We start from the raw sequence: 122743 nt of genomic DNA on the forward strand, positions 1-122743 counted from the left end.
TTCTTACATCCTGGTCACATGATTATCAGTTTACACCCTCATGCACGTACTACTACTAGTCCTTCTAGTCCTGCTACTAGTATTAGTACATCTATAAACATAAATACAGTATAAAAGAATCTATTAAATAAACAAAAACACAAATAGAAAAACATTCAAAGTTGCCATTTTTTGAGACTCTCTGGCTCTGGAGGTTTCCTGCAGGTAATCAAGGAACTAGCAATAAGGATGTAATCATGCACCAGCCACATGCTCACTCTGCTGAACTACTTCACGTCCTCTGAACAAACACTTGGTCAGGCTGTTACTAGTTTGCCTTAACGTCTCACTTTGACCCCGTGAGCCAACACACGCAGGGAGGATGCAGTGGTGCGTGTCCAGCTGCCAGGACTGATGACTGACAGCGACTTCGGACTGCAGCGATGGATCTCAAAGCCAGGTAGGACACCTGCCCTGCACTGTGATGTTACGACTGATGTTTGATGATGAGTCAACAGCCTCGTTTTCTTATTGCCTGTCAGTTTGTTTGCACTTGTAGTGTACTTTCCTTTCTTCACACAAAAACAACAAAAGCTTTAGAGTCTTTGAAAGACAAAGTTACACGAACTCTCGGTCTCGGTGATCCGCTGTCTTATGTGTCCACGCAGATCTGTGTTATTCAGGTCAGCATTAGTACAGTGTCAAACATGCCGTCAGCTTCGTTTCAATAAGAACACAACCCTGGCGCAGCAGGCTTGGCTGTTATGCCGCACTGGTTAGCCAGATGTTAGGATGTTAAAGGGGAGGAAAACAGTTTAGCTTGTGATCAGTACAGATGATAAGTTGCGTAATCACCCATGAATAGCAGAGCAGCTTCTAAACTTCTGATAAGCCTTCATACTGACATATTAATGAAATGGGGCTGCTGGATTGTTTATTTAAAGCTGTTTTCATGTCAGTACACAGTGACAGGCAAATCTGGATATCCACATATCTGTGTTTAGAGAAACAGTTCAACGTTTCGGGGAAAATCTTTGCTGCCTTAGATAAAATCTACATCAGTTTTATTTGACACTGGTTAAACAAACAAGCTCCTTAGGACTCGTGAGGTGAGTCTAGTTTTCTCATCAGCAAATTCAAAATTCAAAATTGATTGATCAAAAGCCTGAATATTGTTTGTATAGCATATAACTTGACATGTCAGTGCAACAGACCTGACAAAACATTAAATGCACAGTGAGTCACACTATGAACACATGCTGCTGTTTGTTTGCTGTCACTCAACATACTGCAACAGATGTTAACTAATGCATCAAACTCACATTAATCTGGGACTTTAACTAAATGCACTTCTCCATACTGTGAGTTCTGTTTGCTGAGAACTACAGAGACCAGCTGTTTCAGGAAATCACTCAGAATATGAACATTTAAACTGTATCTGTAACCCATTTTTAAAAAGTGTTAGTGTTGCTAATTTGTATTTTTTTATTTTTTGATAATGAATGAAATACAAATTATTGTCAGACGTATCCTTTAAATTGTGTTCACTGTGTATTAGTAATGATCCATGCTGTAATCTGGTGACATACACAAAAATAGAAAATAAACATCAGTCCAGTCTTTTATTCCGTCAAACATATTTAACTTCAGTCATATTTCTCTTCCCATTATACATGATAGTGTTTTATCCTACATTGTCTTATAGAAGGAGGATGTGTTTTGTCTTTTTGGTGGTTAAAATGTAAAAACTGAACTAAAGGAGCAGACACTTGTCATGAGAACATTCTGATGGTTAAAGCAGTGTCAAGAGAGAAACAATTATTACTGGAGCGAGGAGGGCAGGTCCCTATATCCAAACCACAAACTAACACTCTAAAGAAACTGAATCACTGGAAGTACAGCTAGTTAAACAGAGAGAGAGACGGGATGAAAATATTTTCTTTAGAATGAGGCTGAAACTGGGTCACATATAAGTTTATTTATTAGGATTTGTGAGGCAGGTGTGGGGAGCATTTTCGTGAGGACGAGCTGACGGATGTTTTGTTAAGACTTTATTTACAGTACAGTCATGTTAGGTATTGAAGGCTGTAATGAGTGAGGAAATTAAAGCTAGAAACACCATGTGTATTCTTCAGCTTTGGACAAGAGACGAACCATAGTGTTAGCAGGAAGAGATGAGAAGGTAACAGGCCCTTAAACAGCCAGAAATCAGAGAAGTGAGCAGGGGAGTCGAAGTTTTCTGTTTTAAAGTGAAGGACACAAGCCTTCCGGTTGCTTGTGAGTAGAAAAAGAAAACCTCTTTGGACATCAGCAGCATGAATCCCTCTGAGAGCCAAGGAACCCATCAGGGGTGAGCAGTTTCAGCTTGATGCATTTTCTTATTCATGTGTTGGTGTATGTAAGATTTATTAGTAGTTAATTAAAATGTCCTTAGATTTTATACTCGCGTTTCAATATTTATTACAAAAAATAATAATTTCAATTTAAATTAATAAAATTTTTTTCAAAAATTAGGTCAAATTTAAATTCTTTAGTTGGTCCTTGGGGGCAAACTGTTTCCACACACACAAGTCATAACATGGTTTGTGACAATTTTGTATTTTTTTTTTTTTTAAGTCTCAAGAAAGTTTTGAATAAGTGAACTGCATTTAAAGATTTCCCAGACTGGTCTGGTTAATCTCAGCAAAAATATAAATACAAAGGGATTACCTAATATAAAAGTAAAAGTTAGCAGAATGGTTTTCTTTACAGCTACTTAACACACACAGAAATCATCGTCACTTAATATTTGATGTAAGCCACTTTTTTGTTTTTTTTTTTAAAGAAGATCCTCTTTGTTTTTTGCCGTGTGTCACATCACCATATCCAACCACCGTTTTCTGTCTCATCACATGCTTCTGCTTTTCCCTCTAATTCAGGAAATGCTCCTGCTTTGTCGTCTTATTTTATAGCTGCAGGTGAAATTCTCCCTTGCTGTTTGAGGATAGTGACCAAGGTTATGACTTTGTAGACCTGTGTTTATCATTGTTAGCGATGGTTCAGACTTTTTAGGATCCTGTGTTTAGCATCAGATACAGGATCCTAAAAAGTCTCCACTAGTTGTTCCACATGTTCATCTCTAGTCCTGTCTCATCCTTAATGATTACCTCATATCCAACCTGCTCCTGTGTGCACGAGAAAGGGCTTAGCAGCTTCAACCCTAAATTCAAACTTCTACCTTAGAAATAAATGATTCATTGTCTGTTCTTCTTCTTCCATTAGATCTCTAATCGAACTCACGCTGGATGGACCACAGTTACATGGGAATATCATTTGTGGCCGATAAGGTCAAAAACATGATTTGACTAAATGTTTCTCTCTTCTGCGTGCAGAAAGCCTAAGATATTTGGTCTCAAAGGGAAGAAGAAGAAAAAAGAAAATGCAGATGTGGTCCTGGCAAACAAGGGAGCTCTGGGTGAGGCCTGGAAAACACACACACACACACACACACACACACACACACACTCTCAAGCTTCACTGTGGTTAAGACTAAGCCTTATCAAACAGTCATGTTGAATACTGGACTGTGAGTGTATACAGTCATTATGGGTAATTTAGAGTTTCACAGTGTCACTCATTGCATAATGTAATTGACATATGACGGTAATTGTCTTCTGTGGCTGACACCCAATGGGATGTACTGTACGAATATTAGCAAACTTAATAATAATGGTAGTTTCAAAGCCACTTGTACCACTAATAATTTTTCAGAAACTGCACTCCACTGAAGTTACTGTCTTATATGTCAGCCCTAAAGGTTGGCTCAAAAGCCCAGATCAGATATTTCTCTTTCACAATAAAGTCAGTCTGTGTATTTTTGTATTTCCGTGTGCAGAAAGTGAGGCGGGGCCTTCTCAGGCACCTCCCCTGCTGGAGGGAGAAAATGCTGAGAATCAACCGGGAAGTTCTGCAGCCAGAATCAGAATAATACCAAACAATAAGAGGTACAACATTGACTTGCACAGTATACAACTGTTGTCATTAAAACTACAAAATGTCTCCTAAATCAATGGGGGAGTGATGTAAATGATTTTTCCATTGTGTTAGTTATGAAGCTGTAATTGAGTTTTCTGTTTTCCACTGTTATGATGATTAGTGTGTGTGATTTGTTTCAGATCATTGATCATAAGTTTGTTTATTATCACTTTTGTTTTTTTGTGTTACTGTGTTTTGACACTAACCTTAGAGTAAAACCTCCACAGATCCAAACTGCAAACCCGCATCCAGGACATTGAAGGAAAACCACAGACCTTTCAGGTAACAACATACAGCACAAAACCCAAAACTATGGAAAATATTTGGGTGATATATTCAAAAGTAAGATTAGGTGTATTTACAATAAGAAATGCTCGACAGCATTTTAAACCTACTAGACTCTGACAACACCCTTCTCATCCTGTGTGCAGTGGTTTGTAAGTCTTTCATTTGTTTCATAGATTGCCATTAACATCACAGAGGCCAGACAGCTGGTGGGAGAAAACATCGACCCCAGTGTGGTGATCGAGATTGGTGATGAGAAGAAACAGACATCAGTCAAAGAAGGAACCAACGCTCCTTTTTATAATGAGGTAAGAATAAATAGGATGACTTTCAATTTTTCTCAGAGATCAAACCAAATGTGTCTCACTGTGTTTATTCATTTTTCAAACTCGTCTGCTTCATTTTCCATTATTCTGTCCCTCTCTTCTTCCTGTCAGTATTTTGTCTTTGACATCTTTGCCCACAAAGAGATGTTCTTTGACAAGGTCATCAAGATATCGGTGAGTAAAAAATACTTTGGTATTTGGTTAGGTACTGCAGATTTAAAGTTTAAATGCTTATACTGAAAAATCATGAAATTATCTTTTATTTAATATGTCTGAAAGTTTAACCTACAGTAATTTTCTGTAAAAACAAAAAACAACAACAAAAAACAAAGTAAAATATGAGGTTGTCTTTAAATTTACAAAATTAGAACTGTAACTTTTTTGTTTCCTTCTATCATACTGCAGCTTTGGGTGTCTGGGTTCTTAAGGAACAGTTTCAGGTTGGTGTGAGGTCTTTTGGTGTATCTTTGTCTCTCTAGGTCGTACACTCGAAGATGCTGAAGACTTTCTGTATTGGGTCCTTTAAGGTGGATGCATGGACAGTCTACAGACAGCCAGGTACTGTAGCTCACTTTGTTTCAACATGCCTCTTGATTTCTAGAATCTTAAATTACCTGGAAAAGATATTTGCTTGAGTGTCTATCAGATGTCACCTCTTTCTACTGATTTATCCATTTTCCTGTTATAAGCTACTAGTGTAGTGAAAAGACACAGGGGCAGCCCCCTGCTGGTTTCCACTGATCAGTTTTATATAGTGCACATCCGTGAAACACCTTAACGAAGCCATCAGCTCTACTCATCTCCTTCACTGTCATTTTCCTGTTCCTGCAGGTCATCAGTTCTCGAATAAGTGGGCTGCCCTGACCGATCCTGGTGACATACTCACTGGTGTCAAAGGTTATGTTAAGTGCGACATCAGTGTCTCGGCGAAGGGAGAAGTCATCAAACCAGGCCTGAAAACAAGTGATGCTGAAGAGCAGATAAACAAGTATAATACCCATCTATTTTCTAAATGCTTTTTAGCCTTTCTGCTATACTTGATCAAGTAGGTGTTTGGAGAAAAGCTCAAGAAACAGCAATGATATAGGAAATGTGTGATGGTAGTTGTGAGATAGTGGATAGAAAATCTAATCTTAAGAAATATTTTCCACTGAGAGGGTTGTGCACTTTTACTCATCACTTCTCAGGACATGAACTCTCTCTATTTTGTCTCTTTATGCTTTGTTTCATTGACATTTTCTAATAATCCATTCTTCCTTTATAGCCGTCTCTATGCAGATGATGTACTGCTATGTGTAGCTAACATTTGACCAGCCAGTCCTCTGCCTCTTGGAAGCAATTAAAAATACACCTCTACAGAGGATAATTTTTCTTAACTTCTTACTGATAAGTTGTTGACAAGGCTTTACATATTAGTTTGCACTGAGATATATCTGGGTGTTGCTCTGATGTCCTTTTCCTCAGGAACCTGTTGATACCAGAAGGTTTTCCGGCTGAACGACCCTGGGCTCGTTTCTGTGTTAAGGTGTATCGAGCCGAAGGCCTTCCCCGCAACAACTCCAGCATCATGGCCAATGTCACCAAGGCCTTCATAGGAGACAACACAGCTCTCATAGACCCCTATGTAGTGGTCAGCTTCTTCAAACAAGTGGTGAGTTGAATGCTAATCACAGTCATATTGGAGTTCAATGCTAAATGAGTGTAGTACTCACTGAAGTAGTTTTAAAGTAAATAAGACAGCTAGTGTGTTTTTTTTTTTTCTATGAGATGGGAAAAAATCCTCAAAGCTGCAGGAGTTTATTTGTAAATACAAGAGTTCAAACTAAAGAAAATTAGTTTTATTCATTTCTAAAACATTTGTAGGAATCATAATCTAAACTAAACATAGTTTATGACTGTGTGCATGTCAGGTATTAAAGTTTTAGGTTTGCTCAGTTTTGGTGACACTTTGCCCTTTTTTGCAATATTAGCTACAAAACCATGTAACTGCTAGATGCGCTTGTGCTGTCTCTTGAGTAGTTTGTTTAATCTAAATCTCACCTCGTCTCAGGGTCGTACATCCACTCAGAAGTCCACAGCAGACCCAGTGTGGAACGAGCAGATTGTCTTCACAGAGATGTTTCCACCACTGTGCCAGAGATTAAAGCTCCAGGTCCGAATCCTGTTATGTAGGAGGGGGTGGATTTAGACTTTCCATTATATTTAAATGTACAATTATAGTACACAAATGTGAATGTTGAAGAATTCTGCCGTCTCTCTCCTCATAGGTCTGGGATGAGGGAAGCATGAACGATGTTGCCATAGGAACCCATTACTTTGACCTGAAGCGCATTTCCAACGAGCAGGATGGTGACAGGGGTAAGAAGAAATGAAAGAGTAGAGAAAAAGCTATGAGGAAAGGGAAGGGGACAAGAGGAAGCACTTAGTGGAAATACATAGAGGGGACTGAGGAAAGAAGGGAAACACTGTAAGACAGGAATGAGCAGAGGTAGAAAGAATCATTTAGGGAAGTGTTGTTAAGTCCTAGTGATTTCTTTTTGTTTTTGACTTCTCTTTTCTAACCTTCTTCCTTTCCCCCCCCATTCTCCTTTTTTTCTCCAGGGTTTTTACCAACCTTTGGTCCTGCTTGGGTCAACCTGTATGGCTCTGCCCGAAACTTTTCATTAGGTGACGACACTGTGGAGCTTAATGAGGGGATTGGAGAGGGCGTGTCCTACAGGTTAACCTAAAAAATTGCTGTTTTAATCATGATAATAATTGGTTGATAGATTAGCCAATAAAATACCAATTACATTGTCAGGGGGCGGGTTTACATGGAGCTTGCAGTGGAGATCCTATCTGGAGGTTCGGGTGCGGAGTCCAAACTCAGCCGAATGATCAAGCCTGCAAAGGATGCTAAAGCAGGAAAAGCCGGAGGAAAGGATGGTAAGGGAGCTGCAGGAGGAGCAGCAGGAGGCGCAGCAGCAGGGGGAGCTCCTGATGATGACAAAGGGAAACCTGTGGCAGCAGAGGTCCTACCTGTGGAGTCCCCTCCTACGGTAAGAGTTTTTAGTTAAATAATATAGAAACTCAATGTAGTAATAGTACAATGTGTCATACCACCGTGATGGACTGGTGACCTGTCCAGGGTGTACCCCTGCCTTTCACCCAGAGAGATCTGGGATAGGCTCCAGCAGATCCCTGTGACAAAGGTTAGGAATAAGTGGGTATAGATGATGGATGGTTATGTCATACCAATAAGTTATAAATATTTCAAATAGACACCTTTATAGTATGGCTGAACACAACTGAGACACAGATTGATGAATAAATGTTGGTATATTTCTAATGTGCAGATGAACATAGACAAGGAGAACTTCCTGCTGTTTGGTGCCTTGTTTGAAGCCACCATGATTGACAGGAAGATCGGAGACAAGCCAGTCACCTTTGAGTTTTCCTTGGGTGAGCTGCCACATGCATACTTAGATATTCTTCTCCTCCTCTGTAGAATGTATTTCTCACTAACACTATAAGTAAAATCACATTAGAGAATGTTTAATCATGAATATTATTATGACTTTCCTGTTGTGTTTTATTGTATTTACGTTGCTTGTGAGATATAAAGTTATGCTTCTTTTCTCAGGTAACTATGGAAACATTTTTGAGTCTACAGGCCAGCCCAACATCAGCGGCAGTGTCAGTCCCTCTCGGAGGAGAAAAGGGCCGGACGTCCCAGAGGGCGGTGACGCGACCGCCTCTGCTATGGGCTCCCCCCCACTGTCCCCATCTTCCCCTCTCCTAGCCAGAGAATCTCCAGAGTTCACTATGACCTCTAAGTCCACCACTCCTCCAGACAAGCCACTCATTGTTGAAGGAAACAGGTTGAGTCTCATTTTATTCTCAATGTTGTGTTGAACTTTGAAGCAGTTTGAAGTTTTTCCTTTTTATTATGAATATACCTTTTTTTATATAATTCCAGTGACTGGATTTTTAATTAGTCTGCTCAGATCACAAATTGTAGAGCTCTCTTATGATGATCAGTAGCTGGGTGCTGTATTTAAGGAGCCACCTCTCTGAAGGTGGGTCCCTGTGGAGCAAACAAAAGTATTACCACATGATGAAGGTTTCACTGGAACTGTGTTTGCACTACAGCTCACTGTGCACTGGAATAAAAATAAAGCTTAAAATGGAACTGCTGTATGTAACCTATGCAGCAGAGTGGACACTACAGTGTAATGACACAATGAATCTCACTTGAGTTTGTGTTGGAAACAATATTTTGACAAAAGTTAACCCCAAATCTACTTACTAGCTTTTTTGGCACTTTCTCATCTTATGACCATGCAAGTTTTAGCAAGAGACCAGTTTATTTTTCAGCATTTAATCACTCTAAAAAGAGATATTTCTGTTTTTTAGGTAACAAACAGTCTCCTGGTTCTATGTGTGTAAAACTGTGTGTACTTTCAGGTACTTCATGTATCTGCCCCTGGAGCAGCAGAAGCCATGTATTAATGTGTTGAGTCACTGGGAGGATAGGACCTACCGCTTATATAACTCCAATATGCTGGAGAACATAGCTGTCCTGTTTGTACGTGCAATCGCACACACACACACACACACACACACACACACACACACGCACACACGCACACACACACACACACCCTCTCTCACACTGACATATTATTCTCACTGTTTGAAAATGTCTACTCATGCATAGGCTCCATTGTGGAAATTAAAACATCGGCGTGATCGTTTATTCCCAACGTTACAGTCATTTACCTGATGTAGTTACTATTGAGGAAATCACCAATAGCCACCCTGAATAATGCTGCAGTGTCTGCAGACCAGCGGTGTCAAGCTTGTGAAGAATATCACTAACCAATCATCACGTTACCTGATAACTCTATGGACAGTTTTCACAGCCTTCTGTTCTGAGCACATGAATATTCTTGTCTTTTAGGAGGAGGGTGTTGCCGCTGTGACAGAGCTACACAAGACATCAGATCCAGGCGCAGAGCCTTTACTCAGAACCATCCTCAAAGAATTCTGTATGGACACCAGGTATTCAGTGCATGATACAACTATTTGGCTTTCACTGCAACACTGGTGGAAAGTCTTGAAAGCATTGTTTCCATATGCAGTTTCTCTAGAAAGATCTAGTCCAAGACAGAAAGTTTGCTGCCTAGAAGCAGTTGTGGTTAATGCTGTACCACATGGAAATCACCAGCCTGTGATTGGTCAGCTTGACCTTCTAAAAGGCTCAACAACAACCAAATGTGTGTTATACTTCACAGGAGCTTCATAACAGCAGCAGAGGCCAAGCTGAAGGCAGAACTCAAGTCCACTTACCTGACACAGCTGGACAAGAAACGCCTCACCATGTGTACACAGGAACTGGTGGGAAAATCTGAGATACATACGAACGGACACACTAAAAACACTTCTTTAAATATAAATAAGTCAGTAATGTTATTATGGGGTCTTGGGTGATTCTCTATTTCCCCCAAGGACACCCAGTGTCAGGTCATTGTTTGTCCTTTCAGAATAGCAGGGTGTGGTATTAGTAAAAAAAATACATGAGATTAGTCTTGTTCTCTTATTTTTAGTCTACTAATTTTTTCAGTTTACAGTGTAGTGGAATTACGGGTTTGTTATTCACTGCCAACCTCACACTGGTCTTTACAATGTTCCAGTTGTAAAACTGCTAGTGACCACCAGTGGGCAGACTTCAGTGGTTTTCCCCGGTCAAAAAGCTTAACGTGCATAGTGTTTGCACCAAAAGCGTGCAGGAGTCATGCATTACAACGTGTGTTTGTGTGTGTGTGCCTTGCAGGAGAGTTTGATAAAAGAGGCCCAGTCCTTGGAAGAGAAGAAAAGGAAAACCATTACCGTTAAGGAAATGCTGCAGCATGCAAAAAAACTCATACAAAAACTACGCTTCCTTGTCGAGGAGGTATGAGCCCCACCCTCAGTGTGATTGCCTATGTACATCCTGACATTGTTGTTTTCATTACTGACTTTGTACAACCTAATGTTTCTTGTACACATGCCTACCTCACACACTGCAGCCCCAGCACACAATTCCAGATGTTTTTGTGTGGTTGCTGAGCAATAACAAGCGTGTTGCGTATGCTCGAATCAGAGCTAGAGACCTGTTGTTCTCCAGCACCCAGGAGGCCCGAGGGGTCCTCTGTGGCAAGTTAATCACACTGTTTCTGAAGGTAAATGTACAACAGAACTTAAAAGTATTTTTTGATATAAGAAAGCTGTTGAAGTGGAACTGATATGTATAAATATGTATATATGTGTGTCTGTGTGTGTGTGTGTGTGTGTTTCAGCCTCCAGGCAAGCGTGTGCCGGGCTTGCCAGTCCAAGCAAAGCTGGATGTGTATTTGTGGTTTGGAACCTGTTCAGACTCCAACCACATGCTGGACAACCTACCTGAAGGATTCCGTCCAGGGTCAGGGGGCGCTGATGCTAACTCCCCGCCAACACACCTGCTCTGCACAGGTGAGAAAGACTCAAAGTATTACAATTCCCTTCTCTCTGAGGTTAGTTTTGTCACTTTGTCTTTGAAATATACAAGTTTTTTACTTAGTTTTATTGATCATGAAATTGAAGCAGACATTGAAGAAAATATCACTGAAGAAAATATATTTTCTAACTTCTAGGATTATCATATCATTTATGTTTAGTATGTGCTGCTCATATTTAAACATACAAATAATTCAATTCACAATAAAGGTAAGGGTCAATGATGCATGCTACATAGAGCTAAGTTATACAAGGTTAACCCTTAAAACTCACCAAGACTCATGTTTTTTGTGTTTCTAGAGCAGCATCACTTCCAGCTGAGGTGTCACATGTATCAGGCTCGTGGTCTGATCGCTGCCGACGCCTCTGGTCTGTCTGACCCTTTTGCTCGAGTCACCTGTCTATCCAACAGCCATACCACCAATGTATGTGTGTGTGTGTGTGCAAGACATATTTGACATGTATGGACAAATGTTTTATCCCTGGACTCGTTAGGATCTGACTAGCTGTTTGTTAGGGTTAACAATACAACCCATTAACAAACAATAGTAACAGCTTCTTACTGTGAATAGGTTTGACTTGGTTATTGGAGAGTTCATGCTGTGTATGTGTGTGTTGTCAGATTATTAACCAGACTCTCAGTCCTACATGGAATCAGTGTTTGCCAATGAGCCGCCTGCTGCTGCATGGAGATCTGCAGCACATCAAGCAGGAGCCGCCACGTGTTGTCATCGAGGTGTACGATGACGACGCAGTGGTACGTACGACTGTGTAGACAGATCAATAGATTAATCCTGTGGTGGTTTCATTTTCAACATTTTCCTTTGAGTTACTGACTTTTTGCAGCGAATGTTTGAACTTGTATGTCTGATCTCGCCTTATTCTTTGCCTTGTACAGGGCAAAGCAGAGTATCTTGGAGCCACAGTAGCTGTACCTGAGGTTCGGTTGTCCTCTGACACCTACACACCACCAACCCTGCAATACAGCCCCCTGCACTGCGGCAGCCTGTCAGGAGGAGACCTACTGGCTGCATTTGAACTTCTGCAGGTCGTATACTTAGTCTTTCTACTGTGTAATGATTCATATGAAACAACAAAGAAGTAAGAATGTAGAGTAAAATGTGATTGGCTGTGTAGATCCCAAAGTCTGGACATCACAATCTGCCGTCATTAGAAGAACATGAGGGAGGCATCTACAGGGTCCCTGCCAACATCAGACCTGTTCTCAGAACCTACAGGCTGGAGGTTTGACTGCCTGCAAGTGTTGCATGTTTATGTTTATGACCTTGCATAGAAAATAACACTGGCAATTTTCTGTATTTTTCTTATTTATACTCATGCACTTGGTTATAACTTATATTTGTGTGCATGGGTTTTCTCCACCAGGTATTATTCTGGGGCCTGAGGGAGCTGAAGAAGGTTCAGTTCCTGTCAGTTGACCGCCCACAGGTGAACACACAAACAAGTGACATGAACAGGTCTATAAAATGAGAATGAATAGATCACTGCAGCTACTAAATCAGCGTTTTTGAGGTGAAGCATATGAGGTCCTTGTGTTTCACCACTTTATTCTAACTTTTGAGCAGCACGTGTTGAAAGAAATCTACTTTTATTGTTGAACCATCTCACGTCAGAATTTTTTGCATGAATTCATTTTTCCTGGCACTTTCTATGTGCTTCTTTCCCTGTGTCTGTAATTAGTTAGATGTGCATGGGTTTAGTGCAGCATTAGTGACCGTGCATTTCTTTGTTGCATGCCACTTCAACAGAACAGAACAGAAGCACATTTGAGAAACAGGAATCCAGTTATTTAAGATCTGAAGAATTTTAGTCAAAAAGTTGGAAAAACAGAAAACACCTTTCTGAAGTAAAATAATGAACCAGTTCTCTTTTTCTCCAGGTGTACATAGAGTGTGCAGGGAAAACTTTGCGTTCCTCCGTCATTCGGAAGTACAAGTCCAACCCAAACTTCCCTGTGCTGGTCGATGCCATAGAGCTGGTAAGACTGTTACAGCATTTAGAGTAAATTTCTTAACAGCATGGCAGCTCTTACTGCTGGGTCTGCATACACTGCAAGGCCAAATGTAGTTGGACATCCCATCAACAAATAATGACATATAGACAATATCTCTATTTATTAACATGCTCAATTTTTTTGCCTGTAGGAGTTACCAGAGAACGAGCACCTCCACCCTCCTCTCACTATCACTACAGTTGATTGGCGGGCCTTTGGTCGCAGCACACTGGTTGGAAGCCACGTCATCAACAACCTCAAGGGTTTCAAATACACTCCCCCTCCTGCACTGCCTGCTCCCACAGAGACTGAAAAACAGCCCAAAGTCACATACACACCTGAGCCACAGAGCACTGAGGGTAATCATTTTCCACAAGACACACTGACATTGCATTTAACCACAAAAATGGATGTCTCAATGTGATTTCAGCTTGGCATTTATTAGACCTAAGAAGCTTCTATCACTCTGGTTTGGAATCATTTTAAAAAATATGGATAGAGAATGTAATTGTGTTTTGATTCTTAAATCTAGCTGCCATGATTGAGCTTGTCCCATGGGAGGGTTTATCTTTGTCTTTTGTCCAGTAGGACTTTATGATGGTGCGACCAGTTCCACTGTAACAAGTCAGGATGTTCTGATCCCTGTGGAGGATGTTCCCCCACGTCCAACCCCACCAACACCCTGAGCAAGAGTCCAGGCAGAAGAAGGTACAGCACATATGTCCCAACACTAGTAACTAGTGTGTTCTGATGGTTCACACACTGTGTCATTGTTCGTAACACGTTTGTTTTAAATCCAGGACATCAGGAAGAGCTCTCGTCGTTCCACCAAGAGGAGGAAGAGGACCATCGCAGATGAATCAGCCGAGTGTGTCATCGACTGGTGGTCCAAATACTACGCGTCTGTAGAGAAACAGGTAGAGAAACTGGTTTTGCCTTCAGTTTTGTGTTAAATATGTTTTTAAACACAGACATCATGGTCATGGACAATGTTTGTGTTGTAGGCCAAGCAGAAGGATGGCTCACTATTTCCCCAGGTCTTTGAAAAAGGTGAGAACTCCTCTCAAGTGACTACATGTCCCCAACAAGACCGAATCTAGATACCAAGAGTCCAGATTAGTGGGCCAGTTGTCTTACATACTGAATTGTGTGGGTTTCAAGACTCTTTTCTTGAGGCTGCTACATTAACAATGTAGCAATTAGCAACATCATAAAATGTTGGCTGTGGTGTGCACTTCTGTTTACAGGCCAAACATGTGGGAAAGGAGATTTTCTTTCTTGTACATATTAGACCCTGAAATGATAATAGAGACATGAGTTAACACTGATACTATTTAATAAAGTGTGAGTTACCCAACACGTTGCCCCTTACACACACACTCGTTGTGTATTGCAGCTTCACCATATCACAGCTTACTCAACGATGGAATTGACTCTCTGGGTAAGGACAAAGACTGAAGCAGCGTTGTCATTAAGGGCATGGAGCATGTTTTTATGCCTGTTTTACGTTTGAAGGAAATACCTGCTTTATGACCAGTTGGCTGACAACTGGAGGCTCTGGGAACTGGTCGCCTGCATTGGTTTCTGTGGTAGACAGATGTGTGACAGCTCTGTTCTTAGCTACTTTAGGCTGTTAATCTGTTGATGTGTAGACCTGTCACTGCATGATCTGCCCTGCAGCTCCCACTGTTGCCCTCCAGCTTCTGCTTTTGTTTTCTTAAATCCTTTCAGCAGTGTATAAAGAGGTGGCCAGATTACTGGGTGCACAACTGCCTGATTCTTTTCTGCAGGGATCAGGGCAGTGTTCTTCAGTGTTTGAGGGTTTCTGGTACAATATCTGGAAAGGACATGGCCTTAAATTCTAATGAATGATGGCACTTGCATCTTTTTATGAATGGAAGGTGGTTTAAATCACAGATATGTCTTGTAGCTTTCTGCGGGACACTTTGGAGCTTGGAGCATCACAGTGCAAATAAACGTATTTGATTTTACTTCACATGCATGTCACTGTGCCGTATGTCTCTGTTTACAATGAAAATACTTCTTCTTTGTTCCATCAGTCAGCAGCCAATCAGATGGAGACAAGAAGAAGAAACAGAAAGGAAAAGGAACACAGGAACCAACCACTGCTCTACCTGCTAAATTATCCACCCTCCAGGTATTTTATTCACCACAGCAGGTTGTAGGGTTACATAACCTGGCACCCTGAACTAGATGTTTGAACAAACCTAATATTTTTGGCTAACGTCCACTGTGGCGGTGAGTTTAGAACTGCACAGCCACAGGTTTACTGAAGAAAATCTGAGTGAAGTGTCTGATTCTCCATCTTGCACATATCTTAAATAATAATTAAATACGGTACAAGTGTATGCACGTTAAACTGGTTGTTTGGTGGGTGATACCGATAACCTGCTGTTTGCAGCTGTACAACAAGGAGCTGGAGTCAGAGTTCGGCCCATTTGACGACTGGGTAAAAACATATGAGCTGTTCAGAGGGAAAGCCAATGAGGAGGACGGGGCGACTGACGAGAGGTTTGTTGGCAAATTCAAGGTGAGACAATTTGGTTGAATGTCCTCTGGCTGCTACTGTATCTTGTCAGCACTGAAATATTATTGTCTCTCTACTAGTGATCTAATCCACTAAGTGTGTGCTCCTCTGTAGGGCCAGTTCCGCCTGTATACAGTGACTGAGGCAGAGATGGGGTCTGAAATCGTGGGCACTGGGCAGTTCAGTGGAATCCCTTCCAATGGCCCAGTCGAAGTACGCGTACGGGTTTACATCGTCTCTGTGAGTCCTTCTCTTCACCTTTTTAAATAACGTTCAGTCTAAGATTAACTTGTTTTTGATGTGTGCTCTTAACTATTGTCTCCTCCCCGCAGGCATCCAACCTGCACCCTGCTGACCCAGATGGGAAGTCAGACCCTTACATTGTTGTTCGACTTGGCAAAAATGAAATCAAAGACAGAGACAACTACATTCCCAAACAGCTAAACCCTGTGTTTGGAAGGTAAATAACCAGTTCACTACATCTCCAACAGCTCAGACTCATGTTCCTGAAACATTTCTGTTTGTCATTCTTCCTTTCTTTCAGATCTTTTGAGGTACAAGCAACATTTCCTCAGGAATCTCTACTGACAGTGCTGATCTATGACTATGACTTGGTGGGAGGGGATGACCTGATTGGAGAGACTCGCATCGACCTGGAGAACCGATTCTTCAGCCAACACAGACCCACCTGTGGACTCCCGACGGAGTACAGTATGTAAGTGTGGGCTTCTGCTGTTTCTGAGAGGAGGGGAGGAATATGTTTAAAATGATTTTTTCATGTGTCCTGCAATTTGGAGCCACGCTTACTTCATCTCTGTGCCCTTATGTAGTGAGCAGTTGCCAGAACCTGATAATTTATCCAATATTTAAACATGTGTCTTGTTTCCTGTGGGTCAGTGATGGTTATAATGCCTGGAGAGACTCTCTGAAACCATCAGAGCTTTTGGCTAAGCTGTGCAAAGACAACGGTCTGGACGGTCCTCACTTCAGACCGGGACGCATCACTGTGGCAGACAAAGTCTTCACTGGGAAGACACTTTTCATGGAAGAAGGTACTGTGGACAGACTTAATGACCTTAGTATTGTATGTGAGTTATGTTATTTATAAACTAATGAATTTACAGAATAATACTGAACAGTATTTGTGGCATTGAGTCAAAGTTTAGCTACAGAATTGCTGCTGCAGTTTCTCTGCACTGTTGACAGGTCGATTACATGCGTGGTCACAGGTGACAACCAGCACTTAGGTAGATGTTCATTGGCTTTGGTCCATGACTTTCTGCCAACTACTGAATATGACTTGAATATGATTTTTGAAAAATGGCTTTTTGAGCCGTTTGTTTTTGGGCTGTTATTTTCCTTCGGTTCAATTTTCCTTTGCTCTCTAATGTTATATGTAACAGTGGGTAAGGATCTCTGTTTACAGTGATGTCTATAATATTCTAAGGACTTATTGCTTTATGCCCAGAATATATAGATGTACTGAAAAAGATCCTGTCATATATATTTAAAGTTCTGTAAGACAGTATTGGACCCTGAGACTAAATGACAACAGCAATCATTAGATTAATCAACCTTGTGGTGACATTAATGGTTACGATGTGTGCACAGATGAGCCGGTGGAGTCTTATGAGCACTTGTCTCTGAAGATCCTGCACCGCTGGTCAGAGATACCTGGAGTGGGATGCAGACTGGTACCAGAACACATAGAGACCAGAACTCTGTACAACAAGGATCGGCCCGGCATGGACCAGGTATTTTTAATGTTCTCTGAAAAAACACACATTCCTCTGATTGGATCGTAGGAAGAAGCCAACAAACCAACCAAACACACCAACAAAACATTTAGTACCAAACACAAAATGTAGTTAGCAAAACATTTAAGACTGCACCATGTATGACTGATTAGATGTTTTTATATATTACAATATTGTAAATAACAAAGCCAACATTTCTGAATAACAATCAAACTGTTGCTGTGTACATCTCACTGTATCACAGTATACTTATTTTTAGCAGGTTTTGTGACAAGAGACAGTTACTGATTATTCTGTGTTTGTGTGTGTATGTGTGTGTGTGTATCTGTGTGTTTGTTTGTTTGTAGGGTCAGGTCCAGATGTGGGTCGACATGTTTCCTATGGATCTGCCTCATCCAGGGCCTCCAGTGGACATTTCTCCACGAAAACCAAAAGGGTGAGAACTGTCTGTACCTCAGTACTTGAAATCAGCACCTGCTGACCAGTCTTTGGAGTCTTAATAATCTCTTAACAATATTTCTTTCTGAAATATGTGTGTTCAGGTATGAACTGCGCATCATCATCTGGAACACGGAGGATGTGATTCTGGAGGACACTAATTTCCTGACCGGTCAACAGTCCAGTGACATCTACGTCAAGGGGTAAAAACAAGCTCCCAGTTTGTTCTAAGTACAAATGTTTTCTGAAAGTCTTTGCTAATTAGAATGAGGTTACATTGGAAACAATTGCTTTTATACACAGTATTGTCTTCTCTACACTGTATATCTATGTAGCTATATATCATGTGTATATTGACCAATGTGAAAAGAGAAATTCTGTCACAAAGTTGCTAAAATATATTACGTATTTAGAAACAGTATAGTCATTTTATTAGTTTCTTTACCAGCGAAGGCTGCCATTTATTTTTCAGTGGTGAAATGCAGTTTATTATGTATATTTCTTAAAAAAGACTGAATTTAACTACATTTATGAAAGATATACTTATTACAGATAGGTTTGTGTGTTCAGGTGTCAAATATCTCTATTTATTAACACAGCTTCTCTCTCTCCCTGCAGCTGGATGAAAGGTTTGGAGGACGACCGACAGGAGACTGATGTCCACTACAACTCTCTAACTGGAGAAGGAAACTTCAACTGGCGCTTCGTCTTCCCCTTCAGCTACCTGCCTGCTGAGAAGGTACTGACAGACACAGGTTCAAACTCTGCAGCACTGATGTAGGCACAGGGCCCAATCCCCTAGTTTCTCTGGAAAAAAAAATTCACTGATGGATAATAAGAGGGAAATAAAAGTCACCTGTTCATAATCTTCTCTTTCACAGACAGTAGTAGTGCAGAAGAGAGATAGTATTTTCTCTCTGGACAAAACAGAACAGAAGCTTCCTGCCATCCTCATTCTGCAGGTCTGGGACTTCGAGACACTCTCCTCTGATGATTTCCTAGGTTTGTGTGTGTGTTACTGTCTCTCCATCTGTGTATTTGTGTTTCTCTGTTTGTATATTTGACTGTGTGTGTGTGTGTGTGTGTGTGTGTGTGCGTGCGCACATGCAGGTGTGGTGGAGCTAGACCTCCATGGTTTCCCTCGGGGGGCAAAGTCGGCCAAATCGTGCAAGGTGGACATGCTGACAGACGGGACGGAGAAAATCTCCATCTTCCAGCAGAAGAGAGCACGAGGCTGGTGGCCCTTCACCAAAGGCGGAGAGCTGACGGTGCATACACAGGCCAACACATTAACACAAACCAAGCCACACACACAGACAAAACTGACAGACAGGTGGAGAAGATTTGATTGACATGTATTTCTGAATCCATCAGGGGAAAGCGGAGGCAGAGTTCCACCTTTTGACCGCTGAGGAGGCAGAGAAAAACCCTGTTGGCCGAGCCCGCAAGGAGCCAGAGCCTCTGCCAAAGCCAAAGTAAGAGCAGCCAAAGTGTGTCCCCTTAATTGTGTACTGTGGCTTAGGAAACATAGTGTCCAAAAATATGACTTAAAAGCTCTTCTGGACAAGCCAAAAACCAAAACATCAGAGCATGAGTTTGTGGTTTATAGTGGTGTTAGGTGCTGCACTTTACTGCTACCAGCTAGTGTCTATCACAGAACACTGACAGAACAAAAATTAGTAACATTTTCTGTTCAGTTTTTATATTAGTAAACAAGAATCACATATTTTTGTAAATCAGAATTGCCCACAACAATCTAATCCTTTAATTAAGCTTTTAAAACATCCTTCCTTCTCTCACTCTCCCTTCACAGTCGACCAGACACGTCCTTCTCATGGTTTGTCAACCCATTCAAATGTTTCTTCCACCTGGTGTGGCGCAATTACAAGAAGTACATCATCATCGCCCTGGTCGTGCTCATCACAATGCTGTTCCTCGCACTGCTCTTCTACACCCTACCAGGAGCCATCTCTCAAAAGATAGTCAACGGATAAGTAATCCTTTGCAGCGTCGTCCTCTTCTTTAAATAGTAATTACTGAAAACTACAGTGCCAGCTTTAAAAAAAACAATAACAGAAAGTTAAATCTCAATAGCACATTAGGTTTTGGTCTTGTCATTTACCAGTTGCCATATGAATGTTAGCGATCACTGAAATTTATCTTCTTAATGTACTGCAGTGTGGTCAGTAGATTATCTTTCGTATACACCTTATCTGTTAAGGAAGAGTTCGACACAGTGCTTATTTTAGCTGCATTTATTATAACTACACAAGGTATCAGGCCTGTCAGTCTCTGCCAAAGAAAAATCTTTTTTTTTTACCAGCCTTGAAAAATGGAGGTGTGCATTTTGTTCACATTACAATTTCACAACAAACTGCACTAATTAGATTCACCCAAATTTCTGTCCAACAGTTAAAGAGTCTGATACATTTGAAATGATATAATGATAAATTGTTCCTGTAATAATACATTTCAATTAGGTCCAACATAAATTTCACTTTGAACACACACTAGAGAAATACAATGAAGTTACTTTTGAATGTTTTGGGACAGATACAGTCAAAATACTTTGTGTTTCCTGTCCGCAGGAGAATTAGTTCATATAAATTTAAATGTTATTGTTTGAACAACTGGATTGATTACAATTTTTGTTTTGATAGTTGATGTATAACTGTTGTAAAATGAGGGTAAAATATGTTTATCAGTGAGTTGTTTTCTTCTATAACCTTGTCCATTTAGGTCTTCACTGTGCAAATCCCGTTCCAGGAATACAGACGTCTTTTCACAAACCGTGAGGCAAAAAACTAATGTTGACAATTTCTGTGAGCAAAGCAAAACTAAGGAATCACAGGTGAGACTTTGGCTCAGGAGGTAGAGCAGGTTGTCTCCTAACTGAAAAGTCAGTGGTTCAATCCCCTGCCTCTCCAGTCCCTGTGATGTGGGTGGACATGAAACATGAACATAAAAAACAATGGAAATTCTGTAAAGAGTGTGTAGGAAAGTGAAGTAAAATAGTTAAGAATGACCAGGTCTTGGTAAGAAAAAGGTCATTAAAACGCTTTGCTCCAAATGTGACCCTGTAGTAAACACATCTGCACTTTTACAGAGCTGTAGCTGGTCTTGTACATCATTTGTCCACACATACTTTGCATTAGCTTAACTTTTAACCCACTAACAACTTCCACTGGGACACCTCAACCTCGAAGGCAACCAGGAATCGAACCGCCAACCCCAGAGTCAGAAGACAACCTACTCTACTTCCTGAGCTAAAGCCTGCCCCATGATTCTCTACTGGTGCTTTACTCAGAGACACCGACTTTGTAGTCAACATGTTAAAAACATCAGTTAGCCACAGAAAGACACTTTGTTTTTGCCTCATAGCCTGTGAAAAAAAAAAAAAAAGTCTGTAGTCTTCAAAGTGAATTTGAAAACCTGTACAGGTTCCAGCCACAAACCTAAATACACAAGCTTACACAATTGGAGTTTCCAATTGTTTCCGAGCACAGTTTTTGAGTCATTTAATATTTCACAGAAATCAAGATCACAACTTGTGACACTAAAACCAGTTAAAGATAAATTCTCATTGTGTAAATTATAGTACTAAAATAATGTTTGAAAACACGATTTGACTGAAACGTTTTTATTTTTAGTGAATTTCAGTGTCATTAAAGGTCTGACACTTGCTTTCAGTCACTCCTTCAAAACATTCAACTTGGCCTGAGTCTTTGGGATATTTCAAAACTCTTTAAGCTAAATCTTTAACACTGAAAACAGGATTTAAATACCAAAAACATTAGCTTTATTTTCTTCAAATGTTTTAAGCACATTTTTAGTTTGAAAAGCTGTAATTTACACATTCAGCATTTATCTTCAACCTTTCAAATCTACATTTCAGTGTCACAAATTGTGATCCTGCTTTCAGGTAAAGCAAAAACTGGTAAAGCAAATTGTGAAATAATGCATCTTTCCATCCACTGCTGTTACGGGAATATTACGACTAAAACCTGCCGTTTTTGTCTGCTGTTGCTTTTGTGCAGTAGGGCAGAAGCTTCACATGTTTCATTTATTCCTTCTGCATTATCATATTTTGCATTTATCAGTACACTAACATTTCCATTTTGGCCAAGAATAATTATGGAGATTTTTTTTTTTTTTTTTTCCCCAAATATGGCCTTTCCTCTCTGGTTGTACAAACTGAATATGCATGGATGGAAACATACATTATTAAAGAAAATCAGCACCTTGTCTTTGCTATATGTACAGTAGGGATAAGGTGCTTATGATGAAGATGGATTGAATTCTTGTCATCTACTCATTAATAAAGTGAACTAAATTTTAGACATGGTCTCTACTTTAATTGTGTGAAAAACTAACAGTCTGAGGTTTTAGTCTTACTTTTGTCACAATTTTTTACATTTTTCTTCTAAGCATTCTAAGCCTACAGCTGTTACCTTATTTTATTTATCTGCCATGATTAGCAGCAAGGTTAGTGGAAAAGGCTCTGTGTACCTTAATGTTATTCTGCTCTGCAATAATACAGACAGTCTCCTCAGAAGGTTAGTGTTGCTACATGCTTGGTCCACTAAAATGTTCTTCATTGTCTGGGTTTAGTGTGAAAGGAGCAACTAAAATGTTGGATAACAGTGATATCTCTCTCATGGACATTTTATAGATAGTTGGCTACTGATACTAAATAAATAAGCTTCTGAACAACAACTATTTTTGGACAGGAGCTAAAGTATATGATTCTGCAGGTTGTTAAAGGTTAGTTTCATTTAGTTTCTATTTGTTGTTGAAAAATGTAATACCGTATTTTCCAGCGTATAAGTCACTTTTAGCAAAAAGAGTCTTGTTGCACAGGAAAAAAAACATATATAAGTCACTTCAGCGTATAAATTGCAATTCTAATTATATTAACTAAGAGTCAAATTGGGATTATGAAGAACTAAGGCCAAGCATAACAACAAGCACAAGTGCATTATGAAATTTATTACCTGCACTTTGATATCTGCAGTACAGCTCCTGCTTGGCATTTTCCCTTGTGTTATACAGGACTTGGGGTTTAGCGTGAACATAAGCCTTTTTACTTTTTTGGCAGTATAATCTTCATTTAAGTCAAGAGTGCCATCTAACACTAGTGACCATTTGACAAATTACTGTAAATATACACATATAAGTCGCTTCACTGTGTAAGTGGTAGGACAAGCCAGAGGAGCAAAAAAAAAAAAAAAAGTATGACTTATAGTCCAGAAAATACGGTACTTTTTGTTTTTGTTTGGTTTGTTTCACTCTTTCAAACATTTTAATGTAAGACATCTGTGTCTGGCAAAGAAATACTGTGCTGTGATAGGCTGACCTGGGGATAGGATGATGGTGGTGTTGATGATGTCACAGTGTGTGGATGTGCAGCCATGCTGGAGCCTCTTAAGAGCACAGAAGAAGAGGAGGTGGAGGTTATGAAGGGGAGAGTGGCTGAGATGTTTGCTACTGACTTCTTGTTGTGGATGAAGCCACTGGACTGAGGTCTCTGCTGAATACTGGAGGTGGAAGCTGAAGCACAGGATGACAAGTTACTGGTTAAAAAACTTGGAAGATGCTAAGTGGCACTGTCTGTTAGCATCACATTCCCGAGAAAAACTGTCTGGATTCAATTTGTTTTTTGCTAAAAGTTTTTCATGTGAACATAACTTCTTTACAAAAACAACTTACAAATTAGTGTCAGACAAAATATAATTAATATTGTCAAACAGGTCTTTCATTCTGTCCTGGAAATTAATTCACAGAAGTAGGGAATAAAGTCTTCTACTTTTTTAAGCTGTGTGATTTAGTTCAATTAGTTCTGCTATTCAATTAATGTAATGTTTTATAAAATCTGACTTTAATCTAAGGAGAGGCTGTTTATATTTTAGTTAAGAGAGAAAAAAAGACGTAGGGAAAACCTACTTGACTCAAACATTTAAGATGTAATCTGTCCTTTAAATTTGATGCTATTTTATCAAGGAAAAAATAAGGTTTGGTCTTCTCTTATGGAGTAAAACACACAGCTAAGAATTTTATTTGTCAACATTAGCAGGAAATTTACATTTTCTCACTGTTTGTGAGAATGCATGCCTCATGCATCTTCCTGTTGGGTTAAAGTTGGAAGGTTCTGTACAACTGGAGTCCTCTGCTTTACAACCAGACTACAAAACGTGTGACAACTAGAACAGACAAAACGGTTGACAACATCTTAAAAAGCAGAAGCAAGTCTCATCTTACCAGAAGTCACTCGGACGTCCTGATGCTGCCTGCTGATGGGAAAGCCAGTTTGAGAAGCATCTGCAGCGCCACCTGCAGCCTAAGAAAGAGCATGATAATAATTTATTTATTTTAGTGGGAAGGAAGGTGACGTGAGTCCATATTAACATCTCTCACTCACAATGAACTAAACTGAATCACTAAACGCTTCATTCAAAATCAGCCACAACACAAAACCTGAAAAACAAACTTTTTAAAGATATCCAACCTGAATGCTTCAGTTTAAAAAAAAAAAAAAACTGTTTCCTACAGTAAAGGCTTCATGAACAGGAAACGTTCTTGTGTCAGAGACACAGCAGTTATCTTACTCTGCATCATGTAGGCCTGCTCCTGTCTGTGATAAAAAGAAAGGCAAAGACATTACTGACCTGAGCTTGGCTTAGACAGGCCTGCAGTTTCCTTTTTGCCCTCCATCTGGCAACCCTCAGCCTGGTCTTCTCTCGACGCTCTCGCACCTTCAACACATCATCATCATATTTTATATTAAATATTGGCCAAAGCAAATGTGTTCAATTCTCATGAAAAATATAGATTATTCTTAGATTGTGTAGAATAACTGACTAACCAGATCTGCCAGCAGCGGCTGAGGCAAAGTTTTCTCCAGCTCTCTGCGTCTGCTGAGGCTTCGGCGGCGAAGCTCATTCCTGCGCAGTTTGTATTCTTCATAAAGGCTAAGGTCTTTGGTCCAGGGCCGGACCACTTGACGAGATGGGATGTCGGGTGCCAAGGCTGCAATCAGTGGCCTGGAGGCTGCTGTTTGAGACATTGGATCTGAGAGCACACACATGGAAAAGTAGGCACTGTTACAGCTTTTGTAAAAACATAAGTGCAGATTTAAAAAAAAAAAAAAAAGAAGTTGTCAGTCAGTCAGCTCCTGCTCTTCCTGAGTGAAATTTCTGCCCACACTCTCAGATCTACTCACTGGTGCTTGATCCAGCAGAGCTGTTGGCTGCAGTATGATTTATCTGGCTTACTGGAGGTCCGGACCACTCTGTCACTGATCTTTGAGGCTGGAGGAACAGATGGAGGAATTAATCTTTTTCCATAGATTGTTCTGAACAGTGTGAAATTGAGTCAATTGAGTCATCTTGAGTTGTACAGATGTTTTCATTAAGTTAGTTTAGTTTTCCAGAATACATTTCTCTCCTAAGTCTGAAATCATTCTGTCCTGTGGCTGCAAAGCATTGTGTCCCTGTTTAACTACTGAGTGCTGTGCAAAATACCTGCTGAATAAAGAAACAAACACTGCTGCTGAGCTTTACAAAAAACCCAAACAAGAATCAGCACACTGCCTTTCTGAAAGTGTGCAGAGACTGTCAAGACCTTCTTTTAAATTGTGACGTTTTCTACACAACTTGCACATAAATGTCTGCACAAGCACTTAAGAGGTGGCTTAGCATTCTTAGATTTGACATTAAAACTTACCTCTGACTCTGGAAGATGGTGCTGCTGCAGCTGCCTGTTCTGCTCTTCTTCTGGCTCCTCCTTGATACAGATCACTTCTTCTCCTTCCTCTTCCTCCTCCTGTGCCTCCTGCTTCACCTGCATTACAACAAGAGACAACCAGGACTTTAGGACTGTGATGTGAAATCAAAGTGAAATACCTGCACTATTTTATTCCTAAAAATGTGACGATCAGATGTCAGTCCTCTAGTAGCCTGCTCGGTATCTTCATTCATTTAATTTGTATGGTGCCAAATCACAATACAATCGTCTCAAGGCACTTTACAAAAAAAAGAACAAATCCCTTACGTTTTCCACCTAACTGTCTTAACTTCTCAAAGCAGCCCGTGATGTTCTACCACCCTCCGCCTATTTCATATTGTCTCATATTGTTTCATATTTGTTGTTCTGTCATCTGGGTTTCTGTATTTCAATTTGCTTTTGCTGTACATCGCCCACTTCCTGGATGCTCCGCACTTTTGCCTTTACATTCTGGCCCTCTGTTTATGCATTGTTGATTTTATTGTTGTTTTAATGCACTCTATGTATTTTATGCTGTATGCTTCCTTTTTCTCTCTGTAAGGTGACCTTGAGAGTTTGAAAGGCGCCATGAAATAAAATGTATTATTATTATTATTATTATGAACAAAGACTTCGTGACACTGAAGAGGAAAAACGTCCTTTAATGGAAGAAACCTCCATCAGAACCAGGCTCAGGTTGGGCGGTCACCTGCCTCCGGTTGGGGGGAGTGGATAGAGGAGAGAGAAAAGAAAAACAAAAATAAACACTGCAAGGTTGGTGGGGCCAGTAACTGCACATCAGCAATATACAGCTCCAGGACCAGGAATACTTGTAGAAGGTACAGAGAGAGAGAGAGGAAAGAGAAAGAGCACAAACTAAAGTAGAACGTTACTAGTCATCCAAAGCTACCAGAACCCTACACTTCTTACAGGTCTCATCGTGACTAAAGGGGGCAGAGGAAAAACTAAACATGAGGAGCATCGAGCAGGAGACACAGAGAAAGGCTATGTTATGCTAGCAGCTAGCTGAGCTAACTGGTAGGCTAAAGAGCGCTAAGTCTGGAAATAGCCAAGAAGTACTGGAAAAAAAGACAGCACTTCACTAGTACAGGAATATATAACAGGTTATAAGTTGTACAGAGACTCTAGAGAGTCTAGACTGGATCTAATCTGTAAACGAGCTGTACAGAAACACACAACACAACACGCTAACAACAGGAAGTGAAATCGCTTACCCAGGAAATACATCATCAGGAAACAGCTTCAACCACCAGCTCTATACTTTACTGTCCGTGTCAACATTTAGAATCTCTGCTTCTGGACAGTATATGTTTGGCATTTTTCTGACTATAAATGGATTGTGAATACAATGCCTGTTCATTTTTCTGTCTTTTCCTTAACTGTGGTTTCAACTCAAATTGTGAACACAGATGCATCATTAAAAGCACTTTTTCTTTTTCTCTTATATGATGTCATAACCTCTAGCGTTTAAGATTTGTATATTTAAATTTAACTTATTCTGTTGTATTTTTCAGAACCAAATAGTCTAACTAGGAAACAATGTTCATTACCTTCAATAATGTCGAGTAAAATAAAATAATGTTTAACAAAATTCCTCATTTAGGTCAAACAGGTTGTTAAAAAGCACACTGCAGTTTACGGTTTCCAACCTAGTTTATTTTTATTTATTTTATAACACGTCTCTGAATTTATTTTATTGATTTCTTCAGCTACAAATAATATAATATAAAGAGACGTTACTTTTATTTTTAAAAAGATTCAATTAAAAGCACTTACAGCATGTACAGTATATGTGTGTGCTGTCACTTGTGGAGCAGACGAGGGCAGCATGGAGCTATCAACCTGGGTGGAACCATCTAGGGACAGTGAGGCAGGTGCTGGCTGCTGTCCTGGAACCAGGTTCAGAGCCTGGACCGGAAGAGGGGCCATAATAGTGTCCATATTGTCTGTGTGTGGCTGCAGCGTGATGGTCCACTCACAGTCATCCTCCTGATCACCGTCCTCCTTGCTTTCAGCTGTTTCATGCTCTGTGGGACAGAACACACACACACACACACACACACGCACAGTTTTTTTTATTTTTTTTAGGCCAACTCAGTATTTGTGAATTTCAAAAAAATAATAATTGTATTTTTTAAGAAATGTATCATAAATAGATAAAGCTGCCTAAATAATAATTGCAATAAGTTTTATATTTATATACAAACCAGTTAGCATTAAATGAAGCCTGATAAGGCAGTAAATTTTAGGTGTTAAAGCTAATAAAAGGGGAAACAACTTTTCCTTTGCAATAGCAACATACATGTTTTGGATGGATTTTTACCTTGGTGCTACCTTAAGCTTCTACTAGACCTTTCAAAGCTGATGGGTTGAGGGCAGCAGAAAGGTAGAAAACAAAAGCAGACAGACATGTTGAATCATCCTGCTCCTGAAACAGCCCCTCAGCTCTGTACCTGTGCTGCTATCCAGAGATTCTGCAGTTTTGTTCATAGAGAGTGAGACAGACGGCAGCAGGCCAGACGAGTCGGTGCTGGCAACTCCCACATCTGAATGACAGCGTACTCTAATTGTACGCCTGTTTGTGCTCTGAGGAGAGATGCATTCTGGGAGTAAAAAAAACAAGAAAGAGTAAGACCCACTTAAGTGAGGTCAATGAGAAGTCACTCATTTTGAAGGTTATTACCTTGACTGGGCCTTGTCAGCGTTCCCTCAGTGGTTCTGGTCTGAGTCAAACATGATGGTGAGGTGTCAGGTGAGGAAACACCTGCCCCACCTCTGTGTGTTTGGAGAAAGGTGGATGGGTGGATGCGGACTAGAGTGCCAGCAGAAGCTCTCTGCTGCAGCTCTTCCTCCACTCCCTGCCTGTAGTACTTCAGCTTCAGTTCAGTGTAGCGCAGCTTGGCTCGAATGTTGTCATTCTCCTTCTCTTTTAGAGCTTTCTCTTTCTGCAGTGTTGCAATGTCCCTCTTCATCAGCACCACCTGGGCTTTCAGCTCCTCAAACTTGACTCCAACCACTTTGAGCATCTCAGCCAGAACCGTCTCCACGGCTCCATTCACTGCCCGCTCCACCACAGCGCCCATCTGTCCTCGAATCAGTGACACGGCTATGCTGACATCCATTGGCAATGCAAGCACAACAAAACACCTGGAGAAGGGCCCGTCAAAACGTACCTGCACACACAATTACAACACATTATTGTTATTTGGAGCCACTAAATCACGTGACCTGGATGCTATTGAGCAGAAACTTTTAATATTTATTTTTTTATAAAATCATATAAAAACACAGAAGGGTCATAATTATATTGTAAGAAGTGTGTCTCGTGAGCCTGCTATAGTGCTAAAAGTCGTAACAAATTTGGAGTCAAACTTTTACACGACCTGGAAGCCGTCCAGTATCCACCGTCAAACTGTCTTCACCTCGGTGGCTCCTTGCAGTTTACGCTAACATTAGAAACACGCCGTTTAGGAGCTAACTAGCAACTTTCTGCACGTCCGTAGTTTCTTCAAAGGTCATGTCAGGGTGTGATTAATGATTAATGATTGATTATTGCCCATTAAAGACAAACTGACTTTAAAAAAGAGAAAAAACTCTTCACTTACCGTTTAACGTTAGCCAGTTAGCTAGCAGCTGCGCGACTCTTCTGATTTAGGACCAAAAGTCGTAGTTATGCACATTTGAACGACTGTCGACTGTTACTGTCATATTAAACAGTCTCTCCTTCTTGTTTAACCGAATGACAGAGCTCGCAAAATCTATTTATTTTAATATAAATGAGACAACGGCGTTCATGTTGTTATAGCACAACAACACGTAGTGTTTCCGAGGTCACGTTAAACCAAAGATCGTCTATCAAGAACAAAACAATCACTCCAATACAAAAACTCGTCTTCTTCCTCGGCAACCAGCATTTACGAGCATTACCGCCTCCTTATGCTTCGGAGTGTTGTTCAGTCTTCCCATTGATCCTCTCCTTAAAACCCTAAATAATATATTATTTCCAGTATTTCCAATATTGACTTTAAATTACATTATTGAATCTTTGCCCATGTGTTCATTAAACATTATCTATTGTACAAAGCAACTGGACAAGTGCACAGGAAAAGCACAGAAGGCGTTAGTGTCATTAATGATCACGGCTCTGCATCTGGGTGATGTAGTTGCAGATTTCTGTGAAATGAAAATGAAATGGAGTCATTGTAATTTACACCTGTGCTTTTACTGCATGTACAAGTCAAAATATCTGGAGTGAATAGGTTCTATTATCGTATCTACTGCGTTTATTTACAGTTTAAACATTGCACAAAGTCATTTCAGTTGAACTAAAACATCCACTGCTGATGTGGATCAGTAGCAGGTTAACTGACAAACCTGAGAGCAAGCAGGTATTTGCATCACTTACTCTCCACATCCATTCACTGGGTCATTAACTGCTGAGTCTTCATTCCTTATGAATATTTTCTAACTGTTTGTAATTTCTATTCAGTTTAAGACTCATTGTTTGCACATTTTTGGAAATCCCAGGCAAACACCAGGGGATCGATGGCACAGTTTTTACAGAACAGTCCAGGATTTAATGAAATGTTTGAAAATGAGAGGCCTTCTCCTGTGATCCAGGCTTTTCCAAACTGTCTGACCTGTAGTTCACTTTGTTTGGTGCTTGTCTCCAGTGTGGGGCACATTGAGAATGAAGACAATCACATCTTGACCACTTCAACTGTAACAGCTCCATAAGTAAGAATTAACCTCTCAAAAACAACAGCAATGCTGAGAAATACTGATTATATATAATAAAATGAAAGTCCATAAAGATGAGAGGTAAAGTCCTGTAAAATAACATGTATAATACATAATAATTTGTTATTTTGACTCTTTCTGCTGAGCTTATTGAAGTGTGAGGTATTTGCTTTCAGGAGCATCTCATGAGGCCAACACACAGTAGCCATACAGTAATGAGCTGTAGCCAGCCCTGTTCCCAGAAGCCTTTTCACCGCTAAAGGTGACACACCAGGGAGGTCACAGAGACACCTAATGATGCTCATTACAGTCAGGTTACCTCACCGCTGGGCTTCTGTGTGTTTGTGTGTATTGAATTTACTGTAACCAAGTAAGGTGTGTTTGTGTTTCATCATAGTGTCTGGAAAATTCCTTTTAAATCAGCCTTCTGCCACACATGCGTACACAAATCGAAAGAATTCCTCACATTGTTTAAAGGAAGAGCTTGCTGGCACTTTATGAGCAAGGTTTTGTAGATTACTGACCGTACAAGGCAACACATACTGGCAGCATAATGACTTCTCACAGTACAATACTGTCAACATTCCCAGCACTGATGAGCATAAGGTTTGCAGAAAAGCTGCACTTCATGATCAGCTGTGCACCAATGGATGCATACAAGACGCCCTCGGGTCACATACTGACCACTAGAACTCCTGTTAGCATTATAAATAGGTTTTATGTCTATAGGAAAACACAGATAACACAGTGTTTGAATTTTCAATAGGATCGGAACAAATGATAAATTATAGACATTGACAAAAACTGTTGGATTTGAATAAAGCTAAGATCCAGCTGACACTGCAAAGGAGGGAATACAAGAACATTAAACTTGCACCATCTTTATTAGAGATAGAAAATCAGATGGTGTGAAACATGGTAAAAACAACCTGAACCTGCATGATTTAATGACCAACTGTGGTATCAGGTTTAGATGGATTGAGACCCAGTAGCTGTAACAAAGTAAAATATGAGTAGATCCATGGTCTGGAGATACCCTGAGTTTTCTCCAGACCTTCAGCCTCCAACATCAGACCCCTTTTAAAGGCCAAATTTTGCTGCAACTGCACCATTTGTCTGCAGGGAGGCCAAAATGAGAAAGAGACAGATCAGCAGTATAAGATCTAGTGGACAAATAAATTTTTCTCATTTATTTTAAACTTTTGTCCTTCAGCAAAGTAAATCAGAGGGAATACAAAAACTATGATGTGGTAATGTAAAAGTATTTGCGAGACAATAACTGAGCATATGTATTCAGCCCAGTTCAAGGGGACACACACACACACCTGGTGAGCAGCTCTGCCTGCAGCCTGGCCTCCTCTGCAGCCTCCTCCTCTTTCCTCTTACGCTCCTCTTCCTGTTTCCTCTTGTCCTCTTCCTCTTGCTGCTTCCTGCGAAGGTACTCTGTCCGCTCACTCTCATCCATCTCCTGTAGCTTCTGATTCTCCTCCTCCTGCCTCTTCTCCTCCTGCAGCTGTAAACGCTCCAGTTCAGCTGAAGGGGACACAACATATTTTCGTGGAAATTTGAATATCATCAGCTGTGGTTCTGATATGACTGACCAGGGGCTCATTAGATCACAGTCCTCCATGTTGCCTTCTCTGTCCTCTCACCTCTTCTCCTCTCTGCCTCCTCCTCTCTCATCTTCTGGAATTGCTCCATCTGCCTTCTTCTCTCCTCCTGCCTCCTCCTCTCCCTCTCTCTTTGTGCCTGTTCCCGTCTCGCTCGCTCCTGCTCCTCCTCCTCGCGTCTCCTCATCTCCTCCTCCTGTGCCAGCTTTTTCAGCCTAGAAGTGGAAAATTAATATTTATCTGGTAGCAGTTAAGACATTATACAAAGGCCACACAGCAGGAGTTAGTATATCATCACCAGAAGTAGCACCGATCAGGCAAACAAGCTCAAAAACACTAAACATTTTTTTAAAACCTTAAGCCAATTTTAAATATGAAAATACTGTGACAATCCTGTAATGAACTACAGACTTTACTGTTTTAAAGAGACAGATATTTCCTGCAGCAGGTGGTGGAGACCAAAACAGAGCTAAACTATGACTATAGGATTGATGAAAGATTTCTATTCACTAACTAATTAAACAATACTGTCAGTCAGACCTGTAGATACTGTGTGAGTAGAACATTAGAGAACATTAGATGTAGAACATGTAGAACATGTAGAACATTAGATGGATCAGATTCAGTACTGATTGAAAAACCTTGAATCCCATCTTTAGTGTTTGTCCCACTGAAAGCTGAGAGACACTTACAGGTGGACTATTGGGAAAGACTGAGTGTAATAACAGTCTTTAATAATTATTATTGCATAAACTCTGATCTGCTCCTGTTTCCTGTATTTTCAAGTTAACATTTACTTGACTAATGTTTTAAAAAAAAACAATCAGGACCTGAGCTCCTCAGCTCTCTTCCTCCTCTCCTCATCCAGCTCGTTCTTCATCCTCTCCTCTGTCTGCTCCCTCTCCTGCTGCTTCCGCTCTTCTTCCTCCCGCTCCCTCCTCTTCCTCTCCACCTCCTGCCTGCGTCTCTCTGCTCGCTGAGCCAGACGCACCGCTGCAGCCTCCTCGCTACTCATGAGCCTGGAGGACTAAAAGAGGCACCAAAAAATTATTGAACCCTAATGTTGGTTATTCTTTTTTCTATTTCAACATACTGCTCAACCCACAGAATGGGTGAATTTAAGAAACCATGAAATCCTCTGGTATTATAGCATTAACAGTAATTTCAGAATCCTGTAATTGGGCCGAACATTTGTGCTGCCTCAGAAAGGTTACAAATGCTTAAATCCAACATCAAGGTAAGGTAAACTCTGTGTTTGCTTCTTACCAACCTCAGGCTTTACTGGGTTCAACATTAGCTGTTCCTCCATAATCATGACAGTCGAACATGATGACAGGCGTCCATGTGAGGAAGGGAGACCCGCCCTCCCCTTGGAGGAAGATGCGGCCGACCACCTGGAGCTCCTCGGAAAGAGCTGTGATGAAGTGGCAGTGGACCTGAATGAACTCACTGAGTGGATGCTGCTGTGTGTGTCAATGGTAGAAAGAACCTCTGTGTCTGTGTCCTCCTCTCTTGTTGCTTTGTTGTTGTGGTTTTGTGTTCCAGAGGGAGATTTTAGGTAAGACTCTTCTTTTAGGTCCTGGTTGCTCCCCATCTCTCCTGTCTCTGGGGGGTCCTCAGGAGTTCCTAGGAGTAGAGGAAAGGTTTGAATAAATGTAATAATAAATAAATGTATATAAATAAACAAACAAATAAATAAACAAATGTGAGAATTGTAAATGCAGCAAAAGTCTCTGCATAACACGCCTAGTGTCAGGTAGGTGCCTGGTTTTTTGTGATGCCTTACCAACAACCAAGTCTTTGTGTTTCAACCCTCCTCTCCTTTTCTTTCTCCTCCCAGCATCTCTCTTATCATGCCTTATCATGTCTCCTCCTTGATCTCCTCTCTCCTCGTCAATCTTCACGTCTCTTCTCTCTGCTTTGCTGTACTTTTGCTTCTTCTTCTGCAAGAAAGTGATAACAGCAGTTGAAGAGGAATTGAATTGAATGGCTTTTTGTATGAACTGCACAGTACAAATGTCAACAGTAAATCAACCCTCACCTCATAGGGAATAGCAGAACGGTCCAGAGTCTCTGCTGTTTCAGTGTCGCCCCTTTCCTCTTCTTTGTGCCGGATGATCGACTGAACATCACTTTCTGTGTTTTGTCTCTCCCTTCCTCTTTCACTCCTCATCCCTGTTGCCTTCTGTCCATCTGAATCTGGACTTTTCACTTTTGTCATATCCATTTTACTAAATGAATGGGCACTTGTTAGTCAGTTTGTAATCACAGTCATCCTATAATGTTCATGAGTATATCTAGTTCACCTTGCAGTTATTGCAGCTTCTTTTCTCTTCGTATTCTTCCTCCTGGTGTCCTCAATGTCCTTTGTTGTTGCATCAGTTGGGCTGATGTTCTCCTGGCTGCTAAAGAAATCATCTTTAGCCTGCATCTTCTCCCTGGACGAAAAGACAAACTTCAAATATTTCACATTTCAAACAAACCCATTGGCTGATATGTTATTTTCTTCACTTATTTATTGTTTGAAGTTTATAATTAATATAGAGATATCAAAATAATTAAGCAATCACCCCATTGCTAGCCTATATGATCCATACAAGTAGTCGTTTTGTCCTGTACTGGCCAGCTCTTCCTCCTCCTCTTCCTCGGTGCTGGCTCCACTCAGCTCTTCCTTTCCCTCCTGCTCCTCAAGGAGAGGCATCCTAACATTGTTTTTAGCATCTTTTTTTGTTTCCTTCCATGACTCTTTCACTGCCTTTGCCGTACTCTTTGCTTTTTTCTTGCTCATCATCTCTGGAATCACAAACACTATGTTTCAATGAATCACTTATTTCATTTAATCATTAAAAACATAAGCAGCAGATTTTACCGGTGTGTGTGTGGCTGCTGGGTGAAGTCGTATTAGTCTCTGTGAGTCTGTGAAGTTCTAAGACCTGATTGGAAATTAAAATGGAAAATTCAATTAGATAATCATTAGTAATAATGATCAATCTGCATGATTCAAAAGCTTGACCCAGGTTAAAACAAACAGTGCTATTAGAAAAGCCATCGAGCTGTAACTGACTTGTTCGGTGCTACAGTTCAGCTCCTCAGTTGCAAAATCCGCAACAGGCATGTGAGTTTCTGTTTCCTACAACACATGACAGACAAAATCACCAAACTGACAGAACCATGAGATAAAACATGAATATTTATGAACAGTCTAAAAAACACCAACTGACCACTTGTATGGACTGATGCTGTTCGATATCACCCACATGAACATCTGGGTTCAGCTCCACCCGTCCTTCTACAGACATATACGATGAACGGACAACGGTTCAGGAACAAACAACACTGGGGGTTGTGAATTATCACTTTTCACAGCAGATAATAAGCGAAGAGAAAAACATAAGACTTGTGAAGACTTGATACTTTTTAAAACACCAGAAAGTCTATAATAGTAAAGAGAATCAACCAGGAACCTTCTTGCTCTGAGGCAACAGCACTATCCACCAAGCCACCCTGCTGCCCATTATTGCATACCAATCCACTAATCCACTAATCCACTCTTCAATCTAAACAAGGAGGCTGTGTGTGTCTGTGCAGACCTGTAGTTGTATGATCAGACTGAAGCACAATGACCCAGGGTAACTCCTCTCCTTCTGTGGACACAACCTGCAGAGCTGAGAGACAGGAGTGACTGACTGAAACTATCTAACATCACTGTCTACACAAATGTGCTCTAATCCAGATTTCAAGGCTCAGTGATCGCACCTTGCTGCTGTGTGCCGCCATCACCCTGCAGTGGGTCCTGACTGTTACTGTACAGTGACAGCTGAATGATCTCCCCATCAGGACCCAGGATCAGGCTGCCAACAGATTTGCCATTCTGAAAATCTGACAGTACACAACACAAAAACAAAAGCCACAGATGGTTTTAGTGGGATTTTTGGATAATTCAGGAATTCATGTTGTTTTTCAGCTCAGTTTCGATTAAGATTAAAAGAAGCCGAAATGAAACTTTGAGTCTCATGTCATGTCATCGCTGGTTTAGTGCCCTGTACCTCTCAGCTCCAGTGGTAGAAGACCCCTAACCACGCCCCTGCTTGCAGATTCATAGGGATCCTGGAGGTCATGTAGTCGCTTCTGTAAAAAGGCCAAAGAGCTCTGCTTTCCAGGGCCTTTCCATCCAACAGCACAACCCAACACTCCAACAGGAGGAGGAGGCTCTGAGGGAGAGTGCGGTGAACAAAAAAAAAAAAAAAGTAACTGCAGTATATCCCTGTGGATGATGTTAGATTCTCTGTATCTCCAAAAAATTGCAAAGAAATCTTAAATATTAGAAAGTTAGAAAGTGTCGAGATTTATCATATATGGCACGTGTGTGAAGTCAGGACATGTAGTTCAGTCGTACTATGTCAGACCCAAACATATCACTGCTTTAAACTGATTAATCTCAGTGGGGAATTGCAGCATCAGAGCAGCCAATCACAAACCAAAACGCTGGAAACAGATTTCCATCATGCTTTATAGATTCATCTATTTCACTGTAAGGTGTGCATGTGTGTGTGTGTGTGTGTGTGTACTGTACCTTGTCCAGGCTCCAACAAAATCACAGAGCCTTTCTCGGAGAGTAGCCTTCCTCCTCCTGCTCCTCCAGGCCCTGCTGTATCTTTTTTAAAGTACTGTCTCTCTGTTTTTCCTCTTCCTTCTCTCTGTTTCCCACTCGTCTCTTCCAAAAGGCAAAGGGAGAAGAGTCAGAATGTCTGCAGTATATAAAGTGCTTCAAGTTTAATTATCTGAATACAGCTAATCCAGGAAACTGCAGTATTTCACAGCCTCTGTTACATGTTAACTTGCTTATATACAGAATGACCTGTTTCTGTTATAGTGATGCAAACTATGATTTTTGAACTGAGTTTCACAAGCAACAAATAATATACTGCAAACTAAAAATGTTATGCTGATAACCTTAATAAGGACTTAAGGATCACATTACATCTGCCACAGTAGCAAAATCAGATTTTTCCCTTAAAGCAAACATGTTTAACCATATACACTGTAAACAAAACAAAGACCAACCAATCTACCTATTTTTTTATGTTTTGATGGTACAACCTGGTTTTGTAAGCCACCAGCAGTCAGTTTAGTCATTTAGTAGGTCAATCAACCCAACGTTCACTCAGTTTCTGTGAAATTCACGTCTATTTTTGAGGATTATTGGAGGGCATACTGTAGTGGATAAATTTACCTTGTCCTTACATTGTCATTACATGTTCTTACACGAGTCCATGTGTGCATCTTTGTTACCTTCGTTCACAGAAAACAGCACAGGAGGAAACACAGACTGTTGATGGAGTCTGTTCAGCTTTTCATGGGATTGAAACCCAACCCTTTCTGCCTGGGGTTGGGTGTTCTGGTGGGTCTGAGCCTGGATGACCTCCCCTGGGGCAGCAGTACTTCTGTCTGCTATGGGAGGCAGTTGCTGTGCATGGTGTTCATGACCGCTGAGGCCGTCGCATCTTAGCTAAAACATTCAACACAGGTACGTCTGTTATTGAAAGTTTGGTTCTTACCTCATACAACAATATCCTGGAAATGAGAACATGCAAAAGTTAAAAAGAAATTCCAAAAATAAAATTCAGGATTTCGATCCACATTTGTCATCAAAACCCTCAATCCAACCAATGAAATGTATAGAGATCGGTGGAAAACACATTGTTTTCTCAGCTCCACAATTTACTGATAAAACATGTAAAAGTCCTGAGCTAAGTTACTCCTCTTGTTCTTGTCTTACCCTGTCTGTCTTCTCCCAGCAGAGTCCATGACAGACTGACTGTCCCCCTTTGAGAGGAGGGAGAACCAGGCCTGTTTGTGGGGGAGGCAATCAGAGCATCAGATATATCAACACATATTGTAGAAGAGTTATAAAAGGTAAATGTTATAATTCTACTAGTAGTAATTACTTCTACTATGAACACTACCTGAGGTAGAGTTTGTTTCAGGCTCTGCTCCAGGTAGTCTCACTAGAAAGCAGTAAGGAAACAATAAATAAAGTAAAGTAAAGTAAACAATTAAATAAAGCAAATCTCATTGACTTACACACATTTACAGTTTACAACTTTACCTATGCTCTGACGCCTGTTCCTAATTGTCTTTCTTTCAGAGTTGTCTTTATCTGAAGGTATTCTCCTGTCTCGAGTGGAACAGGCTTGATCATTTGCCGTATCACTGACACCGGTCATGTTTGGATGATGGAGACCCCCTCCTGGTCTGTGGTGGGTTATTTCAGTTTGCTGCAGGCTAAAGTCTGAGTAAGGCTGCAGTTTGTTGTGAAGTCCAATAAATAAAACAATAAAGATTAACACATACATACGAAGTTAATGTCGTTAGATGTAACTTCAGTCATTAGCAGGTCACCTGAGGTTGTGCTGGTTCTTCAGGGGTCATTGCTACATAGTGTCCCCACTGCTGATTCTGTGGAGATGGAGTCCTGGAGACACGTGGTATCTGGAGGAACAGATCCACTCTGACTCTTGTCCTGCTGTCCTCCTTTCCTTTATCTGCAGACAAACCTAAGATTATGCTTTAGATCCAAAGCTTACCCAAATGGGTTTCCTGAACATAAGTTTAGGTTCTACATCAGGTTTGTTCTATTTTCCTTGCTCATAACAACATATGATAAAAAAGTGTTGGGGTCAGGTTTTCCATATCAGTCTGTGTCATCCCATCTGTCTGTCTATCCATTTTTTACCTTGGGGTTGGATCTTCACTTGCTCAGTGTTTCTCCCTGTGGGATGTGGGTTCAGCTGTACAAGTGACTCTGAATTGAGCTGAGCTTGGTTGGTGCAAATGGTTGGAGACGCAGGACACTGGAGGTTTGGAGCTGGAGGGAGGTGATCAGGAAGAATGTAGGTTGGAGCGAAGAGGGAAGAGGAGTACTGGGGGGAAAAAAGACACATTTGGTCAATATATGGCAAAATAACTCAAATATTGTGTCATAGATCCACAACCATGAGCAGAAATAAGCTAAAAGCTGTACTGCCACGTACAGGGCTTTTTCTGTCACAAACATATTGGTACATTGTGAATGTGCACAGATACATAAATAAACTCAGGGTAGCTAGAGAAGTGTTTCCTGCTTCATTCCACCTACCTGACTGTGTCTGTAGTTCAAAATGGCTGCGGTCAGCTCCTTCATGGTGCTCAACTGCTGTTCCACCTGCTGAGTGTCGCGCTCAACAACCCGCTTCTTCCTGGCCCCGGCCACTGACCCACATCCGGTTTCCGTGGTAACCATGTCCTCCAGACAGAAGAAAGGGGCAAATCAGCAGTCATGCTCAATTCTTAGCTCTGGTTTGTCATATGAGTAAAATAATTTGGTGGAAAATCTATCTATTTGGATTACACTATATGTGTGTATATGTGGCTTATTGACATGTAGGGTAACTGTACACACACACACACACCTGGGAGTACAGCAGAAGTGGCCCCCTACGAGTGCTGTACGTCTTTGGAAGGGTTGACGCTGCCTCTGCAAACAGACGGCCACTGTTGGACAGACGCAGCAGAGACTGCTGGGACTTCCAGATGTAGTAGTCCTATTGATAGATAGATATGTGCATTATTTCAATTATAGGACACATGGACTGTCTGGTTGATCAATGATGGACTAATTGGTTAGGTAAAAGTTGGTGCAACTTAGATTAATTTTCAGACAGTTTTAGACAGAAAACCAGGGACAAGCACACTAACCATAGACAAAATACATTAAAATGTAATCCAACAGAAGAAATCATGTCCATCCATCCATCCATTTTCTATACCAGCTAATTCCTTAACCAGGGTCACGGTGAAGAAATCATGTGATGTATTGTATTTTGGGGGCATTTGTGAGACAGTGTGTGTGAGTACCTGAGGTGTGAAACAGACATCCACCCGTCCATCCTGTCTCCCAGTGCTTTTGTTGGACGAGACCAATCGACCACACCCTCGACTCAGCAAGGACAGAGACAAATCTTTCATGGTGTCACTTCATCAAGCAGGACGGCTGAGTCAAAGAGAGGTTATTATAATTATAAGATAATGATGCTATATACTGATGACACTGACCTGAGCAGGCCAGTGACTGCTTTGTGTAAATGTTAATTATCTTATATTTCTATTTGAGAAAATTGCTATTTGTTTTATCATGTCAGCTGTTTACTGGCTCTCATGTTACTGCTTATGTTTGTATTTGTATACAGTGATTTCATTAATTGCAGAATCAATTTCAGTAACTCAGTTTGTCGTTAATCTTTACAGAGCTCAAAATGAAATGTATTCTTTGTTATGAATTTATTTTCTTCTTTTTCACAAAAAGGCAGTAAATAGTGACAAGCAATTTTACAGTATTTTCCCACTTCAGTCACCAAATCATCCATCTATCATCTATCGCTGACCCTGGAACATCCAGTGTGATGGTGGAGCTGGAGTCAATCCCAGATACCATTGGACAGATCATCAGTCTATCACTACGCTGATGTATAGAGACAGTCAAACACTCACACTACAAACAGTTTAAAGTTACTATTTAAGCAAACCTAAGACTGTATGTTTCTGGACTGGGGGGAGGAAGCCAGAGTACCCAGAGAAAACCCAAAGAGACACAGACAGACTTCGTGTTCAAATGAGATTTAAACATTTCTAACCACCACACTCACCTGCTGCCAGTCATTAAACCACATTTCCAAATCTTACACAGAGAGTGCAAAAAGTTAAATGTTGGTATATTGAGTTTAGAGCTCCTGCATGTGTCGCATGTATTATACAGAAATTAACATTAAAAGATAAAATGTTAGACGTACCTGGTGGCCTTAGAAAGTCCTTTCTGTTTGTGTGTGTGTGCATGTGTGTATGTGTCCCTGTTGCTAGGTTTCCCAGAGCTGGTACTCTGTGTTTCTATTACCGTGGCTACAGTCACAGAAATAAGAATAAGATTCTCCACACTGTCTGCTGTGGCAACACTGTTCACCAAAACAAGGGCCTGCAACTGTTTCTTTGATGACATAAGTCACAGTGAAATAAATAAAAATGTTTTTCCAACCTTTGTGTTGGAGGAACCTGAGGCTCAGCCCACTTATTGCTATGGAGAGGGAATACAGGCCTTCTGCAGCTTTCTGCTTATTCTACTCACTTGACTGCCAAGGCATCAGTATAAAGGTTCAGCACCTGGTTCTGTTCGTCTCAGTGGGGTGGGGAGGTGACAGCAGTTTCTATCTGCCTCACTGTTTGGTGTTTGTGTGATATGACTGGGATCTGACTAATATGACAGCACTGTTTATCCACAATCACACTGTTTAGATAATCATATGGTTTTTTTGAAGCTGGCTCTAACAAACATTTTACTTTTATTCTTTTTTCAACTTACAGGTTCTTTCTACATGTTTGTGCCCAGGATAATGTCTGCTAAATATATCATATTTATTAGAAAATTTAACAATAACAGAAAATCATACTTTTCCATAAATAGATTCTATAACCATTAATTCACACAGTGGGTTTCAAATTATTTTCAGAGTGGCAGAAATTTTGTAATTAACTAAATGTTCAGTAATTTCTTCCATTGACTGAGGAATAGTTAATATAATTCATATATTTTGATTTATTTCTCAACATTTGCAATCACATATCTAAATTATCAAATGTATTCCTGTATGTTATTACTGGCCTAATGGATAATTCTACAGAAATTGTTTCATTTGTGCTGACTATGTACAGTAAGGTGGGACAGTTTAAATATCTCTGTTTCACTCTAGCATTGATATTTTATATGTTGATTATTGTTGCCAACACTTTTCTTATTTTCACTATTTATGTGGACAGAAATCTGCATGAGCCCATGTATTTATTCCTGTGTTGTTTGTTTGTTAATGGAATATCTGGCAGCACATCTTTAATGCCCTGCCTTATGGCACAGATCTTGTCAGAGACTCATGAAATTTCTGCCTTTTACTGTTTTATTCAAATATTTAACATCCACACATATGCAGGTATTGAATATGGAATATTAACAACAATGGCCTATGATAGATATGTTTGTATTTGTAAACCTTTACATTATAATACCATAATAACTAAAAGAAAAGCACAAATTGTCATAATTGTTATCTGGATAGTTACATTTTTAGAGGGTGGAGTTTTATTATCTTTTACTATTCGTTTAAAACGTTGTAAAAATATTATCAATAGCTTTTTTTGTGAAAACCACATTGTAGTTGAACTTTCCTGTTCACCAGACAGAACAGTGTCACTTGTTCATGATCTGATTTTTGGCCTTATTTTCACTGCTACTATCCCTCTCATTTATATATCATATAGTTATATAAGGATTTTGGCTGTTTGTTTAAAAGGCTCCAAAGAGACTAAATTGAAGGCTTTAGAGACTTGCACTCCACATTTAATTTCACTCATTACCTTTGTCCTTGCCTGTTTTTATATTTTGATCACTCAGAGATTTGACATGTCCTCTACTCCATTTGAACTTTTTATTACCTTAGGTGTATATTCAGTGGTTGTACAGCCTCTTCAAAATCCACTCATATATGGCCTTAAGCTGTCACAAATCCGACAGGCTTGTATTAAGTTGCTGAAATGTCACATTTAATTTCTAGAGTTCATTAATTCCAATGATAGTAGACAAAATAGACTTTTTGTACAAACATGTTACAGCACAGTTTAGATTGTGAAAATCTGTTACTGACAATAAAAATGTTTGTCAAAATATAACACTTGAATCTTCTTGGTCTGCAGCAGGCCTCTATGGCAGGTTATTTATTTGGGTAAAAGAAAAAAACATCTTTGCTATGTTGTGAGGTTGATTTTCGAACATTGCTTTTTAAATCTGTCTCTAAAAAGCTTCTCAAATGTATGAAAGTGTAAAACTGAGTTTCCTAAACTCAAACCCTGATCTACACAGATGGCTTAGTGTGAGCAGCAAATGATGGCAAATAACATACAGATACAATAAATATCTATAATATAATAAATAACATTATTACAATCGATACACAATACCAAAATTCTTAAACTTAAATGTGCAATAATTTGTCTCCTTTATTTACACAAAAGAGATTCTAGTTAATTTTTCATTTTATATAAGAAAAATGCAAAATGTGTAAGAAAAAAAACATTGTCAACATCCTAAAACTCACTAAAAAATTTATCTTTATTTGGAGACTCTTTTTAAAGAAACAAGGCAATTAAAGTAAGTGTTCAGTGATATTACTGGATTAATTGTCATCATGACTGGAATCATGATATGTGAACTCTAAATTAATGGTATTATTAAATGACAACAAGGGCTTTTCATTAGTTTGGAGAGGATCCTTGGTTCGATGAAAGAAAATATTGAGCTACACAGAGTCCGAGAGCACCTCATCCAAAACTTGTAGGGTTGATTCTGATCCACACATTTATAACACTGATGTGGCTGAAGATGAAAGTGAAGAAAATCCAGACAGCTAGGCTTCAAACTTGAGTGGAGAAACTGGCAAAATATCATACCCATGCCCATACTCTCATCTATGGTCTTGAGCTTTGGGTCATGACTGTAAGGATAAGATCTCAGATACAAGTGGCTGAAATGAGCTTCCTCTGCAGGTTGGCTAGGCGCTCCCTTAGAGATCAGGTGAGGAGCTTGGTCACCCAGGAGGAGCTCGGACTAAAGCAACTGCTCTTTCACATCAAGACGAACCAGTTGAAGTGGCTCAGGCATCTGTTCTGCATGCTTCCTGGATGCCTCCTTGAAGAGGTGTCCCAGGCATGTCCCACCTAGAGGAGACCCCGGGGAAGACCCAGACATACTGGAGGGGCTATGTTTCTCGGCTGTCCTGGGAATACCTTGGTATACCACAAGAAGAGCTGGAGGAAATGTCTAAGGAGAAGGAAGACAGGTCATCTCTGCTTAGGCCATTACCTCCGCGGCTCATCCCTGGATATAGCAGAAGAAAATGAATGAATAAATGGTTAGATGGATGGATGGATCATCTTATAAATAAAAATAGATTTCTAATAACTTACATGGATTTATTGACAAATAACCTCAGACCCATACAAGGATTTCAAGGATAATTCATTATCTCGACAACTGCCGTTTGTCAACATTCTCTTGTAAGGAGTGTATGTAGGTTTTGTCTTACTGGGTAGCAACCCTCTAAGCTATTGCTTTTGGGTTTTATTACATCTTTGTGTGTAGTATGCAAGGCACCTTTTTCCGTTTGAGAACCATGGCCTCAGACTAGGAGGTGCTGATACTCATCCCAGCCACATCACACTCGATTGCAAACCGCCCCAACGCACGCTGGGGCTCGATGGAGCCAACAGGACAACATCATCTGCAAAAAGCAGAAATGAGAACCTGTGGTCCATGAACTGGACTCCCTCTGGCCCCTGGCTGTGCCTTCTGTCCATAAAAATAATGAACAGAACTGGTGACAAATGGCAGCCCTGCTGGCAATGCGAACCAAGCTCCTGCTCCGTTTGTACAGAGACCGGATAGCCCTTAGCAAAGGGTCCCAGACCCCATACACCTGGAGCACCTCCCACAGGATACTGCAAGGGACCCGGTCAAATGCCTTCTCTAGGTCCACAAAGCACATGTGAACTGGTTGGGCAAACTCCCATGAACCCTTGAGCACCCTTGAGAGGGTATAGAGCTGGTCCAGTGTTTTACGACCGGGACGAAACCCGCATTGTTCCACCTGGATCCGGGGTTCGACCACCGGCCGGATCCTCCTCTCCAGCACCCTGGCATAGACCTTCCCAGGAAGGCTCAGGAGTGTGATCCCTCTGTAACACACCCTCCGGTCTCCCTTCTTAAAAAGAGGGACCACCACCCCGGTCTGCCAATCCAGGGGTACTGTCCCTGATTGCCATGTGATGTTGTACAGGTGTGTCAGCCATGACAGTCTATCAACATCCAGAGACTTGAGGTACTCGGGGCGGATCTCATCCACCCCTGGTGCTTTGCCACCGAGGAGCTGCCGAAATACCTCAGTGACCTCGGCTTGGGTGATGGATGGATCAGCCTCTGAATCCCCAGCCCCTGCTTCCTTTATGGAAGACGTGTCGGCGGGGTTAAGGAGATCCTCAAAGAATTCCTTCCACCGTCCGACAATATCCCGAGTCGAGGTCAGCAGCTCCCCACCTCCACTGTAAACAGTGTTAGCAGAGCACTGCTCACCCCCTCCTGAGGCACCGAACGGTTTGCCAGAATCTCTTCTGGCACAGCTCCTAGCCGCTGTGTCGACAATGAAGGTGGAAAACATAGTCCATTCGGACTCAATATCCCCAGCCTCCCTTGGGATCTGGCTGAAGCTCTCTCGGAGGTGGGACTTAAAGACCTCCCTGACAGAGGATTTAGCCAAACATTCCCAACAGACCCTCACTGTACGTTTAGGCCTGCCAAGTCAGTCCCGCTTCCTTCTCCGCCAGCGGATAGAACTCACCACCAGGTGGTGATCAGTTGACAGCTCTGCCTCTCTCCTTACCAGAGTGTTCAAGACATACGGCCGAAGGTCAGATGACACAATTACAAAGTCAATCATCGACCTGTCCCCTCGCCGTAGGCACAGGGAAACAACCCTTTCATTCCAGGGAAATGTCTCTCGGCTGTCCTGGGAATGTCTTGGTATACCCCAAGAAGAGCTGGAGGAAAGGTCTAAGGAGAAAGAAGACAGGGCATCTCAGGGCAAATGGTTAGATGGATGGATGGATCATCTTATAAAATAAAAATAGATTTCTAATAAATTACATGGATTAAGCTATTAGCCTCTGTGATTTTGGCACTCTAGACTCCATGTCCCTGGATATAGTGGAAGAAAATTAATGAATGTATGGATCATCTTATAAAATAAAATTGATATTTAATAAATTACTTGGTTTTATTGACAAATTACCTCAGACCCATACAAGGATTTCAAGGACAGATAATCCTGAGACCATTATCTCGAGAACTGCCTCTGGTCAACATTCTTACATTGTAAGGAGTGTATGTAGGTTTTGTCTTACTGGGTAGCAGCCCTCTAAGCTGTTGCTTTTTGGCCTTATTACATCCTTGTGCTAACACACTAAAGCGCCCACCTGGTAAGGTCCCTGCGCAACAAATTTCCTAACCTCAAACTCATCTGCATACAAGTCATAAAAGTTATGACTTTCTGATAACGAGCTTGATCTTTGCCAAGAGTCTGACATGGTCTACATTTCTGAAAAAAACATAGGCCTCACCCTCACTTTGACTTGTGTGTTTGTTCTGCAGGTGGTTTTTCTAAATTAGTGAGCACTTCTAGGACTGGCATTGGATGTGGATTTGAACAATTCCATGTCCATTACTGGGGCCTATCCAAGTGGCATTTGCAGTACCCCTTTCTGAACTTGAACCCAGAGCAGCATCTTCATGACACTTTCCCTGAGTGGACATGTTTTACAAGGTTCAGCCACAACAATTGGCTTGGGGCCAGCTGCTTCAGGAGCTTCCCATCATCATTCATACAATGGCTGATTGGTGTGGGCTCCTGATGCTTCCAAGCTCACTGAGGCTCCACAGGATGTGTAGATTAACAGTACAGATCAAAGCAGGTATTGCGTCATGTCCTGGTTTGGCCTAGTACCCCATTACTGTGATCTGTCAGCTGGGCCATGGAACTGGCAAAATTGAAACGACTGGCTTTCACCTTCACTCTCATCTCGCAGGTGGTTGATATGACAGCAACTGGGTTTCCCACCATCCCCCTACTGTAACCGAGGCTGGCTTCACTTTTTGGCCCAGAGGCCCCCAACTTCATCATCCACCAAGAAACTTTCATACTGCCTGACAATCGTACCTCCAAGCATCGATCATACTGAATTTGTAGTAGCACCTTAAGAGTAACTGCCAGGAATAAAGAGTAACTCCAAGGACGCAGACTTGGGGGGGATCCAGTCCTGATGATCCGGTAGTCAGAGACATGCTTTCGCAACTCACAAACTGCCATTTGTCTGTCAGAAAGTCTGTGAGCAAAATGCACATGGAAAGCTTTTGTGATAGCACCTTAAGAGTAACCGCCAAGAATAAAGAGTAACTCCATATAAATATGTTGAGGAGGCTTTAAGTTCTTGTACGTGCAGTCATCTCCTGAATGTTGCCTCCTTGTGAACAAATGTTTCTGCAAAACATAATTTTAAGGTGCACAGACCATAAAACAGCTTTTAGTGAAAGTTGGGAATAAACAAACTTTCAGTTCATCTGGTTCACCTGCAGACTGACAGACTAAAAATAACAAACCAAGCTTAAATTCCTTATCAATAAGGTAAGTAGCCAACAGTGACTTGGGATTAGAGGGAATAAGTTGAAGGGAGTTATTACATTTAGTGTTTCTGTACATTTACTTTACAGTTTCTAACAGTCTTTGATTTCAGTCATGTTTTACAGCAGAAATCAACATCAGAAGACAAATATAGGACGTACCTGCTGGCTTTGCAAGCACCCTTTTTGCTTGAATGCATATGCGTGTGTGTGTCCCTGTTGCTAGGTTGCCCAGAGTTGGTACTTTGTTTTTCTATTACCTATTGTTACTATTGTTTTTCCAACCTTTGTGTTGGAAGAAACTGAGGCTCAGCCCACTTATTGCTATGGAGAGGGAATACAGGCCTTCTGCAGCTTTCTGCTTATTCTACTCACTTGACTGCCAAGGCATCAGTATAAAGGTTCAGCACCTGGTTCTGTTCGTCTCAGTGGGGTGGGGAGGTGACAGCAGTTTCTATCTGCCTCACTGTTTGGTGTTTGTGTGATATGACTGGGATCTGACTAATATGACAGCACTGTTTATCCACAATCACACTGTTTAGATAATCATATGGTTTTTTTGAAGCTGGCTCTAACAAACATTAATTGATTTTTATTCTTTTTTTAACTTACAGGTTCTTTCTACATGTTTGTGCCCAGGATAATGTCTGCTAAATATATCATATTTATTAGAAAATTTAACAATAACAGAAAATCATACTTTTCCATAAATAGATTCTATAACCATTAATTCACACAGTGGGTTTCAAATTATTTTCAGAGTGGCAGAAATTTTGTAATTAACTAAATGGTCAGTAATTTCTTCCATTGACTGAGGAATAGTTAATATAATTCATATATTTTGATTTATTTCTCAACATTTGCAATCACATATCTAAATTATCAAATGTATTCCTGTATGTTATTACTGGCCTAATGGATAATTCTACAGAAATTGTTTCATTTGTGCTGACTATGTACAGTAAGGTGGGACAGTTTAAATATCTGTATTTCACTCTAGCATTCATATTTTATATGTTAGTTATTGTTGCCAACACTTTTCTTATTTTCACTATTTATGTGGACAGAAATCTGCATGAGCCCATGTATTTATTCCTGTGTTGTTTGTTTGTTAATGAAATATATGGCAGCACATCTTTAATGCCCTGCCTTATGGCACAGATCTTGTCAGAGACTCATGAAATTTCTGCCTTTTACTGTTTTATTCAAATATTTAACATCCACGCATATGCAGGTATTGAATTTGGAACATTAACAGTAATGGCCTATGATAGATATGTTTGTATTTGTAAACCTTTACATTATAATACCATAATAACTAAAAGAAAAGCACAAATAGTCATAATTGTTATCTGGATAGTTACATTTGTAGAGGTTGCAGTTTTATTATCTTTTACTATTCGTTTAAAACGTTGTAAAAATATTATCAATAGCTTTTTTTGTGAAAACCACATTGTAGTTGAACTTTCCTGTTCACCAGACAGAACAGTGTCACTTGTTCATGATCTGATTTTTGGCCTTATTTTCACTGTTGCTGTTCCTCTCATTTATATATCATATAGTTATGGAAAGATTTTGGCTGTTTGTTTAAAAGGCTCCAAAGAGACTAAATTGAAGGCTTTAGAGACTTGTACTCCACATTTAATTTCACTCATTAGCTTTGTCTTTGCCTGTTTTTATATTTTGATCACTCAGAGATTTGACATGTCCTCTACTCCATTTGAACTTTTTATTACCTTAGGTGTGTATTCAGTGGTTGTACAGCCTCTTCAAAATCCACTCATATATGGCCTTAAGCTGTCACAAATCCGACAGGCTTGTATTAAGTTGTTGAAATTAAAAATGTCACATTTAATTTCTAGAGTTCATTAATTCCAATGATAGTAGACAAAATAGACTTTTTGTACAAACATGTTACAGCACAGTTTAGATTGTGAAAATCTGTTACTGACAATAAAAATGTTTGTCAAAATATAACACTTGAATCTTCTTGGTCTACAGCAGGCCTCTATGGCAGGTTATTTATTTGGGTAAAAGAAAAAAAACATCTTTGCTATGTTGTGAGGTTGATTTTCGAAATCTGTCTCTAAAAAGCTTCTCAAATGTATGAAAGTGTAAAACTGAGTTTCCTAAACTCAAACCCTGATCTACACAGATGGCTTAGTGTGAGCAGCAAATGATGGGAAATAACATACAGATACAATAAATATCTATAATATAATAAATAACATTATTACAATCGATACACAATACCAAAATTCTTAAACTTAAATGTGCAATAATTTGTCTCCTTTATTTACACAAAAGAGATTCTAGTTAATTTTTCATTTTATATAAGAAAAATGCAAAATGTGTAAGAAAAAAAACATTGTCAACATCCTAAAACTCCTAAAAAATTTATCTTTATTTGGAGACTCTTTTTAATGAAACAAGGCAATTAAAGTAAGTGTTCAGTGATATTACTGGATTAATTATCATCATGACTGGAATCACAATATGTTAACTCTAAATTAATGGTATTATTAAATGTGATTTAACGGTAAGACAACACTGAAATCTCTGAATGATCACAATGTTAGTACTGATAATATATTGCTAAAATACTAGAGACAACATCAGTATATCACTTGATCTATCGATCTATTTTAGTTTTGTGTCTGTGTGTCTAAAAATAGTGTATAATGAAGTTGTCCTATGACAACAAGGGCTTTTCATTATTTTGGAGAGGATCCTTGGTTCGATGAAAGAAAATATTGAGCTACACGGAGTCCGAGAGCACCTCATCCAAAACTTGTAGGGTTGATTCTGATCCACACATTTATAACACTGATGTGGCTGAAGATGAAAGTGAAGAAAATCCAGACAGCTAGGCTTCAAACCTGAGTGGAGAAACTGGCAAAATATCATACCCAGTAAGACTTGCATCCAACTAAATGCCAGAAAAGTGAGAATAAAGGACATTAAACAGTACATGATGACCAAAAACTGGTCATTAATATGTTAAAGGCAGGGTTAAAACTGTAAACGTATTTAGTTTTTTTAGTGTGCTCGATCTTATGAAGCCATTTTCAGCTAGCAGGGATCGGCTTGTCGAGGCCCTCACTTTCGACCACCGCCGGATTCGCAACACACCGGCCCCTTACAGCTCTTTCTGTGGGTCTTGGGTCCACAGAAGGACAGCGCCATGTCATTGTTTTGGGCTTTACCCGGCCGGGTACCATGGGTAGGGAACCGGGCACCAGGTGCTCGCCTTCAAGCCCCAACCCCAAGCCTGGGTCCAGGGTGGGGCCCTTGAACGAGGCAACGTCACAGTCCTCAATGATCCGTCGGAGGCTTTTTGAAGGCCATGGTTCTGAACCAGAAAAAGGTGGATTGTCCTCTTCAGGTGAGGGGGAGAAATCCTGCCTCAAGTGGAAGAGTTTAAGTATCTTGGGATCTTGTTCACAAGTGAGGGAAGGATGGAACGTGAGATTGATAGACGGATTGGTGCGTCGGCAACAGCAATGTGGTCAATGTACCGGTCTGTTGTGGTGTGGGTGTTTTACACAGCATGGGACAGGTGGTCAAAGGGTCACTTAAAGGTGTTGGGCTAAAGAATGCATGTTTTTAGTGTTTTAGGGTTTTAGAGGCCTGTAAATAACTGCCAAAAATTTGTTTTAGTGCTGGTAAAGGCCTGAAAATAGAGGATGTGGGAGATTTACACACCATGGAACAGGTGGTCACAAAGTGTCACTTAAATATTGAGCTAAAACATGCACAGTATTTGGTTTGGAGGGGTTTAGTGTTTTATTGGTGTAGTGTTTTAGGATTTTAGAGGCTTGTAAATTAACTGCCAACAATTTGTTGTAGTGCTGTTAAAGGCTGAAGGTAGACATCTGAACAAACATGTGGGGTCTGTTCAAGATTAGTCCACCCCTTTTTGACAAAGATATATAAACCAGATTTCTGTAGCACAAAGGGAGAGAACGCTGTCTAAGAGTCTTCTCTTCATGCTGCATGAAAGTAAACCTGAGATGATTCATCACACTTGTGTTTGTTTTTGAGAATTAGCAACTCTCAAACTGAAAGAAATTTCCACGACAAGGACACCTGAACAAACATGTGGGGTCTTTTCCAATATGAGTCCAGCCCCTTTTTTTCAAGCTATATAACCCTGAATTCTGGAAGAGAAAGACAGAGAAATCTTTAAGACTTCTCTCCGTGTGCACGTGATTAAACCTGAGATGATTCATCACACTTGAGTTTGTTTCTGAGAATTAGCAACTCTCAAACTTTAAGAAATTTCCATGACAGTGATAAAGAAGGAGGTCAGCTGAAAGGTAAAGCTCTCGATGTACTGGTCATTCTTCATTCAGTCTTGAGCTTTGGGTCATGACTGAAAGGACAAGCTCTCGGATACAAACGGCTGAATTGAGCTTCCCCTGCAGGGTGGCCGGGCAGTCCCTTAAAGATTGGGTGAGGAGCTTGGTCACCCGAGAGGAGGTCTGAGTAATGTCACTGCTCCTCCACATCTAGAGGAATCAGCTGAGGTGGCTTGTGCATCTGTTCTGCATGGTTCCTGGATGCCTCCCTGAAGAGGTGTCCCAGGCATGTCCCACCTAGCGAAGGCCCTGGGGAAGACCCAGGACACGCTGGAGGGGCTATGTTTCTTGGCTGTCCTGGGAACGCCTCAGTATCCCCCTGAGGTAGGCCACTGCCCCCGCCTCCTGTCCCTGGATAAAGCAGTAGAAAATGGATGGATGGATGGATGGATCTTATAATATAATAATAGATTTCTAATAAATTACTTGATTTTATTGACAAGTGACCTCAGACCCATACAAGGATTTCAAGGATAATTCTTGGACCATTATCTCGAGACCTGCTCCTGGTCAACATTGTTTCGTAAGGAGTGTATGTAGGTTTTGTCTTACTGGGTAGCAGCCCTCTAAGCTGTTGCTTTTGGGTCTTGTTACATCCTTGTGCTAACACACTAAAGTGATAATTGTCAGCACCCACTTGGTAAGGGCCCTACCAAATGTCCGAACCTCAAACTCATCTGTATACCTCCCATATCTGCAGTGGCTCGGACAGAATCTTCATTTTCACGTTGCAGCAAAAGTTATGACTTTCTGACAATCAGCTTGATCTTTGCCAAGAGTCTGACACGGTCTACATTCTTGAAAAGGACGCAACAGCCTCACCCTCACTTTGACTTGTGTGTTTGTTCTGCAGGTGGTTTTCCTGGGAATTCTTAATTAATGAGCCCATTCTAGGACTGGCATTGGATGTGGACTTGAACAATTCCATGTCAGTTACTGGGACCTATCCAGGAGGCATTTGCAGCACCACCCACTTTCCAGTTTGAAATCAGAACAGCATCTTATGCCCTATGAGTGAAAATGTTTTGCAAGTTTCAGCCACAACAACTGGCTTGGGGCCCGCTGTTTCAGGACCTTCTCATCATTCATACTGTGGATGATTGGTGTAGTGTCCTGATGCTTCCAAGCTGACTAAGGCTCCACAGGACATGTAGACTGGCAAGTACAAACCACAGCAGATATTGTGCCATGTCCTGGTTTGGCCCTGTTATCCATTACTGTGATCTGTCGCCTGGGCCATGGAACTGGCAAAATTGAAACGACTGGTTTTCACCTTCACTCTCATCTTGCAGATGGTTGATATGACAGAGACTGGGTTTCCTATCATCCCCCGTACTGTAACCGAGGTTGGCTTCACTTTTTTCGGAGTTCCCCAGCCCGGGAGGCCCCCAATTTAATTATCCACCAACAAAGTAATTACACCCTGTTAAGTCCCACCAGTGTTCTTCTCAATCAGCAACACCATCTTGGCCTGTGCCCTTTCCAACTAGGCCGCCAAGCTTGACACACTATATGTAGCTCATGCTGACGAAGTTGGTAGCCTCAGTTCAGGCACTCTTTGCCCACATTGCAGTCATATTGGCTTGGATTACTGCGTGACAGATGTAAACATATCATAGTAGTATGCAGAATCAGTTTTATTGCCAGGTACAGCAAAGAACACTTTACAGTACTAGGAATTTGCCTTGGTGTCTGGTGCAAACATATATACAGATATGTAGTATGTATACAATTTTAGAATAAATTAGAATAAAATAAATACTATATACAGAAAAGTGAGTTTGTGTGAAAAGTAATGCAATTTAGAAGGTGAAAGTGACTGTCTGTAAGTTTAGGGGGGAGAGTAAGAGGGGTCATTTGGGGGTAAATGGGGCACTGTTCAGCAGGCTGCCTGCAGTGGGGAAGAAACTGTTCTTGTGGTGTGAGGTCCTGGTCCTGATCGGCTGGAGCCTCTTGCCAGAGGGGAGGAACTGAAAGTGTTCTTGTCTGGGATGCAGCTTGGCCTTGTCCTTGGCAATGGCTGCAGCAAGCCAGACCATGATGGAGGTTGTGAGGATAGATTTGATGATGGCAGTGTGGAAGTTCACCAACATCTTTGGACGGAGGGGAAACTTCTTGAGCTGCTGTAGGAAGTACATCCTCTGCTGAGCCTTCTTGGTGAGAGAGCTGATGTTCTGCTCCCACTTGAGCTCCTGGGTGATGGTGGTGCCCAGGAAGTGGAAGGACTCGACAGAGGTCACCACAGTGTCACAGAGGATTACAGGGTGGAAGGGGCCTGGGTTCCTGAAATCCACTATCATTTCCACTGTCTTGAGAGAGTTGAGCTCTAGGTTAGGCCGATGAGGGTGATGTCATCTGCAAATCTCAGGAGTTTGACAGACTGGTGACCAGATGTGCAGCCGATGGTGTACAGGTAGAACAGCAGAGGAGAAAGGACACAGCCTTGGGGGGATCCAGTCCTGATGATCCGGTAGTCAGAGACATGCTTTCACAACTCATGAACTGCCATCTGGCTGTCAGGAAGTCTGTGATCCAAATGCACATAGAAAGCTTGTGTGATAGGACCTTAAGAGTAACCACGAAGAATAAAGAGTAACTCCATATAAATTTGTTGAGGAGGCTTTAAGTTCTTGTACGTGCAGTCATCTCCTGAATGTTGCCTCCTTATGAACAAATGTTTCTGAAAAACATAATTTTAAGGTGCACAGACCATAAAACAGCTTTTAGTGAAAATTGGGAATAAACAAACTTTCAGTTCAGCTGGTTCACCTGCAGACTGACAGACTAAAAATAACAAACCAAGACATCAGTATAAAGGTTCAGCAACTGGTTCTGTTCGTCTCAGTGGGGTGGGGAGGTGACAGCAGTTTCTATCTGCCTCACAGTTTGGTGTTTGTGTGATATGACTGGGATCTGACTAATATGACAGCACTGTTTATCCACAATCAAACTGTTTAGATAATCATATGGTTTTTTGAAGCTGGCTCTAACAAACATTTTACTTTTATTCTTTTTTCAACTTACAGGTTCTTTCTACATGTTTTTGCCCAGGATAATGTCTGCTAAATATATCATATTTATTAGAAAATTTAACAATAACAGAAAATCATACTTTTCTATAAATAGATTCTATAACCATTAATTCACACAGTGGGTTTCAAATTATTTTCAGAGTGGCAGAAATTTTGTAATTAACTAAATGGTCAGTAATTTCTTCCATTGACTGAGGAATAGTTAATATAATTCATATATTTTGATTTATTTCTCCACATTTGCAGTCACATATCTAAATTATCAAATGTATTCCTGTATGTTATTACTGGCCTAATGGATAATTCTACAGAAATTGTTTCATTTGTGCTGACTATGTACAGTAAGGTGGGACAGTTTAAATATCTGTATTTCACTCTAGCATTCATATTTTATATGTTAGTTATTGTTGCCAACACTTTTCTTATTTTCACTATTTATGTGGACAGAAATCTGCATGAGCCCATGTATTTATTCCTGTGTTGTTTGTTTGTTAATGAAATATATGGCAGCACATCTTTAATGCCCTGCCTTATGGCACAGATCTTGTCAGAGACTCATGAAATTTCTGCCTTTTACTGTTTTATTCAAATATTTAACATCCACACATATGCAGGTATTGAATTTGGAACATTAACAGTAATGGCCTATGATAGATATGTTTGTATTTGTAAACCTTTACATTATAATACCATAATAACTAAAAGTAAAGTACAAATTGTCATAATTGTTATCTGGATAGTTACATTTTTAGAGGTTGCAATTTTATTATCTTTTACTATTCATTCAAAACGTTGTAAAACTAATATCAACAGTGTTTTTTGTTCACACCACCTTGTAATTGAACTTTCCTGTTCGCCAGACACAACAGTGTCACTTGTTCATGATCTGATTTTTGGCCTTATTTTCACTGTTGCTGTTCCAATCATTTATATATCATATAGTTATATAAGGATTTTGGCTGTTTGTTTAAAAGGCTCCAAAGAGACTAAATTGAAGGCTTTAGACACCTGCACTCCACATTTAATTTCACTCATTACCTTTGTCTTTGCCTGTTTTTATAGTTTGATCACACAGAGATTTGACATGTCTACTGCTCCATATCAACTCTTTATTGTCTTGTCTATGTATGTTGTGGTCATTCAGCCTATTCAAAATCCAGTCATATATGGCCTTAAGCTGTCAGCAATTAGACAGGCTTGTAAAAAGCTGTTGACATTAAAAATCTCACACCTAATTTCCATATTACATTGTTAGTGTAAATGACATAAAAATATAGATTTGTGTACTTAGCCTACAGTACAGCTTAGATTGTGAATGTCTTATTTATAGACAATAAAAATGTCATTTTACAACATTTGAAACATCTTGAGCCGTGGGCCTGTATGACATTTCAGAAAGAATAAAAATGTCTTGTGTTTCAAATACAGTCATTACCATTTAAAAAGAATTATATTTATTACTAATGGAGTACTATTTAACCACACAAAGAAAAGTGGATAAAAATGCCTCTGTAATTAGCCAAGCAGCCTAAAAATGTATAGTTGACACCAATAAATAGTGACCTTTAGGCAAAATGTGGTGTCTTCACCAGAAGGATTTGACATGGCCCATGGAATCTGAACATTTCTCTTACTGGACCACATTAAATCCTAAAGTAATATAAATAAACTGCACATTCAAATTTAGAATTTTAATTAATTACCATTAATGATCAGTCAACAACACCAGCAGGACAATAATGTGTCAGCATAGGTTTTGGTAGCTCATTGAACTGAAAGGGATGACAGAATCATACACTAGAGAAATGTTATGGTGTAGTTGCTATTGAGATTTTTCTGTGTATGACTTTTACACCTTCAGAGTTAAATTTGGCAGTGTGCAGTCTTTAGTCATATGTCAACATCACAACCAATTTGTCTGTAGGGCTTTACAATATTTTGGAGAGGATCCTTGGTTCCATGTAAGGAAACTATTTATGCTACATCAATTTCATTAGCGCTCTCAAAATTGTAGCAGAACCTTCCCTAGTTTAATGTGATGAGAGTCCTTGTGCTGTGTCCCTATCTCAAATACTATATAGTCATTTGGAGTGAACAGGAGGGGCTGATTGTGATCCAGACTTTCATCACACTCATATGGCTGAAGACAAAAGAGAAAATCCAGCTAGCCAGGTTCAAAAATCTGGTGGAGAGACCAGTAAACACCAGTGGTTGTTAAACAAATTACACACAGGAAATTTAACTTCAACATAGCTTCAAAAAAACAAAAAACAAAAATAAAAGCACCACGTTTCTATAACTTATTTAAATGAATGTGTAACTGAGCTCTCTCTAAATAAATGGCAAACATGGTGGAGTTTGCATTCACCACTGCTTTGTGTGGGTTTTCTCCTCCCACAGCGCAAACACATGCATGTTAAGTTGACTCTAAATTGCTCGTAGGTGTGAAAGTGAGTGCGTATGTCTGTCTCTGTGATAGACTGCTGATCTGTCCAGGGTGAGCCCAGTATTTTCTGGAATAGGTTCCAGCCCACTGTGACACTGAATGTGATGGATAATGGATGGATGGATTTTTGCTTATGATTACTGTTCACTTGAACATCTACAGTCCATTTATAAACTGTATCGTGTGACATACAAATATTAGTCAATTGTAGTGTCAGTAGAACTAATAATCTGCAGCAGAACGATGGTCTGTTAATGTTTATTTTTCTGTTTGTGACACACAATCCTTGCAAATAATTTAAACAGACCTGTATTACCTATATTGTACATCACTGCAACATGCCCAAGTATATTTTTCTGTTCATATCAAATCATATCAGTTTTAGTCACCACACACTCTCTTTCTCTCTCTCTTTCTACAGTATGCTGGTCTCAGAGGAGTCAGGCTGCAGGATCTGGAGTGTAACAATGACCTGAAGACATTTTCTAAACCAGGGGTAGAAAAAGGCATAGATCAGAGGGTTGAGACAGGAGTTAAAATAAAACAGACATATCACAAAAGCAGCAGATGAGGCATGAAGCAAGTTGTCCTGGCCTGTTAGAGTAACAAAGTAATATGGACAGAGACAAATTAGAAACACAACCACAACAACACCAAGAGTCCTGGCTGCTTTGAGTTCAGATTTCTTAACAGTTACAGTGACTGAACCCTGGACTGTGACAGTTGTAATGTGAGACCTCATGGCACGAGCCTGAGACACAGCCACCACAAATACTCTCATATATAGAGTAATAATGACAGTGACAGGACCAACAAATGACAAAACTACATCAACAAGTCCAGCAATGTAGTTTCCAACAACCACACATTCACCAGAGCAGGAAATATACCTGCCTGGTTCTTCCAGATTTTCTTTCAGCACCAAACTCTGAAAGATCACAGAGCAGATCCAACACAGACAAACACAGACCTGAACTCTTTCCTGTGTGACTTTAGTGGAGTAATGCATAGGGTCACAAACAGCCACATAACGGTCAATGGATATGAGCACCATGGTTCCTACTGAGGCAGAGGTGATGATATAAGCTAGGTACTGATACAGAGCACACATGATGTTACCCAGGAGCCAACAGCCGTCTATGAGCATAATCTGAAAGAACATGAGGAGCCCCACAAAGAAATCTGACACAGCCAGAGAGAGGAGGAGAGAGTTGGTGGGGGAGTGAAGCTGCCTGGAGAGGAAGAAAAGAAACACACATCTCATATAGGACACAAGCAGGAACTTAAATACTGTAGCAATAAGATCCACAAACTCTGAAATCTATAAAAGCTTGTTTCCACTTCAGTGCACTACGTTTCCATACTTGAAGTGTGAGATGGAGATGATGACCAGCAGGTTGAGAGATGCAGTGAGCAGAGAGATGGAGGACAATATAATGTAAGTCAGTATGGCCTCAGGGAGAGGACGCTTTGGTTTCATGCAGGAGGAGTTGAGGAGCTGTGGAAAGCAGAGTTCAGTTTCCTCCAAAGCCTCCATCATCACAGACAGAGAGAAGGTGAAGGAAAGAAGCTGGTGAGCTTCTGTAATACAACTCATTTATACCTGCCCCCTCCCTCCAGCTGCTGTAACATCCCTCAGTCTGTCTCTACGTTTTGCTGTTATTTCCTCCATCAACATGGGATTCCTGTATGTGATATTCATCTTAGCCTCATTAAACCAATTTAACCAATAAATTGTACAAAACCTCCATGAACTCAGCAGCATATATACCCAAGTACAGCTTTGAAAATGCCACTAAGTGTTGAATGGTGCTCAGCCAAGGTGTTTTGGACAGTGTCTCTCTGCTTTTGGATTATTTTTGGATTTTTTTCATGACTCACCCTCAGCCCTGAATCACCTCCCCTGCATCTAAATTCATAACATTAAACAGTTTGTTTATTCTGGGGCAGCTGAAAATAACATTCACTTATTTAAAGTATTTTTAAAAAAGCAGGGTGAAATGAAAATTTGTTTGAAACTGGAAGGAGCATTTTGTGATGTTTGGATTAATATTGAACAGCTGCTAATTCAACTTATTCTGTTGGCACTTTGCTGACTTCTTTTTTAAATATGCGGATTTTTCCTACTAATATTACTGTTCAATTACACCCATTTCAATTATTTCACCAAAGTTAAATACAATAAACTCTGTCAGTATATATTAAAGGTTTAGCTTCCTATATAATGTTTAAAATAAAGATTTGTCCTGGCAGCCTATTGACTAGTTACACCTGTAAAATCTAAATCAATCCAGTACCGCAGCCATAAATTCAACCTTTACGAACATAATAATATTCAGTTTTCTTTGCCACTGTCACAGCAGTTTTAATATATTTATACGATCATCATTAGTGTTGTAGATCCAGTGGTGCTGAGCTGGGCTGCCTTATAGTGAGAGGTGTTTCTGATGTTTCATCCGCTCAGTCTAACAATAATGATAATAATGCATTTTATTTATATAAGCACCTTTCTAGTCCCCCCAGGTCGTCTTCCAATTCAAAGTCTACAAACATATTTTTAATATAATGAAGCCCAGCTCACAATTACCACTAACTACAACTTTAGTGATAAACACAAAGTGGAATTAAAAATTCTCTAACAGTGTCAGCAAGACCTGAACATTAGATACTTCGTATGAGTAAACAAACTCTATATGTGTAGTAAACAGTGGTCAGGGAGTGTTTGTGTAACAGTAAAGAACTTTTTTTTATTATAATGCACTGTATTATATGGACACATGACATCAGCCTCATACAAAGATTTCAGCACTAAATCTTGGATAATCATCCTTAGACCTGTCCGTGGTCAACATTACTGGTGTATGTCAGTTACTGCATCATTTTCTCTCTTATGTTATTTAAGGGTTTGTCTTGTTTGAATTGTTAGACAAAATGAGAACATACTGAATTTTATTAATCTTTCACTAAAACCTGCATTCTTTGTTTGCAAAGAAGCAAAACATTAGATAGTTTAATTTAAACATCCTGTCATTTAAATCCCATTTTATGTTTTACATCAAAAGAGTTGTAAATACTTGTTTTACCGCTATTGTTAATTAACAGAAATAAAATAAACAGCAGAAATTTATGTACTAAAATGGTTTAGACTTACTCAAGACGACACAGGGCGGTTTTTAAAGTTCTGTGTCAAATGTCTGAATTCTCTTTTTTTGTTTTTTTGATATTTACTACATTTAGAAAAATACAGGAATGTGGGCAAATAGTGAAGGGGTCTGAGTACTTTCTGAAGACACTGTGTGTTTTAGAGGAAAACTGACAATGATCATTATGTTCACAGGTTTCTGTGATATACTGTACAGTCCATGCAATAATTGAGATTTTTATCCAGACTTATGTTATTTATACATTGCAATGTGGCTAAGTAGCATATTCATTTCATAGTAAAATGATGGTTATTTTCTCTCTTTCTCTCTCTCTTTCTACAGTATGTTTGCCTCAGAGGAGTCAGGCTGCAGGATCTGAAGTGTAACAATGACCTGAAGACATTTTCTAAACCAGGGGTAGAAAAAGGCATAGATCAGAGGGTTGAGACAGGAGTTAAAATAAAACAGACATATCACAAAGGCAGCAGATCTAGCACTGATCGAGGTATCCTGGGTTGTAAGGATGACAATGAAGAAGTAATATGGACAGAGACAAATTAGAAACACAACCACAACAACACCAAGAGTCCTGGCTGCTTTGAGTTCAGATTTCTTAACAGTTACAGTGACTGAACCCTGGACTGTGACAGTTGTAATGTGAGACCTCATGGCACGAGCCTGAGACACAGCCACCACAAATACTCTCATATACAGAGTTATGATGACAGTGACGGGACTGAAAAAAGACAGAACCAGGTCAACAAATCCACCAATGTAGGTACTGACAACTGCACATTCACCAAAGCAGGAAATATACCTGCCTGGTTCTTCCAGATTTTCCCTCAGCAGTAGAGTTTGAAAGATCACAGAACAGATCCAACACAGACAAACACAGACCTGAACTCTTTCCTGTGTGACTTTAGTGGAGTAATGCATAGGGTCACAAACAGCCACATAACGGTCAATGGATATGAGCACCATGGTTCCTACTGAGGCAGAGGTGATGATATAAGCTAGGTACTGATACAGAGCACACATGATGTTACCCAGGAGCCAACAGCCGTCTATGAGCATAATCTGAAAGAACATGAGGAGCCCCACAAAGAAATCTGACACAGCCAGAGAGAGGAGGAGAGAGTTGGTGGGGGAGTGAAGCTGCCTGGAGAAGAAGAAGAGAAACACACATCTCATATAGGACACAAGCAGGAACTTAAATACTGTAGCAATAAGATCCACAAACTCTGAAATCTATAAAAGCTTGTTTCCACTTCAGTGCACTACGTTTCCATACTTGAAGTGTGAGATGGAGATGATGACCAGCAGGTTGAGAGATGCAGTGAGCAGAGAGATGGAGGACAGGATAATGTAAGTCAGTATGGCCTCAGGGAGAGGACGCTTTGGTTTCATGCAGGAGGAGTTGAGGAGCTGTGGAAAGCAGAGTTCAGTTTCCTCCAAAGCCTCCATCATCACAGACAGAGAGAAGGTGAAGGAAAGAAGCTGGTGAGCTTCTGTAATACAACTCATTTATACCTGCCCCCTCCCTCCAGCTGCTGTAACATCCCTCAGTCTGTCTCTACGTTTTGCTGTTATCCTCTGCATTTCAAGCATTATCACTCTATTGGATTCCTAGAGGTCAACGTATCTGCAGACACTTACACAGTGAAAAGATTGTGGATAAAATGACATAATCAGTGTTTTCCATACTCAACCAATTTATACAGATATATATATATATTATACAGATAGTCAGATATAGTATACAACACCTTATATATCCTGACCTGGTATGTTTAAATAACTCAAATGATGAGCAGAGAATCTCCATGAACTCAATAGCACAAGTTCAGAGACCGAACCACAGGTTTGCACTGAATGGATGATGGATAGATGGTGGTTTTAAATGTTATAAAATGTTTTTAATCTTGATTTAAGAATAAATCAAGATGGATAAACTTGGTAAAACAGGTTTCTCCAGCTCTCTTTTGGTTGCACATTTCACTTTAGGTGTCATCATACTGACATAAGTGTGACTAGCCCAATAGGTTATAGAAGGTTACAGACTATGCATTGAAGTAATGGCATCACATTTATGCTCTTTTCAAAACAAGCCAATAAACAGATAAGAAATCTAATTATAAAGCTGAGGAAAACATGAAGAAATGATGATCTGCTTTACCATGATGCAAGCAAAGTTTTACCGCCATTAGCAGACTTTTGTATTTTCTGTGGTATCAAACAAAACGTAAATCTGGTGAAACGACAACATGGACTGGAGTATCCAATGCAGAAACTCTCAAATAAATTTGTAAAATTAATCCATAGTCTTCCATTTAGGATTGATATTTGCAGACATTTTTCTACTCTACTTACAATTTCTGCCATAATCGTGTGAAATTCTGGAGCGAGCCACAAGAAATCATGTTTTGTGTAATGAACGAAAAATACCCAGCTAAGTTGGTCAAACTACCATAAATGAGGGAAGATAGTATGAGGATGGATGTGAACGGACTGCAAGTAATTAAGACATATAAGATGCAGGTACTTTCAGTGCATAAATCAAAGTTGTAATTTAACAAATACATCTCTGAACAGCTTGTTTACATATTCAAGATAATATAAGGTGATGTGGAAACTTCTAGAGATGTGAATCTGAGACAAGATTTTGTTCCTGCAGTCAACTATTCTTACATAGAAATCAGTGAGTGAAATCACTTCAGAGCATTAAAAATGTGACTCAGTTTAAAGCATCTCAGGTAAGACACTATTCTTCAACACAGTATCATTGTTTTAAATAAAGACACATTGTTAACATTACTGACAGTTTATTTAAGTTTTATTGTTTCTAATGTGGCTTTTTGTGAAAAACTAGTTTTCTGCCGACTTTGCATTATAAAAGGATTGTGAGTAAAAAAAAAAAAAAAAAGCTGCAAACCACTGGGACAGACTGTCCTACAATACAAAAAATAGAAAATACTAGTAGTGCAGTAAATGTATGATATCACCAGTTAGCCCCTGAACATCTGTATTGATGCCAACCGTACTGGCAACAAATTTCCTTTTAATTTCTAAAAGCACATAGATCCTCACAGAACAGGGCACTTAGTTTGTTGCTTCAGGCTTAAAAGGTGTGTCACATTTGAATATTTGATGTGGACATTAAAACTTTGCACATATCGAAAAAACATTTTATCCTGTTTTGGTGGGAAAAATTTAAGGACAAGTAACAAGTTTAAATGTACAGAAACTATTTAATATCCAAAAAGCAAACACATATAGTATATAGAATAAATGAAAACAATAACATTGATGCACATTGGAAGGCTTTATAATTATCTCTGATTGTCTTTGCAGCACATACACATTTTTGTATGTCAACACATTTTGCTGCACAGACCAAGGCATCATATTCACAGTATTCCAGTCAGACCTATGTCTTTTCAGCAGGCCTACACACCACTACAGCTTGTTTCCATCATTAGTCTTAGTATGCAGTTTAAAGGTTATGTTTAAGCACTTTGACTCCCAGAACATGCAGTTCACACAATTAACTTTTTATTAGCTCTAACTGAAAATTTCCAAGTTACTGTTTTGAAGCACATCATCTTGAAAATGCGTTTTCTGATTTCTGGTAACTTCAGCCCATACAACAGAGGGTTCAGAGCTGGAGGAATAACAACTGATTCCAGTGACACTATAATAGCCACAAATGGACTCAGCTGATGAGGGCTATACCTATCCAGTACAGTATCCGAAAAAAATGTGAAAGAATAAATCACAACTGAAATAATGTGGGGCAAACAGCTTTGTAACACTTTTCTCCTGAACTCTAAGGAGCTTTTCCAACAAAGAACCACAATTCTCAAGTAAGTGTACAAGATGCATCCAAAGGAGACCAGAGTAACAATTACAGCTCCTGCTGTGGAAACAATTTGAGTGACCACAGAGGTAACGCATGACAGTTTTACAATGTTCCAGTTTGTACAGTACACTTTGTGAATCTTATTGCCACACAGAGGAAGGCTTATAGTCACATAAATGCAAAGTGAAAGGTAAAAGGCTGGACAAAGCCACGCAAAAACTGCTAGTCTCAGCACCATTTTAGAGGTCATTTTGCTGCGATAATGTAAAGGCTGACATACAGCAACATATCTATCATATGACATAACGTCTAAAATTGTAACTTCACCGAATGCATAGGTGTAAATAACATAGATCTGAGTGAAACAAGCCGAATGTGAGATCAAATGAGTGTCAGACAGAATATCCATCAGGAATCTGGGGAAAAAGCCTGCAGAGCCATACAGAGCATTGACAGACAGAAAGGCTATGAAAATATACATGGACTCATGCAGAGCTTTCTCATGGGATATAACCAGTACTATGACAAGGTTAGCAGAGACAATAAAGCCATATAATAGGAAACAGAAGACAAAGACTGGGTAACGGTAAGATGAGATATTTACAAAAATGGTGAGGTTGAAGAACAAGGAGTCAGTAATGTTTTCCATTCTACCTACAGACTGAACCTGAGAGACTCTGACAATGAAACGTTCAGACTGATGCTGTTCGACAAGCTCTACTCTCTGTATCACAAAATATCAAGTGTCATTAGACAGAGCAGGAAATAATTGCAATATTTAAGCAACTGAGCAAGATGAACATGCAGGCAGACGATGGAAAAGAATGCCATGCCATAATGTTGACCTGTAGTCTGAGTAAGACATTTTATTTATTCAAGACAGTTTAATGATACCTAATAACCCAACTCTCCAGTCAGATGTGTTTGTGATATCCACAGACAGACCACAACTGTGACCTATGGGAGTGGCTGAGATTATTTTTATAAGGCCCTGTAGATGTCAACACAGTAATTATACTCATGAGACTTTTTAAACTTACAAAGTTTCTTAGGACTAAATGACAAGTAAACAAGTACATACAAACTTTATACTAACAATCTACAATCTCAACTGTCCACAATCCCCCACTTTGTTTACCTTCACAAAAATGTTATGAGCCATCCAATCAGAGTGGGGCATGACCAACATGTTAACTCTTTGTTATTCCTGCTGGGGAATAGTATGTATTGTTGTATAATGTCAGGTTGGTAAAGGCTAGACCACAAACATAAGAAGGCCTCTGTAATAAGCTGAGATTTAGGTTTTGAGTGCAATTATTCAAGTTAATGTACTTTCACCCATAAATGATACAAATTCCTTTTCTGCTGAGACATATTTAAGCCCATGGTGGCTCAGTGTTGTTTCCTACGCCACCATTAGGCAATCACCCTAAAGATGATCAGGCTTTTACAGGAATATTATGATGTCCATCGCCTGTTAGGGTGTTATTATATCCCTTCAAAAAGTACAAATAACATGCTTTGGCGATACCATGCAATATGTATGCCAAAGGCCACATTTTTTCCAATTACGCTGCTTTGTCCTCTTGTAGATGTGTCTGTTCAATTCGCCACAGGTCAGAATTAACTAGTCACCTGGAGTAAGGAGTCATGTAAACTAATCACAAAGTTATTGCATTTTAGCTGGCAGAAACTCTTTAACTTGACATCAGAAATGTAGACACACTGAACAAAAAGTAAAAGTTTTAGGGAAGAATGTCCTGAAATCTTCTGAGAGCACCAGATGATGGGCCCTTTCCATGCCAACTCTGAGTTTTCTCCTTCTCTCATAACACTGAAGTGATTTTTGGGAGGGAATATATATGAAATAATATTTGTGATTGTGATCTCCTAAGTTTGTTCCTCCTGCACATACAAAATATGGGACTTCTATCCATATGATATTTAATACCAACACTTAATGACTCAATGTTTTATTATTGCCCTCATTTCTGTGAAGACTTGACATGGTTGTTTTCTAATCTAAACCATGATATTTTTCTAAGATGTTTTTGTACCTAAACACTAACCAAACTTTAACCATTGTGGTGAAAAATCACAAAACTTCCTTCCATCATTTTCTAATGGTCTTATGCATCTTTAAGGTAAACAAAAAATCGATATTGGTAATAACTGTGGAAGCCTTATTGGAAACTGAGTGCAACAACTTCAAATAAATAATCTGAGTGACCTGCAACAAGTTCTGAGTTAACTTGGTCTTTCTAAAAATATGACCCTGTTGTTTTACTTGTTAGTGAAAAGTTGCTGTTTTGTTTGTTTGGGCTGAGGCCCAAGTTTGACTGTCCCCAGTGGTACAGTCTGTTTAATTGGTCTCTAGGGATATTGAACATAGTGACATGTTGACCATTGAGGCTGTAATGACCACATTGTGAATGTGACTTTTAGCCGTACATGCTATCAATACTTATTCATCACTGCTGACATTAAAACTCTGACACCAACATTGACACACTGAATATTTTGGATAATTTTACTGAGGTATGAGTTATTTACTTAGAGGATGATCCCATGTGGCCAGCAGACAGTAGCCGCTGGGTTATGCAGTAATTAGCTGTATGATGCCTGGCTGTAACTGCCCTGTTCCCTGAGGTCTATTCACCACCGTAGAGCTGACACACCAGGGAGGTCAAAGTCAGGGACCTAATGACTCTCATTACTTTAAGTTTACATCACCTCTGGGCTTGACTTTGTCCCTAAAAAGTATCTAAATACTAAAGTGGACAATTACATGACCTATATTTTATCATTGTCAATCGAAATTACCTTTTCATTAATCTTTGTGAAACACTAATCAAAACTTGTCACTTTACTGCTATACTACTTTTTCAAAAGGTAAATATTTAATGCTTTGTTCAGTCAAATTGTATGTATTTGAGGTGGTTAAGTAAAGAATGATTGCATTAAAAACAAAAACTGTCCACCTGGTAAATCAATAAAGTAAATCAATAAGTGCCAAATAGTTGGTTCTGGAAAAACATGAAAATTACTGGATGGATCCCTGTGAAACTGAGATTTCAGATACTTTAGAAGCTTAAATGCTAATGTTAAAATTGTAATCATATCTGAGCTTTTTGATGCTTCTCATTCACATTCGTGAACAATTATAATAATAAAATTCATCTATAGAGCACTTGTCTAAACATATGTTACAAAGTGCTTTACAATACAAGACAAAAGAACAACAAAATCCTCAATACTAAGGAGGATAAGAGGTCGCCCCCATTTAAAGGAAATGAGGAAAGGCTTGCCAGTAAAGGTGAGATTTAAGGAGAGCTTTAAAAGAAGTTACTGTGTCAGCTGATCTTATTTCCTCAGGTAAGTCATTCCAGAGTTTGGGAGCTCTAACTGCAAAGGCTTTATCACCTCTGGCTTTCATTCTAGCATCGGGGATACATAGAAGATCTCTATCAGAGGATCTCAGGTTACGAGCAGGCTTAAACAGCTTTAACAGCTGGGATATATAACTTGGATAAAGGCCATGCAGTGCTTTAAAAGATATTAATAAAATCTTGAAATTGATCCTAAAATGTACCGGGAGCCAGTGCAAGGAAGCTAAAACAGGATTGATATGGTCAATTCTACTTTTTCCAGTCAAGAGTCTTGCAGCTGAGTTCTGGACAACCTGGAGCCAGTTAATCGATTTATGGCACAGGCAGATGAATAGACTGTTGCAATAGTCAAGGTATGAGGAAATAAAAGCATGTAAAATCAACTCCGTACCCTTAAATGATAAAATTGAGCGTATTTTGGAGATATTTCTGAGGTGGTAAAAACATGTCTGAACAAGCTTTGTGACATGGTGCTCAAAGTTTAGTTTAGTATCAAACCAAACACTAAGACTTTTTGCTGCAGACACAGAGTTATGTAAAAGAGGATCTGTATAGTGCAGAATATGTTTTGTTATATGTTGTTAGCCAATACCAACTATTTCTGTTTTATTAGAATTCAGCTACAAGTAGTTTTGAGCCATCCAGCTTTTTATCTCAGTGGGACATTCATGTAGAGGTTTCAACCTTCCGTGGTCTAAGACCTTAAAGGGACAATACAGTTGGTCATCAGCATAACAATGGAAGGAAACACCATATTTACGAATAATATGTCCGAGGGGGAGCAAATACAAGGAGAATAGGATTGGTCCCAGTAGTGAACCTTGTGGGACTCCGTACTTTACTGGAGAGAAAGAAGACTTGTAATTATTAACGGAGACACAGAACGATCTATTAGACAGGTAAGAACCAGTCCAGTGCAGAACCTGTTATTCCCGTCCAGTGCTTCAGTCACTCCAATAGCGAATGATAACTGCCACTCGTTCACGGACTGAAAGGAAGAGTGACCCACATGCACATTAGAAGAACAACAGCATCATTTGTGACATGGACTCTGAATAACATCAACAGTCCAAATGTGCAGTAGGGGTCTGGCCACCAACCTGTATCTCCAGTCTCCTGCCTCAGTTGCCGCCTTTTCCTCTCTCTGCTATCTACTGCTATCTACTGCTATCTGCTGATAACAAGGGCAACACCAGCTTCTGTCAAAACAATTAGTTTAATATGGTTCATATGGGCTGGTGTGAAAGCTGCTAGTTGCTCCAGTTGTTTCAGAATGATTTCAAAACTCAGAATACAAATAGAAGCAGATAAAGTCTTGTGCTGTTAAAAACACACACAATCACAAACACACAGACACACACACAACCAAAAAAGGCCCTTTTTTTAAGAAATAATATAAAAAATCTGATCAAAAACACAAATGAACAGACATGGTAAACTGAAATTAAATGCACAGGCAGCTATAAATATCATAGATAGTTTACTCAAAATATAATCAAAAGCAATTGTTCTAAATAGCCAGTATGAACAGAAAAAAGCAGAACAATTCCCCTGGTTATATTAGTCAATGTATATAGGACACAAAACCAGTTACCTAGAAAAATAACCAAAGTGAATTAGAAATACTAATAATCCTACTGAGGACATTATACATTAACAGAGAAATAACTTGGATATATCTGTGGTGATGATGACATTAACTGTATAACAGCATGTGACTGCTTGCATCACCTGTTTATTGCACCTTAAAGCAGATGCTGCTATCTGCTGGTGATAGCCAGCATAGCACGAGATGGCATGAGAAATATTAGGATTAATGGCCCTTTAATTTGAATTAAACTTGCAATATAAAAATCAGCATTTTCTGGACATGGAGTTCACTGTACACACCACACACAGCACAAAGAAACAAAAAGCAACTCAAGCTAAAAAAAACAAAAAAAAACAAAGCATGGAGAATCATAAGATACCATTCTATTTCTTCAGACTTTGATGTTATCATTCAAGAGGACAATGACACTGAAGGAAACCTCCCTAAATGTGCAGCTGATCATTTTAGTTTTCTTTAAAATCAAAAATATAACATGAATTTAGACATTTTAAGATTGTTATTTAGTCACTCTTGCTGAGCAGAGCAGATCCAGCCAACAGGCCCCATTTCTAAACAAAAACTGTTCCTAATAATCTGGCTGCATGTAGTTCAAGTGTCCTGGTATTCCATGTTCATGTAAATTAATAGATTTTTAAACTGTGGCTCCCTGTATTAGAAGAAACTATGGCTGATATAAATAAGGAGTTCACAGCACAAACATTGATCCAGCAGTGCTGGTGACATCTGCTGGCCAGTCCCTGGTACTGCAATTGTATGGAAGGATTCAGGGCAAGATAAGGCAACATAAGAATAAAATCAGCAGCACTCTCATCTTTTATACCTTGTTAAATAACGGTTATATCTGATCATTTATAGTCAGCATGGCTTATTGGCCCTTACAGTCACAGCTGCTGCATATCCTGGCCTACAATTGGCCTGAGTGACCTCTGGTAGTTTTAGTAGGCACTTTCATCAATAACTGCAAAATGTACAAATTAATATGGAACATATTTTCTAAAACAGCCTTAATATTTTATAGTTTATTTAATCACACAGTTTCATAACTGACGATGACGAGTAGGTCTGACTGGGCCTGTTGGATGTTTTTTTTAATACATTTTGATGTTCATGGTTTCACTGAAATTAAGAGATTTGCATAAATGCGAATGTGTCCCAGCCTACAGTATGGGTAGATTTGAGATTAAACTGTTTGAGCCATGGGTTGTGTAAATAAAATTGGACTTAACCTGAATTCATGTTTCCCTGCGGGTCAGAGTCAGTTACCAGAAGCAAAGTCTCAATACTCTTGAATGAAACCTGAGCACTAGAATGGCAGCTATGAAGTCTCCTGTTATTCTTCCAGCACATGAATAGGCCACAATGCAATAAGGGTCAGAGTGAGGTAATGTACTCAAAGACAATAATGAAATATGATGCTAAGCTGAAGCAGTGAATAATGAAACTATGTGGGTTTGAATTATGTCACTATGGCTTTTTGAGGGCATGGGTCCTTGTGCTTGTTCTGGCTTTACCTGATAACTGGTGACAGTAAGTGGCAGTAAATGAAAAACTGGAAGAACTGAAAAGACAACAAAAGCTGTCACTGTTAATGCCTTGTGTATATCACCTTTTGTATATCACTGGGTTTCCATACATTTGAATTTCCACAAGAAAAAGTAGTGAGATGGAAAAGTGGTTGTTTGATAAATCAAAACACAATAACAGTAAATGGAAATGTATATTATGATGTACATTCCTGATATATACATCAATCACAGTATAATCAGAATACTTCAGAATATGGAAACAGTCAGAACTGTGCATGAAGTCTGCTGTGTCCGGTGTGTACAGGAATGGAGCCAACCCAATCCCCTGTGGAGCCCCTGTGCTGCTTAGAACTCTACCAGAGATCCAGTTCCCCAAGCTGATGAACCTTGGTCTTTCAGAGCAGGTCTCTAGCTGCCTCAGTCACCCACCACACCAAAGAATCACAGGGCTTCTGTGCTAACAGCATGCCATGCTCACTCAAATGCTACCAGGGGAACCATATACACCAACCAGCATTCACAACATCTTGGAAAACCATGAACTAGGCCAAAGAGCTTGCATGCTAGCAGGCGTCCATGTTATCCAGCATGAGGCCTGAGCCACCAAACAATCTCTATTTTGGTAACAAAGCAGGCAAGCCTTCTGTGAGTCTCCTGGCTCACAGTCATTGTAGCTGCAATGGCAGCCATGTTTTCCACAGCGTACGTTAGGTTCCGCCCTCCTAAAACAACCATCCATCCATCCATTTTCTATACCCGCTTGGCTTGGCTTGGCTGGGGTGATGGCATGGTGCCCTTGCTCTTGCTGTGTATAATACTGCAAAGGGATCTGGCAAAGAGCTAAGTAGAAATCTATCTATCTATCTATCTATCTATCTATCTATCTATCTATCTATCTATCTATCTATCTATCTATCTATCTATCTACCTACCTACCTACCTACCTACCTACCTACCTACCTATCTATCTATCTATCTATCTATCTATCTATCTATCTATCTATCTATCTATCTATCTATCTTTCAGCTGATCAGGGAATGAGAACCAGGTGTAGAGAGAGGCAAGAGAAAGAGGGGGCTTTTGTTGCTGTGAGTTTCTAATACTTAGATTATTTACTTTGTGAATACAGCCAGCAGTCCTTATACAAACAGTCTATAAACTACTTAGAGGAGTCTCTAAGTTCATTGCACATGATTCAGCTTTTCCATCATTACATCACTGATCACATTGTGGGAAAGGAGGGAGGAGCGAGATATACTAAATCAGCTTCATGATGAGAAGTTTGGTCAGAAAGTTGCCAGAGCTCCACAGCCTCTCCCCTTTTCTCTCTCAGATTATGGAGACTCTGGAAGGAGCTGAACTCTGCTTTCCACACCTGCTCAACACCTCCTGCAGGAAGCTGTTCCAACATCCTGCTGAGACCATAATCCTATACATCCTGCTGTCCTGCATTTCTTTTCTCACTGTGGTTCTCAACCTGCTGGTCATCATCTCTATCTCCCACTTCAGGTATAAAGATAAACTTTTCAATATAACCTAAAATAATGTTTAAATTTCTTCATATCAAATGTTTCATTTTACAGGCATTGGCTTTTGAACAATAGTGTCAGTGTTATATACTATTTATAAAAATGAAACATTTTAATAACATTACACCACTGCAATTAATCAATGTATTAATCACCTTAATGTCTACATTTAAACTGCTGAATACACTCTTACCTTCAGTTGTACTAAAGAGATACAGTAGAAATTTATTATTGCACGTATTGTTATGTCCAGGCCATTGAACATGACATACCTATTTAAAAATATTAGTGTTTTCTATAATGTATTGTATCTTCATATACCTATATATTTTTGTTTTGTCATACCCTTGTATGTGGCAGAAAAATAACTTTAATCCTTCCACAACTAGTACAACAACATGCTCACTGATGATATTCTTCTTCTCCAGACAGCTCCACACCACCACCAACCTCCTCCTTCTCTCTCTGGCTGTCTCAGATTTTCTTGTTGGCGTCCTGCTGATGCCGGTTCGAATTCTCCTTATAAAGGGCTGCTGGTTTTTGGGGAGCTTGATATGTGGACTATTTTACTATGCCTCCTTTATCCTGACAACAGCCTCAGTAGGAAACATGGTGCTGATATCAGTTGACCGATATGTGGCCATCTGTGACCCTTTGTCTTATCCAACTAAAGTCACACAAAAAAGAGTTAAGGTCTGTGTTTGTCTGAGTTGGGCATGTTCTGTTTTATATAATGGTGTGATACTGAACGACTTCCTGAAAAATCCTGACAAATATAATTCCTGCTATGGAGAGTGTGTAAGTATAGTTAGCTCCACAACAGGAGCTGTAGATGTCATGGTGACCTTTGTTGGCCCCATCACTGTGATCATAGTCCTGTACATGAGAGTGTTTCTGGTGGCTGTGTCTCAGGCTCGAGCCATGAGGTCTCACATTGCGGCTGTCACAGCCCCAGGATCAGTTAGTGTCACCACTAAGAAATCTGAGAGAAAAGCAGCCAAAACACTTGGAGTTGTTGTGATGGTGTTTTTAATGTGTTTCTGCCCTTATTTTTCTCCCTCCCTCACAGGCCAGGATACATCAAGCAGTGCGACATTTTCAGTGTTTGGGGTCTGGTTACTTTATTGTAACTCCTGTGTAAACCCAATGATTTATGCCTTTTTCTACCCCTGGTTTAGAAAATCCATTAAACTCATTATTTCACTTCAGATACTGCAGCCTGACTCCTGTGATACCAACATACCATAGCAATGTCTGTATAGTGCAACTGCTGTTGCTTCAGCCAACTTCTGTCAAGATATATACAGCAAAACATGAAAAAATCTGAACAAAACACATTGTCAACACTAACTTACTGAAGCTTCTGCTCTTTATCAAGCTGTGGTTTAGTACAGAACATCTGTCAGGGTTCTTTAGCTGGTAAACAAAGAGCAGATTCTTTTCAGTAGTCACTAAGTTGTTTTAAATGAGAGAAAAGTCTTTGAGGTCATAAACTCACATTTGGTAATTGAAAACTATTAAATTTTTCTAAAATACAATTTCATTGAGTGTTTTGCTATAAATGAAATGCCTTTAATTATATTTCACACCATTTTTGTCACTTAAATTATTTTTTTGAAATTTTACCAAACACCCTTAAAATGATGCACGCTAATAGAAGAAATTCATAGAATAAAGGTCATACACTGCTCTCACAATGAAGAGTTAAGCATTAAAACAGTGATTTGATTTTTTTGGTTATATAGTAATATATCCTAATAATTAATGGCAGACTGTAAACTGTACAGCGACACTGTTCAAAGTTATTATATTTGATTTGAATAATAGTTTTATTAATATATTGCAAAAAATAATGTATTAGTCCTTTCCATTAACCCATTTCTAGCCCATTTAAGTATATTCTATGGAGCATGTATCAAAAAATGAATTACAATGAATTAGACATAATAATGAAAAACATTGTTTTGGGTGGGCAGAATTTTTCATGATTCCAACTATTTCTGCTGCTTGAAAATGTTTTATCCTTTTGACAACCTGATACAAAATTCTGATCTAAAAATCAATGCAGTAAATCAATCATACAGCCATTCCTGCTTATGAGTTTTGTACTTTGTTGATTCTTCTTGTTGTCCATTTCAATAGTGTGCAGAAACAAAAACATAATGTAAACCTACATGTTTTTACTTTTTAAAAAAACCAAAGTCTTCTCAGTTAGCTAAGCAGAGCTCTCTTTAACTGCATTTGAATTTAAATAGGAAGGGCGGCACGACTCTAAAACAGAGGACAGCAGTTTCATGGCATAAGACTATATTACATTATGTCCTAATATTAAATTACACAAATTTATGAAGAACAGAAATATTGGTGCAAACAGTTTTGTCTGAAATATTAAAGATAAAAAATTAGCTGCACAAGTTGTAAAAAGCAGTATTATAACCTTTAGCCAACAAGGGGCGTTATGCCTCTGGTTACCCCAATGTCAACTGTAAAAACCTCACAGATTTACTTCCTAAGTAGTAATTTATTATGGAAAACCATGGTGCACCATCTATACCATGGTATACTGTAGATGGTGCACCAAACTCCTTTCTCATTATTTTAACAATCCTACAGCTGTGGTGACGCTCTGCATGACATGGACGTTTTTGTGGTTGCAGGCCACTTTTATTATGTTTAAGTGCTTGTCTCATAATTAAGAAATATGTCAATATATCATATATTTACTGTCATGAGTCCCTCTGGGGACTTCCTGCCTGAGGACCTTTAGTTTGTTGTGACTTCCTTTTCTCCTCGCACTGGTCACCGGCAGCTTTATGTTGTAATTTGTGTTCATGAGTTTCACCTGTCCTCGTTATGTCACCTGTGTTTAATCACCATTTGAGTTCTTCCTATTTATACCCTTCGTTTCCTTTGTTCTCTGTCGGAGCATTGGCTGACAGAGAAGCGAGTTGGATCGTGTTGCGTTTCTGCCTGTTTGTTTTGCCGAGTGGCGTTCTAGTTGTTTTGTTTGCCTGCCTGCCCACCGAGTGGCGGAGATTATGTTTCTTGCCTGAACCTGGTAATAAAGATCCAGCTTGTCCTGCACTTGGGTCCTACCTCTCCTCCTTCACACCACACTACCTGCACCTTGTGACAGAATGCTCCGACCACACACGGACCCAGCGGACAATGGAACGGCGCGGGAGGAGGTGTTCATTGCGGTGCTCCTCCGCGCCTTGAGAGATGTGTTAATTACCGCCAACGATTACCCGGCGGTCCTCGCCATGTGTTCCCGGCTGGAGGAGAGCATCCGACCCCCCCCCAGGCTATGTATCAAAAGGTCGGTCTGATATCTTAATCACTCTTTTTTCCACCCTCCGTACCTTGTTTGAGACGTGCCTGGGTGGCCGGTTTACTTTCTCCGAGGCTAGGCAAGCCTCCCAAGCCCTGCTTCAGCCCGTTGTGCAGGCTCTCCTGACCCCAGCATCACCACGTCCCGAAGCCCTGGCCGGAGTGTTAGAGCGGCTGGTGTCCTGGTCGTCTGCATCCTCTCCTCCCCGGCTCCCGCTCTCGGCGTCCCAGCAGCCCGAGCCCCTCCTTGTCCCTGCCCAGCCCGAGTCCACCGTTCTAAGAAGTCGCCGACAGCGGCGGCGTCAGAGAAGGGGGGCAGTTTCTCCAGTTCGGCAACCCGAGCCCCGTCTCCTCTTGCCGCTGGAGTCCCCAGCCGCCACCTCATCGTGGCAGCAGCAACCAGAACCCCTGTGTGCCGACGACAGCGTCCCCGCGGGGGTTTAGCCCAGGATCCTATTCCCACAGTGCGCCGACGATAGCGTCCCCGCTGTGGGTCCCTTTAGGGTCCTGCCCCCTCAGTGCGCTGACGATAGCGTCCCCGCTGAGGTTCCGCCGCAGTATCCTGAGTTTTCCGAGCATCCCGAGTTTTCCGAGCATCCCGAGTTCACCGAGTATCCAGAGCTGCCCGATCGACAGCAGCTACGAGGGCCCTATATTCCCAGTGTGCCGACGACAGCGTCCATGCTGCGGGTTCCTCTAGGGTCCTGCAACCTCAGTGCGCCGACCATAGCGTCCCCGCTGAGGTTTCCCTCTCCCCTCTCCCGGGTCTCCCGGGCCCTCAGCGTGCCGACGTCAGCGTCCCTACTGAGGGCCCAGCCAAGTCTCCCAAGTCTCCCAGGTCTCCCAGGTTCCTTCCTCCGAGCCCTCAGTGTGCCGACGAAGGCATCCTCACTGAGGGCCCTTCCCAAGTTGCAGACCTTCAGTATGCCGACAAAGACGTCCCCGCTGAGGTCTCCGTCCAGGATTCCGAGTCTCAGCGTGCCAACGAGGCCGTCCTCGCTGAGGTTCCACCCCATTTTCCCGAGCCGCAGCAGCAGCCAGAGCTTCCGGAGCTGCAGCAGCCGCAGCAGCCGCAGCAGCCGCAGCAGCCAGAGCTTCCCGAGCCGCAGCAGCCGCAGCAGCCAGGGCTTCCCGAGCCGCAGCAGCCGCAGCAGCCAGAGCTTCCCGAGCCACCGCAGCAGCCCACTCCCGGCGTCCCCACGGAAACCCCAGTGCTGCCCCTGGAACCTGAGTGTGAGCCTGTTCCCGCCCAGCCTGTTCCCGTCCAGCCTGTACCTGTCCAGCCTGTTCCCGTCCCTCGGCGTTGCGGTGAAGTTGCCCGCGCCGAGGCTCAGTCACCGGCTGCAGCCCCTAAGTCCATTCCGGCGGGACCAGAACCCGAACCAGGGCTTCCAGGTCCGCCACCGCTGCCACAGGTCCAGCAGCAGCAGCACCCGGCCGGACCCCCGGAGCTTCCTGAGCTATCCCTCTCGCGAGGCAATGTCCAGCCCAGCCGTCTCCAGCCCAGCCGTCTCCAGCCCAGCCGTCTCCAGCCCAGTCGTCTCCAGCCCAGCCGTCTCGCCTGCCAGATCCTCCCCAGCAGCAGCTGCGGCCACAGTTGCTGGTCTACCCACATCTCCAGTCTCCCGCGCCACAGCCTCCAGCTCTACCACGGTCAACGCCTCCAGGGATGTCACCAGTTCCAGAGCTATCCGAGCCACTGGAATGGCCGGAAACTCCGAAGCTGCTGCCGCAGCGGCAGCCACCACGGCAGCAGCCACCACAGTCTCCAGAGCCGCCACCGCTACCAGAGCATCCTGAGCCAGAGCTGCAGGAGCATCCAGAGCATCCACTGCCGACGCGGCAGCCACCTGAGTTCCCCGACCAGCCGCCGCCGACGGGGCAGCCACCCGAGTTCCCCGAGCCCGAGCCGCAGCCGCTCGAGGCGCCAGCGTCCCCTCCTCCTTCACACCACACCACCTGCACCTTCTGACATTTACACTAATAGGCTGATAATTTTGATCTTATTTCTGACTTGGTACTGTATTTTAAGATGTTCGACCCCATAAAAATATAGTACTTATAAAGACATATACCACAAGAGGAAACACCAGATCAAGGACAAAGGACCAACTATTCATGTCTGGTCTGTGAATTGGATTAGCAGAGCTTCTCAGAGTTCCTCTAGGTGTACATATTGTCTAGTGATGACATGTTGTGGGTGTGCATAGACTGGAGGACAGGGATTTCTCTTAATTTAAAATGTGAGGCAACAAGACACCCCCCCCCCCCCCCCCCACACCCAAACACAGGCGCAAATGCAGAGCACTTGAAAAGGCAGAAAACAGCAACTTTTTATAATTAGAGCTCATATGAACAGGCTTATGGTTGTGGACAAGAATGCAGCTTGCAGGCTGGACACATGCATGAGGTCAAAGCACAGCTTGAACAAACAGGAACTTGTTTAACAAAAGAACCACTGAAATGCTGTGACTGGTATGGACTGCAAAGGGATCTGGCAACGAGCAAAGTAAAAAGAACTGGTATACATTGTAAATAATGTTCTAATATGATATTTTTAAAAATACCTCACCAGCTCATCTATTCATCTATCTATCTGTCTGTCTACCTAATTTGTATATGTCCATCCAATGGCTGATCAGGGAATGAGGAGCTGGTGTGAAGAATAACAAAAAGGGCAGAAAGGCAAGAGAGGGAAGGGGGGGGGGGGCAGTTGCCACTGTGAGTTTCTAATAGTTAGATTATTTGCTCTTGAATACAACCAGCAGTCATTATACAAAGAGTCTATAAAATATTTAGGCCAGACTAAAAAAACACTTAGATGAGTGGTGAGATGTGTTGACTCAATAACAAGTCCAGTTGCATGACTCACCTTCTAGAAAACGTTACCTGGATGACTGAGAATCTTCACAAACACAACCTATTCATACTTTGTTCCTAGCACCTTGTAATATGTGACTGATGAAATCTTACAACCATTATGTCTTCTTGTTATTTTGACGCTACATGAATACTTTTTAATATGTGCCATGTTAAGGGAATCCATGTTGTTTTATGGCAAACATCCTTAAGAACCGCCCAGGTTTCCCACAGTTGATGCACAGGTTTTTCCACACTTTGAGAAGCCTGTGTAGCAGGGCTGGTTGGTAACACTGAAGAATAGTGGTGAGAGCCCATACCTCTGGATCTCTTCCACGGCATTGTTCTGTTAGGCTTTAGTCTACACAGGTACTTCAGCTAACTCTTCCAGGAGCTCATGAGCCACAAGCTGGTCCTTCAGGTAATCAGAAGGTTCATAGAAAGGGACAACATACAGATAACATAATAAGTGATGGCAGCAAGAAAGCTGCAGGTGAATTACTAGGTGAAGAATGGTCAGATGAGTAACCAGCAGGAACCAGACCAGTCCTCTGGAGAAGTGAAGCAAGAGAGCAGAGGTGAGCACAACAAGGCAATAGAGAACCAGGAATCCAAAGATAGGGTGCAGAGTTCTGACATCAGAGTAGAAGGGCAGCTCTTTCACACTGAAGGAGCGCTGAGGCATCGGAAGCTGGGATGGAACCTCAGCGGGGACAGGGACGTCAGCGCACTGAGGTTCAGGCTGCTGCGGTGGAACCTCAGAGGGGACGTAGACGTCGGCGCACTGAGGTTCAGGCTGCTGCGGTGGAACCTGGACAGGGGCCTCAGCGGGGACGTCTTCGTCGGCGCACTGAGGCTGGGGTGGAACCTGGACCGGAGCCTCAGCGGGGACGTCTTAGTCGGCGCAATGAGGCTCTGGCTTCTGCCTTTTAGGGCAGCTGTGACGCCGGCGTAGAGGCATCTGGGCTGGAGGTTCAGGTGGCTGGGCAGCAGCGAGGAGGGACTCAGACTGGACAGCAGCTATGGGAGCCAAATCACAGGGAGCCAGGGGCTTTGCCTTCAACTCCCGCCAGATGGCACGCGCCTCCACCGGCGTCAGTGACTGCGGAACCGGTGGTGAATAGCTGGACGGTCGGCGGTGCGGTGTGGAGAGTCACGGAGGAAAGCCAGAGGAGTGCCTCTCAGGAACGTGATGGTTTGGCCCCTGAGGTTCCGGCTCCTTCCTCTCAGGACGGCGATGCTGAGGCAGCTGGACTGGAGACTCTGGCGGTTGAGACGCCGGGAACCAGGAATTGGGTGGCTGGGATGCCGGGGACCGGGAGTCGGGCAGCTGGATCCAGTCCAGACACAGCTGCCTTGCCAAGGAGAAGGGGGTCGGCAGGTCTATAAACACCTCCAGTGAGGTGTGTAGGGAAAGAAAAACAGTCAGCACTGCCTTAACCTTCTCCCTCGGTGCATTGCCGGAAGAGCGTTGAAGCTCCTGCTCCTGCTGAGCGCACAAAGCCAGCGCTTCCGGATAATCCCCGGAGGTCTGGAGGGCGAACCGAAAAGCAGGGAGCGAACGTTTCCCCGTCGGTGTCCGCTGGGTCCGCATGTGGCCGGAGCATTCTGTTATGATATTGTGGTGGTGTCGGTGATGAAGGAAGAGGTGAGGACCCACATGCAGCACACAAACTGGTTTATTACCTGGATCTCCAGGCTCAGGCACAGAACATGAATTATCTCCGCCACTCGACGAACAGGCAGGGAAACAACAACTAACACACTCCTTGAACAAAGGTAATCCACAGAATCGTTAGCATTATCTTTAGCAATGCTCCGGCGGGGAACAAAGGAAAGCCGGGGACATATATAGACAGAACTCAGGACACAGGTGAACGTAATCTAATTAATGAACACGAAGCACAAAGCTACCTGGGATTAACACAAACAGAACTGGAACGCAGGAAACTGACCAAAATAAAAGACAAACACGAAACAGAAACCTCGGGGCCTAAGACTATTGGCTGATCAGGGAATGATAACCAGGTGTAGAGAGAAGCAAGAGAAAAAGGGGGCTTTTGTTGCTGTGAGTTTCTAATACTTAGATTATTTACTTTGTGAATACAGCCAGCAGTCCTTATACAAGCAGTCTATAAACTACTTAGAGGAGTCTCTTAAGTTCATTCCACGAGTCAAGTCATACATAATTATAAATGTTCTTCTTTATTACATCACTGATCACACTGTGGGAAAGGAGGGAGGAGCGAGATATACTAAATCAGCTTCATGATGAGAAGTTTGGTCAGAAAGTTGCCAGAGCTCCACAGCCTCTCTCCTTTTCTCTCTCAGATTATGGAGACTCTGGAAGGAGCTGAACTCTGCTTTGCACACCTGCTCAACACCTCCTGCAGGAAGCCGTTCCAACATCATGCTGAGACCATGTTCCTCTACATCCTGCTGTCCTGCATCTCTTTTCTCACTGTGGTTCTCAACCTGCTGGTCATCATCTCTATCTCCCACTTCAGGTATAAAGATAAACTTCTCAACATAACCTAAAATAATGTTTACATTTCTTCATATCAAATGTTTCATTTTACAATAAGTGGTGATTTTTATGAAAATGTAACATTTACAGAAGCTAATATTGAAAACAACCTGTACGTAGAATATAAATAGGACTGTGCATTTATTTATCACTCATACTTCCAAAAATAATAATAACTCACTGTATCTATTAATGATATGAATGTTGAAATTCAAGGTGCCGCATACCTTCTAACCTTCTCCTGTATTACAGATATAGTAGTGCATAATAGAAAACTGGTACATGTACTGCATGGGTTGTCAGTCATTTGATGAGCACATCTATCCATGTGTATTTAAATATGTAACAGCAAACCATTTGATATACTGTTGTATGTGACAGAAAAATAACTTTAATCCTTCCACAACTAGTACAACAACATGCTCACTGATGATATTCTTCTTCTCCAGACAGCTCCACACCACCACCAACCTCCTCCTTCTCTCTCTGGCTGTCTCAGATTTTCTTGTTGGCTTCCTGCTGATGCCGGTTCGAATTCTCTTCATAGAGGGCTGCTGGTTTTTGGGGAGCTTGATATGTGGACTATTTTACTATGCCTCCTTTATCCTGACAACAGCCTCAGTAGGAAACATGGTGCTGATATCAGTTGACCGATATGTGGCCATCTGTGACCCTTTGTCTTATCCAACTAAAGTCACACAAAAAAGAGTTAAGGTCTGTGTTTGTCTGAGTTGGGCCTGTTCTGTTTTATATAATGGTGTGATACTGAACGACTTCCTGAAAAATCCTAATAGATATAATTCCTGCTATGGAGAGTGTGTAAATATAGTTAGCTCCACAACAGGAGCTGTAGATGTCATGGTGACCTTTGTTGGCCCCATCACTGTGATCATAGTCCTGTACATGAGAGTGTTTCTGGTGGCTGTGTCTCAGGCTCGAGCCATGAGGTCCCACCTTGCAGCTGTCACAGTCCCAGGATCAGTTAGTGTCACCACTAAGAAATCTGAGAGAAAAGCAGCCAAAACACTTGGAGTTGTTGTGATGGTGTTTTTAATGTGTTTCTGCCCTTATTTTTCTCCCTCCCTCACAGGCCAGGATACATCAACCAGTGGGACATTTTCAGTGTTTGGGGTCTGGTTACTTTATTGTAACTCCTGTGTAAACCCAATGATTTATGCCTTTTTCTACCCCTGGTTTAGAAAATCCATTAAACTCATTATTTCACTTCAGATACTGCAGCCTGACTCCTGTGATACCAACATACCATAGAAATGTCTGTATAGTGCAACTGCTGTTGCTTCAGCCAACTTCTGTCAAGATAAAAACAGCAAAACATGAAAAAATCTGAACAAAACACATTGTCAACACTAACTTACTGAAGCTTCTGCTCTTTATCAAGCTGTGGTTTAGTACAGAACATCTGTCAGGGTTCTTTAGCTGGTAAACAAAGAGCAGATTCTTTTCAGTAGTCACTAAGTTGTTTTAAATGAGAGAAAAGTCTTTGAGGTCATAAACTCACATTTGGTAATTGAAAACTATTAAATTTTTCTAAAATACTATTTCATTGAGTGTTTTGCTATAAATGAAATGCCTTTAATTATATTTCACACCATTTTTGTCACTTAAATTATTTTTTTGAAATTTTATCAAACACCCTTAAAATGATGCACGCTAATAGAAGAAATTCATAGAATAAAGGTCATACACTGCTCTCACAATGAAGAGTTAAGCATTAAAACAGTGATTTGATTTTTTTGGTTATATAGTAATATATCCTAATAATTAATGGCAGACTGTAAACTGTACAGCGACACTGTTCAAAGTTATTATATTTGATTTGAATAATAGTTTTATTAATATATTGCAAAAAATAATGTATTAGTCCTTTCCATTAACCCATTTCTAGCCCATTTAAGTATATTCTATGGAGCATGTATCAAAAAATGAATTACAATGAATTAGACATAATAATGAAAAACATTGTTTTGGGTGGGCAGAATTTTTCATGATTCCAACTATTTCTGCTGCTTGAAAATGTTTTATCCTTTTGACAACCTGATACAAAATTCTGATCTAAAAATCAATGCAGTAAATCAATCATACAGCCATTCCTGCTTATGAGTTTTGTACTTTGTTGATTCTTCTTGTTGTCCATTTCAATAGTGTGCAGAAACAAAAACATAATGTAAACCTACATGTTTTTACTTTTTAAAAAAACCAAAGTCTTCTCAGTTAGCTAAGCAGAGCTCTCTTTAACTGCATTTGAATTTAAATAGGAAGGGCGGCACGACTCTAAAACAGAGGACAGCAGTTTCATGGCATAAGACTATATTACATTATGTCCTAATATTAAATTACACAAATTTATGAAGAACAGAAATATTGGTGCAAACAGTTTTGTCTGAAATATTAAAGATAAAAAATTAGCTGCACAAGTTGTAAAAAGCAGTATTATAACCTCTAGCCAACAAGGGGCGTTATGCCTCTGGTTACCCCAATGTCAACTGTAAAAACCTCACAGATTTACTTCCTAAGTAGTAATTTATTATGGAAAACCATGGTGCACCAAACTCCTTTCTCATTATTTTAACAATCCTACAGCTGTGGTGACACTCTGCATGACATGGACGTTTTTGTGGTTGCAGGCCACTTTTATTATGTTCAAGTGCTTGTCTCATAAACAAGAAATATGTCAATATATCATATATTTACACTAATAGGCTGATAATTTTGATCTTATTTCTGACTTGGTACTGTATTTTAAGATGTTCTACCCCATAAAAATATAGTACTTATAAAGACATACCAAAAGAGGAAACACCAGATCAAGGAGAAGGGACCAACTATTCAACTCTGGTCTGTGAATTGGATTAGCAGAGCTTCTCAGAGTTCCTCTAGGTGTACATATTTTCTAGTGATGACATGTTGCAGGTGTGCATAGACTGGAGGACAGGGATTTCTCTTAATTTAAAATGTGAGGCAACAAGACACCCCCCCCACACACCCAAACACAGGCACAAATGCAGAGCACTTGAATAAAAGGCAGAAAACAGCAACTTTTTATAATTAGAGCTCATATGAACAGGCTTATGGTCGTTGACAAGAATGCAGCTTGCAGGCTGGACACATGCATGAGGTCAAAGCACAGCTTGAACAAACAGGAACTTGTTTAACAAAAGAACCACTGAAATGCTGTGACTGGTATGGACTGCAAAGGGATCTGGCAAAGAGCAAAGTAAAAAGAACTGGTATACATTGTAAATAATGTTCTAATATGATATTTTTAAAAATACCTCACCAGCTCATCTATTCATCTATCTATCTATCTATCTATCTATCTATCTATCTATCTATCTATCTATCTATCTATCTATCTATCTATCTATCTATCTATCTATCTATCTATTCATCTATCTATCTATCTAATTTGTATATGTCCATCCAATGGCTGATCAGGGAATGAGGAGCCGGTGTGAAGAATAACAAAAAGGGCAGAAAGGCAAGAGGGGGGGGGGGCAGTTGCCACTGTGAGTTTCTAATAGTTAGATTATTTGCTCTTGAATACAACCAGCAGTCATTATACAAAAAGTCTATAAAGTATTTAGGCCAGACTGAAAAAAAACACTTAGATGAGTGGTGAGATGTGTTGACTCAATAACAAGTCCATTTGCATGACTCACCTTCTAGAAAACGTTACCTGGATGACTGAGAATCTTCACAAACACAACGCATTCATACCTTGTTCCTAGCACCTTGTAATATGTGACTGATGAAATCTTACAACCATTATGTCTTCTTGTTATTTTGATGCTACATGAATACTTCTGAATATGTTCCATGTTAAGGGAATCCATGTTGTTTTATGGCAAACATCCTCAAAGCTCAACCCTGTCTCTTACTGTGCTTTTTGTTAAGAACCGCCCAGGTTTCCCACAGTTGATGCACAGGTTTTTCCACACTTTGAGAAGCCTGTGTAGCAGGGCTGGTTGGTAACACTGAAGAATAGGGGTGAGAGCCCATACCTCTGGATCTCTTCCACGGCATTGTTCTGTTAGGCTTTAGTCTACACAGGTACTTCAGCTAACTCTTCCAGGAGCTCATGAGCCACAAGCTGGTCCTTCAGGTAATCAGAAGGCTCATAGAAAGGGACAACATACAGATAACATAATAAGTGATGGCAGCAAGAAAGCTGCAGGTGAATTACTAGGTGAAGAATGGTCAGATGAGTAACCAGCAGGAACCAGACCAGTCCTCTGGAGAAGTGAAGCAAGAGAGCAGAGGTGAGCACAACAAGGCAATAGAGAACCAGGAATCCAAAGATAGGGTGCAGAGTTCTGACATTGGAGTAGAAGTGCAGCTCCTTCACACTGAAAAGGAGCCAGCTCAGATGGTTTGGGCATCTGACTGGAATCCATCCTGGTTGACTTGGTTGAGGGTTTTGTTGGATTTTTTTGTTTTTGTCAAGTGCCTTGAGATGATTTGTATTGTGATTTGGTGCTATACAAATAAATAAAAAGGACTTCCTCTGGAGTTTTGGAGTTCTGGCATGTCCAACTGGTAGAAAACCTTGGGGCAGACGCCAAGGCTGGGAACAACTTGGATCCTTCTGGAAGAGCATGAAATAGTCGCTGGGTAGAAGGACATCTGGACTCCGTTAGTGAATGCAACCCAATCCCAATTAAGAGGGGGAAAATGGTTGGATCTTACCCAAAGTAGATTATGACAGATAAAACAGAACCTGAACTTTACAGGTGCTTAGATGTTAATATAACAATGAGCAAGCAGCTGTAAGGCAATAATTCAAATTTAAGGTAAAATAAACTATGTAGCATGGAGTACAAAATACCGTTCATTCTGTTTATGAGTAATAGTTTCATTAAAGCCAAGAAGGAACTATGCAACATGGAGTAAGAAATCTTTCTGCATTGATTTTGTTAGAAGTATTTTTAAAAAACAACAATGCTAAGGAGTCTCTAAGTTCATTGCACATGATTCAGCTTTTCCATCATTACATCACTGATCACATTGTGAGAAAGGAGGGAGGAGCGAGATATACTAAATCAGCTTCATGATGAGAAGTTTGGTCAGAAAGTTGCCAGAGCTCCACAGCCTCTCTCCTTTTCTCTCTCAGATTATGGAGACTCTGGAAGGAGCTGAACTCTGCTTTGCACACCTGCTCAACACCTCCTGCAGGAAGCCGTTCCAACATCATGCTGAGACCATGTTCCTCTACATCCTGCTGTCCTGCATCTCTTTTCTCACTGTGGTTCTCAACCTGCTGGTCATCATCTCTATCTCCCACTTCAGGTATAAAGATAAACTTCTCAACATAACCTAAAATAATGTTTACATTTCTTCATATCAAATGTTTCATTTTACAATAAGTGGTAATTTTTATGAAAATGTAACATTTACAGAAGCTAATATTGAAAACAACCTGTACGTAGAATATAAATAAGACTGTGCATTTATTTATCACTCATACTTCCAAAAATAATAATAACTCACTGTATCTATTAATGATATGAATGTTGAAATTCAAGGTGCCGCATACCTTCTAACCTTCTCCTGTATTACAGATATAGTAGTGCATAATAGAAAACAGGTACATGTACTGCATGGGTTGTCAGTCATTTGATGAGCACATCTATCCATGTGTATTTAAATATGTAACAGCAAACCATTTGATATACTGTTGTATGTGACAGAAAAATAACTTTAATCCTTCCACAACTAGTACAACAACATGCTCACTGATGATATTCTTCTTCTCCAGACAGCTCCACACCACCACCAACCTCCTCCTTCTCTCTCTGGCTGTCTCAGATTTTCTTGTTGGCTTCCTGCTGATGCCGGTTCGAATTCTCTTCATAGAGGGCTGCTGGTTTTTGGGGAGCTTGATATGTGGACTATTTTACTATGCCTCCTTTATCCTGACAACAGCCTCAGTAGGAAACATGGTGCTGATATCAGTTGACCGATATGTGGCCATCTGTGACCCTTTGTCTTATCCAACTAAAGTCACACAAAAAAGAGTTAAGGTCTGTGTTTGTCTGAGTTGGGCCTGTTCTGTTTTATATAATGGTGTGATACTGAACGACTTCCTGAAAAATCCTAATAGATATAATTCCTGCTATGGAGAGTGTATAGTTGTAATTCACTTCATAACAGGAGCTGTAGATGTCATGGTGACCTTTGTTGGCCCCATCACTGTGATCATAGTCCTGTATATGAGAGTGTTTCTGGTGGCTGTGTCTCAGGCTCGAGCCATGAGGTCCCACATTGCAGCTGTCACAGTCCCAGGATCAGTTAGTGTCACCACTAAGAAATCTGAGAGAAAAGCAGCCAAAACTCTTGGAGTTGTTGTGATTGTGTTTTTAATGTCTTTCTGTCCTTATTTTTATCCCTCCCTCACAGGCCAGGATACATCAACCAGTGCGACATTTTCAGTGTTTGGGGTCTGGTTACTTTATTCTAACTCTTGTGTAAACCCAATGATTTATGCCTTTTTCTACCCCTGGTTTAGAAAATCAATTAAACTCATTGTTTCACTTCAGATACTGCAGCCTGACTCCTGTGATACAAAAATACTATGAGAGATGTCTGTAGAGTTCTTAAACAAAAGGAAAGGACTGCTGCTGCCAAGTAGTTTGTCAAGATAATATATAAAGAGCAATATGTGAAAAAATCTGAACAAAACATCTTGTCAACACTAACTTACTGAAGCTTCTGCTCTTTATCAAGCTGTGGTTTAGTACAGAACATCTGTCAGGGTTTTTTAGCTGGTAAATAAAAAGCAGAGTTTTTTAGTAGACACTGAAAGTTGTTTTGAGAGAATGTTCTGGACATATTGCTAATGCAGGTATTTGAGATGACTGAATTCAACAAACTTACATTTGGTGATTAACACCTCTTTGTTGTTGTTGCTGAAATACAGTCCCAGGGATCTGCCGGAGCCTATCCCAGCTCTCTTTGGGTGAAAGTCAGGGGTACACCCTGGACAGGTCACCAGTCCATCACATTAGAGACAAACAACCTCACACATTCACACTCACTCCTATGGGCAATTTAGAGTCACCAATCAACCTGACATACATGTTTTTGGACTGTGGGAGGAAACCGGAGTACCTGGAGAAAAGGTCCCTGCTGGGTTTCTAACCAGGAACCTTTGTTGATGTGAGGCAACAGTACTAACCACTAATCCACCATGCTGCCCTGCACTGTATATTAACAGGTATTTTAACAAAGTAAGTTCAGATAAACTTTATTAAACCTTATTGGTTAAGGTGTTGTAGAGCCTGTTGACAGTGCGGATTAAGGGGGTCAGCCTGAGACTGTGTGCAGACGCACCTCTAATCTGGGTTTGACCATGTCATGGGGTCCTGCCTGGTGTGGTAGACCCCAGCCTCTATCGATCTTGTGCTCGGGGCCTGTTCTTGTGCTGCTACGATTAGTGCCTCTGTTCTGTCTTTCAGTCCAGCTTTTTCCAGCCACTGGTAGGACTTTTCGATATTTTCTTGTATCTGTCGGTGGTACATACCGTGCAGGGGTTTGTCCTGATGGTTCTTGCTCCTCTTCCTCTGCATCAGGCTTCTGTTGCCTGAGATATTCACTAAGTATTCCATCGCTTGGGGCCATCTTCCTGATGTACTCATGGATCTTTGCTGTTTCATCTTGGATGGTGGCTCTGACGCTCACCAGTCCCCGGGCTCCTTCCTTCCTCTTAGTGTACAGTCTCAGGATGTTGGATTTGGGGTGAAGTCTTCCATGCATTGTGAGGAGCTTCCTTGTCTTGACATCAGTGGCTTCTATGTCCTCTTTTGGCCAGCTTATTATGCCAGTGGGGTATCTGATGACCGGCAGGGCGTAGGTGTTGATGGCTTGGACCTTGTTCTTCCCGTTTAGCTGACTTCTTAGGACTTGCCTTACTCTCTGTAGGTATTTGGCTATGGCAGCTTCCTGTGGGATTCCAAGGTACTTGTAGCTTCCCTCAACATCCACTATGCTGCCTTCTGGAAGTTTAACTCCTTCAGTCCTGACAACCTTCTCTCTCTTTGTTATCATTCGACCACACTTGTCCAGTCCGAATGACATTCCAATGTCGTTGCTGGTGCTGTGGATCAGTGAGTCAATGTCTCGCTCATTCCTGGCATACAGCTTGATGTCATCCATGTACAGGAGATGGCTGATGGTTGCTCCATGTCGTAGTCGGTATCCAAAGCCAGTCTTAGTCATGATCTGGCTGAGGGGGTTCAGGCCTATGCAGAACAGCAGCGGGGACAGAGCATCTCCTTGGTAGATGCCGCACTTGATGGAGACTTGTGCAATTGGCTTGAGGTTAGCCACTAGGGTTCTTTTCCACAGTCCCATTGAGTTCCATATGAAGGTTCTTAGAGTCCTATTGATGTTGTGTAGCTCCAGGCATTCCAGGATCCATGTGTGAGGCATTGAGTCGTAGGCTTTCTTGTAGTCAATCCAGGCAGGGCAGAGGTTGGTCTGTCTGGTCTTACAATCTTTATGTAATCCCTATCGCTGGGGTCATGTAGTAACATGTAGCATTCCAACAGTTCTCTATTCTCAGCCCCAAATATGTGTGTGTGTGTGTGTGTAAAGGTGTGTCAGTTTGTGTTCAATCAGTGACTAAATTTTGTCCATATTTACTTAAATCCTCCTGTTATATAAATTAAAAAAAGAAAAAAGTCATTTTTTCAAACACAGGAAGTATTTCTCTCACTCCGTCATCTCTGCAGTATGTTGCTCATACAGGAGTCAGGCTGCAATAAAATATAGTCCACACAGACATGCACACTGGTCCTACAATAAGTCAGAGTGTGTCCTGAGTCATTCATCTTTATTACATTTTTAAATTAAATGAATATAAGCAAAATGATTATTTTTAAATCTCCAAGTGTTTATTGGTGTTATGCTTTCAGAATATATTAGAGACATTATATTCTTCAACCTGGGGAAAGCTTCATTAGCTAGAATAATGAAAAAACCCTTGCTGATGTGTTGAACCTTAATGATAATAACTGTCTCTGTTTCCTGTGATAAAACTGTTTCTTTCCAGTTGATATGTTGATATGAACTAATGAGACACATAGAAACGCAATCAATTATGGCAAATTCATAGAGCAACATTATTATTGATCACGGCTTGTGTAACTGCTTTTTAAAAATATGCACAAATTCATAATGGCATAAGTGGTGCAGATGTAATTTCACAGGTACCCCCTAAATATCAAAATTCTCTAATTAATGAGAGAAGAAGAAATGCTATACTATACATTTAGAGATTATGAATGGACAATGAAGATTATTACAGATATTATAATATTGTTTGGTACGTTCTTGATACACTTGTTGATTCCAGTTTATTGATTTCTAAAACAAAAGAACAATATACCAGCACCTGTTCTTAAATTAATGAAGTAAACTAAGAATGAAAGCATGGTGGTCTGACAGAGACAAAACTATGTGGAATTTTGTGTTTGATCAGCAAGGAGTGTTTTTGAAATCATTACATTTAATTAGCCTGACTAGGATTGGCAAACTCAGAGCACTGAGCACAATATAAAATCATTTAGAAAGAACTGGCTTCATCCATCATTTCTGCAGTATTTTGGTGTCACAAGAGTCAGGTTGCAGTATTTTAAGTGTAATAATGAGTTTTATAGATTTTCTGAACCGGGGTAAAAAAAGGCATAGATCAGAGGGTTTAGACAGGAGTTGCAATACAACAACCAATACTGAAGTGATGCAGTTGAGCCCCCTGTTGATGTGTTCACAACAGCAACAATAATTGAACAATAAGGTGTGTAGCACAAAAGAAACACAACAACTACAACACCAAGGGTCCTGGCTGCTTTTATCTCAGATTTCTGAACTTTGACAGCCTCTGAACGCTGGACTGTGACAGCTGTAATGTGGGAACGCATTGCACGAGCCTGAGACACAGCCACCACAAACACCCTGATGTACAAAACTATGATGACAGTAATGGGGCCTAAAAAGCTCACAAAAAAACCAATAGCTGCTTCAGTCAGTCGAATGACAGTCACACACTCTCCATTGCAGAAATTATACCTGTATTGTTGACTGAGAAAATCTACCAATATTGAAATGCTACGCAGGGCAGATAAAATCCAACACAGACAAATGCAGAATATAATTCGTTTCAGAGTAACTTTAGTGGAGTAAAACATTTGGTCACAAATGGCTATATAGCGGTCAATTGCTATGAGCACCATGTTTCCGACTGAAGCACTGATAATGTGAGAACCTAGAAAGAACTTCACTGCACAAATAAAGTCACCCAGGGTCCAACAGCCTTTGTAGAGCAGGATTTCAACTGGCATCTGCAGGAAGCCCACAAGGAAGTCTGCGACAGCCAGAGAGAGGGTGAGAAGGTTGGTGGTGGTGTGGAGCTGCCTGAAATGAGAGATTATCCACACTGAATGCACTGAAGTTGCAATACTAGGAGTATGAACAACATGCCTGAATACAGCACAGTGTTTGTACCCATGAAACACATAAACAAGAAAATAATTCCCTATCCTCAATTAATGTCAGAGAGAAAAAGGTTAGTGGTTGTGCTGTAGCACATACCATATAGTAACAGTTAAAAAATTATATAATTTACCTCAAAGATATGAACATGACATTATGTTAACTCAAAGTAATTTTCTAATCTAAAGCATAAACAATAAACATTTTTAAAACATGCAGAGAAGTTTATCTCTGCCTGAAGTGGGAGACAGAGATGATGACCAGCAGGTTGAGAACCACAGTGAGGACGGTGATGATGGACTGCGGACTGTTAAAAAACATTCCATCAGACTGAGCAGATATTGTCCTTTTGCATGAGGCGTTGACTTGTAGAAAACAGGATTCAGCTTCTTCTTTGGTTTCCATTATCAGAGAGAGAGGAAAGGCTGCTTAGCTCTGACAGCTTTCTGGTCTAACCTCACTGACACATCTAATTTATCCTTATTCTTTCTCTCCTCCCATGTGCAAATGTGTGTGTGTGTATGTGTGTGTGTGTGTGTGCGCATGAATGAGCGCATGAATGCAGCATGTAATGCTGGTTGGAAGATTAGTAATTTCTTTACTGTTCAACTCTTTTGCCTTAATATTTAGCATTTTAACCCTCTGGCGTCTGAGGGTGTTTTGGGGCCCTGGACAAGTTTTGACATGTCCTGACATTTGTACTTTTTTCAGTGTCTTTTAAACATATTAATGTCTAAAGTCTGATAACACTGTAATCAGCACAAAATGGCCTACAATAATATATGAGCAGCAAGTTAATACATGATTGTGTTTTTGTGAAAACAGCGTTTATGCATGGTTAGTGAAAAACTAAATATTGTAGTCACAGAAATAAGACAATAAAACACATACAGAACATTGGTTCACAAGACTTTTGAGAAATGCATCTTGTAACCTAAAGTGTTTGCTTCACAATGATGTGAAAGTCGTCTTGTTCACTCATTCACAGAAAACAATACACTGATTTAAAATTTTTAAGACACTTTTTGTTCAGAAAGGGTATATGCAGGAAAGCGTGAATGATCATGAATAATTATGTGATTTACCTGAGAAGACAAAGACCTGCATAATGAGCTGCATAATGAGCCTTTAAGTCAGGAATGTCAGGGAATTACTCATCAGGAATTATATCCTGCGCTATTCAATGTTCATCATCTGAGTCACATTTTTTCAAAGTAAACTTTTCGTCGCTGTCTGGAACCATTCGAAGCACTTCTTCACCCGCATAGCGTGCCATCATCCAAACACGGGGGGGGGGGGCACATAATTACCTGGCTCCTCTCAGATTCTTTCCATATGAACAGTGCGCTCAGTGCGAGGCGGGATCACATTAGCTATAATAAGGTGAGGCAGGAGAAACTGTACAGCTTCTTACTTTCATATGGATTACGTAAAAAGAGATAATTTGTTTTTGACTTGAATTGTTTTGTTTAAAAGATGACATTTCAAGCTTTCTATACATATACTGTATTTCTCATGTTTTTGAGGCAATTATTCACTGAGACACAGGTTGTTTTATTTACGTGTCTTTGAAGACAGGTGACGGAAAAGAGAGAGCGCACACTGTCTCCTTTCTTTATTTTACAAAAGCACAGTGTTTTGTAGCCATTATGAGTGTATACAAATAAAAGTAGACCCTTTACAGATTTGAATGACATATTGCTCTTATCTGTACAATCAAAACTGACAGAGTAATTTAAGTTCTTTTCAGTGTTATCAGGAGAAGATGCCACAAAACGTGTCAGCATGTTCATCGACCCCTGGGGGTTAAATTTGTGAGCGCCAACTCAGTTTGTTTTTGGCTGTGGGTTTTGTTGGCTTTGTTAGAAGAGTATCGCAGTCTAGTGCCAAGGTGTAGCAAGTGCTGGTAGCCATAAGGGAAGAGACGAGCAAAAGAATGTGCGTCTGGAACCCTTGCCATATGGGGGCCTTTTCCTCCAGGCTCAAATGAGCCGTTTATCTGCAATGGGGCGGGCTTTACGCTCCAGTTCTCTAACCAGATTTAAACAAGCCTTGCACATATGCATTGATTCGTTCATAAAGTTTCCAAATGCTAGACCCAAGTCTGCAAATATTTCTACAACTGGTTTTTTACTCTTTATACCATGTATTCTCATGTTTTTACAACATAAACAGTCATTCACTAGCGTCTCTACTGCCCACCTCCTGGAATTTGTTCTCAGCCGAAGACAGTCCAATTGCTTGTATAGAAGAGCAAAAGAGTTAGTCTGGCCAGGCTAATGCCTCATGGATGACTAGCGTGTTGGTATTTTCTCTCAAGGATTAAGAGTTAGCTGGTTGGCTCATGGAGAGTGAGCTAATGCTGGGGAATCGGTTTGTCCGATTAGGGTCTTCTGTCAGCAGTATACACATAGAACTGCAGCTGATGCTAGGCAGTTCAGGAACTTTATGAAGATGTCCTTAGCACAAATTATTATTATGGCACCTGTTTGTTCTAGTTTAACATTTCTGTCTAGAACGTCTCAACTCACTTTAACCACTACGTTCCCCATCCTGATAATACTGTGTAAAACTCATTGTGCCCTTTGTTTTTCTGACACTCTTCAAAAATCTGCTTTAGCACTCTGCCATGACAGTGACCTCTTTGCAGAGAAAATAAAATACCTAAAATACTTTTAAGTTTCAGTTTATTTCAGAGTCTATATAGTCATAGAATATTGAAGTTGATCAAAATTTCCAAAAAATCAGTGAGTTGAGAAGTTGAGAAGAAAGGGATTATCAGAGAACTAGAGCACGATGCTGTCTCTTCTGGAACACAGCAGATGCGTGACCTTGTGTGCTCTAGGGGGAGTGAGCTGGCTCTTAATATGAATGAGCAAAGGGGGCACTATGAGGTGGTTGTTACCATTCAGGGTGTCCAGGCTCTACTGTAGCTATGTATTTTGAGCCTTGTGCACACTGGTTCTGCAGGTTGTGTATTGTAACACAAGACTCTGCGAATTAGATGAAGACATCTCAGTCTCACTGGTCTTATAAACTGGGTGAGAAAAAAAAAAAGCCAGTTTTTCAGGGAGATCCTGTCCAAGCTGTTGCATATAGGGGGACATGATGAAAGTCACTTGGTTGGGGCATTTGGAGGTGGGGCCAAACACAGGCCACAACTCTGAGGGCTCTGCCCAATTCACAAAGTCTGGGGTTACAATATGTAGCCAATATTTATCCTGTTGATAATTTTATAATGTGCTATACAGAAAAATACACAAAGAACTGCATTATTTTATTAGATTAATGAATATACATATACTGACACCCTGACAAAGCAAAATCTCACACTGTGTAAAAGCACTGATTCAGCTGAGTGTTCATGTGTATTAATCATGTTTTATTACAAGCATTGCATCTTCTATTTTTCTGTTTACTATGACAGCATCTATCAGGTCAATTGTTTGTTGACTCTTCATTAGTGTGTGGTCAACCTGGTTTGGCCAGGTTTCTTCACCTTGAATCCAAGGTGACACATTATATCCTGTAGAAAACTTAGATTACCAAGACACTGATTTGATGTCAACCACACACTTTAATATCATATTTTATTATATATTATTTTAGGTTATTTTAGGTTCCTGTAATTTTGTGTTTGTATCATGGTACAACTCATAAGTGGAATTTGTGATATCAACATGTAATTTCACAGGAACCTGCTGTAAAAGAACATTTGTCACTTAATACTTATAAAGTCTATAATGTGATAAAATGTGGGACAGGTAATGAAGACTTGACTGATACTGTCACCCTTACTGATTTCTTCATATGTTCAAGACTTTATCAATACCTGATTCCATTTGATTACAGTTAATAAAAAACAATAAGAGAATTCACATGTAGTCACTTTTGAATGAACAAAATATTGTTAATGATGTAAAGTCAGAGTGGAAATTTTCCATCCCACAGAAATAATTTCACTCACTATATCATTTCTACAGTATGTTGGTGTCACTGGAGTGAGGCTGCAGTATCTGAAGTGTAACAATGTGTTTGATACATTTTCTGAACCAGGGGTAAAAAAAGGCATAGATGATGGGGTTTAGAGAGGAGTTACAGTACAACAGCCATATTTGAATGGCTGCAGATGAAGCAGCTATTGAATTGTTCTCACCTGCAACTGTTAAACAATAATATGGACTGGAACACAAAAGAAACACAACAATTACAACACCAAGGGTCCTGGCTGCTTTTATCTCAGATTTCTGAACTTTGACAGCCTCTGAACGCTGGACTGTGACAGCTGTAATGTGGGAACGCATTGCACGAGCCTGAGACACAGCCACCACAAACACCCTGATGTACAAAACTATGATGACAGTAATGGGAGCAAAAAAGCTGATAACAAGGTCAAAAGCTCCTTCAACATAGTTAACTATGACAACACACTCTCCATAACAGGAATTATATCTGTCTGGTTGCATGAGAAAGTCTCTCAATGTCCAGATACTCTGCACAGCAGCTAATATCCAACACAGGAAAATGCAGAGTTTGACTCTTTTCAGAGTGACTCTAGTGGAGTAAAACATTGGGTCACAAATGGCTATATAGCGGTCAATTGCTATGAGCACCATGTTTCCGACTGAAGCATTGATAATGTGAGAACCTAGAAAAAAATTTACAGCACAAATAAAGTCACCCAGGGTCCAACAGCCTTTGTAGAGCAGGATTTCAACTGGCATCTGCAGGAAGCCCACAAGGAAGTCTGCGACAGCCAGAGAGAGGACGAGAAGGTTGGTGGTGGTGTGGAGCTGCCTGAAATGAGAGATTATCCACACTGAATGCACTGAAGTTGCAATACTAGGAGTATGAACAACATGCCTGAATACAGCACAGTGTTGCATAAGCATTTGTAAAATAATGTTTAAACAAATCAAAGGCCTAAATATATTAATATTAATAATACTGGTTATGTATCGTATTGTTATTTTTGTCATTTTCCATGTGGGAGATGTAACAATAGATAAAAGCAGTGATCTAAATGTCACATTCTGCTGCCTGGCCAAGGCCAACTTCAAGGAAAAAACAACAACATTAACAAATAAACATTGTTAGGACATGCAGAGAAGTTTATCTCTGCCTGAAGTGGGAGATACAGATGATGACCAGCAGGTTAAGAACCACAGTGATGATAGTGACGAAGGACAGAAGAACATAAACCAGCATGGCCTCAGACTGAGGACGCATTGCCTTCCAGCAGGACATGTTGAGTTGTGGAAAGCAGAGTTCAGTTTCTTCATGGTCCTTCATTATCAGAGAGAGGGAGAGGAGAGTCTGCTGAGCTCTGACAGCTTTCCTGTCAAAGGGCGTTGTTGCACAGTTAATTTATCCCCTTCTTTTTCCCCTCCCATGCATTTTCTATTCAGATGGCCAAAGCCAGACACGTCATACTCTCCTGTTGCTGAATGCACTTTGGAAAAGTAGAATATAAACCCTTAAAACAATAAAATAACTATATGATGCATTTTGCTTTTTGTTTATCTCTTCTATTTGGTATGGGATGCAGCAAACCAAACACCACTAAGCTTCTTAGATGTTAATTTAAAGAGTTAATGGCATGAAAAATAAAAAAGTTACATATTGTAAATCTACCTTTAGAGTGTACAAGGGAGATGGCTCCATTTACAATAGCTCCTTTTTATAAACACATTTATAAACTCATAATGTAAATCATCTGCACTACATGGTGCAATCAAACATTTAAATAGTGTAATGAACAAAGTAATATTCACAGCATGTGTGTTTATGATCCTGTTACATGATATGCTGCATTTGAAGACGTAAAACTAGATTCATAAAGATGATTTATACCATCAGGGGCTGATTCATGTAACAGAATATTAGTAACATCCAGTCATTTTTAGTTTTTTGATTACATGTAGTTGTTTCTACTTCGACACCTTTTGTGCTTGTTCACTTTTATCTGGCCCAATTTCCACCTGATTCTGCTGCATCTTTTAAGTCCTACAAATATTGCATGTTCCAGATGTTCACCTCAGTGTGCCGACGACAGCGTTCCTGCTGAGGCGCCGCTCAAGTCTCCAGTGCTCAAGTCTCCTGTGCCCCAGCTTCTGGACCCTCAGCCTGCCGACAACAGCGTCCCCACTGAGGTCCTCTTCCAGTCTCAGGCAGACCTGGCACCGGATTCCCAAGCTGGCCTCTCCCCTGAGTCTCTGGCTAGTCCTTCTCCTCAGTCTCCAGCCAGCCCCTCCTCTGAGTTTCAGGCAGACTGCTTCCCTGAGTCCCCAACTAACTCTTCGCCTCAGTTTATGGCCAGCTCATTACCTCGGTCTCCAGCAGGCCCCTCACCTGAGTCTCGGCCAGCCCATCTCCCCAGTCTCCAGCTAGCTCCTCGCCTCTTCAGTCTCCAGCTAGTCCTTGGTCTGATCCTCAGGCTAGCCCTTCACCTCAGTCTACGGCCAGCCATTCTCCAGAGTTTCTGGCTAGCCCTTCGCCTCAGTCTCCGGCCAGTTCGTCACCGCAGCCTCAGACCAGTTTGCCCCGAGTTTCCGGCAGGCTTCTCACCAGAGTGTCCAGCCAGCTGTTCACCCCTGTCTCCAGTCTGCTCCTCACCTCAGTCTCTGCCTTTTTATTCACCTGAGCTTCCAGCTGGCCACTCACCGGAGCTGCCAACCAGCTCCCAACCGGGGTTTTGCCTCGCTGCCCAGCTGGAGCCCCTCTTCACTGTCCAGCCGGAGCCCCTCTTTGCTGACCAGTGACCTGAGCCTCTGTGCACCGACAATAGCGTCCCCGCTGAGGCCCCAGTCCAGATTCCCGAGCCTCGGTGCGCTGATGACAGTGTCCCCGCTGAGGTTCCGCCCAGGATCCTAGACCCTCAGTGCACCAACGCTAACGTCCCCGCTGAGGTTCTGGCCCAACTGCCAGAACCTCGGGACCAGCAGCCTCCGAAAATGCAAATTGTGGTCCAGTCAGGGGTCCAGTCTCCAGGGCGCCAGTCTCCAGAGCTTCCCGAGCACCGCCTCCCCGGACAGAATCTCCAGCGCCGCTTCCCAGGCCAGCGGTCTCAGCGCTGTCCCTTTGGCCAGTTGCTCCTTAGCTGACTTCTCGGCCTAACTCTTCACAACAGTCATGGATCCACGCCAGCCTGAGAGGTCATCCATCCGAACGGCCTTCAATCCACGCTTGCTTCGGGGGGTCGTCTTCCCAAACGGTTCCAGACCTTCGCTCGTCCCAGAGGCCGTCCGCCCGAGCGGCCCCGGACCTTTGTCCTGAGGATGGTCCTCTGGATCTGCACCAGTGGGTGGGCCAGTATTGGGGGAGACCGCCGGACTTTGGACTGTCTTTCCCCCCACCCGCCCTTTGGCACTTTTCTCCACATTCCCCGCCCCCCCGCCCTGGATCTGGGTTTGGGCCTTTGGTCGTCTGGGAGCCGACCCTTGGGGAGTCCCCTTTTGGACTTCCTGCCGGGACCCTTACTCTGAAGGGACTTCCTGTTTTTCTCCTGCACTGGTCCCTGGCAGCTTTACTCTCATTAAGCTTAATCTTCTTCACCTACTCTCAATTACCTTTTGTTCTGCCCGTACAAATACTGCCCTGCTTCCCTTTGTTGGTGTGGAAGCATTGCCAAGACTTGTGGATTTAGGTTGTATGTGTATGCTTAACTCTGTCTACAGTCTCACTCGGTTATCCTGAGTTTGCAGTTTCATTCGGCTTTGTATTTGTTCCTACGCCCTGGTGATTCCCAGGAAGAATAAATCCTTTTGTTCTGCATTTGGGTCCTACCTCTCCTCCTTCTCTTCAGCATACTACCATCACATAATATTTTAAGTACCTGGGGTCAACAGTCCAGAGCAACAGAGAGTGTGGAAAAGAAGTGAAGAGACGTGTGTAAGCAGGTTGGAACGGGTGGAGGAAAGTGTCAGGTGTGATGTGTGACAAAAGAGTGTCAGCAAGAATGAAAGGAAAGGTGGACAAGACAGTGGTGAGACCAGCAATGTTGTCTGGTTTAGAGACAGGGGCACTGAGAAAAAGACAGGAGGCAGAGCTGGAGGTAGCAGAGCTGAAGATGTTGAGGTTCTCTCTGGGAGTGACGAGGATGGATACGATCAGGAATGAGGACATCAGAGGGACAGCTCATGTTAGATGTTTTGGAGAAAAAGCCAGGGAAGCCAGATTGAGATGGTTTGGGCATGTTCAGAGGAGGGACATTGGAAAAAGGATGCTGAGGTTAGAGCTGCCAGGAAGGAGGCCTAGAGGAAGACCAAAGGGGAGGTTCTTGGATGTAGTGAAGGAGGACATGAGGATAGTTGGTGTGGGTGAGGAGGATACAGAGGATAGGGTTAAATGGAGGCAGATGATTCGCTGTGGCAACCCCTGAAGGGAGCAGCTAAAAGGAGAAGAAGAAGATTAGGAACTGAAATGTTGATGGAGTCTAACACTTACCCTGAGTCACAAAATATGTGTGCTCGTGTCTTTAAAAAATGCTAGTATTGGTATTAGAGGTTCCTTAGAGTGAAAAGGGGGAGAAAACTTGCTTTTGCTCTAAAAGATGGTTGGTCCTTTGTTTTCATTATTTTATGTTTTAAGTCCCTCCCTCTCGGGAAAATAGGAGAGGTGAGTGCTCAATAGAAGATGAGAAAAAAGGGAGAAGAGAGGGGGAGAGAGAGAGCTGTTGGGGAAAAAAAAATCTTAACGGACAGTTGGGAGAGACCCAGGAAATTGATGGATAGACCATCGAATATATACTCGTAAATTGAATGCTGGTACGTCCTTCGTGAGTAGGTAAAGCTGAAGCAGGTTGTCCTTTGAGTCATATTCAAGTTTAATTCACAGAAAGAAAGAAAAAGGGATACAGTCTTTGTGAGTTCGGCACTTACCGAACCTGAGGGAAACCAGATAGCGCCTCAGATCACTGTGTGGTCTGGAGTTCCTCTGGCGTTGGACCGTGACCCACGTTGGGTGCTAGGGGCTGCGTGGGGCGAGGATCGGCAAGAGACTTACCACGGTGTTTTCGCATCCAGTTCACAGTAAACTAACTCAGGTACTTTGGTTTGTTTTATTTTACACTCAGGAGAGTGAAAAGACCATTTTCTGTTTTCCTGGCCACTACGTTCCCAAGCCACGATTCAGGCTCAGAGGTCGACCAATATGGGGTTTCTCTGGCCGCTGCCGATATTTAGAAATCAGGGCAGCTGATTGCCGATATATGATGCCGATTCTTTTGGCCGATTTTAATTTCCCCCCTTCGTCTCTTTCCTGTGTGTGTCGGACGCACAGACATTTATTGAGGAAAGTTATCCTGAGTGTTTTAGTGAGAATATTTGTCTGAATTGCACGTGTTTCTACTTTCAGATTTGTTGCACACATGATAAACATGGTCAGCATCAATTCTAATACGCTACAATGTATTTACATGTTCGAAACGAATGGTTTTCCCCTGCCATCATTAGATGAAGCCGTTTGTGGAAACAGGGCACGGCTCCAGTGTGTGTGTTGCTCCGTCTCTCATGCAGAAGGAGAGAAACTCTCTGGTACAGAAAAAATGAATAACATATGAGTTTATCCATACAATGCATGCTACAATAATAATTTAGCCGCTGGGCTTGTTAGCATGTTTTGGTACCTATGCCTACAGCCTAAACTACAGCTCGCTAACAATACAGACCCAAAAGTTACTCGCAGTCGCTCTCTAAAAGTAGCTTCATATTTAACTAATGAAATGTATAAGGCTAAATTAAAAAAGAAAAGGTAAGTACTTTCTTACTGTTTTTGGACGCTTGTCAGCTGATGAGAACATCAGCTCAGTGAACACCGGTGGTAACAGCCTGCTTGTCGCAAGAGGGGTCCTCACGTGTTTCACAACAACGCTTAGCTGGTCGCAGATGTGCCTGCCTATAAATCAGCCTAATGTGCAGTGATGTGGGCCGATTCAGATTATTTAAAATGTGTAAAAAAAAACGGCCGATTAATCAGGGTTTTTTTGTGTGTGTGTTGGCCCACAGTGTGTAATTCATTTAATTCAGCGTGTTTCAGACCTATGAGTATTTATGGTAATACTTTGACACCCAAAGTGAGTTACTGGGTATGTTTAATTGTAAATGGGTTTGTTTGCTCAAGTAACTGAAATTGTATTTTACACAGAGGTCAATTAAGTAGTTCGGACATTTGTGAAATTTCCACTTGAAAGTCAAAGATTGAGAGCATCTGGATTGTGTGAATGATTAGGAACTTGAAATTTCAGTTATTTCTATTAAAATGTCGTTTAGTTGAATTTTGTATATTTTCTTCAATATATTCATTGGACAGAATTTAGCCTTGACCTGTGAACCTGTGAATGTAGGTTATCCTGAGTAAATGTTTACAAGAGAAGTACCTCATTCAGTGACATCAGGGGGGCCTTAATACACCATCTCTTAGACATTAGTTCATTGAACCTGGTTCTGCTCCCTACTAATCTGCTATAAAAGGTAAGGGGGTGCTAAACATAAATCATACAGTTAAAAAACAATAACAGGTTTTGATCCTGTTGCTTAATAAACACATATAACATTTATCTCTTACTGAGACAAAATGTAAAGACCAATTCAGACCTAGACTTGACTGATACTGTCACCCTTACTGATTTCTTCATATGTTCAAGACTTTATCAATACCTGATTCCATTTTATTGCAGTTAATAAAAAACAATAAGAATTCACATGTAGTCATTTTGAATGAACAAAATATTGTTAATAATGTAAAGCCAGTGTGTTGCAAAATTTTCCATCCCACAGAAATAATTTCACTCACTATATCATTTCTACAGTATGTTGGTGTCACTGGAGTGAGGCTGCAGTATCTGAAGTGTAACAATGTGTTTGATACATTTTCTGAACCAGGGGTAAAAAAAGGCATAGATGATGGGGTTTAGAGAGGAGTTACAGTACAACAGCCATATTTGAATGGCTGCAGATGAAGCAGCTATTGAACTGCTCTCAGCTGCAACTGTGAAACAATAATATGGACTGGAACACAAAAGAAACACAACAACTACAACACCAAGGGTCCTGGCTGCTTTTATCTCAGATTTCTGAACTTTGACAGCCTCTGAACGCTGGACTGTGACAGCTGTAATGTGGGAACGCATTGCACGAGCCTGAGACACAGCCACCACGAACACCCTGATGTACAAAACTATGATGACAGTAATGGGAGCAAAAAAGGTGACAACAAGGTCAACAGCTCCTTCAACATAGTTAACTATGACAACACACTCTCCATAACAGGAATTATATCTGTCTGGTTGCATGAGAAAGTCTCTCAATATCCAGCTGCTGTGCACAGCAGATAATATCCAACACAGGAAAATGCAGAGTTTGACTCTTTTCAGAGTGACTCTAGTGGAGTAAAACATTGGGTCACAAATGGCTATATAGCGGTCAATTGCTATGAGCACCATGTTTCCGACTGAAACACTGATAATGTGAAAACTTAGAAATGAACTCACAGCAAAAACCACATCACCCAGGGTCCAACAGCCTTTGTAGAGCAGGATTTCAACTGGCACCAGCAGGAAGCCCACAAGGAAGTCTGCAACAGCCAGAGAGAGGGTGAGAAGGTTGGTGGTGGTGTGGAGCTGCCTGAAATGAGAGATTATCCACACTGAATGCACTGAAGTTGCAATACTAGGAATATGAACAACATGCCTGAATACAGCACAGTGTTGCATAAGCATTTGTAAATAATCTGTTCAAACAAATCAAAGGCCTAAATATATTAATATTAACAACATTAGTTATGTGTCATAATGTTATTTTTTGTCATTTTCCATGTGGGAGATGTAACAATAGATTAAAGCAGTGATCTAAATGTCACATTCTGCTGCCTGGCCAAGGCCAACTTCAAGGAAAAAAACAACAACATTAACAAATAAACATTGTTAGGACATGCAGAGAAGTTTATCTCTGCCTGAAGTGGGAGATACAGATGATGACCAGCAGGTTAAGAACCACAGTGATGATAGTGACGAAGGACAGAAGAACATAAACCAGCATGGCCTCAGACTGAGGATGCATTGCCTTCCGGCAGGACGTGTTGAGTTGTGGAAAGCAGAGTTCAGTTTCTTCATGGTCCTTCATTATCAGACAGAGAGAGAGGAGAGTCTGCTGAGCTCTGACAGCTTTCCTGTCAAAGGGCGTTGTTCACAGTTAATTTATCCCCTTCTTTTTCCCCTCCCATGCACAGTTTCCATCTATTCAGATGGCCAAAGCCAGACACGTCATACTCTCCTGTTGCTGAATGTACTTTGGAAAAGTGGAATATAAACTCTTAAAACAATAAAATAACTATATGATGCATTTTGCTTTTTGTTTATCTCTTCTATTTGGTATGGGATGCAGCAAACCAAACACCACTAAGCTTCTTAGATGTTCAGAGAGTTAATGGCATGAAAAATAAAAAAGTTGTATATTGTAAATCTACCTTTAGAGTGTACAAGGGAGATGGCTCCATTTACATTAGCTCCTTTTTATAAACACATTTATAAACTCATAATGTAAATCATCTGCACTACATGGTGCAATCAAACATTTAAATAGTGTAATGAACAAAGTAATATTCACAGCATGTGTGTTTATGATCCTGTTACATGATATGCTGCATTTGAAGACATAAAACTAGATTCATGAAGATGATTTATACCATCAGGGGCTGATTCATGTAACAGAATATTAGTAACATCCAGTCATTTTTAGTTTTTTAATTACATGTAGTTGTTTCTACTTCGACACCTTTTGTGCTTGTTCACTTTTATCTTTCCCAATTTCCACCTGATTCTGCTGCATCTTTTAAGTCCTACAAATATTGCATGTTCCAGATGTTCACATTAATTTCAAACTAGAGACAATAATCACCTTTTTACCTTTCTCTCTGTTTTCCCTGTCATTTATCATTAAATATTCTTGTGCTGATGTAACTAATAAATTTGAGGTTTTAAAGCTGCCAGACAGCTGCTGTCTAATGAAAGTAGAAAGTGTCTGTTACACATAACATCTTTATGATTTTAAAAACATGGCCCAGGGAAAGAAGAAAATAGCAACAATCCTGACTAGGCATTGGTTTTTAAACACAAAACACATCTGAAAATGTATGAAATGTTGAAAAACATTGAGCTAATGAGATCATGGACAATCAGGTTTCATATTAGTGTGTGTCTTCCTGCCTTAGCCAATGGTTTTATCATTTCTTACAGGCCTGTGCTGTAGCAGAGCAGCCAAAAACACCACATACATTAAACATGAAGAACTCATGCTTCGAGGCCTAAATTTTCCTCCAAAGACTGAAATCAGTTCAGCCTGAGAGCAGGTCAAAACCTCAATTATATACAGTTAGGTATACCTTAGTTATAAGGTTTTGACAGTGATACTTCATATAGTTGCTGTATGGGCTGTTAAGGTATTAAATATATTTGTCAGTGTGTAATGTAGAAATATAGCTCCCTGATGAAATTTGATAACCAAATGTTTAACAGAGTACAGTATTAATAAATGTAAATCAATCAATTTAATGTATATGTAACCCACTGGAATATAATTTTAGGATGTAGGAAGTTATGTTGGTTCATTTATCGCTTGTTTATTTTAGTCTCTCATTACGAGCTGAAATGTTGATGGATTCTAACACTTTATATCCTGAGTCACAAAATATTTGGGCTTGTGACTTTAAAAAATGCTAGTATTGGTATTAGAGGTTCCTTGGAGTGAAAAGGGGGTGAAAACTTGCTTTTGCTCTAAGAGTTAGGTTGGTCCTTTATTTTCCAAGGGAAACAAGATAGCGCCTCAGATTACCGTGAGGTCTGGGGTCCCTCTGGCGGCGTTGGACCGTGACCCACGTCGGCTGCTAAGGGCTGCGCAGGACAAGGATCGGCAAGAGACCTACCACAGTGATTTCGCATCCAGTTCACTCTAAAGTAACTCAGGTACTCTGGTTTGTTTTATTTCACATTCAGGAAAATGCAGAGGCCATTTTCTGTTTTCTTGGTAGGACATCGTGACTATGTAGTTCCACCCAGAGGGGAAGTATATGCGGTCTGTCTGATGGAGACTGACAAGCCTCTGAGAGCGGAGATCTTTGTTGTAGACATAGCTGAGGAGGACAGTCTTCCAGCTGGAACATTCATAACCCCTTTAGTACTTCCCTCGTCAGCAGTAGATGGAAAAAATATCCAAGTCCTGGTTCATAATGAAACATCTAAGAATATTGCTATTCCTGCAGGAATAGTAGTCGCACAGGTGTATCCCACAGACAGTGGCAGTGCCTTCTGGAGCTAACAACTGCACCAAAGTAATAGACCCAATGTTGTTTGATTTCGGCGAGTCATCTATTCCTGAGGTCTGGGAACGGAGACTGCGTCAGAAGTTGTCTGCCAGAGGAGATGTGTTTTCCACCAATGAGTGGGATGTTGGATTAGCAAGCAGGGTTGAGCATAAAATTCGGCTACGAGATGACAAGCCGTTCAGAGACCGCTCCAGACGCATCACACTGGCTGATATTGAGGACGTACACATCACATTAAAGAGCTGTTAACAGCTGGAATCATTAAGGAGTCGAGAAGTACGTATGTATCGCCCATTGTGGTTGCCTGGAAGAAGAGTGGGGCCATAAGGATGTGCACTGACTACTGTACTCTCAAACAATCCCTGATCAGTACACCACACCACGGATCGATGATGCACTGAGCTGCTTAGTGGGAAGCAAACGGTTTTCCATACTGGATCTTCACAGTGGATACTATCAGAATGCCATGGCGAAGGAGGATAAGGAAAACAACGCATTCATCTGTCCTTTGGGATTCTTCCAGTTTGAGCTCCAGCCACAAGGAATCACTGGAGCTCCAGCCACTTTCCATTGGTTAATGGAGAAAGTCGTTGGTGACATGCACCTCCTCCAAATAATAATCTACCTCAATGACATCAATGTGTTCGGACGCACACTCGAAGAACATGGAGAGACTACTGAAAGTACTAGACCGTCTACGAGTGTGGGGTCTGAAAGTCTCGATTGAAAAGTGCTAGTTTTGTCAATCTCAAGTTCATTATGTGGGACATATTGTGTCAGCTGCTGGAGGATCACTGAACCCTGCCAAGATTCAAGCAGTAACTCACTGGAAGAGGCCCACCGACCTGAAGTCACTGAGGTCGTTTATGGGGTTTGGTGGGTTTTACCAGCGATTCATAAAAGACTACTCAGCCATTGTAAGACCATTGACTTAGCTCACCAAAGGTTACCTACCAACGTCTGGTCAGAACAGAAAGGCAGTAGATGTTAAAAAATATTATAAAGAGCCCGTGCCATTTGGAGAACGTTGGGATGACAACTGTACAGATGCTTTCCGTAAAATCATTTACTGTCTCACCCATGCTCCAGTACTCTCTTTGCTGTTCCCACCAAACCTCATGTCCTACATGTTGATGCCAGTCTGAGTGGACTGGGGACTGTCCTAAATCAAGAACACCCGAATGGTTTAAGACCCATGGCTTATGCCAGCCGCAATCTGAGCGCCTCCGAGCAGCGTTACCCCATTCATCAGCTGGAGTTTCTGGCACTTAAATGGGATGTGGTAGACAAGTTCCACGACTACCTGTATGGTGCCCAGTTTGTAGTCAAAACAGACAACAATCCACTTACCTATGTGTTGTCCAGTGCCAAGCTAAGTGCGACGGGCCATCGTTGGTTAGCAGCATTTGCTATGTACAACTTCAGTTTGCAGTACAAGTCAGAAAGTTGCAACATCAATGCGGATGTGTCTCGTTACCCATGTGAGTCAGCTGGCTGTGCAGAATGGAGAGAAATTCCAAAGTCAGGTGTAGAAGCCACCTGAGCTCTCTAAAAGTAGCTTCATATTTAACTAATGAAATGTATAAAGCTAAATTAAAAACAACAGGTAAGTTCTTTCTTACCGTTTTTGGACACTTTTCATCAGATGAGAACATCAGCTCAGTGAACACCGGTGGTAACAGCCTGCTTGTCGCAAGAGGGGTCCTCACGTGTTCCACAACAACGCTTAGCTGGTTGCAGATGTGCCTGCCTATAAATCAGCCTAATGTGCAGTGATGTGGGCCGATTCAGATGAATTAAAATGTGTAAAAAAACGGCCGATTAATCAGGGTTTTGTTGTGTGTTGGGCCACAGTGTGTAATTCAGCGCGTTTCAGACCTATGAGTATTTATGGTAATACTTTGACACCCAAAGTGAGTTACTGGGTATGTTTAATTGTAAATGGGTTTGTTTGTTCAAGTAACTGAAATTGTATTTTACACAGAGGTCACTTAAGTAGTTCGGACATTTGTGAAATTTCCACTTGAAGGTCAAATGGTACCAAGATTGAGACCATCTGGATTGTGTGAATGATTAGGAACTTGTAATTTCAGTTATTTCTATTAAAATGTCGTTTAGTTGAATTTTGTATATTTTCTTCAATATATTCATTGGACAGAATTTAGCCTTGACCTGTGAACCTGTGAATGTAGGTTATCCTGAGTAAATGTTTACAAGAGAAGTACCTCATTCAGTGACATCAGGGGGGCCTTAATACACCATCTCTTAGACATTAGTTCATTGAACCTGGTTCTGCTCCCTACTAATCTGCTATAAAAGGCAGGGGGTGCTAGATATATAAACATAAATCATACAGTTAAAAAACAATAACAGGTTTAGATCCTGCTGCTTAATCAACACATATAACATTTATATGTGTTGATTATATGTGTTGTAAAATTTACATTTTACAAAATGTAAAGACCAATTCAGACCTAGACTTGACTGATACTGTCACCCTTACTGATTTCTTCATATGTTCAGGACTTTATCAATACCTGATTTCATTTCATTGCAGTTAATAAAAAACAATAAGAGAATTCACATGTAGTCACTTTTGAATGAACAAAATATTGTTAATGATGTAAAGCCAGTGTGTTGCAAAATTTTCCATCCCACAGAAATAATTTCATTCACTCTATCATTGCTACAGTATGTTGGTGTCACAGGAGTGAGGCTGCAGTATCTGAAGTGTAACAATGTGTTTGATACATTTTCTGAACCAGGGGTAAAAAAAGGCATAGATGATGGGGTTTAGAGAGGAGTTACAGTACAACAGCCATATTTGAATGGCTGTAGATGAAGCAGCTATTGAATTGTTCTCACCTGCAACTGTGAAACAATAATATGGACTGGAACACAAAAGAAACACAACAATTACAACACCAAGGGTCCTGGCTGCTTTTATCTCAGATTTCTGAACTTTGACAGCCTCTGAACGCTGGACTGTGACAGCTGTAATGTGGGAACGCATTGCACGAGCCTGAGACACAGCCACCACAAACACCCTGATGTACAAAACTATGATGACAGTAATGGGAGCAAAAAAGCTGATAACAAGGTCAACAACTCCTTCAACATAGTTAACTATGACAACACACTCTCCATAACAGGAATTATATCTGTCTGGTTGCATGAGAAAGTCTCTCAATATCCAGATACTCTGCACAGCAGCTAATATCCAACACAGGAAAATGCAGAGTTTGACTCTTTTCAGAGTGACTCTAGTGGAGTAAAACATTGGGTCACAAATGGCTATATAGCGGTCAATTGCTATGAGCACCATGTTTCCGACTGAAGCATTGATAATGTGAGAACCTAGAAAGAACTTCACTGCACAAATAAAGTCACCCAGGGTCCAACAGCCTTTGTAGAGCAGGATTTCAACTGGCATCTGCAGGAAGCCCATAAGGAAGTCTGCAACAGCCAGAGAGAGGATGAGAAGGTTGGTGGTGGTGTGGAGCTGCCTGAAATGAGAGATTATCCACACTGAATGCACTGAAGTTGCAATACTAGGAGTATGAACAACATGCCTGAATACAGCACAGTGTTGCATAAGCATTTGTAAATAATCTGTTCACACAAATCAAAGGCCTAAATATATTAATATTAACAACATTAGTTATGTGTCATAATGTTATTTTTTGTCATTTTCCATGTGGGAGATGTAACAATAGATTAAAGCAGTGATCTAAATGTCACATTCTGCTGCCTGGCCAAGGCCAACTTCAAGGAAAAAAACAACAACATTAACAAATAAACATAGTTAGGACACGCAGAGAAGTTTATCTCTGCCTGAAGTGGGAGATACAGATGATGACCAGCAGGTTAAGAACCACAGTGATGATAGTGACGAATGACAGCAGAACATAAACCAGCATGGTCTCAGACTGAGGACGCATTGCCTTCCGGCAGGACGTGTTGAGTTGTGGAAAGCAGAGTTCAGCTTCTTCATGGTCCTCCATTATCAGACAGAGAGAGAGGAGAGTCTGCTGAGCTCTGACAGCTTTCCTGTCAAAGGGCGTTGTTGCACAGTTAATTTATCCCCTTCTTTTTCCCCTCCCATGCACAGTTTCCATCTATTCAGAAGGCCAAAGCCAGGCACGTCATAGTCTCCTGTTGCTGAATGCACTTTGGATATGTAGAATATAAACCATCCATCCATCTTCTATAGATGCTTATTCCTTACCCAGGGTCACAGGGATCTGCTGGAGCCTATCCCAGCTCTCTTTGGGTGAAAGGCAGGGGTACACCCTGGACAGGTCACCAGTCCATCACAGGGCCACATAGAGACAAACAACATCACACACTCACTCCTATGGGCAATTTAGAGTCACCAATCAACCTGACATACATGTTTTTGGACTGTGGGAGGAAACCAGAGTAGCTGGAGAAAACCCTCACAAGCACAGGGAGAACATTCATCTATGTATATATGCATATATGTAACCCACTGGAATATAATTCTAGGATCTAGGAGGTTATGTTGGTTCATTTATCGCTTGTGTATTTTAATCTCTCATTAGGAGCTGAAATGTTAATGCAACCATCGGGGGGCACAATCCAGTGTCTTCATGTGCCGGTCCCAAGTCCGGCTAAATGCAGAGGGTTTTGTCAGGAAAGGCATTCGACGTAAAATTTGGTGCTGTTGACGTACAGGGTGGAACTTGGACTACTGTTGGTCGAAGAAGGAGAGGAGGAAGGCGTGTTCATAGGCAAAGAGAGAAGAGTAAGGGCAGGAGTAGAACTCAGAGTAGGGACTTTGAACGTAAGGACTTTCTCCGGGAAAACTAGAGAGTTGGCTGATATGATGGAGAGAAGAAAGGCGGATATCTTGCGTGTTCAGGAGATCAGGTGGAACGGTAGCAAGGCCTATAGATTAGGAGCAGGAGTCAAGCTATTTTATCATGGTGTGGATGGAAAGAGGAATGGAGTAGGAGTTATCCTGAAGGAGGATTTTGCTAGGAATGTTCTGGAGGTGAAGAGAGTGTCAGATAGGATGATGAGTCTGAAGCTGGAAGTTGAAGGTGTGATGTTGAATGTTGTCAGTGGCTATGCCCCACAGGTAGGATGTGAGTTAGAAGAGAAGGAGAAATTCTGGAGGGAGATGGATGATGTGATCCAGGGTATCCCTAGTGGTGAGAGTGTGGTGATTGGGGCAGACTTCAACAGACATGTTGGTGAAGGAAACGAGGAAATGATGGGTAAGTTTGCTATGCAGGACAGGAATGCAGGGGGACAGATGGTGGTAGACTTCGCAAAAAAGGATGGAAAGGGCTGTAGTGAACACATTTTTCCAGAAGGAGGGAGGAGCATAGGGTGACATATAAGAGTGGAGGCAGGAGCACACAAGTTGATTACATCTTGTGCAAACATTCCAACCTGAAAGAGATCAGTGACTGCAAAGTAGTGGCTGGGGAGAGTGTAGCCAGACAGCATAGGATGGTGGTGTGTAGGATGACTCTGGTGGTGTGGATGATGAAGAGGACAAGGGCAGAGCAGAGGACCAAGTGGTAGAAGTTGAAAAAGGAAGAGTGTTGTGTGGCTTTCAGGGAGGAGCTGAAACAGGCTCTGGGAGGTTCTTCCAGATGACTGGACAGCTACAGCTGAAGTGATCAAGGAGACAGGTAGGAGGGTACTTGGTGTGTCATCTGGAAAGGGAAAGCAGATAAGGAGACTTGGTGGTGGAATGAGGAAGTTCGGGAGTGTGTTAAGAGGAAAAGGTTAGCTAAGAAGAAGTGGGACACAGAGGACAGGAGAGAACAGACAGGAGTACAGGGAGATGCAGCATAAGGTGAAGGTAGAGGTGGCAAAGGCCAAACAAATGGCATATGAGGATTTGTATGATAGGTTGGACTCTAAGGAGGGAGAGGTGGATTTGTACAGGTTGGCGAGGCAGAGAGAGATGGGAAGGATGTGCAGCAGGTTAGTGTGATCAAGGACAGGGATGGAAATGTGTTGACAGGTTCCACAAGTGTGATGGAAAGATGGAAGGAATACTTTGAAGAGTTGATGAATGAAGAAAATGTTAGACAGCAAAGAAACTGTTGTGGAGCAGGTAGTAGCAAAGATCACTAAGGATGAAGTGAGGAAGACATTGAAGAGGATGAAGAGTGGAAAGGGAGTTGGTCCTGATGACATACCTGTGGAGGTATGGAAGTGTTTAGGAGAGGTGGCAGTAGAGTTTTTGACTGGGCTATTTAACAAGATCTTGGAGAGTGAGAAGATTCCTGAGGAATGGAGGAGAAGTGTACTGGTGCCCATCTTTAAGAACAAGGGAGACGTGCAGAGTTGTGGAAACTACAGAGGAATAAAGCTGATGAGTAACACAATGATGTTATGGGAAAGAGTAGTGGAATGAGTACATCAGAGGGACAGCTCATGTTAGATGTTTTGGAGAAAAAGCCAGGGAAGCCAGATTGAGATGGTTTGGGCATGTTCAGAGGAGGGACATTGGAAAAAGGATGCTGAGGTTAGAGCTGCCAGGAAGGAGGCCTAAAGTAAGACCAAAGGGGAGGTTCTTGGATGTAGTGAAGGAGGACATGAGGATAGTTGGTGTGGGTGAGGAGGATACAGAGGATAGGGTTAAATGGAGGCAGATGATTTGCTGTGGCGACCCCTGAAGGGAGCAGCTAAAAGGAGAAGAAGAAGATTAGGAACTGAAATGTTGATGGAGTCTAACACTTACCCTGAGTCACAAAATATGTGTGCTCGTGTCTTTAAAAAATGCTAGTATTGGTATTAGAGGTTCCTTAGAGTGAAAAGGGGGAGAAAACTTGCTTTTGCTCTAAAAGATGGTTGGTCCTTTGTTTTCATTATTTTATGTTTTAAGTCCCTCCCTCTCGGGAAAATAGGAGAGGTGAGTGTTCAATAGAAGATGAGAAAAAAGGGAGAAGAGAGGGGGAGAGAGAGAGCTGTTGGGGAAAAAAAAATCTTAACGGACAGTTGGGAGAGACCCAGGAAATTGATGGATAGACCATCGAATATATACTCGTAAATTGAATGCTGGTACGTCCTTCGTGAGTAGGTAAAGCTGAAGCAGGCTGTCCGTCGAGTCATATTCAAGTTTAATTCACAGAAAGAAAGAAAAAGGGATACAGTCTTTGTGAGTTTCGGCACTTACCGAACCTGAGGGAAACCAGATAGCGCCTCAGATCACTGTGTGGTCTGGAGTTCCTCTGGCGTTGGACCGTGACCCACGTTGGGTGCTAGGGGCTGCGTGGGGCGAGGATCGGCAAGAGACTTACCACGGTGTTTTCGCATCCAGTTCACAGTAAACTAACTCAGGTACTTTGGTTTGTTTTATTTTACACTCAGGAGAGTGAAAAGACCATTTTCTGTTTTCCCGGCCACTACGTTCCCAAGCCACGATTCAGGCTCAGAGGTCGACCAATATGGGTTTTCTCTGGCCGCTGCCGATATTTAGAAATCAGGGCAGCTGATTGCCGATATATGATGCCGATTCTTTTGGCCGATTTTAATTTCCCCCCTTCGTCTCTTTCCTGTGTGTGTCGGACGCACAGACATTTATTGAGGAAAGTTATCCTGAGTGTTTTAGTGAGAATATTTGTCTGAATTGCACGTGTTTCTACTTTCAGATTTGTTGCACACATGATAAACATGGTCAGCATCAATTCTAATACGCTACAATGTATTTACATGTTCGAAACGAATGGTTTTCCCCTGCCATCATTAGATGAAGCCATTTGTGGAAACAGGGCACGGCTCCAGTGTGTGTGTTGCTCCGTCTCTCAATAATAATTTAGCCGCTGGGCTTGTTAGCATGTTTTGGTACCTATGCCTACAGCCTGAACCACAGCTCGCTAACAATACAGACCCAAAAGTTACTCGCAGTCGCTTTGTAAAAGTAGCTTCATATTTACCTAATGAAATGAATAAGGCTAAATTAAAAACGAAAGGTACGTACTTTTGTTGCGGAGACTTTATTACTGTTAGTTGGCTCGGTAATTGGTGTAATTGCGGAAGGTGCACCGGTTAGAATGAACATATGAACCCAGACAATGATGAGCCAGTGGAAACTTCAAAGGGGCTTTAATACAGAAGCGTAGGTGAGTGTGTGTGTGTGTGGTTCTGTAACAACACAAACAACCAATTAGTTACAGCTCACGTGTACAAATGGTACAAATAAACATGAGGAGTATCCCAAATATAATCCCAATAATAACTAAACAATAAGCGACACTCATAGATTAGCTAAACACATCGACCATCCCTCTCACAGTTAGCTTAGCTGCTAATCATATCCATGCTACAGAACGAAGGAAATATCGACATTCTATGAGGCCTACATAAATCATAATCACACTGTAATCATTATTAGAGCGGCAAACCAACCCACCTGTCTTATGGACGCACACTAGATACACACACAGTAAGCACTGAACTTAACATCCCACTGCTATTTATGCGTCAAACTCCATTTTCCTTAAAACTATTCAACAATCGGCCGCGCCCCTAGTGGCCGTTCTGTACATTGCAGTCTTGCCTTCAGCACAACTTTATTATCGTTTTTGGACGCTTTTCAGCAGATGAGAACATCAGCTCACTGAACACCGGTGGTAACAGCCTGCTTGTCGCAAGAGGGGTCCTCACATGTTTCACAACAACGCTTAGCTGGTCGCAGATGTGCCTGCCTATAAATCAGCCTAAGGTGCAGTGATGTGGGCCCACAGTGTGTAATTCAGCGTGTTTCAGACCTATGAGTATTTATGGTAATACTTTGACACCCAAAGTGAGTTACTGGGTATGTTTAATTGTAAATGGGTTTGTTTGCTCAAGTAACTGAAATTGTATTTTACACAGAGGTCAATTGAGTAGTTCGGACATTTGTGAAATTTCCACTTGGAGGTCAAAGATTGAGACCATCTGGATTGTGTGAATGATTAGGAACTTGTAATTTCAGTTATTTCTATTAAAATGTCGTTTAGTTGAATTTTGTATATTTTCTTCAATATATTCATTGGACAGAATTTAGCCTTGACCTGTGAACCTGTGAATGTAGGTTATCCTGAGTAAATGTTTACAAGAGAAGTACCTCATTCAGTGACATCAGGGGGGCCTTAATACACCATCTCTTAGACATTAGTTCATTGAACCTGGTTCTGCTCCCTATTAATCTGCTCTAAAAGGCAGGGGGTGCTAGATATATAAACATAAATCATACAGTTAAAAAACAATAACAGGTTTAGATCCTGCCGCTTAATAAACACATATAACATTTATCTCTTTCTGAGACAAAATGTAAAGACCAATTCAGACCTAGACTTGACTGATACTGTCACCCTTACTGATTTCTTCATATGTTCAGGACTTTATCAATACCTGATTTCATTTCATTGCAGTTAATAAAAAACAATAAGAGAATTCACATGTAATCACTTTTGAATGAACAAAATATTGTTAATGATGTAAAGCCAGTGTGTTGCAAAATTTTCCATCCCACAGAAATAATTTCATTCACTCTATCATTGCTACAATATGTTGGTGTCACAGGAGTGAGGCTGCAGTATCTGAAGTGTAACAATATGTTTGATACATTTTCTGAACCAGGGGTAAAAAAAGGCATAGATGATGGGGTTTAGAGAGGGGTTACAGTACAACAGCCATATTTGAATGGCTGCAGATGAAGCAGCTATTGAACTGCTCTCAGCTGCAACTGTGAAACAATAATATGGACTGGAACACAAAAGAAACACAACAACTACAACACCAAGGGTCCTGGCTGCTTTTATCTCAGATTTCTGAACTTTGACAGCCTCTGAACGCTGGACTGTGACAGCTGTAATGTGGGAACGCATTGCACGAGCCTGAGACACAGCCACCACGAACACCCTGATGTACAAAACTATGATGACAGTAATGGGAGCAAAAAAGGTGACAACAAGGTCAACAGCTCCTTCAACATAGTTAACTATGACAACACACTCTCCATAACAGGAATTATATCTGTCTGGTTGCATGAGAAAGTCTCTCAATATCCAGCTGGTGTGCACTGCAGCTAATATCCAACACAGGAAAATGCAGAGTTTGACTCTTTTCAGAGTGACTCTAGTGGAGTAAAACATTGGGTCACAAATGGCTATATAGCGGTCAATTGCTATGAGCACTATGTTTCCGACTGAAGCACTGATAATGTGAAAACCTAGAAAGAAATTCACAGCACAAATAAAGTCACCCAGGGTCCAACAGCCTTTGTAGAGCAGGATTTCAACTGGCATCTGCAGGAAGCCCACAAGGAAGTCTGCGACAGCCAAAGAGAGGATGAGAAGGTTGGTGGTGGTGTGGAGCTGCCTGAAATGAGAGATTATCCACACTGAATGCACTGAAGTTGCAATACTAGGAGTATGAACAACATGCCTGAATACAGCACAGTGTTGCATAAGCATTTGTAAATAATCTGTTCACACAAATCAAAGGCCTAAATATATTAATATTAACAACATTAGTTATGTGTCATAATGTTATTTTTGTCATTTTCCGTGTGGGAGATGTAACAATAGATTAAAGCAGTGATCTAAATGTCACATTCTGCTGCCTGGCCAAGGCCAACTTCAAGGAAAAAACAACAACATTAACAAATAAACATTGTTAGGACATGCAGAGAAGTTTATCTCTGCCTGAAGTGGGAGATAGAGATGATGACCAGCAGGTTAAGAACCACAGTGATGATAGTGACGAAGGACAGCAGAACATAAACCAGCATGGCCTCAGACTGAGGACGCATTGCCTTCCGGCAGGATGTGTTGAGTTTTGGAAAGCAGAGTTCAGCTTCTTCATGGTCCTCCATTATCAGAGAGAGAGGAGAGTCTGCTGAGCTCTGACAGCTTTCCTGTCAAAGGGCGTTGTTCACAGTTAATTTATCTCCTTCTTTTTCCCCTCCCATGCACAGTTTCCATCTATTCAGAAGGCCAAAGCCAGACACGTCATAGTCTCCTGTTGCTGAATGCACTTTGGATATCTAGAATATAAACCATCCATCCATTTTCTATAGATGCTTATTCCTTACCCAGGGTCACAGGGATCTGCTGGAGCGTATCCCAGCTCTCTTTGGGTGAAAGGCATGGGTACACCCTGGACAGGTTACCAGTCCATCACAGGGCCACATAGAGACAAACAAACACTCACACTCACTCCTATGGGCAATTTAGAGTCACCAATCAACCTGACGTACATGTTTTTGGACTGTGGGAGGAAACCAGAGTACCTAGAGAAAACCCACACAAGCACAGGGAGAACATTCATCTATGTATATATGCATATATGTAACCCACTGGAATATAATTCTAGGATCTAGGAGGTTATGTTGGTTCATTTATCGCTTGTTTATTTTAGTCTGTCATTGGAAGCTGAAATGATATGGCTGATATGATGGAGAGAAGAAAGGCGGATATCTTGCGTGTTCAGGAGATCAGGTGGAACGGTAGCAAGGCCTATAGATTAGGAGCAGGAGTCAAGCTATTTTATTATGGTGTGGATGGAAAGAGGAATGGAGTAGGAGTTATCCTGAAGGAGGATTTTGCTAGGAATGTTCTGGAGGTGAAGAGAGTGTCAGATAGGGTGATGAGTCTGAAGCTGGAAGCTGAAGGTGTGATGTTGAATGTTGTCAGTGGCTATGCCCCACAGATAGGATGTGAGTTAGAAGAGAAGGAGAAATTCTGGAGGGAGATGGATGATGTGATCCAGGGTATCCCTAGTGTTGAGAGTGTGGTGATTGGGGCAGACTTCAACAGACATGTTGGTGAAGGAAACGAGGAAATGATGGGTAAGTTTGCTATGCAGGACAGGAATGCAGGGGGACAGATGGTGGTAGACTTCGCAAAAAAGGATGGAAAGGGCTGTAGTGAACACATTTTTCCAGAAGGAGGGAGGAGCATAGGGTGACATATAAGAGTGGAGGCAGGAGCACACAAGTTGATTACATCTTGTGCAAACATTCCAACCTGAAAGAGATCAGTGACTGCAAAGTAGTGGCTGGGGAGAGTGTAGCCAGACAGCATAGGACGGTGGTGTGTAGGATGACTCTGGTGGTGTGGACGATGAAGAGGACAAGGGCAGAGCAGAGGACCAAGTGGTAGAAGTTGAAAAAGGAAGAGTGTTGTGTGGCTTTCAGGGAGGAGCTGAAACAGGCTCTGGGAGGTTCTTCCGGATGACTGGACAGCTACAGCTGAAGTGATCAAGGAGACAGGTAGGAGGGTACTTGGTGTGTCATCTGGAAAGAGGAAAGCAGATAAGGAGACTTGGTGGTGGAATGAGGAAGTTCAGGAGTGTGTTAAGAGGAAAAGGTTAGCTAAGAAGAAGTGGGACACAGAGGACAGGAGAGAACAGACAGGAGTACAGGACAAGGACAGGGATGGAAATGTGTTGACAGGTTCCACAAGTGTGATGGAAAGATGGAAGGAATACTTTGAAGAGTTGATGAATGAAGAAAATGTTAGACAGCAAAGAAACAGTTGTGGAGCAGGAAGTAGCAAAGATCACTAAGGATGAAGTGAGGAAGACATTGAAGAGGATGAAGAGTGGAAAGGGAGTTGGTCCTGATGACATACCTGTGAAGGTATGGAAGTGTTTAGGAGAGGTGGCAGTAGAGTTTTTGACTGGGCTATTTAACAAGATCTTGGAGAGTGAGAAGATTCCTGAGGAATGGAGGAGAAGTGTACTGGTGCCCATCTTTAAGAACAAGGGAGACGTGCAGAGTTGTGGAAACTACAGAGGAATAAAGCTGATGAGTAACACAATGATGTTATGGGAAAGAGTAGTGGAGGCTAGGCTGAGGTCAGAAGTTAGCATTTGTGAGCAGCAGTATGGTTTCATGCCAAGATAGAGAACCACAGAGGCAATATTTTCTTTGAGAATACTGATGGAGAAGTACAGAGGAGGCCAGAAGGAGCTGCACTGTGTCTTTGTAGATTTGGAAAAACCCTATGACAGGGTGCCGAGAGAGGAGCTGTGGTTTTGTATGAGGAAGTCTGGAGTGGCAGAGAAGTATGTTCGAGTGGTGCAGGACATATATGAGAGCTGTAAGACAGTGGTGAGGTGTGCTGTAGGGGTGACAGAGGAGTTCAAGGTCAAGGTGGGACTGCACCAAGGATCGGCTTTGAGCCCCTTCTTGTTTGCTGTGGTGATGGACAGGCTGACAGATGAGGTTAGACAGGAATCTCCGTGGACCATGATGTTTGCAGATGACATTGTCATCTGTAGTGAGAGCAGGGAGCAGGTGGAGGAAAAATCTAGAGGTGGAGGTTTGCTCTGGAAAGGAGAGGAATGAAGCTGAGCCACAGTAAAACAGAGTACATGTGTGTAAATGAGAGGGACTCATGTAGAACGGTGAGGTTACAGGGAGCAGAGGTGAAGAAGGTGGAGGATTTTAAGTACCTGGGGTCAACAGTCCAGAGCAACAGAGAGTGTGGAAAAGAAGTGAAGAGATGTGTGCAAGCAGGTTGGAACGGGTGGAGGAAAGTGTCAGGTGTGATGTGTGACAAAAGAGTGTCAGCAAGAATGAAAGGAAAGGTGGACAAGACAGTGGTGAGACCAGCAATGTTGTCTGGTTTAGAGACAGGGGCACTGAGAAAAAGACAGGAGGCAGAGCTGGAGGTAGCAGAGCTGAAGATGTTGAGGTTCTCTCTGGGAGTGATGAGGATGGATAGGATCAGGAATGAGTACATCAGAGGGACAGCTCATGTTAGATGTTTTGGAGAAAAAGCCAGGGAAGCCAGATTGAGATGGTTTGGGCATGTTCAGAGGAGGGACATTGGAAAAAGGATGCTGAGGTTAGAGCTGCCAGGAGGAGGCCTAAAGGAAAACCAAAGGGGAGGTTCTTGGATGTAGTGAAGGAGGACATGAGGATAGTTGGTGTGGGTGAGGAGGATACAGAGGATAGGGTTGAATGGAGGCAGATGATTCGCTGTGGCAACCCCTGAAGGGAGCAGCCGAAAGGAAAAGAAGAAGATTAGGAACTGAAATGTTGATGGAGTCTAACACTTACCCTGAGTCACAAAATATGTGTGCTTGTGTCTTTAAAAGAATGCTAGTATTGGTATTAGTGGTTCCTTAGCGTGAAAAGAGGGAGAAAACTTGCTTTTGCTTTAAGAGATGGTCGGTCCGTTATTTTCATTATTCATTTCATTATTTTATGTTTTAAGTCCCTCCCTCTCGGGAAAATAGGACAGGTGAGTGGTCGATAGAAAATGAGAAAAAAGGGAGAGAGAGAGAACTGTTGGGGAAAAAGAAAACTAAATCTTAACGGACAGATGGCAGAGACCCAGGAAATTGATGGATAGACCATCAAATATATACTCGTAAATTGAATGCTGGTGCATCCCTCGTGAGTAGGTAAAGCTGAAGCAGGCTGTCCGTCGAGTCATATTCAAGTTTAACTCACAGAAAGAAAGAAAGAAAGAAAGAAAGAAAGAAAGAAAGAAAGAAAGAAAGAAAGAAAGAAAGAAAGAAAAAGGGATACAGTCTTTGTGAGTTTGGCACTTACCGAACCCGAGGGAAACCAGATAGTGCCTCAGATCACAGTGAGGTCTGGGGTTCCTCTCACGTTGGACCGTGACCCACGTTGGGAGCTAGGGGCTGTGTGGGGCAAAGATCGGCAAGAGACTTACCACGGTGTTTTCGCATCCAGTTCACAGTAAGCAAACTCAGGTACTTTGGTTTGTGTTATTTTACAGTCAGGAGAGTGAAAAGACCATTTTCTGTTTTCCCGGCCACTACGTACCCAAGCCACGATTCAGGCTCAGAGGTCGACCAATATGGGTTTTCTCTGGCCGCTGCCGATATTTAGAAATCACGGCAGTCGATGGCCGATATATGATGCCGATTCTTTTGGCCGATTTTAATTTCCCCCCTTCATCTCTTTCCTGTGTGTGTCGGACGCACAGACATTTATTGAGGAAAGTTATCCTGAGTGTTATCCTCACCGACTCCCATCTGGAGTCCTTCAGCCACTTCCCATCCCTCACTGCCCCTGGTCACACATAGCTTTGGATTTCGTCACCGGCTTACCGCCGTCGCACGGTAACTCAGTCATACTCACCATCATTGACCGTTTTTCCAAATCTGTCCATTTTGTCTCCTTACCCCAGTTACCTTCAGCAGCAGAGACAGTTGACCTCCTAATCCAGCACGTCTTCTGACTGCATGGCATCCCAACCAGTATAGTGCCAGACCGGGGCCCCCAGTTCACCTCCCGGGTGTGGAAAGTTTTCTGCAGGGCACTGGGGGTCACCGCCAGCCTCTCCTCAGGTGCACCCCACGTTCCATGGGTCCTTGGTTAAGCCGTTGACCACCAGCCCACTCAATCCAACCGTGGAGCCCACATCCCCCCCACCACGTCTGGTAGATGGGGAACCTGTCTATTCAATGCATCGGCTCCTGAAGGTCCGACACCGGGGTAGAGGGTACCAGTTCCTGATTCATTGGGAGGGGTATGGCCCAGAGGAGAGAAGCTGGGTTCCTAAGTCTCAGATCATGGACCGGGATCTCATTAGAGATTTCTATGCCAGTAACCCAGATCAGCCGGGGCGACCCAGGGGGGGGCACTGTCAGGGTCTGATCATGCCATAATTTAAGTCTTGGTTGTCCAGGTTCTGCTCTCTCTGTCTCTCTCTCCCCTCCTGAGTGAATGAGCGTGTGTGTGTGGGTGTGTCTGAATCAGGTAACCAGGAACACGTGAGGTCCCGGGAGCTGCCTGCCTGCCTGCTACTCACGTGACTCCATTTATACCTCGGCACGACAGACAGCAGGTGTCAGATGATTCCTCGTCGCACAGGGAAATCGTAACGACCTGTGAATCAGTCTTGCTTAGCAATCTGAAAATAGCCTACTTGTGTATAGTTTAGTTTAGTCCTGCCACCACAATCGCTTTGTACATCGCTCTTGATCCAGCATTAAATACGTTCCTGACTCTTCTTCTCATCTCATCTCACTGTCTGTTTCAATACCACACTTGGGTCCGACATCTGGCAAAATGCAACACATTCAGTGACATCAGGGGGGCCTTAATACACCATCTCTTAGACATTAGTTCATTGAACCTGGTTCTGCTCCCTACTAATCTGCTATAAAAGTCAGGGGGTGCTACATACAGTGGGTACGGAAAGTATTCAGACCCCTTTAAATTTTTCACTCTTTGTGTCATTGCAGCCATTTGCCAAAATCAAAAAAGTTCATTTTATTTCTCATTAATGTACACTCAGCACCCCATCTTGACAGAAAAAAACAGAAATGTAGAAATGTTTGCAAATTTATTAAAAAAGAAAAACTGAAATATCACATGGTCATAAGTATTCAGACCCTTTGCAGTGACACTCATATTTAACTCACATGCTATCCATTTCTTCTGATCCCCCTAGAGATGGTTCTGCTCCTTCATTGGAGTCCAGCTGTGTTTAATTAAACTGATTGGACTTGATTAGGAAAGGCACACACCTGTCTATATAAGACCTTACAGCTCACACTGCATGTCAGAGCAAATGAGAATCATGAGGTCGAAGGAACTGCCCAAGGAGCTCAGAGACAGAATTGTGGCAAGGCTCAGATCTGACCAAGGTTACAAAAGAATTTCTGCAGCACTCAAGGTTCCTAAGAGCCCAGTGGCCTCCATAATCCTCAAATAGAAAAAGTTTGGGACGACCAGAACTCTTCCAAGACCTGGCCGTCCAGCCAAACTAAGCAATTGTGGGAGAAGAGCCTTGGTGAGAGAGGTAAAGAAGAACCCAAAGATCACTGTGGCTGAGCCCCAGAGATGCAGTAGGGAGATGGGAGAAAGTTCCACAAAGTCAACTATCACTGCAGCCCTCCACCAGTTGGGGCTTTATGGCAGAGTGGCCCGACGGAAGCTTCTCCTCAATGCAAGACACATGAAAGCCCGCATAGAGTTTGCCAAAAGACACATGAAGGACTCCCAGACCATGAGAAATAAGATTCCTCGG

The 122743-nt window shown here is 41.3% G+C and overlaps 16 protein-coding genes across 17 annotated transcripts; 5 read left to right on the forward strand and 11 right to left on the reverse strand.

Annotated features, from left to right (window-relative positions):
* Positions 1-1381: 1381 nt before the first annotated feature.
* On the forward strand, positions 1382-21279 carry fer1l6 (fer-1 like family member 6). The gene is given in 46 exon segments (XM_026294819.2): positions 1382-2329; positions 3351-3433; positions 3854-3962; positions 4221-4275; positions 4455-4586; positions 4716-4778; positions 5084-5162; positions 5436-5592; positions 6069-6255; positions 6655-6756; positions 6872-6962; positions 7206-7323; positions 7405-7642; positions 7940-8045; positions 8227-8464; positions 9051-9171; positions 9547-9647; positions 9881-9983; positions 10420-10539; positions 10655-10807; positions 10925-11096; positions 11421-11545; positions 11743-11877; positions 12019-12168; positions 12258-12365; positions 12507-12569; positions 13021-13119; positions 13286-13493; positions 13723-13832; positions 13935-14051; positions 14139-14184; positions 14531-14575; positions 15195-15292; positions 15557-15685; positions 15797-15922; positions 16015-16142; positions 16227-16397; positions 16580-16734; positions 17294-17436; positions 17787-17875; positions 17982-18080; positions 18496-18616; positions 18759-18879; positions 18988-19145; positions 19252-19352; positions 19691-21279. Coding segments are annotated over 46 exon segments (5589 nt in total). The 5' UTR covers positions 1382-2294; the 3' UTR covers positions 19872-21279.
* Positions 19885-29485, reverse strand: LOC113123057 (uncharacterized). Of its 2 annotated transcripts, XM_026294817.1 has the most exons (11): positions 29265-29485; positions 28343-28832; positions 28113-28262; positions 27436-27686; positions 25600-25716; positions 25097-25184; positions 24740-24945; positions 24543-24629; positions 24136-24214; positions 23234-23427; positions 19885-19932 (listed from the first exon to the last, which is right to left on the reverse strand). In XM_026294817.1, exons 2-11 carry the CDS (start codon positions 28779-28781, stop codon positions 19921-19923), a joined length of 1623 nt encoding a protein of 540 aa, XP_026150602.1. In that variant the 5' UTR covers positions 28782-28832; positions 29265-29485; the 3' UTR covers positions 19885-19920. The 2 variants fall into 2 exon arrangements, with proteins under 2 accessions (XP_026150602.1, XP_026150601.1); XM_026294816.1 differs by lacking the exon at positions 19885-19932 and having other exon boundaries at positions 23062-23427.
* A 1107-nt stretch (positions 29486-30592) lies between these two features.
* LOC113123816 (uncharacterized protein KIAA2012 homolog) lies at positions 30593-32092 on the reverse strand. Its single transcript, XM_026296121.1, has 3 exons — positions 32052-32092; positions 31725-31932; positions 30593-31515 (listed from the first exon to the last, which is right to left on the reverse strand). The coding sequence occupies exons 1-3, from the start codon at positions 32080-32082 to the stop codon at positions 31344-31346; spliced, it is 411 nt and encodes a 136-aa protein (XP_026151906.1). The 5' UTR covers positions 32083-32092; the 3' UTR covers positions 30593-31343.
* Positions 32093-32832: 740 nt separating this feature from the next.
* On the reverse strand, positions 32833-40889 carry LOC113123131 (uncharacterized). The gene is made up of 23 exons (XM_026294956.1): positions 40838-40889; positions 39906-40041; positions 39461-39592; positions 39148-39294; positions 38746-38932; positions 38412-38554; positions 38119-38311; positions 37976-38017; positions 37789-37859; positions 37302-37518; positions 36583-36723; positions 36056-36220; positions 35766-35888; positions 35600-35674; positions 35231-35298; positions 35074-35139; positions 34879-34942; positions 34580-34802; positions 34316-34447; positions 34051-34240; positions 33796-33952; positions 33280-33635; positions 32833-33036 (listed from the first exon to the last, which is right to left on the reverse strand). The coding sequence occupies exons 2-23, from the start codon at positions 40014-40016 to the stop codon at positions 32833-32835; spliced, it is 3207 nt and encodes a 1068-aa protein (XP_026150741.1). The 5' UTR covers positions 40017-40041; positions 40838-40889.
* Positions 40890-48228: 7339 nt separating this feature from the next.
* Positions 48229-49185, forward strand: LOC113123132 (putative olfactory receptor 4A4). The gene has a single exon (XM_026294957.1). It carries the CDS (start codon positions 48229-48231, stop codon positions 49183-49185), a length of 957 nt encoding a protein of 318 aa, XP_026150742.1.
* An 8382-nt stretch (positions 49186-57567) lies between these two features.
* Positions 57568-58692, reverse strand: LOC113123665 (trace amine-associated receptor 13c-like). Its single transcript, XM_026295887.1, has 2 exons — positions 58517-58692; positions 57568-58384 (listed from the first exon to the last, which is right to left on the reverse strand). Exons 1-2 carry the CDS (start codon positions 58690-58692, stop codon positions 57568-57570), a joined length of 993 nt encoding a protein of 330 aa, XP_026151672.1.
* Positions 58693-60631: 1939 nt separating this feature from the next.
* On the reverse strand, positions 60632-61762 carry LOC113123736 (trace amine-associated receptor 13c-like). The gene is made up of 2 exons (XM_026295987.1): positions 61587-61762; positions 60632-61454 (listed from the first exon to the last, which is right to left on the reverse strand). Exons 1-2 carry the CDS (start codon positions 61760-61762, stop codon positions 60632-60634), a joined length of 999 nt encoding a protein of 332 aa, XP_026151772.1.
* Positions 61763-63831: 2069 nt separating this feature from the next.
* LOC113123133 (olfactory receptor 142-like) lies at positions 63832-64803 on the reverse strand. Its single transcript, XM_026294958.1, has one exon. The coding sequence runs from the start codon at positions 64801-64803 to the stop codon at positions 63832-63834; it is 972 nt and encodes a 323-aa protein (XP_026150743.1).
* A 7215-nt stretch (positions 64804-72018) lies between these two features.
* On the forward strand, positions 72019-73459 carry LOC113123134 (trace amine-associated receptor 13c-like). Its single transcript, XM_026294959.1, has 2 exons — positions 72019-72191; positions 72640-73459. The coding sequence occupies exons 1-2, from the start codon at positions 72019-72021 to the stop codon at positions 73457-73459; spliced, it is 993 nt and encodes a 330-aa protein (XP_026150744.1).
* Positions 73460-80734: 7275 nt separating this feature from the next.
* Positions 80735-82196, forward strand: LOC113123135 (trace amine-associated receptor 13c-like). Its single transcript, XM_026294960.1, has 2 exons — positions 80735-80907; positions 81377-82196. Exons 1-2 carry the CDS (start codon positions 80735-80737, stop codon positions 82194-82196), a joined length of 993 nt encoding a protein of 330 aa, XP_026150745.1.
* Positions 82197-86061: 3865 nt separating this feature from the next.
* Positions 86062-87523, forward strand: LOC113123752 (trace amine-associated receptor 13c-like). The gene is made up of 2 exons (XM_026296009.1): positions 86062-86234; positions 86704-87523. The coding sequence occupies exons 1-2, from the start codon at positions 86062-86064 to the stop codon at positions 87521-87523; spliced, it is 993 nt and encodes a 330-aa protein (XP_026151794.1).
* Positions 87524-90598: 3075 nt separating this feature from the next.
* LOC113123931 (trace amine-associated receptor 1-like) lies at positions 90599-91757 on the reverse strand. Its single transcript, XM_026296326.1, has 2 exons — positions 91672-91757; positions 90599-91358 (listed from the first exon to the last, which is right to left on the reverse strand). Exons 1-2 carry the CDS (start codon positions 91755-91757, stop codon positions 90599-90601), a joined length of 846 nt encoding a protein of 281 aa, XP_026152111.1.
* A 3656-nt stretch (positions 91758-95413) lies between these two features.
* On the reverse strand, positions 95414-96728 carry LOC113123136 (trace amine-associated receptor 13c-like). The gene is made up of 2 exons (XM_026294961.1): positions 96559-96728; positions 95414-96233 (listed from the first exon to the last, which is right to left on the reverse strand). Exons 1-2 carry the CDS (start codon positions 96726-96728, stop codon positions 95414-95416), a joined length of 990 nt encoding a protein of 329 aa, XP_026150746.1.
* A 5509-nt stretch (positions 96729-102237) lies between these two features.
* On the reverse strand, positions 102238-103555 carry LOC113123784 (trace amine-associated receptor 13c-like). Its single transcript, XM_026296068.1, has 2 exons — positions 103386-103555; positions 102238-103057 (listed from the first exon to the last, which is right to left on the reverse strand). Exons 1-2 carry the CDS (start codon positions 103553-103555, stop codon positions 102238-102240), a joined length of 990 nt encoding a protein of 329 aa, XP_026151853.1.
* Positions 103556-108438: 4883 nt separating this feature from the next.
* On the reverse strand, positions 108439-109756 carry LOC113123761 (trace amine-associated receptor 13c-like). Its single transcript, XM_026296026.1, has 2 exons — positions 109587-109756; positions 108439-109258 (listed from the first exon to the last, which is right to left on the reverse strand). The coding sequence occupies exons 1-2, from the start codon at positions 109754-109756 to the stop codon at positions 108439-108441; spliced, it is 990 nt and encodes a 329-aa protein (XP_026151811.1).
* Positions 109757-115282: 5526 nt separating this feature from the next.
* On the reverse strand, positions 115283-116598 carry LOC113123762 (trace amine-associated receptor 13c-like). The gene is made up of 2 exons (XM_026296027.1): positions 116429-116598; positions 115283-116102 (listed from the first exon to the last, which is right to left on the reverse strand). The coding sequence occupies exons 1-2, from the start codon at positions 116596-116598 to the stop codon at positions 115283-115285; spliced, it is 990 nt and encodes a 329-aa protein (XP_026151812.1).
* Positions 116599-122743: the final 6145 nt, after the last annotated feature.

The sequence above is a fragment of the Mastacembelus armatus genome, chromosome 21, assembly GCF_900324485.2.
Source record: "Mastacembelus armatus chromosome 21, fMasArm1.2, whole genome shotgun sequence".
NCBI classification, from domain to species: Eukaryota; Metazoa; Chordata; class Actinopteri; order Synbranchiformes; family Mastacembelidae; genus Mastacembelus; species Mastacembelus armatus.

What these genes read in the sequence shown, in the direction of transcription:
- LOC113123784 (XM_026296068.1), bottom strand. Translation starts at nt 103,555, where the DNA reads ATGAAGGACCATGAAGAAACTGAACTCTGCTTTCCACAACTCAACACG. An exon ending in ATCTGTATCTCCCACTTCAG is followed by an intron (nt 103,058 to 103,385) that starts GCAGAGATAAAC and finishes CTCTCATTTCAG; the next exon opens with GCAGCTCCACACCACCACCA.
- LOC113123132 (XM_026294957.1), top strand. Translation starts at nt 48,229, where the DNA reads ATGGATAATTCTACAGAAATTGTTTCATTTGTGCTGACTATGTACAGT.
- LOC113123135 (XM_026294960.1), top strand. Translation starts at nt 80,735, where the DNA reads ATGGAGACTCTGGAAGGAGCTGAACTCTGCTTTGCACACCTGCTCAAC. An exon ending in ATCTCTATCTCCCACTTCAG is followed by an intron (nt 80,908 to 81,376) that starts GTATAAAGATAA and finishes CTTCTTCTCCAG; the next exon opens with ACAGCTCCACACCACCACCA.
- LOC113123665 (XM_026295887.1), bottom strand. Translation starts at nt 58,692, where the DNA reads ATGATGGAGGCTTTGGAGGAAACTGAACTCTGCTTTCCACAGCTCCTC. An exon ending in ATCTCCATCTCACACTTCAA is followed by an intron (nt 58,385 to 58,516) that starts GTATGGAAACGT and finishes CTTCCTCTCCAG; the next exon opens with GCAGCTTCACTCCCCCACCA.
- LOC113123136 (XM_026294961.1), bottom strand. Translation starts at nt 96,728, where the DNA reads ATGAAGGACCATGAAGAAACTGAACTCTGCTTTCCACAACTCAACATG. An exon ending in ATCTGTATCTCCCACTTCAG is followed by an intron (nt 96,234 to 96,558) that starts GCAGAGATAAAC and finishes CTCTCATTTCAG; the next exon opens with GCAGCTCCACACCACCACCA.
- LOC113123131 (XM_026294956.1), bottom strand. Translation starts at nt 40,016, where the DNA reads ATGAAAGATTTGTCTCTGTCCTTGCTGAGTCGAGGGTGTGGTCGATTG. An exon ending in AAGAACCAGCACAACCTCAG is followed by an intron (nt 38,312 to 38,411) that starts GTGACCTGCTAA and finishes AACAAACTGCAG; the next exon opens with CCTTACTCAGACTTTAGCCT. An exon ending in TGAACTGTAGCACCGAACAA is followed by an intron (nt 34,943 to 35,073) that starts GTCAGTTACAGC and finishes ATTTCCAATCAG; the next exon opens with GTCTTAGAACTTCACAGACT.
- LOC113123134 (XM_026294959.1), top strand. Translation starts at nt 72,019, where the DNA reads ATGGAGACTCTGGAAGGAGCTGAACTCTGCTTTCCACACCTGCTCAAC. An exon ending in ATCTCTATCTCCCACTTCAG is followed by an intron (nt 72,192 to 72,639) that starts GTATAAAGATAA and finishes CTTCTTCTCCAG; the next exon opens with ACAGCTCCACACCACCACCA.
- LOC113123816 (XM_026296121.1), bottom strand. Translation starts at nt 32,082, where the DNA reads ATGAGAGAGGAGGAGGCAGAGAGGAGAAGAG. An exon ending in GGAGGCAGAGAGGAGAAGAG is followed by an intron (nt 31,933 to 32,051) that starts GTGAGAGGACAG and finishes TGTCCCCTTCAG; the next exon opens with CTGAACTGGAGCGTTTACAG. An exon ending in CAGGCAGAGCTGCTCACCAG is followed by an intron (nt 31,516 to 31,724) that starts GTGTGTGTGTGT and finishes GCCTCCCTGCAG; the next exon opens with ACAAATGGTGCAGTTGCAGC.
- LOC113123931 (XM_026296326.1), bottom strand. Translation starts at nt 91,757, where the DNA reads ATGTTTTTTAACAGTCCGCAGTCCATCATCACCGTCCTCACTGTGGTT. An exon ending in ATCTCTGTCTCCCACTTCAG is followed by an intron (nt 91,359 to 91,671) that starts GCAGAGATAAAC and finishes CTCTCATTTCAG; the next exon opens with GCAGCTCCACACCACCACCA.
- LOC113123133 (XM_026294958.1), bottom strand. Translation starts at nt 64,803, where the DNA reads ATGGAAAACATTACTGACTCCTTGTTCTTCAACCTCACCATTTTTGTA.
- LOC113123761 (XM_026296026.1), bottom strand. Translation starts at nt 109,756, where the DNA reads ATGGAGGACCATGAAGAAGCTGAACTCTGCTTTCCACAACTCAACACG. An exon ending in ATCTGTATCTCCCACTTCAG is followed by an intron (nt 109,259 to 109,586) that starts GCAGAGATAAAC and finishes CTCTCATTTCAG; the next exon opens with GCAGCTCCACACCACCACCA.
- LOC113123736 (XM_026295987.1), bottom strand. Translation starts at nt 61,762, where the DNA reads ATGATGGAGGCTTTGGAGGAAACTGAACTCTGCTTTCCACAGCTCCTC. An exon ending in ATCTCCATCTCACACTTCAA is followed by an intron (nt 61,455 to 61,586) that starts GTATGGAAACGT and finishes CTTCTTCTCCAG; the next exon opens with GCAGCTTCACTCCCCCACCA.
- LOC113123752 (XM_026296009.1), top strand. Translation starts at nt 86,062, where the DNA reads ATGGAGACTCTGGAAGGAGCTGAACTCTGCTTTGCACACCTGCTCAAC. An exon ending in ATCTCTATCTCCCACTTCAG is followed by an intron (nt 86,235 to 86,703) that starts GTATAAAGATAA and finishes CTTCTTCTCCAG; the next exon opens with ACAGCTCCACACCACCACCA.
- LOC113123762 (XM_026296027.1), bottom strand. Translation starts at nt 116,598, where the DNA reads ATGGAGGACCATGAAGAAGCTGAACTCTGCTTTCCAAAACTCAACACA. An exon ending in ATCTCTATCTCCCACTTCAG is followed by an intron (nt 116,103 to 116,428) that starts GCAGAGATAAAC and finishes CTCTCATTTCAG; the next exon opens with GCAGCTCCACACCACCACCA.
- LOC113123057 (XM_026294816.1), bottom strand. Translation starts at nt 28,781, where the DNA reads ATGGATGTCAGCATAGCCGTGTCACTGATTCGAGGACAGATGGGCGCT. An exon ending in ACACATATACTGTACATGCT is followed by an intron (nt 25,717 to 27,435) that starts GTAAGTGCTTTT and finishes GTTGTAATGCAG; the next exon opens with GTGAAGCAGGAGGCACAGGA. An exon ending in ACCATCTTCCAGAGTCAGAG is followed by an intron (nt 25,185 to 25,599) that starts GTAAGTTTTAAT and finishes CTGTTCCTCCAG; the next exon opens with CCTCAAAGATCAGTGACAGA.